This window comes from Rhinatrema bivittatum, chromosome 16, assembly GCF_901001135.1.
Source record: "Rhinatrema bivittatum chromosome 16, aRhiBiv1.1, whole genome shotgun sequence".
Classification (NCBI taxonomy): Eukaryota; Metazoa; Chordata; class Amphibia; order Gymnophiona; family Rhinatrematidae; genus Rhinatrema; species Rhinatrema bivittatum.
Genome location: NC_042630.1, coordinates 26407797 through 26526338, shown reverse-complemented (window position 1 = coordinate 26526338; position 118542 = coordinate 26407797). Strand labels below are relative to the sequence as shown.

Below are 118542 nucleotides of genomic sequence, written 5' to 3'. Positions count from 1 at the left end.
GAGGCGCGCGTGCCCCGAGCCGCAGGCCGAGCAGCACGAACCGCGTGGCATTACTAAGTCGGGCTGAAGAGAAAAAAATAAGAAGAGAGGGGAGATGAGACGTGAACAACAGACTGCAGCAGCAAAAAGAAACAGAGCCGCCTAAAATTCTCATCCTGTTTTTTTTTTTTTTCCCAAACCTGTTCTGCTGTCCACAGACGGGTCCTGAAGCGGTCTGGCTGGGGTGAGTGATCCGGGCTCCCTGGTATCACCCCAGGCTGGGCTGCCAAAGACAAAGGTAGGGTCCTCGACCCTTAGCACCAGCAGCCTGCAGAACCAGGGAGGATGGTCCCCTCAGGACCTGCCAACCCCCTGGGAGGCTAAGGCCATCACTGGACGCTGCGTGACTGACTCTCTGTCTTCTATTTTTTTTTTTTTTTAAATAACTTAAGAAAAGTAACCAAACAAACTCTGTAAGGCTATCTAAATCTACCTTTTCCCCTGTTTGTTTGTTTTTTTTAAGGATCGGCTCAGACTGTGAGTAAGGCACCCAGACCAACTGCTGGAGACAGAGTAATACTGGCAGACTGTGGGTGGCACCCTGGTATTTCTGACAGAGCCTGTCAAATCTTGCTCTGTCTCCATCTGCTGGTGCGGAGGCAAAACCCAGGAGTCTGGACTGATCCGGTACGTACAGGGAACTCCCATCGTCGTCCTGCTAGCATAGGGTGAGTTAAGGTATCAGGAGGGGAGGAGTGAAAAACCAGAGATAGCCATGGGGGAGTGAGGGATGGAGGGAGTGAACCACTGGGGCTAGGCATAAGCTCTCTAGGTTTTACCCTAGACTTATCCATGAGTCACAGCAATTGTCTATCGTTGGTGGCCCCAAACATACCCTCAACTTATCCACACATATACAGTAAATATCTACATCCATATGATCTGCCTCCATGAGGGGCTCAATACCTCAGCCATATTCTAAGCAGCAGAGAACTGGCTGAAGTGCTCCAATTGGCTTCAAAGCCCACAGATGGTAGTGGCTTGGTGTTTCTGTAACTGGAATGGCCTGTCTTCCTTTTACTGAAGATGTAAGAAACCCTACACTAATTTACTAATCTGTCAGTGACAGGAGAACACTGCATCCTCTCTCTTAAACACCCTTTCATATCACACAAAGATTCACACACTTACTACAACCAAACAAAACCTGGAGGAGGAGCCTCTTGAGAAGCTGTACCCATGTCTGAAAAACTGAGACAATAGCACCACCATGGCTTTCTCCCTCCTCTGTCACGGAGGTCAGCCCAGATGAGTGTGTTGCCCTCTGCCCTGACCAGAACTCAAGTAGCAAAAATGTAACGTGGGTGTTGGGTTCATTATGTACATGGTTCCACCAAACTAGAACACACTGAGAGCTCTAAGAGAAGTGACGTTTATGGAGAGGCCTGCCCCAGTCTAGGCCATTTCCTGTTAGCAATAATAGGGAAAACATATTAGCAAAAAAAAAAAAAAAAGCTGAGCACAGCTCTTTTGCTTAGAGTAGCAGCGGTGGCAGAAGTCGGACCTCTTCCAACCCAAATGTCCTTCCAGATTCTCCCACTATCCCCACTCCAGGTAGTGTAGGGATGGAAGCTACTGTGTCCTAGCCTGGCGGCTTGCCCAGAGGTCCTCAGGAATCTGCACTGTGAAAATGTTCACTGCCCACTGGATCTTCTCCTTTCTGCCTCTTGGCCTTTAGGCTCTCTGCATTCACAACAGACATTGGGATTCTGACACAGTCAATACCATTCACCTGAAGAAATAAACAATATGAGATAGTTACAACAGATTCCAGAAAAGCTAAGCGCAACAAGAAGCATGGTCTGAGATAGCAAAGATGCAGGGCTCATTGAAGAGGCTTCCGCGCAAGCTGGCCTAAGATAAGCAATTTTTGTGGCTGAACTTAAGAGTCCGGGGGAAGCAGCTTTTTGTAATACAATTTTCTAGGTCAAAAGCAGACAATCATCCATGCAACATGCCCAGAGGGGCCAGGACCCAAGTGCCTGTTTATAGAGAGAGAGCAGAGTTGCTTACCTGTAACAGGTGTTCTCCAAGGACAGCAAGATCTTAGTTCTCACACGAGTGACATCAAATGGAGCCCAGCCCGGGAAACTTTGACTAACACACTGAGCATGCCACTATCCACACCGGGTCCCTCTTCAGTCTTATAAAATAGAACTCGCGAAAAATAAACTGAAAAAACCCCCAACGGGTGGCAGGTGGGTTTCGTGAGGACTAAACATCCCTGCTGTCCTGTGAGAACACCTGTTACAGGTAACCAACTCTTTCTCCAAGAGAAGCAGGATGGTAGTCCTCACACATGGGTGAATATGTAGCTACAGGCTGCTCCCAACACACGCAGCGTGTAACAGGTGCAAACGTGCACAACAACTAGAGCTGCTGGAACAAGGGGAGCAAGCCTGCACCCAAAGAAAGGGCCCAGGTAGGAAGAGTTGGGTTTTCATGACTGAAAAAGGTTATGGAGGACCGACTGGCCGAAGTAACAGTCACGTTGTCCTTCCTTGTCCAGACAATGAGAGGTGAAGGTGTGGAGGGAACTCCAGGTCGCTGCCCTACAGGTCTCGTGAATGGGCACACATGCAAGTGAACTAACAAAACCGACATAGCTAGGACTGAATGAGCCTTAATATGACCTTCAAGCTGCAAGCCTGCTTGGGTGTAGCAGAAGGAAATACAGTCTGCTAGCCAATGGGACAGGGTCTGCTTAGATACTGCGACTCCCAATCTGTTTTTGTCGACTGAGACAAAAAAACGATAATGAGACTCTAACCTGGAACAGACAAAGGCCAGGGCCTCTTTACAATCCAGAGTATGCAGGGCATACTCATCCTAGTGGGCATGCGGTTTCGGAAAAAAGGAGGGCAAGACAATGGATTGATTGAGATGAACCTCCGTGACCATGTTAGGAAGGAACTTTGGGTGTGTTTGCAGAACCCCCTTATGACAATTTCATATAAGGGGGGGGACAACACCAAAGCCTGAAAGCTCACCGACACTGCACGCTAAAGTGACCGCTTCCAAGAAGATGACCTTTCAGGATAGGTCCCTCAGATCGCAAGACTTCAGGGACTCAAACAGAGCCTTCATGAGATGGGCGAGGACCATGCTGAGGTCCCAAGACACCTCTGGGGGCCTTGTCGGAGGCTTAAGTTGTACCAAGCCACGCATGAACCGTCCTACGAGTGGCTGGACAGAAATGGAAATGACATCCACCCCCCGGCGATATGCCCCAATAGCACTTAAGTGAAATCTTACCAAAGTGGTTTTCAAGTCAGCCTCAGAAAGGTGCAACAGGTAGTCCCAAAAGCCTCGGGAGCATGAGAATGGGTCCAGACCGTGCCCATCACACACCGAAACCTTCTTCCACTTGAGGTTGTATGATCTCATGGAAGGTTTCCTGGACTCCCAAGAGAACCTGAGACACAGCCTCCGAAAGACCCAGGACCTGCACAGTCACCTGGTCAACATCCAAGCCGTGAGGGCCAGGGCTCAGAGGCTGGAGTGGCGGAGCCTGCCCTGGTCCTGTGTGATCAGGTCTGGAGCAGTCCCCAGCCAGATCGGAGGGCAGAAGACCAATTCCTGTAGAAGGGGGAACCAGACCTTGCATGGCCAAAAGGGGGCAACCAGTATCATGGTGCCTCGGTCCTGTTGGAGTTTCTGAAGTGTTTTCGAGATCAGCGATGGGGGATGATAAACATATAGCAGATTGGTGCCCCACTGATGTAAAAAGGCATCTGATATTGATCCCCTGCCTGACAGTCCCTGGGAGCAGAAGTGATCCACCTTCTTGTTCTCTCGTGAAGCAAACAGGTTTATGTCCGGAGTCCCCATAAGCGGAAGATGCAGTCTCCTTCTTCAAGGACCATACATGGGGTCGGAAGACCCAGCTCGACGAGTCAGCTAGGATGCTATCCACCCCCAGGAGCTATACGGCTCGCAGGAAGATGACATTCTGGAGAGCCCAGGACCAAATTTGGACTGCCTCCTGGCAGAGGAAGTTCAATCCCATCCCTCCTTGCTCGTTCAGGTACCACATCATCACCTGATTGTCGATCTGAACCAGGACCACCTTGTTGAGCATGTGCTCCTTGGAACGCCCTCAGGGAGCAACGAATTGCCCGTAACTCCAGGAAGTTTATCTGGAAGTTCCTACACTGACCAAAGGCCCCGAGTGTTGAGACCCACAGCGTGGGCTTCCCAAACCATAAGATGTGTCCGTGGTGAGGACGATCTGAGGCTCAGGGACCCTGAAGGGCATCCCCCTCCAAACTGGCCAGGGATTCCCACCATGTGAGGGATCGCCATAGGGTGTGGTGATCAGGATAAGAGTCTGAAAGTCCTGAGTGGCTTAGCATCATTGAGAAAGCAGCGTCCACTGCACCCTGCTCATGTGCAGCCGAGCAAATGGGGTGACGTGAACAGTTGCTACCATGTGCCCCAAAAGGTGCAGAAACTGGTGTGCCAAGACATGGGGGAACAGAAGGTTATTTGGGCCAGGGAAGCAAGGGTCAGTGCTCAGTCCCGGGGCAAAAGGCCTTCTTTTGGACAGTGTCCAGCCTGGCCCCAATGAAGTCTAGTTGCAGTCAAGGCTGGAGATGGGATGTCAGGTAGTTGATTAGAAATCCTAGACCTTCCAGGGCACATATGGTGGACTGTAGGGAGCACAGTGCCTCCTGTCTGGAATCGCTCTTGATGAGTCAATCGTTGAGATAAGGAAAGACATACTTCTTGCCTCCAGAGACAGGCTCTTACTACCACCAGGCATTTTGTGAAGACACAGGGCACTGATGCTAGGCTGGAAAGCAGCACGCGATACCGGCAGTGCTCTTCCTCTACCAGGAACCGCAGATATCTCCGATCCGCGGGAGACATGGGGATATGGGCATATGCATCCAAGATCGAGGGAGCAGAGCCAGTCCCCTGTCCTGAGGAGAGGGATCAGAGTTCCCAACGAGACCATCTTGAATCTTTCCCTTACAAGAAAATGGTTTAAAGCCCTCAGGTCCAGTAAGGGGTGAAGGCCACCAGTTATCTCGGGAATCAGGAAATACCTGGAGTAGAACCCATCTTCCTGTTGGTCAGGCAGGACAGGTTCGATCGCTCAAGCTATTAAGAGAACAGAGAGCTCTACTCTGAGAATCTGCTGGTTCCCTACGCTTCTCCACCAAGGACACGGAGGAGAATGAGGAGTTAGTCAGAAATGCAATCTGTACCCCCCCCCCCCCCCCCATGATGGACAGGACCCAGTGGTCCGAGGTAACTGAAATCCATCGCTGAAGGGTTTCATGATAGTCTTTCAGTTGTGCCACTGCCTCTTGAATTTTATCCCCAAAAAAGGTTTGCCCCTGTATAGGGAAGACCTGCCAGACGGTCCTGCACTTCGGGCCGGAAGTCGGAAAGCACGTGGCCAAGCCATTCGATGAGCACCAATGCCCGCTGCTGCCGCTACCCTCATAGCTATCTCAAACATGTCATACGCCGAACGGACCTCATGTTTATCACAGTCAAGGCCTTGCTGGACTATCCTCTCAGACTCCCCCTGAAATTGTTGTGGGAGGCGTTCCCCTAATTCTTGGGCTTGTTTCCAGAGGTTTCTGGAGTACTGGCCCGTATAAAGCTGATAGCAGGCAATCCTGGCTGCTAGCATTGATGCCCTTGAAATAGCAGCTGCCCAGAGCTCTGTGCTCACGGCCCGGTGGGGGGCCGAAGCACGAGTCCCTCCTCGCCATTTTTAGGGCCGACTCCACCACCACCGATTGATGTGGAAGCGGTCTGCGGTCAAAACCAGCGGTGGGTTGGACCAGATAGATCGCATCCATCTTGCGGTTCAGTGGTGGGATGGAGGGGGGGAAGCTCCCAGAGCTGTACGACCAGCTCCTTAGAAATATCATGTACTGGTACTGCAACCACCTCCCTTAGGAGCACCAATAAACTGCAGGATTTCTAACATCTTATGACGAGAATCCTGTTCTGATAATAGTTGGAAAGGCATGGACTCTGCCATAGCCTTGACAAATCCAGCAAAAGGAGGCAATTTCCTTTTCTCCTCTGGCGGGAAGGGTTCGGAAGGTGAATCCTCCAATTGCTCCGTGGAGGAAGATGCCTCACCTTCCCAAGGATCATACGGGAAACATTCAGAGACGCGGGAGGTGGGGCCTCCATCGGAGCCCTAAGCCTCGAGCCAGAAGGCCTCGGCGGAACTGAAGACAGCACTGGGGCACCGATAGAATCCTGGGTCACAGCGGCAGCACCGATGAATCCCCAGGCATCGGTACCGCCGGAGGTATTGAGGGCACCAAACGCATTGGTTCCGAGGCCCCCCGGGAGTGCCAGAGGCTGCCGGGGTGTCACGCGCAGTTTGGGTGCTTTCGATCCGATGGACCTTCCTCGTCCGAAGAGTCACTCACCGGAATAGGAACTGATGGAGGCAGCAGCGATGCTCCCTTAGACCGTGACGGCGTTCGGAGCACGGGCAAGACACTGCTCCAACAGAGGCACAAGTACCAAGGGAGTTGGCTCTTGTGGCTCGATGCCCTGCATGGTCCAACTCCACTTCAAAGAGTGCCGAGGACAGGACAGCTGGAGGAGGTGGCGGCAGTGGAATCGAATCCCCAGTTCCGTGCCTCCCCCGAGGGGAACCAAACCTTCCATTGGTGCCAGCTGGGACTGCCGCGAGTCCTTCCCTTGAGAGGACAGGAGGGAGTGACTTCCTCCACACAGGACCGCTTCGGGGGAGGCACGGAACTGGCCTGTGCCTTGCCGGGGTCCGATGACTTCGAGGAAGATCAATGTTGGTGTTTCCTGGACTTCCTCCGGTGTTCACCTCTGACCTTTCCCGGGACCAACGGAGAGGAACCTGATCTGGACCGCGATCTGTCCCCTGCCCCTACCTCAGGATCGAGGAGCGGTAGTGCAGGGGATACCGAGGGGGTTGAGGCTGAGACCTGCCCCCCCCCCCCCCTTCCTTGTGGAGTAGAAGTCCCTGATGCCGACGAGGGTTTCGATTTTTTGGCACTGAACAGCTTCCCCATTTTGTTCAGGTGCACCCTGCAAAGGACACAGACCTCGTGAGCATGCTCAGTGTGTCTGTCAAAGCTTCTACAAACGTTTTCCATCCTGGACTCCATCTGATGTCGTCACCCATGTGACTACCATCCTGCTTGTGCTTGGAGAAGGACATTTAAGCATGACAGCAGTGCATATGGCTAGCCACTGCCATAGACTGAGAAATCCTGCTCTGTGAAAAGCTACCCAGAGCCTCTCCCCGCTGAAAGAAGGTAATGCAGGTAAACAGGAAAGTGCAATCTTCAGCAGCGTGGGCATGCAATCGAGCCGAGAGCGGCTTCTCTCACACCCTCAGAACACACAGGTTACTTACTGTCACTTCGCACCAGTACTCCCCCCACTGCGTTATCTGCTCTTCGGGCAGGGTGAGGGCATGTGGTGGCACAAACACTCCCAGCTGGAAAGAAATAGACATGATTGGTGACTTCCACCGGCCACAGGTTTGAACTCTGTGATGGCAGCCTGGACATTTTTTTTCTGCAGTGAAGTGATAAAAGTGCAGGTTCCGAAACTGCCAGAAGCTTCTCTGAGAATGCATCTGTAACCACTGCCATCAGAACATACAAACTAAAAATATCTCTGGAAAACTTAATGCCTGCAAAAACATTTAGGCACTGGGGGAGGGAGAATTCTTTAACATTTATTGTTTCTCTTTATATTTATTTGTTTTGCTGTCTTCTTCCTATCTAGCCTCTCTCTCTCCTTCCTCTTGCTGTTCCCCATCCTCTTCCTTCTGCAGTTTCAGCAGTGGCGTTTCCATCCGGCCTCAGCCCTGACTCCAGCAGTATTTTTTCCACCTGAGCCTGGGGATCTATAAAGTTCCTGAATTTAGGCCTCTATTTTACATTAAAACAGCAAGTTGTATGCAAACTCTGATTTCTCAGTGTACCTGGGTTAATTCAAGAAGGCTCTCTGCCCTTGGCTCCAAGACTCCACAGTAGCATTTCTAGAGGCTAAAAATTACATTATCTGCACCCACCACCCATCCCCTCCAGGCCCCACACAGATGCAAGAGTTAACCTCTGCATGCTAACACTATATCATAAATACTAACATTTTTAAGGAAATTTCGGCACACAATCTCCTTGGTCAGCTCCCATTCCCCACTGCTCGTTACTCCCACTGTCAGATGGCAACTCTGCAGATATTTCAGTGTCTGAAATGTGAAAAAAAAAAGAAGTGACCATGAATAAGCCACACAAATATGCCAACATCCTCAAGCACAAGACAGCAACAGGTTTTCACTTGCTCTCATTTCTCTAGTATTTCCCCCGATTTTCTGGGTGTCGGTCCTGGCTTACACCACTCCTCCTTCTCCAAGATCTGTGGCCACCCACTTCAGCAGCAAGGCCCCTACCCAGATAAGCGGCTCAGCTGCCTCCCCCACCATTGGGCACATAAGGGCCTGCTTCTGTGGTGAACAGCATCACATTGACAGCAAATAATAGTTTGCACTGGATCCTGCTTAGAAGGCCTCCACTCACCAGTTCTCCAGTTCTGGTCTGACTGCGTTCTCCAAGTTTTCCCTCACGCAGTAGCTGGGTGGAAACAAGATATAGATTACAAATCCCCCAAACAGCAGAATTCAATTCTGCCAGCTGATAATGTACGAGCGGTGTCTTACTTGCTTTCCTACTTCTGGACAGCTCATGGTGCAAGAGCCAGGAGTGGGTTACAAGAGGCTCAGTTGGTAGACGAGCTCTGATAAATCAGGCTCTCTTAGGCTCTGTGCTTCTAAAAATCCCCTGTAGTGCAAAATGCACTTACTATGCATTCACTCCGTGCATCCAAGCTGATACACAACATGAGACAATGTTTCAACATGCAGGTCCAACAACATGAAAATATCACAGCATAAGAGCAGATGTAGAAATTAGCAGCCAGCGAGGAATGCTAGTGTACACTCCTCTGAACAGCTCTCAATCAGGCCAACACAATGGCGGCACGTGTTAAATGGGCACTATGATATTAAGTCAGGAACCAAAAAAAAAGAGCAGAAAAGCAGAAAATTCTGCTCCGGGCAGGCATTAATTTTGGCGGGTTAAAATGTGCGTATCGGGTGCATTTTTTTTTGCATCAGGGGAAATAGGTAATAGCCTCATCAATATGAATTTACATGTGATAAGCTCTATTACCTATGCACTTGATTGGACATACGTTTTGGATGCGCTAATCCCCGTTTTGCATTGAGGATTATGGACGCGCATCCAGTCATGTTGAGCCGTGCGCTGTTGTTGGCGCACAGTATTGCATCGGTCTGAAAGGGAGAAAGATATACTAAAGGGCAGGAGAATGGAGGTGTAAAGTTCCCAGAAGGACAAAAAGTGCTGACAGCGCTCCTTCCTGACTGTACTCTCTTGTTTTTAATCCCCACAATACTACCTTTTGAAAACTTTCTGTGCTTGTAATTTCCGCAACATCACTTTAAAAAGCTCTCTGGTGAAGCAAGCTACTTCAGCAATTTGCTAGCGTTTCGTTTCTAAGATTACACAATTGACACATTTTGAACTCTATCTCAGATGCTTGTTCAATTATTTGTAGGTTCCCTCCCGATACAGCTCTCTCAAAACACGGCCCGTGTTGGGGAAGCGTGAAGCCATTATTATAAAAAAAATTGTTTTCTATGATGCAACACACTTGCCCATGTATAATTAAAGAATGCTTTTTTTTGAACTGTAAAGACACTAGTGAACATTTTTGTCCTTCCTCTTGGTGTAAAGTTCCCCCCCCCACCCCCAACTAATTGTGACCAGATGTTAAACTAGCATTCCTGCCTCAAATAGGTGGAAGCATCCTGGGGTACTCATACCATGACAGCAGTAATGCCTCTGGGAAATCACTCACCCTCTTTTCTTCCTCAAATATTTCTTTATTCTCTGGGGATGGATACACTGCCAGCCCCCCAGCCAGCAGCTTATTCCGCCCCAATGCCTTTTTTACAAACACTGTGTCCCCTCGGCTTCCAAGCCCTGGAAAGGAGAGCAAAAATCAGCTTAGTTCTAACTGCAATCCCAAACAATCAGTGTGTGCTGTGCCACCCCAACACAGCCAGCAGATTCAAACCTCCACATCTCTCAAGACCGTATCCTGAGTGAAGAAAGTCACTGCTGAATAAAGACAGTAAAGAGTTTTATTTTATCACTAAAGAGGAGGATCTGTCCTCCAGAGCCAGAAATATGGAAAATTTCTTACCTATCGTGTACACCACCATATTTAAGGGAAAGGGAATTGTGCTTGGGTCTCTGCCTAAATGCTAGCGCTGTGGGGCTATTTACTACAACTTTATTAGACTTTGCTATTCAGGAGAATAACTTATAGGTCTGTGACTCCTACATTCAGGACAAAGCCCATGCCCTGCTCTTGAATTAAATACATATTGGGAAGAAACAACAACTAATCGGAGAAAGTTCTTTTTTACTCAGCGCACAATTAAACTCTGGAATTTGTTGCCAGAGGATGTGGTTAGTGCAGTTAGTATAGCTGTGTTTAAAAAAGGATTGGATAAGTTCTTGGAGAAGTCCATTACCTGCTATTAAGTTGACAGAAAATAGCCACTGCTATTACTAGCAACGATAACATGGAATAGACTTAGTTTTTGGGTACTTGCCAGGTTGTTATGGCCTGGATTGGCCACTGTTGGAAACAGGATGCTGGGCTTGATGGACCCTTGGTCTGACCCAGTATGTTATGTTCTTAACAATCAGAAGTGAGGACACAATCCAACAAGGTCAGTCATTTGTGGATTGGGAAATCCTTTGCTGTACAGGTTTCTGACAGCTTCCATTTAAGTCAAATGCATATCCCCATCCTACTGAGCACCAGCATCAATCCCTGCCGGAGAAGTTTCAGTACTCACTCTTCACCGTCTGTGTCAGGATGAGCTCCATCTTTTCCTTCGGCTTGTGCTTAGTGTCCTCCACCAGCTTATAGATCCGGTGCCTCCTCGGGTGCAAATATGGCTCTTTCCCTTCAGCAGCCAGCGAGACCTGCCACCAGCGCTCTACTATCACCGTGCCCTGAAAAAGAAGGGTCAGGGAGACATTAAGGAAGGAATGCATAGATCAAACCCAAGTGCTACAAATAGTAAAGAGGTGGGCCCCGAGGGTTCAGGGTCTGGGAGGCAATGAAGGAGGAACGCAGAGATCCAACCCAAGGGCTGCAAGTGATAAAGCAGTGAGCCCGAGGGTTCAGTGTGGCAATGAAGGAAGAATGCAGAGATGAAATCCAAGGGCTGCAAATGATAAACCAGGGGAACCCTGAAGGTGCAGGGTCAGAACAAGGTCAGGGAAGCACTTGAGTAAGGAATGCAATCAAACCAAGTGCAACGAATAATAAACCGGGGGGGCTCCGAAGATGCAATGAAGGAGGAATACGGACTCGAAACCGCGGGGCACTGGAAAACAACGCCTAAGCTGGACAGTAACAGGCAGCCTCTCCCTGCCAGAGCGTCGGACACAGATCCCCTCCTGAGATCAGCAGAGCCCTGGAGCTTTCGAGGGCCGCTTGAGGAAGGTTCAACCACTAAAGACACTGGACGGGGCTGCTCGGGCTTGGTTCGCACTCACCCTGATTTGGATCAGGTTCAAAGTCTGGTTCCGGAGCTCCCGGAGGAGGAAGGCACTGCTGCAAACACCGCTCAACATCTCGCTCCCCGCCAGACAACCTCAGCCACTGCCGCTTCCAGCTACTGCGGCCCTACCTGATGACGTCAGCTCACGTCTGAACGCGGCGCAGCGTGCGTGCGTGCGTCTGAAATGGGCGGGGACGGAGGCAGTGTCACGCTCCTCCAGGCTTAGGTGTCACAATGTCCTCTCGCCTGCTTCAGTCTGCGCGGGGGAGGTGATGTGACAGTAAGGGGCCGGCTCACGCTCTGCGCTCTCGCCTCCCTTTTCCCCTTCCCTGGGAGAGGGAAGACCCCTGGTCCGTATGGTGCAGACTCCGCCCGCATCAGACACGCTGCATCCAGCCTCTGCTTCCTTCTGTTCCCAGGAAATGCTGGATTTTAGTAAAGAGACAAAGTAAGGAAGAGAGCTGGGGCCGGAAGGAGATAGCTGCATCGTTCAGGTTCCATGATCAAAATAGGAGCAAGAAGACTGGGTAGAGGGCCATTATCTTGGGCAGGCAGGATTTTCATAATGAATATACACAAGATAGATTTGCATATATATAATGGAGGTGTGCAATCAGGCATATTGTATTTTTTTTATTTCATTGTGATAGTGGTATAGAAATATCAAGACAGACTGCACATTAATCTCATGCATATTCATTGTGGAAATCTTGAAAAACTGACTCGTAGGCAGCACTTGACTTAGCCCATGAGCAAGTCCATAGCACTTGCTGCAGCTTTAGCAGGATGTAGTCTATGATTACAGCTCTATGCCATTGGATATTCCTAGACAGCAGCTTGCACAGGAGAAGTAAGCAGTCTGATTATAGCTCTAGCCTATGGGACAGTACCAGAGGAGCTAAAAGAGAACAGACAGTGATTAAAGCTCTGTCCTTTAGGACAATGGCACAGTGCAGATTTTCCCAGAACTAAGGGCATAAAAGCATTATTTTTTTTGCTTGTTATCCTAGACTCGACACTTTTTGTAATCTGCTTCCTCTATAAACCCTTCTGTACTTTCCTAATAGTCTGGTATACAAACAGTTTAAAGAAGAGCTTGTGCATGCCAATTAAAGGTATTCTGTTGGATTTACAGCATGGATCCCATTTGTGAGAACCTAAAACTAAGGCCTCACTGCTGCTCCTGAGTGGAGGCAACATTGTGGTGGGAGTGGAGGAAGTGCCCAGGACGATCAGCCAACACTAAAGGAACTTCATTCAGTAAGTAGTCCCCTGCTGACCAAGCTGGAGCATCTAGCTGTTGCTTAGAGACCAGCAGTAAGGGAAGGTGAAGGACAATGCTGTCCCTGCTGTAGAGAGCTTGCAGTCCAAGTTTAAGCACATGGAAGTTAAGTGATTTGCTTAAGGTCAGGGAGGCAGGACATCTGTCTAGAGTTAGAGACTGTAGTTACTCAGCTAAATGTAGCTGGTAAATACTAAGAAGCATGTTTGCTTACCATAAACTGTGTTTTCCATAGATAGCAGGATGAATTAGCCATGCTACGTGGGAGAGGTCAGCAACAGCACGCTCAGGCAGACACTTTATTCAAGATTCAAATTCTTTTGTGCTGGGCGGTCCCTCTTGTTCCAGTTGATAAAACTAGAAGGCATCAGCCTTCGTGTGTAGAAGTAGAAAAACCACATGTCCAGGGAGGAGGGTGGGAAGCATAGCTAATTCATCCTACTATCTACAGAAAACAGTTTACAGTAAGCAAACTTGCTTTTTTCCATTGATAAGCAGGATGAATTAGGCCTATTTAGGATTCCCCAAGCATATAAACAGTAAATTGTGGGCATGGATTAAAGGTTAGAGCTTATCTTACCTACTACTCCATACCCTACCTTTTTTTTTCTTTCTTACTCGTTGGTGGACATGGTTTTCTGATCTAGAACACAGGATAAAACTGCGTGCCCTCCTTTACTATCTGCTGCTGTTAAATGGTCCAAGTAGTAATGAGCTGTGAAGATGTGAACTGAGGAGCATGTAGCAGCTCTACAGCTGTCCTCTACAGGAACATTTCTGAGATGCACAATAGAAGATGCTCTTGGGCGTAGTTGATGTGCTGAAACTGATCCAGATAAGGGAGTTTTTGAAGAAGTATGACAGAACTGAATGCAGTTTGATATGGTTCTTTTGGAAACTGCAACTCCTACTGAGTTCAGGTTGAATGATATGAATAATTGAGAAGACTTGCGGTAAGGCTGAGTTCTTTGTTTATAGTAAGCTAATGCTCTTTTACAATCTAAGGTATGGAGTTCACATTCTTTCTTGTTAGCATGAGGGTTGGGAAAGAAAATTGGAAGTGTGATGCTTTGATTTATATGAAAAAGCCTTGGGGAGGAAATTAGGATGGGTTCTTAGAACTACATTGTCATGATAAAACTGTAGGTACGGTGAGAAATAAACTATAAGGCTTGAAGTTACCACCACAAGAAAAACACACTGCAAATCAGATATTTCAAATGAGAAGATTGTAGTGGCTCGAATGGAGGTTTCACTAAGTTTGATAAGACTATATTTAGGTTCCACAGGACCAGTGGTTTTCAGAGCAGAGAGTGGAGATTAAAAAGTCCTTTTATTAGACGATTTATTAAAGGATGTGAGGCGATGGAGGCACCATTAAGTTTTCATGATAAGAGTACATCTCACCCCCATAGCGCCTTACTGATGAAATAGCCAAGCCTGATTTAGAAAGATGAAGCAAGTAGCTGAGGATTGCTGCAGGAGTTGGAGAAAGGAAGAATCTTCTGAGTTTTGCACCATGTAGTATCTCTTCCATTTGAAGGAGTAGTTTTTCCTTCTTGACAGTTTTCTTGATGTTATGATGATAACATTGAATAGCAGCTGAGAGAATCAAATCCTTTAAAAGTTCATGTTCAACATCCAAGCTGTCAAGAGGCATGGGATTTAACCACCAGAAAATGTCCTTTGCCATGAATTCTATAATTGTCACCACTGTGGACATGGACATGAGAAATTGAAGCCACTGTGCTTTTAATCCCCATTGAAGATGATGGATATGAAGGCGAGGGTGGGGAACTACATAAATTGCAGCTGCCACGTACCCCAGAAGAGGCAGAATTTGGTGGGCAATTACTTTTGTCTTTAAAAGTAAGTTTGTACCTAGTTGATGAAATTTGATCGATCTTCTCTTGGGAGAGGAATGCACAAGCGTCAATCGTATTTATCGTCATCCCTATGAATTGAATAATCTGAGTCTGTTTGAGTACCAATTTTGAGTAATTGATAAGGAAACCCAGAGATTCAAGACACGAGATTGACATCTCCAAATGTTGAGACAAGGAGTTCGGGTCGGGAGAGACTATTAATCAATCGTCTAGTAAGGGAATAGACAAATTGCTTGAAGTCTTAAATGGACTATTGCCACAGCCAGACATTTGGTGAAGACTCTGGGAGCAGAGGAAAGACCAAAAGGACAGAACCTTGTAGTGGCAATGTATGGAGCTCACTTGGAAGCAAAGGAACCGCCAACAGGAGGGATGTATCGGGATGGGAGTGTATGCATCCTTGAGGTTGTGAGAACACATCCAATCACTCTCTTGACTGAAAGGGAGAACTAATTTGAGGGATTTCATCTTGAATTTCTCCTTCCACAGGAATTTGTTCAGGGAGTGAAGGTCTAGAATTGGATGGAGACTCCCTGAGCGTTTCGAGATGAGGAAGTATTGGGGGTAAATCCCTGAATTGATTTTGCTGTTCGGAATTATTTGAATTGTTTGTTTCTGGAGCAGAATCTATATCTCGTTTCAGAAGATAAATACTGGAGACATCCATCATCCTGGTAGTAAGGCAAGGGAAATGAGGTTTGGATAGGAAATTTAGATGGTATCCCTTTTTTACAACTGGAGAACCCATTGGTCCATGATGATTTTTTGCCATTCTGTGTAGTAATTTTAGATTCTTCCTCCAACCGGGAATTCTGGCTGGGGCTGAGACATCTTTAAAAAGACTGTAGAGGTTTCTGGAGAAGGATCTGGGTTGGTTTATGTTTTCTCTCTCTGGCGGGGTCTTGCTTGAGCTGACTGGGATTGTGAGAAAGATGATTGATAAGACTGGAATTGCCGCACTCTATCTGGTATGTAAGATTTGTAAGGCTTTCTTTGATAGTAGATAGGTTTTTGTTGGTAATAGTGCCTGCCTGAGGACTAAGGGTCTAAAGATCCTGAGAGAGACTGGACTGCTACATTTTGCTCTTTTAATTGAGCTACTGTATCCTTAAACTTCTCTCCGAATAAGTTGTCTTCCAACCAAGGACGATTAGCTAGTTTCTCATGAACATCCTCTCTGATGGAACTAGAAAGGAACCATGCCACGGGATGGGCCGCAATGGCTGTGGCTGAAGTTCTGGAGGATGTTTCAAAGGATTCATATACTGGCCGAAGATTAATGTCTGAGATCCTCTTTAATATCGTAAAATGGTTGAGGTGGGATTGGTTGTCCTGGCTCTGTACAGAGAAATGGTTTTAGCAGTTGGAGGGATTCATAAAAGTATTAGACAATGTAAAATTGATGCTATTGTATACAAGTTAGCATCGCACTTTGAAAAGATTTTCTAGTATACTCATCAAGAATCCAGTGATCCTTTATGGGAGGAGTTGAAGAATGTAGCTTGGTCTTCTTTGCTCACTTCATTGCTGATTCTACAACTACCGCTGCATGGGGAAGCTGAACTACTCCATAGGTATTAGACTTTTGTAATCTGAAATGTCAGATCTAGTTTTCTAGAAACTGGAGGTACTGATTGAGGAGACTCAAGTTTTGAGAGAATGGAGTCCAACACTTTGTGCAACAGTAGTGCTGATGGCTCAGCAGGAACATCTAGAATTTTGAGAATTCCAAAAACTTCTTCCCTAGGGTTTGGTAGTTGGTCTGATGTCCACTTCTAGGAGGTTCCCCACTTTTTCTATAAATCAAAAGTAGGTAAGGTCTTCAGGTGGAGAGGAATGATCAGGAAGTTCTTCTGGCGGTTCAGAGGGTACACCTGTAGAACTTTCTGGGTAACAGTCGTCTGGGGAATCTAAAAGGTATCGAATGAGGCGAATGAAGTTTGCCCCTGGTCTCCTCTGGGTTGGGAGAGGGTGGTGAGTTAGGGGAGATGTGTAGAGGAGCATCCCCTGCTGGACTTGGAAAATGAGGCGGTGATACTTTCACATGTAAGGATGAGAATAGATTTGTTTTAATTGCAGAAATTGGGTTTATGGCTTCCTGAGAATGAGATGGATTTGTATCCTCAGGATGTTTGTGGGGTTGTAGTTTTGATTGTAAAGAATGGGAGGACACCGTTCAGCGGTGTTTGCCTGCAGCTAGAATTTCCGAAGAAGGTTGAGGTGCCCAAGAACCTTGCTCTTGCTGAGGCGGCAATAGTCTTGGAGAAAGTTCTTCCTGTAAATGTGATATTTTTTGTTGAAAGCCAGAAGAAAGTCCCAAGCATTCTGATCGACCACCTTGTGAGGAAGCTGAACTAATGGAAAGTGGTTTTGGAGGAGAAACCCACAGAGGATGTGATAAGATATCCAAGATGGGATTCCTTGCGAGGGAGATTTAGATAGAGATCTTTTGTTTCTCTGATGCATGTGTCGTTAGGCGTTCCTCATGTGCTAAAGAAACTGAGTGATGGTGCGAATGCGTTGATGTGTCGCAAGTTGGATGATGAGAATGCATTGCGAGTCGTGTGATGAGAATGCGCCAAAGCGTCGTGTTTGGTGGGACGCAAAACAGAGTGCATTGAGGAGTGCTTCAGCTTCTGAGCACTTGCTGGCGTCCATATGTCGATTTTGGCACGGTATCTGGCATAGACAGTTCCTTTGGCTCCTACATCGTGGGCAGAGTATTTTGTGGCACAGGCAGCGCACTTGAATTTGGGTCCTTGTGTGGGTCGCCCGGACTTTACCTTTTGACTATCCGAGTTGGAGCGGTGTTTCTTGGGCCTTGGTTCTGCAGAAGGTCGTTTAGGCATGTTTAGAGACTTCATCCGCAAGCCCGGGGACAATTGGATGGAATGTCCTGGAGCGGGAGCATAAGAACCTGATACCGGCAAGTGATCCTCCCAAAGGCTGGCAATCTTTGTGGCCCTTTGTCTTTGGGCTCTGAGGGGACATGCGTCCACAATCCAAAAAATCTCTGAAGAGATTGAAGAAAAAAACATCCATGCCTGAGTGTGGAAAAAATGTAACTGAAGAATGACCGCGAGCTGTGTGCAGGGAGTGCTGCGCACGCGCAGCCCAAAAGACTTTGAATCTTGAAGAAAGTGTCCTCTTGAGTGTGCCGGTGATGTCACCCAAATAGCAGGGCTAATTGAGCCTGCTTATCGACAGAAAAACTTCTCTAACTGACCAAATCAAAAACCCATCCTGGGAATGCCTTCAGGAGTAGTTGCACATGGCCTTGGGGATTGTAGGCAGGCAGATTGAGCTGGTCAGAGAGCGGAGATATTTGACAGGTTACATTTAACCAGTTAAATATTTTGAAATTTAACCCCACAATGACTGGTGAATGGAAGTGGGGTCTCTGTGAGCACCCCATCACCAGCCTTATATTAATTGGTCATCCACAGGGACGATAACTTTAATACTGGCGGATGAATGCATATGTACCTGCGTCTTCTGGCTCACCTCCAGAGCCGCATCCATTTTATAACATACGCGGTATGTTATAAAATAGCCTGGATGCATATACAATGCATACAATTTTAAATGGATGCGCGCAATTCCTGCGTAAGTAGGGGAAATTTTAAAAGACGCCATCTGTCACCATAGGTAGTTTTTCCAGTTCAGGGATAGGACTTGCAAACCCCTCTATTAGCCTCGACCCTAGGCTAGGCTACTGGGTTTTATTTTACTACTTATGTGCTATCCATAGCAGAAGTTAAGTTATGCGGTAGAGGATCCTGGCCTGCATCTGTAGGCATAAGTATTTACGTGCACATCTCTTGGCCTGGCTCCAACACACCCACCCCTTTTTGCAAACTTTTGAATTGTGTGTGCAGCGGGAGAATCACACGTACATGGGCGGCTTATAAATTCTGCTCAGCGGGCCCCAGCCCATCTTGTGTTTTTTGTTTGTGCAGGATTTTAAAAATTTACTTGTTAGTGCACAATACAATTCAAGGGTGTACAAGACTAGACCATCGTACTCTCAGACCCAGCTAGATAATTGTTAAAAGTGTGCATAGACTGTAGGTGCATGGGATACAGTATTCACATCAAGTGTACCATGTTATAGGAGTATTAGGTTGTACACGTAACATGTGAGATATGGGAAGGTGCATGGTGTAGATCTCTTCTTAGTGTTTACTTTGGTGATCGGCTGTGTACAAGCTATGAACAGGGGTGAGCTTAGGATAGTGCGTGGCTCTGCAACATAGGGGGAGAGAGGGCTATCATGGCAGCCACCTCTGGCCATGAATTACTGCAATTCCAAATACATCCAAGCCTTGCACGTCAGGCTCCAGCATCCTATCACCTTTGTTAAAGCTTGGTGCAGGGTCCTGTAGCTCTACCGTCCCAGTTCTTCAGCAGCACCTTTGGTGCTAAGAGAAATGACATCTTGAGGTCCAAGTCTTGATAAGTTTACAGGCTGGGGCAAGTGCATACACACAAGAGTAATAGCAGTAAATGTTGTAGGCAGCCAGATCTTGAGAGGTAATGCTTGCTAAACTGTTTAACACATTTTGTTTTGGATGCTGGATTGTAGGACGGAAATTTGACTGTTCTGGGACACACCCTCCTCCCCAGCCACCCTACCCAGTTGGACTTCCACTTCAGCTTAGGCAAATACAGATTAATTCACTGGCATGGGATGCTCAGCCATCAGAAGCTCTTCCTGGATACCCCGAGCCAGGCACTCGACCAGGGCAACAGAGAAAGGTGAGAGCACCTGCATGAAGATTTGTCACAGGGCCCCCACTGGATGGGCTTGTGTACATCATCTATCCAGGTAGAAGTCACACTCTCTTCCACACATTCAAGCTCAGCGATTTACTGTTGCTGAGGGAAGAGAAGGGGATAGTAAAGAATGCTCCTTCCTTTGCTGTGTGCAGCAGGAAGGTGGATGGAAGCCTCTCTGATGTGCTTTTGGAGAGGATTGAGGGAATTTGGGAATAGCCCAGCCCCCTTCTTTACTTCCACAAGTGGCTGGTGAGCCTCATCCTTTTCAGGCTAGGAGCTGCTTTCATTAAGGGTGGTTTCTTTTGTAAGGAGCTGGGTGGGAGGATGCATGTCCCTTATATAAGCTGCCTGGCAGAGGAGGGAGGAATAAACTTCAGCAAATAACACATTTTTGGGGGGCTGGGGTTTTGCACTCTCTAGCTTGACTGCAGTACTGGAGTTTGTGGAACAACAGACCAATGTGAAGTACGTGTTTGTGAATTTTGCGAAGACACGACGTGATCGAGGTAAAGAGATAGTCTACCCCCCTCGGTACATGTAAGCAGGCAGAAAGGAAAATTGGTTCTTACCTGCTAATTTTCATTCCTGTAGTACCACAAATCAGTCCAGACTCCTGGGTTTTGCCTCCCTGCCAGCAAGTGGAGAGAGAGAAAATTTCATTGACACTATATATAACCCAGTGTGCCACCTGCAGTCTCTAGTATTGACCTGTACCCAAGCCAAGATGACAGCAACCACAAATTTCTAAGTAAACGTACTCCCTTCCAACGAGCCGGAAGAAGCTGAAGTTGTCCACAGAGACAATGGAAAACTCATTTCCCAAATTTAACATAAGCGATCAGCACTGAAAACCCCCAACTCCGCACTATATATAAAGCAACAATACGAGCAGTGGACTCTCCCCCCCAGTAAATGGGCAGGACTCTGGACTGATCTGTAGTACCACAGGAATGAAAATTAGCAGGTATGAACCAATTTTCCTTTCCCTGTATGTACCCAGATCAGTCCAGACTCCGGGGATGTACCTAAGCTCCCTTAACTCGGGTGGGACCTGGAGAGCTCCGCTCGTAGAACACTCTCACTAAAGCACATGGAAGCTGGAGCCCCGATATCCAAGCGATAATACCTAGCAAAAGTGTATTGACTTCCCAGTACCTGCCCAGCAAATTTCATGCGGAGACGCCTGTTGTGACTCAGCCCGGGAAGTCACTTGAGAATGCGTTAAGTGCGCCACTAAACGCCCTGGCAGCGGGTACCCTTTAGAAATGCAAGTCAGCTCAATCACTTCCTTCAGCCACTTGTAGGCTTAGACGACTTATTTCCCTTCTCTGGACCACTCCACAGTACAAAGAGGTGATCCGATCTACAAAGAGGTGATCCAATCTATAGAAATTAGAAGTGACCTTTAGATACCTCAGTAATGATTGCCTCCAATCTAAGAGCCTAAGCTCCTCCGCATGAGGGGTGGAGGGATCCAAATCCATGAAAGCTGAAAGCTGTACTGTCTAAGATGGAACACGAAGACTTCCTCAGGCAGAAAAGAAGGCACCATACATAAAGATTCCCCTGAATTAGACATCGGTAGGAAGGGATCTATACACGACAGCACCTGGAGCTCCGAAATTCTCCTGGCTGAACAAATAGCCACCAAGAAAACCACACAATCCTCTAAGGACTAGATTCAGATTCCAAGATGAACAAATGTTCTGCACCTGAGAACGTAAGTTCTTAGTTCCCTGAAGGAACCATAGAACATCCGGATGTGCGGACAGAGGAGGCCCTTGCACCTTACCCCAGAGACAACCCAATGTCACTACCTGGACACTCAGAGTTAAAGGCCAGTCCCTTGACCAGAACCTTTCTATTGAAAAGCCAAAATATGTGACACCATAGCCTGAACAGACTGAGGTTGCACTCCTAACAGCAGACCAGGACTCGAAGATCCTCTAAATTCACACACACATAAAAGATGTAAGAGATCACCTAGCCTGCAATCAAGTGGAAATAACAGTTTTGGAATATCCCCTCTCAGACGTCTCCTCTCAGAAGCCAAGCCGCCTGGCCCAAAACTATTGGGCCCTGGTGGAAAACAGTCAATCAATGTCCGAACCTCGGGGGCCTGTCTATGGCCATGCTGATCAGATCTGGGAAGCATGGTCGATGTGGCCACTCTGGAGCTGCCAGGATTACGTTGCCCAGATGTTTCTTTATCCGCCATAATCCCTCATCCACTAGAGGCCATGGGAGGGAAAACAAAGAAGAATCCCTTGAGACTACGGCAGCACCAGAGCTCAGATTCCTTTGTGACGTGCTCTGTTCAGCGGCTGTAAAACCGCAACACCTTTGTGTTTTGGTTGGGATACCCTCATCTTCCGTAAAGGAGACACATCGCTGCCTCTGACGGCTCCTATTCCCTGGGGTCTAACGCTATCAGACTGATAAAATCTGCCTGAATGTTGTTCACTCCGGCAATGTGACATGCGCCAGCCGCTCCAAGTGCTGCTTTTCCCAGAGTATCAAATCTGGAGCCTCTCGAGCCACTGCCTGATTCTTCATTCTGCCTGGATGGATGATGTAGTCCACCATTGCCACATTGTGCAATAGGATCTGTACTGGATGGCCACGTAACCTTGGCAGACAGGCAAGCAATGTGAAATGCACTGCTCTCGTCTCAAACTGATTCAACCACTGGCCTTATGCTGAGTGATCTTGCCACACTGCCCTCCATCCAGAGAGGCTTGCATCGATGGTGACTATTATCCAATTAGTAATCTCCAATTCCACACCATGCTCGAGATTGGTGCGAGTGAGCCACCTGGCTTCCTTCTCTAATGGAAGAAGAAGATGAAACTCTTCCAATAAAGGATTCCAGCAGGACAGAAGAGCCCCCTGCAGAGGCCACATAAAATAGTCCCAGACCTTGGGCACCAAAAGCTCTAGCAGAAGCCTAATCTGACTCTGCAATCTCTTTCGGTGAGAAACACTCTGCGCCAGTGTCTCGAATTGAGCTCCCAGATTCTCCAGAGTTTGTAAGAGGCCTAAATGGTTCATTGTTAGGTTCACCAACCATCTTCGAGACTTCAAGCGCATCGGTACCTTTTGTACTGATTGTCGACAGAGGTCATCCGATTTTGCATGAATGAGCCAGTCATCTAGATACGGATACACCAACACACCCTCCTTTTGCAATGCAGCCGCCCCCACCACCATCACCTTGGTGAAGGTACGTGGAGCCGTCACCAGCCAAAGGGAAGGGCTCGAAACCAAAAATGTTCCCTTAGGACCATGAACCTCAGGAATCTCTGGCTCGATGACCATGTGCAGATACACCTCAAGGTGAGCGATGCCACGAAGTCTCCCTCGCGTACCGTCGCTATCACGGACCTGAGTTGGATCTCAGAGTTTCCATGTGGAAACAGGGAATCTTGAGAGCTGCATTTACCTTCTTTAAATCCAATATCTCTTGAATTGGATAAGGAGGGAAAAGAAACCGGATATTTAACTTAAAATTGACTTCCAGCCACACTAAGGGTGTTCAGGGTCTAAGCCAACAGACTTGGGTCACACCGAGCATGTTCAGGGTCTGAGCCAACAAATTCAGCAAGACATCTCTGTGAAGAAAGAAAAAAAAAAAATCTGAGCAGAGTTCGAAGCGGCTCTCAATCACTTGCAGTTTCTCCCTCTTCTAGAAGTGAGGAAGCCAGTTCCCCAGCGGAATCCTCCGATGTCTCATGATCCACACCCCCTTGATCATTACCAGGGACGGCCTCTCTGTGGCATTTGCCCGCCGTGACAGACAAGTGGAAGGCCCGAGCACGCGATCCCTACATAGTAGGTTGCTTTGCCTTTGCTGGGCACTCCTGCAGAAAGGTTTGCAGGCCCTGGAAACATTTCACTAAGGAGGAGAAGGATGGATCTATACCAGAGTCCATAGGCCCAACCTGGCTCTCTCCTACCTCTCTCGGGGAAGCTTCTGCCCTCAGGAACAAGGGAGAAGGAGAACTAACCAGTGCTACCCCCACTCCACTCCCCTCCAGAGACACCATAGGCCGAGGGGGATGTCCGAACAAAGGCAAAAGCTGTAGTTGTCAATTCGCTTTGAGCTTCTAAACAGCACTGACACAAACAGAGAGAGATCTGTTTGTCCCTGGTGCCTAGCTCTCCTGAACTTTGGCTCTAGGTGGCCTCCTGCGTGCACAGCAATGCCAACTGGGCGAACACTTACACCCCTCAGGACAAGCACAAAACTAGGTTGTGTGCGCACAAGTACCTGCGCAAATACATGCTGCAGTCTAGGATGCAGATATACGTGCTTAAAACTAGGCCGCGGCCTTATGCACACAGGTCTATGTGCATGCAACTGCCATGTGGCAAGAATGAGCACATACGCCTACCCACGCGGGAAGAGAACGCTGTCGAGGACCACAACACGGCTAAGCAAAGCCTGCCTGCACCTTCAGCGCGTTTAGGCCCAGATCCATTTATCATCCAGCACCAAAAATCATCGGCCTGAAGAGTTTCTCAACAGCTTAGGCCTCTTGACTGGCCAAGAATCCATGGAGACTGGTGCCAAGAGCCAGCATCCCGCTAAACATGATTTGAGTATTAGCAAATTAAAACTGGCAGGGGACCTCTACCAGAACCAGAGACTCCTCCTCAGTATAAGTGCCTCTATGCAGGACAGGTAACCGCCGGCAGCAGTCAAGGAAGGGACTCCCCTGCCTCTCCCGCAGACGCTGCTAGGGAATCGAAAATGGTCGCCATTTCCACACAGATAGGGAAAGCCTCAATGCTAGATCCCTTCACCCGCAAGGCTTGTTCTACGGGGGCATGCTTGACGCAGGCCTCCCCGAACGCTTTTGCTGCACGCACACGCTGTTCCTCCCCGCACCCACGGCACTACCAGCCCCTCAACGGTAAGGAGAACAGTCCCTCAGTGCCATGGAGCCCAACACCCGGTCTGCTCCGCAGGCAGTGAAGCTGCTGATAAACCCCATCGCTGAGCAACCCGAGCTGCTAAGGTAGCTTCTCCCGGGAACCTCGCCGCTGCACAGACTCCTCTAACAAGCTCCTCGTTCTCTCTCTATTTTTTCTATTCTCTAAGAACAAATAAAGATACATAGCAACCAATATTTTCCTTTGGTGCAGAGTTTTCAGTTGCAGGAGCGCAGGCTGCATGGCAGATTAGAAAAGAGCCAGACCACTGACTATATCAGTCTCCTTTTGCCAAAATTTTAGCGACCCAGCCCAGGACAAACCATATGAAAGGGACACTTCCCTGCTCCACTGGGGTCACAGTGCAGAGCTACCTGCCGATTCCACCGCTGTCTTGTGGGGGATTAGAGATCAGGACCACCAGATGTCCATCCCACAGACCTCCAGACTGAGCTATTAGAAGTGTCACCAACCCCCTGCTTGTCTGCCTCAAGCCAGGGGGATGGCCCCACCATGACCTCACAACCCCCTGGGAGGATCCAGAAATTCTTAATTTTTTTTCTCTCTCTCCAGACTGCAGGTTTTTTACCATCTACTGGAGACAGAGAAATACTGAGGGACTGCAGGTGGTACACTGGGTTATGTACAGTATCTCTCTGTCTCCATCTGCTGGCAGGGAGGCTAAACAGGAGTCTGGACTGATCTGGGTATGTACAGGGAAAGGGGATTTACTCTTTTTGAACAGCAGTACAAAGGCTTTTGGACAGGTAAATGCACGTCTAGCATTGTAAAAAAGTGTTTTTAAAATCCTTCCACCCATGTGTAAATAAAAATATGGTTTTTGCCTGCACAAAACAATGGACAGATTCAGCTTGAGAGAGCCACCATCATTGGAGATTTTCATTTTGAAATCCCTGTCCGCATTTGGGATGCTCCCAGGCAGGTCCAAAACACACCTGCGATACACACATGAACTGCACCGTCAAACAGGAACTGTTGCTTGCCGTCCCACAGGCAGACACAGTGTCTCCAGGGCATGGAAGTCAAGCTGTTGTCATATCTGTTAGTGATACCCAGCAGGTCTTCAAGCTGGATCTGGCCAGCTAGGTCTCTTCTAATGGAATGTATGAGATCTAGCTGTCCTGGCACAACAATTATCCAAAAGTAATGGTATCCAGCAGATTTAGAGCCCATCTGCTGAGGAAGGGAACACAACAGATCCTAGAAGTAGCCTTTTGTCCTAACCTTTGGCTGCATCCTCCGCACTGAGAGATGCAGTTATAAGGCTTTGTACCCTGGCAGGGATCTCTCTTGGCCAAAAGAGACAGGTGGTACTGGTGGGAGGGCATTACATGGCAATTTAACCTCTGTGGCTATCCTTTCTTCCTCAGGGGAACTGCTGAGAGCATTTGCTTACTTGGGCTTTGAAGTGGTTCGAGCTGGCCACTCCTCCGTGCCAGCTTGGGATGGGGCTATCTTCATGGTGTACACACTAGAGAGAGACTCGCTGTGCCCCAAGGCAGCAGAAAACTTGACCCAAGCAGACAAAGGATGAGAAAGCAGCCAGCAATCGCCTCCCTGAGCGCCCGTGATCTAGAAGTGTCTGTCTTCCACATGCTGATGGTTATAGCATTGTATACCATGTGTCCCCAGTACTCAAATTAAACCTCTGCTAAAGACAGACGTGAGATTTTCTGACTATTTCAGTTGCACACTCTTCCACCCTCAAAGAGAGGCCTTAGCTAGCACAAAGGCTTACTGCACAGGAAGAACTAGGACCGACAAGGACACGGAGCCTCCTACAGAAACAATTCCATAACCAACTTTATTAAAGAAAATCAGAATTATTTACATCTTCTACTCTGTATATGTTCAATGTACATTTTCATGTATTTAACTCTTCCTCAACGTAAACATTCAAATGTTAAACAAGCTAATTGAGCTAGGCCTGGATTGTGTAGCCCTTTTCCCCCGTCAGGTGGCGCTGTGTATTCCAGGACCATGGTTGGGCCTGCTCATGCAGTTAGACAAAAGCACAGATGAAGAGCAATTTCGCCATCAAACTGCTGGACAGTGCAGACACAATCTGGAGAAAGATTGAGAAAGGGGCAGGGCCTGAGCAGAAGCGGAGGCTGTCGTCTCACTGAGCTGTGCAAGAGGCACCAGTCACCACCCCCCTCCCCCCAAACCCATCACGCATCAGGTTCCAAAGCTGATGGTAAGGGCCTGCATGCAGCTTCCCACACACACACGCATCATCCAATGCACCAAAGGAATGTCTACGACAAACTCAAATGGATCTCTTTCCCCACTGAGCTTGTGCAGGGTGCAAAGTCCAGTTCATCCACACAGCCAGCGTGACATCATTAACCCATGGGTCTCTTGTTAACATGGGAGCAGAAGGGAAACATGCAAAGCAGCAATTCCCTGGGGCTTTTGCAACTATATCCACACTGCAGGCAAAGCCCTGGGGAGGAGAGAAAAAGAGGAAACGGTGCACAGCTGTCAACACTACAGCGAGGCAACGGAAAGCGGACAACTAGTTCCAGCTTGCAAAGTTTAATAGAACATTTGCTTCCCTGGCCAGCTACAGGGGATCCCAGGAGCTTTGCAAGACAGGTATACACAAGTCACGGGCAGCATAAAGCTCAATAGCCACCAGGTTATTAGTCTAGGACAGCGGCAACACTGCACAGTCCCAGTGGGTCAGACAGAATTAGTTTCCATCCCAAGGGAGGAGCAAGAGCAGAATCCACCATCCCAAGAAATACAAACTGTGGGGCAAGGACTATGCTCCTTCCAGCATCCCGAGACATGGGGAGCGAGAGACAAGTCATCCCTAACCCAAGGTGGAGGCAGGAGGACTGTGGCAACATCCACCCGCCCTCCAGCACCCCATGAGGTAGGAAAGAGCTCCCACCACCAGCCCGTATTATAAAGTATACGCACCATTTAAGGAGCACTGCAGCATTCAGAGTGAATCATCAAGGACATCCTCCCTACTGGCAGAGATGGAGGCAGCCTCTGTACAGAGAGAGCAGAGAAATGGTTCCTATTAGCTTCTGAATACAGGAGGGCAGGCGTGGGGCAGAGCTTGGAGAACTGAGAATCAGCAAATACGACCCTCGCCCAAAATATATTCCAGCCTTGCTTCCCCTACTGCCCCCATTCTGGGATTAATCCATTCAATACACCCAAGGAGCGAGAGAGAGTCACTTCTGTTTCAGCGCTTTATGCGTGCATCTGGTACCAGAGGAGCACTATCACCAGGAAACGTGCAGACACCCTTCCCCCAGTGTACACCACACCAGAACCACGCCCCCTCTTTTCTCACAGTGCCCACTATACCTGTACCATTCTACCCTCTCCCCAAAAGCACCTGTGACTGCCATACCTGTACTATCATCCCCCCTGCACTGCTCTTCACTCTTGCAAGGGCTGTTGGTCTCAGAGCTTCGAGAGACATCCTTGTCTGATCCTGCGTGACTGTCAAACACAGAGCTGCAGGAATCCTCCTCCGAGGACAAGTAATAGAAACAGCCTCTGATAGAGTAGATGGTACTGTCCAGACCCAAGGAGTCACCAGAACTGCACACCTCACTCCAGGCCAGACTGGAGATGGTAGTGGAGGTGGTGTCGCCACTCTGATCGGCAGAGCTCAGCATGTCGCCACCGACGTCTAAGAGGTGTGTTTGGTTGCCCGGCGATGTTCCAGAATCCACTTCCATTATGCCAAACTGGGAAAATGAAACCTTGGCGTCTTCCACATTCTCCGGAGTTGCAGCGGGGTCTTTGTCCAGCAATGCAGCACCTGCAGCAGAGCGCCAGATCCTGCACTGGCAGCCTTCTGCGGTTTCAACATGGTCCTCCGATGTCCTCCCTCCAGACACCGATGCAGCATCTCCAGCACTGCGGAAGGGAGTGGAAGACACAGAATCTTGTGGGAAGGAGAACGTCCCTCCCAGAAGAGGGTCTTGTGCCTCTGTGTCAGCCCGCAGTGCTTCGATGGAGCGATCTAGCGAGTCCAAGCCAGGAATCACACGTTAAACTCTCCCCCTGGCATCTCTGCACCCTAATACCGCTAATTCCTTAAACTCATCATGGCGGAAATACACCCCCCCCCCCCCCCCCCCTGCATTGTTCTCTCTCTCTCGAAATCGCTCACACAGAGCCACTTACCTGAGAGGCTGAGGCAGGACAGGGTAAGCAGCTCCTCCGGACTCTCTCTGGTATCGGAGAACAATCCATTTTGGGATATGGCTGTAATGTCATCCTGCAAAACAAGGGCAATGTAGAAGACATGTCTGCCCATAAACTCACTAAAACCAGGAGACCCTACCACAGCCGACTGGGTAACTTCCTTCCCTGGTAGGAGAATTACTTACCGGTGTCTGCTGCAGCGAATGCGCGACGTCCCCTCGATCCCCTACATCCGCCTCCTTTGCATGCAGGCGCTGAGCAGCGTGACCAAGGCGAAGAAGCTCCTGCCCAACATCGAGGCTCTGATGTGGGAAAAACAAACAAAAAACACAAAAACCAGCAAGCAGAGGGGAAGATATTCTAAAATACAACCACAGCACCGTGGCAGGAGTGAAGGATAAGCAATTTGTATCTTCTAGCCAAAAGCAAGCTAAACCCCATTAAAAAAGAAAAGTGACTGCGTGGGCCCGTGATGAGCTGAGCAGACTTCCCTTTCACTACAAGGTGCTCTCGCTCTCCCTCCTCCGCCCAGGCTCCTGCATTACACCACCACCATTCCCCCCCCCCCCCCCTCCAGGCACCCCTGAGAGGCCACGAGAAAGCAGCAGTCCCGACAATGCCAAGACGAGACTTGGCGTTTTGGTTAGGTGGAAACTGCTCTCTCTCCAGGCCATGCTGCAGAAGCGCCCGCGTGCAGCGTAGAAAAACACGCCGCGTGCCGGCCTTGCTAAGTTAAGATGCGGTGTATACTTTTCCATTGGAGAAGTCGTACAGCTGGATCTGCGGCCAGGTGCACACCCCGGTCTGCGTGTAACTAGAAATCTTTGCCAGCAGAGGTTTCCACTCCGCGCAATACGTCAGCCGATCAAAGTCGTCCAGAGCTTCCACCGACCACCTGTCACCTGCCACAGGGAAAGGGAGCAGAGTTAAAATCTCTGAGCCTTTCTGCAACAGCAGAGGGTTGGGCTCTGGAGATTTTCCCTTCTCCATCTGGCTGCAGTTAAGACAAAAACAGATGGAGAAGGGGAAAAAAAAAAATGGTCTTTAGCTTCCCAGGATAGCTCGTAAGAAGTCTCCTGAGTAGGTTTCCAGAAGACTGCCCCCCAAGAGTGCTCCTCAATGGGGGGGGGGGGGGGGTCTTGTATGGAAGAGATCCTAACCCAACACCCGGTCATTAGCAGAGGCCTGGGGCAAGCCTTGAGCTGAAGCAGCAGCTTAAGCAAGCCACAGATCTGCTGTTTTTGGTCTTACTCCTCCATTCTCCTTTTTACTCAAATATCCTTTTTGAAACAGAAACAGATATGAACCTCTCATTTTGGCCGCCCCCTTTGCGGGGTGCCTGCATGCGGCTCTGAGGTGTCTCAGAACAAGATTTATGTGCAGAACAACCAGTGCGGCAAAAAAAAACACCACCACAAAAATCTTAGTGAACCTGTCTGGGGGGTCCACGTCCAATGTCAAATGAGCTCGATCTGTTTGCACAGTCTGCTTCCTTAATCTCAACCATTTGGCCAGTATACAGATCAGTAGCCACCCTGCACCCACACCTGGCCTGACACTCACCGGCTGGGCCAATCCCGGCCAGGCTGCACTCAATGGCCTGGAAAGGCAGACTCAGAAAGTCACTCCTACAAGAGAGAGCAAGCCCCGGTCAGCTCATGCATCAGGAACTTCCACAGCACTGAACACGAGTCTTCCAACTTCACATTTCATTCAGAAGTACTATATTTCAGTTAAATTAGGCCTTTTATTTCTCTGTAAGTTCTTTATTGCTATTTGTTCCAATGTATTCCGCCCCTGAGGCGACCGTTTGAGTTCCTTGTAAACCGGTGTGATATGTATATTATACAGGACATCGGTATATAAAAATTAAAAATAAATAAATAGAAGTAAATACAACAGAGAAAGATATTCACACACCATTGACCACTCAGATACAAATAGGGAGCTGGGACAGTAACACAGGAAAATTGGTTCTTACCTGCTAATTTTCATTCCTGGAATACCTCAGATCAGTCCAGACCAGTGGGTTATGCACTCCCACCAGCAGATGGAGGCAGAGAACTAAGAAACACTTTTCAGGCACTGCTACTTAACTGAGAGTGCCCCCTGCAGTCCCTCACTATTGACCAGTACCCAAGCCAAAAGGTAGACCCCCCCCCCCCCAATTCCCCCCTTTTTTGGGGAAAACAGACAGATTCTAAACACAGGGTTGGAATCCCCTTAACTGGAAAGCCAAACACTGCCAGGCAACGGCCTGCTAACCGCCTACTCAGAAAAAGAAATACAACTTTATAACCACGTGAAAACGGAAAGCAGCTGATATACAATGGCAATCTTTCACCAGGAAATTCAGTCTTTCGGCAGCAACAACAGGGTGGATCTCTGGGCTGATCTGTGGTATTACAGGAACAGAAATTAGCAGGTAAGAACCAAAATTTTCCTTTCCTGAACATGCCCAGATCAGTCCAGACAAGTGGGATGTACGCAAGCATCCCCTATATTGGGCGGGCACCTGAAAGACCCGCTCTTAACGCACCCTCACCAAAAGACGCCTCCTCCTGCGCTCGAACATCCAAATCGGTAATGCTTAGTGAAAGCATGTAACGAAGACCACACCGTGGCCCTACATATTTCCTGAGGAGACACCAACTGACACTCCGCCCAGGAGGCTGCTTGTGCCCAAGTCGAGGCCCGTCAGGATTTGGAGACCCTTACAAATATAGGCCAAAGGCCAAACAAATGGTCTCCTTCGGCCATCTAGAAAGTGTAGCCTTAGAGGCTCTCTCCCTTTTTTTTGCTCCACCGAGCACCTCAAACAGGTGATCCGACCTCGGAAAGCTATTAGTGACTTTCAAATAATGCAACTGCATGTGACGCACATCCAGGAGACGAAGATCCCTATCCCGAGGAGACCCACCAGACCACTCCGGAAAAGCCAGTAGCTCAGCAGTCTGATTCACATGAAAAGACACCACTTTCAGCAAAAAGGAGGGAACCGTACGCAAGGTCACCCTGTCCTCCGCAATACGCAGGAAAGGATCTTGACAAGAAAGCGCCTGAAGCTCGGAAATCTGCCTGGCCGAACATATAGCCAACAGGAAAACCGTCTTCAATGTCAAATCCTTCACGGAGGTCCGACTTAAGGGCTCAAAGGGTGTGCTACAGAGAACCCGCAAGACCAAATTGAAATTCAAATTCGGACACACCTTCCTAACCAGAGGCTGCAAATGCTTAACCACCTTCAGAAATTGCACATCAGGATGAGCGGCCAAAGACCTTTCCCGGAATTTGCCCAAGGCTGACACCTGAACACAAAGCAAAATGTAGGCCAGGCCTTTGGACAAGCCCTGTTCAAGAAAGGACAAAATGTGAGAGATCCCCATCGACAACAGTTCCAGATTCTGCTGCACACCCCAGAAGAAACCTTCCAAACCTTCACCTAAGTCCTTGGCATAGGTTGTCTCCCTGCCTGAAGCACAGTGGAGATCACTGGTTCAGAATAGACTTTCAGGCGCAATTGCCGCCTTTCAAAAGCCAAGCCATGACAAAAGATCCTTCCGATCTGAAAATATCGGTCCTTGCCAAAAGCAGGCCTGGCAGATTAGCCAACCACAGAGGCCAATTGATCGTCAGATACACCATATCTGAGAACCATAGACATCGAAGCCCCTCTGGGCCACTACACCATGCTCCCTGGATTCTACTCTATGCGCTGCAATACTCGGCCGATAAGTGGCCACGGAGGAAACACATACAGAAGAATCCCAGTCGACCACAGGCCTACTGACCCGGGCTCCCTTTGGCAACTGAAGAATCTACGGTCTGCATTGGATCACATTGCCATGAGATCCACCTGGCACAAAGTGATTCCAGGCTTCCGAGGACAGTTCCCACTCCCTGGGGTCCAGCTGTTTGCCTAGGAAATCCGCCTGTACGTTTGTCCACTCCTGCAACACGTGAGGCCGCAATCCCCTCCAGATGACGATCTGCCCACACAAACAGGTGAGTCTCCCGAGCAACCGTGTCCGTCCTTGGCGATTGATGTACACCACCATCGTCTGAGAACACCCACACCATTCGTCCCTGGACCACTGGCAAGAATGCCTCCAGGCTCTGCACACAGCCCTCGTCTCCAGACGATTGATCAGCCAGGATGTTTCCGTTGTTGACCAAAGACCCTAGGCAGACAGGAACACCGCCCCCCAGACCTTGAGGCTGGCATCTGTGGTCACCATCACCCAGTCTGGGGCCTCCAGGTCCACTCCTTTTTCCAGATTGCTCCTCGATACCCACCATGAAAGATTGGATCTGGATTCTCCTTGCAGCAGCAGCTGATATGCCTCAGACAATGGATTCCACCTGGACAACAGTACATTTTGTAAGGGATGCATCTGAGCAAAGGCCCAGTGAACCAAATCCAACATAGTCCCAGACCTTTGGCACTGACAGACTCAAGAGCAGCGTCGCCTGCGCTTGCAACTTTGTCAACCCGTCCACCGTCAAACACCCTGCCTAGTTGGGTTTTGAAGGAGGTACTTAGATACTCCAATGACTGGGACAGAACCAGGTAATTCTTCGCCACACTGATCACCCACCCCAGAGAACTGAGGGGGTTCATCACTCGCTTCACTGACCGACTGGCTTATTTGGTCAAAATCAGAGGAGGAGTGCAATCATCGAGATATGGATGTACCAGAATCCGTTCCTGTCTCAGGGTTGCTGCCACGACCATCACTTTTGAGAAGGTTCGGGGAGCCATAGCCAACCCGAAGGGAAGAGCCCGAAATTGGAAGTGTCGTCCCAGCATCATGAATTGAACAAACACCTGATGGTCTTTCCGAATGGGAATATGAAGATAGGCTTTGGTCAGATCCAGGGACGCGAGGAATTCGCCTTTGCTATTACGGTACGCGTCTCCATTTAGAAACGTGGTACCCGCAAGGCTACATTTACCTTTTGCAAATCCAAAATGGAACGGAAGGTGCCCTCCTTCTTTGGCACCATGAAATAAATGGAGTACCTCTCCCATCCCTGTTAGCTCAGCAGATCTGGCCTCTAAACTTAGCAACCTTTGAAGAATCTGCTCTACTGCAACCCTTTTGCTGCGAGACAAGTAGCGAGACTTCAGAAAGGCCTCCCTGACCGGGCACGAAAATTCTAAGGTGTAACCCTCTCTTACAACCTCCAGCATCCACCAGTCCGCAGTGATCTTGGTCTACTCCTCTTAGAAACAGGACAACCTGTCCCCTACCACTTCCAGCGAGGAGTTGATGGGCCTGGCTTCATTGCGAGGCCTTACCTCCTCTGGTCCCCTGACCGGAACCACCTCTGGAGGATCTGATGGTGCCCCGAAAGGACTGCTGCTCTCCTGATGACTCCTTCGACCCTGAGGTTGTGGTCCCTCTCCCGGGACGAAACCTTGAATCGGCACTGGGGTGGAAAGAACTTCTTAGAACTCTTATCCTCGGGCAGCCTGTTTCCTTTGGAATCTCTGAGGGATTTCATCAGCTAATCCAGCTCTTCCCTGAACAGTAGTTTCCCTTTAAAAGGGAGATTGCACAGCTGGGCCTTGGCAACGTCCGACCAAATGCATAACCACAGAAGCTGGTGCGCTGTCACTGCTGAGACCATACTCCTGGCGGAGGTACGCACCAAATTGTACAGCGCATCGGCCACACCAGCCTCCAGCCAAGCCAAATGGACGGGACTGAAAGTCCCGAGAGACGCCTGTTCCTGCACATTCTGAATCCAGGACAAAGCAGTCCCGCTTCATCATGCTGGCACACTGCGGCTCGAAGGCTAAGGCTTAAAGCTGACACTTCAAACATGTGCTTAACATCCTAGTTGCAGGTTTGGCTGTGCTTAAGGATCGTGGTCTTCTTTGTCACTGCTGAGACTGCTGCATCTAACTTAGGCATCTTTAGGCGATCCAAATATTCATCCATCCAAGGATAAAGCTTCACCATAGCCCTTCTGACATTTAAGCCTGCCTCTGGGAAATCCCACTCCCGGCTGATCAGCTTCTGTATCTTATTAGGCAATGGAAAGGCCGTAGGCAGACCCCGCAGTCTATCCAGGACCGGATTCACACCTTCATTATCCAATTCCTCCAACAACTAAGGAATGAGAGGTCGTAGTTCCTCTTTCTTAAATAGCCGGACCACATGAGGGACATCCCCTGCAGGTACAGTCTCATCAAGATCTGGTTCATTTAATCCGGATCAGGAAGCTAACCTTCCTTGGGCTCCCCATCCGGAACCTCCCCCTGCAGTGACGCAAGATCCGGCATCTCATCCGAGTCCTCCAGGTCCTTGGAGCCTTCGTCTGCCCCCTTCCTAGGCAGGAGGGCTCTGTGGAGTAGCAGGATAAATTCTGGGGAGAACTCCTCTGGATCCTGTGGGAAAAGGCTGTCCCCCGAATCTGCTCCCTCCTTAAGGCCCTCCCCTCAGCCTCCTGCACCGCAGGAGAGAGGGGAGGAGGAGGATTGCCGGCGCCCCCGCCCAGGACAGCCCCCCTGACCACGATCCTCCGCAGGCCTGGCTGAAGGGGGAGGTCCCCCCCTGCGCTACTGCTGCTGCTTATGAACCATGGATAGCCTTCTTAGACTTTGACACCCCCCCCCCCTCCCCCCCCTGGAGGATCCTTATGCTCCCAAAGCACAAATGTGCAGAGGGAACAGGAATCTAGTCTGGCCTACTAAAGACCACAGGCCCTGCACGCCATGACACCACGCGGTTGCACCGCCATGCGGCCAAACACGCGCCGCTACAAGGCAGGCCACACCACGAGGGAGCTCTACAGCACTGTGCACTCGCAAGTGGCATGCGCGGGAGCCACGGCAGGTCAAGTAACGTGCCAAAAATTAAGAGACACGGCCCAAGTTTCCCCGCTGGGGAATAACCAACTTGCAGCACTTACACTCTCCTCCTCCTGCCATTCGACAGCTCCCGCTGTCCATCCGGCCTGTTTACTGCGCCACCGACCAAGTCTCCTGGCTCGCACCTCTGAAACTCTTTACGTTCCCCCACCCCAAACAAGCTTAAACAAATACAAACAGAAGAACAAAAAGGGTATTTCCCTTTACCGAGGCAGCGGCTGGCAGGAGAAGGCTACGGCCAGGGAGCCATCCCCTGGCTATCAAAATCTCCGGCACCGCAGGCTACCATAGTCAGGGGTAACCAACTCCCCGTTCACCCGACTCCACTCAAGGGATGGCCCACAAAGGAACCTAACACCTCGAGGAGCTGCTCCAATTTCTAAAATCCAACTTTCAGTCAGGACTGCAGGTGTCTGCACCTCTACCATCTGCTGGAGACCGAGAAATACTGAGGGACTGCAGGCTGCACTCTCGGTTATGTAGCAGTGCCTCAGAGATTTTGTTCTCTGCCTCCATCTGCTGGCAGGGATGCACAAACCCACTTGTCCGGACTGATCTGGGTATGTTCAGGAACGGCACCTTTCAAATCTCAGAATGTCACTGCAGTGAGAAACCAACTTATGGCCAAAAACTTTACCTAAGCACACGCAGCTCCTCCAGCGCAGCGTCCCCATTATCCCCAAAATCCACGTAATAAAGATCCAAATTTCCATTGTCCAGGACCCCCAGAACTTTAGCTCGGTACCAAAATTTGTCATGCGTGTACGGGGCGGCTACTATGTCACCCACTCCAACGGTCAGCAGCTCTGGCTACAAAGAGAGGGAAGAAAACAGGGTCACCCACATCCTCTGAAATTCACAGCCAAGGTCTCCCCCTGCTGCCCCTGCACCCCACACCCCATACTCACAGACTGGCTGAAGGACTCATAGTACTGGGACATCTCCTGGGTCAGTTTATCCAGCTGCAAGGAGCGAGATCCCAGGATCTGGATCCAGAAGTGGTTGGGGTTCTCACTGGCACTGACGTAGACATCCAGGTGCTCGTCTGCCTTAAAGCTGAAGTCTGGACTGGGGACTGAAAGGCAAGAGCGTCTGCTGCTGAGCTCACAGGGAAAGGAGGAGAGCCAGATTCAAATCCCTGCCCTTAACACGAGACCGGCTGCACTAGTAGGGCAGGGGCCTTGCAAGAATAGCACGCCAGTGTGCACCGACGCCAGCCAAGGCCAAGCCAGCCCACTGCTGGCTGCATGACTTATGACCAAAAAAAAAAAAAAAAAATTGCTAGCACTGGAAACGTCTTCATGAGATGTTTCTGATGAGTACAATTCTTAAAATAATTCCACCTTACGGCTTCTGCACCGAACGCACTTACTTTCAAACTTGAAGACGTCTTCTGCGGGCTGCGTGCTCACGGACTCCCGACGTTCTCCCTCCTGCTGCTTCTCTGCCCCCGCCGGCAGGTCTTGCTCTTCCGGTCTCCGGCAGGGGTCCAGAACCTCCTGTGGGCTCTGGCCGAAGTCGCCGCTCTGGTGGGCCAAAGCCTGCCTGTCGCCTGCCGGGCCCTCCTCCGCCTTCCGCACCCCGATGGGCTGCTTGCGTTGGCAGCGAGCGGAAACAGACCGCAGCACTTTGTTCTTCATGGCTTCCTCTTCCAGCACTTTCTCCTGGATGAGTTGCTGGGAGGAGAAGGAGAATGGGTCACACATGTCAGTCGGGTCTACAAGGTGGGGTGTGCCTCTCACTCAAGAAGGGAAGAAAGGTCCTGCCAGGAGTAGCCCCCCCCCTCACCGTTTCCTGCACAAAGCGCAGCCATCTTCGCACGGGTGGCGCAAAAACAACTTATACGCACGCTCGCTCGCATCCGGCTGCGCAGGCCATTTGCGCCAACTAGGAACCAAAGGGCATGGTGCACCGCGCGTGCCAGCTTGGCGGCCTCCAGGCACGCTTTAAGGACTCCCAAACCCACCACTTACCACGTGCGGTCCTTTCTAGCCAATCCCACCTCTAAGGAGAGGTTTTCCTTTTCCTGCCGACCCTTCCCTCACCCCTGCACAAGTCACCTTGGCTGCTTCCACTTCCTTCTGGGTTCCCGTCAGCGTGATGGTCCTCGTCAGTGCCAGCGGACTGCTGTCGGGCTCCCGTGCACAAGACACTTTGGCCCCGGAGCTCTTGGAGATCACGCGGACGGTCTCTCCACCCCTGCCTTCAGAGAGGAAGAGGACAGTACTCAGGCTGGAAGGACCGATAGAAGGGATCGCCACCCCAGCCCCAGATAGCTAACCGCCTGCTTCTCTTCCGGCCTATTAGGGACAAGAGGTTTCACAGGCCCCAGAAATGGCTTTCCAAAGGAGAGCGGGGCACGTTTACCTATAATTCGTCCCACGGCCCTCTGGGGGACGAGGATCTCCTCCGATACGGGCATGTTTTCGCTCAGGATGCGGTGAATGGTCGCCTTGGCTCTGCAGACCTGCACTGGGGTCCCACTGAGGAGCAGCACACGCTCCCCCTGCAAATTTTCTGTGTCGTCCACATCAATACGTACACTGGTCTCCTTTCTTAGCTACGAGGAGAGGAAAGGAAAAATCGGTTCTTTACCTGCTAATTTTCATTCCTGCACTACCACAGGTCAGTCCTGGGTTTAGTACCCCCGCCAGCAGATGGAGACAGGTAAAAGTTTTACTGACACTGCTCTATAACCAAGTGTGCCACCTGCAGTCCCTCAGTGTTGACCTGTCTCCAAACCAAGATTAAAAAACGTACAAAATGTAATAGCCCACCCACCCCATAAAACAGGTTCTGTGGGCCCTGCATGGGTTTGTGGTTGCTCTTGTACTTACCTGTTTTATAATTGCTCCCTGCCGTCCAATTATCACTTTCACGGCTTCCCGAGGGACCTTCATCTCTATTTCAATATCATCCTCTCCGACAAATGCCACGCTCTCATCTAAACACAAGCCAGAAGAGGTTACAGCTCGTTGGTTTCATAGACACAAATATTCCTTTAGCAGAAGTGGTTAAAGTGCCAAGGATGCATTTGGATAGTTCTTTTATCTATGTCACAACAGATCTCTAGTTTGAGTAAATCAGGTTTTATTTGCTCGGTTTGATTCAGAGACTAAGGCCTTATCATCATCACTCTGACTTTTACATTCATGCTATCTCGTATAGATTACTGTAATGCTCTACACTGGAGAAAATTACTTACCTAATAATTTCGTTTTCCCTAGTGTAGACAGATGGACTCAGGACCAATGGGTTATTCTCCCCTGCCAGCAGATTGAGACTGAGTCAGGTCTTAAAGCTGACGTCACCCTACATACACCCCTGCAGTGACCTCAGCCATTCAGTATTCTCTTCAAAGTCATTGTGGACATACTATTGAAAAACTTAATTAAAAACTTGGTTAAAAACAGATAACCATATCTGTACTCCACCAAACGCTGAATCCCAGAAAGATTATAGATGCCCTAATCTAGGGACTGGGCAATGGCTTACCCGTAACCTCTTGGAATAGATATTCATTTCACGGAAGATTCCTTGGCACCGTTCTTGGGCAGCCGTGGGCAGGATGCTGAATCCATCTGTCTACACTAAGGAAAACAAAATTATCAGGTTAGTAATTTCTTCATTTCCTAGCGAATAGCCAGATGGACTCAGGACCAATGGGATGTACAAAGCTACCCCTGATCGGGGCAGGAGGCTGCCCGCATTCCGGTTAGCAACGCCCTTGCAAAGGCTGCGTCTTCTCAGGCCTGTTCGGCCAGGAAATAGAACCTGGAGAAGGTGTGCAAGGACGACTTGTCACCGCTCGGCAGATGTCAATGGGAGACAGCAGTTCAGCTTCCACCCAGAATACTGCCTGAGCCTTAGGAGAATGAACTTTATCTTGAAAGGGTAATGGCTTTCCTGCCTCTGCCTAGGCTCCCATGACCACCACCTTGATCCAGTGAGCTATGGTAGCCCATGAAGCAGGTTCGCCCTGTCTCCTTCCACCGTGAAGAACAAATAAGCAGTCCGTCTTGAGCACCGGTTCTGAAACTTCCAGAAATCGCAGCAAAAGCCTACTGACGTTTAAATGGCGGAGGCAGTATTCTTCTGTGTCCTTGTGCCTATCTAGGGATGGCAACGAAATGGACTGATTCAAATGAAACTCAGATTACCTTGGGCAAGAAGGATGGAACGGTGTGAAGCTGTAATGCTCCTGGACTGATCCAGACACGACAATGCCTGTAGTTTAGAGATGCGACGAACCGAGCATATCGCCACCAGGAACACCGTTTTCAGGGTTAATAAGCGCAAGGAAAGACTTATGCAGTGGCCGAAAGGAGGGCCCTGCCAAAAACTTCAAAACTAGATTAAGATTCCACAAGGGAACCGGCCCTCGAAGGGGTGGCAAGAGGTGTTTTACCCCTTTAAGAAAACAGGTCATGTCCGGATGCGCTGACAAACAGGTTCCGTTCACCTCGCCCCTGAAACAAGAGAGCGCCGCTACTTGGTCCTTCAAGGAGTGTCCGGAATTGCTTTTTCCTTTTATTCAAGCCTTGTGACCGCATCAGTGAAATCGATCTCCGGATAAAAGGACTGGACGACATGCAACCGTGACATCGTGACAAGATAGACGTTGAGGAGATGTCAGGAAAATGAACTGCTCTGTTCCTTTTACTCAAGCCTTGTGACCGCATTGGTGGAATCGATCTCCGAATAAAGGGAATGGATGGACTGGCAACTATGCCCAGTTGTCACGCTAGTACGTGAGCATGGAAGGCGTTCGGCTGTGAAGGCATCCGCCAAAGTGCCAAAGGAGATCTCAAACCCTTTGGAGTCTTTAGGAAGTGCTGCGATCCCTTCCGGTGGACAAGGCATCGAGGCAAGGCTTGTTGGAACCTGTACATCATCGAAGATATGTGCGACGCAAACTGGTTGTTTGCTATCAGGTTGTGAGCCATTAAAGGAAAATGGCTTTTTTTTTTTTTAAATGACATTTGGTCCCCTGTCGGCGGTGAGCCGGAATGAATCCTGGAGGAACCAGACTTTTGGATTGTTGACTTAACTTCCACCGAGCGATGTGGAAGTTGAACATTAGTATGAAAAACAAATACTTTGTTTGCTCTTAAGTCGACGTTATGAGATGTTGGGAGCCAATAAGGGAGTATGCTAGGAATTTCCCCTCAGGCATTCAATCGGGAGTTGTGGCAGGGTTAGAGGTTCCGTAGGAAACTCAAATTTGCGACCCAGGCTAGCATTCTCCCACGGGAAAGCGGCAGCATCCCGGTGTTGGTAAAAGTCCTTGACCGACCCTACGGACTGCGCAGGCAGTAAAAAACGCGCCTCAGGAGGAACCGGCTCCAGGAAGCCCGTCTCCATCGGCGCTAATGGTATTGTTAGTATTTTTGTTTGCAAACGGTCCGATGTGGGTGGGCACAACAGCTCTTGCGCACTCTGTATTGGTGCTGATGTTGTGGCGTGCCAGATACTTGCACCGATATCTGCGTGTGCTCTGCGTGCACTGCCATCTCGGTGCAACTGAGTGCCATGAATGGGCTGGAGTGGTAGTGAGACGCTGTTCTTCGGTCTCAGCTTGTCGGCGCACCAGTCGATATCCTGGAGCGCTGAGTATTACATCGACACGTCAGCGGTTGCATTGATGCATCGCCATGTAGATGTATTGGCGCGTCGGCGGCCTTGTCGGCGTGCCAGCGAACTTCCTCTTTTGTGGTGTGCCGGCGGCCGCATCGATGCACTAGTGATCTGGTTTATATCTCATTAAGGCCTTCCGGCGCATGCGCTCTTGCTTCAGGCGTCCGGCTCGCTCTGATGTATCTAGCCTTCCAGCGCACGCACCAGTCCCTCCGGCGCATGCGCCAGGCCTTCCAATTGACTCGCCGATGCGTCGGACCTTCCGGCTCACTCTGCAATGCACTCGGCCGTCCGGCGCTCACACCAATGCACCAGTACCTGCAGCACACGCACAGATGCTCTGGGCCCTCTGGCTGACTCGTCAATGCACCAGCCTTCTGACACGGGCGCCAATGCGCTGGGCCTCCAGCGCCAGTGATGACGCTCTCGGCTCAGCAAAATGAGAAACACAAGTCGTTGGTGCATCGGTGCGCGCTGTGATAACTCGAGGCGCCGAAGTGGAAGGAATCAGCCGGTACATGGGAGAAACAGCGATGCCTTGCCGCTATTTTTCATCAGCCCGGTGAGTTGACCACGGCTGAAAATCGCAGCCCTCCCCCAATCTCTACTCTGTGCCAGCCCGGGTAAACTGGGGGTTAACCGAGGAAACAAAGCAAAGGCAGTCAGCTGGGAGGGGGGGGTGCCCCGAAATATTGGAACAATCTCCTGAGGGCAACTTCAGAAGAAGGTTCTTTTTTTTTTTTTTTTTTTTTAAATATCTTCTTCTCTTCTTTCCTGTGAAGAACTGACTTTTTTTTTTTGGTATAATATAAGAGTTTTCTAAGTTTAGTGAGGAGATTTAAAGAGCTCTGCGCACTATAGTGTGCGGAAGAAAAAATCAGACTGAGGAGCCTGAGGTAATCCTGGCAATATACAGGAGGGAGTGAGTACCTAGCTAAAAGTCTTTACTAGACTTTGAGAGCTCCGCCACCTAGGGGTACGGAGGACGTACCCATACAGCATGGCTAATTCATGCTGCTTATCTACGTGAAAATGCACAGCACTCTCCAAGGTCAGAGCACCCAGCGGGAACCCCAGAAGTTTGGTCTAGAACAAATCCCTGATCTCCTGCACTGTGCGCGACTGCAGGGAACTGATCTGAAAGGGTTCTGTCACTGGAGAGAACCAGACTCCAAGGTCACGAGAATCAGCAAGTGACCGGCTGTTGACAACGGCCAACGTGCCCCGAGGCAGACAGTAATGAAGATCAACATTTGCTCTAGTACTCACTCGTTTTGCCTTCAAACATTCTGCCTGCTGCAAGTTCTAAGCTTTTAGAGGGTGTCTAGTGTTCCTCGACACAACCTTCAGCTACAAGGAAGCAGATGTTAATAACGCAGAGCACAATATGCCTACCTTTGCTCTCCCGGTACCGCCGGTACAGGATATAGGCGATCACGGCACTAGCAGGGATGCCGAGGCTCAGCGCCACCTTCTGCAGAGTGCTCAAGTTACTCCAGGAATTCTCTGTGGCCGACATATCAAGGAGCAGCTCTCCTGTGAGGTCTCAGTCCCAGGCGACAGAACCAGGGCAGGCTGCATGAGTAGAGAGAGGGCTTTCTTACCTAGGGCATAGTTATAGCACAGAGCCAAGGAAGAGAGCACTGCTGCCTAATCCCCAGTTCAGACATTCATCTCCTTAAAGCTTTAAGAGCCCTCTGTCTGGTGAGTGAATGTACAATAACCCAAAGGCAGTCAGGACACATCACAGAGGGGAGTCAGGGTGAACTCTAAGCTCCCCCCTTCAGTGCAAGGCAATCACCTCCTCCCATATCCAAGGCTGCATTCGTACCATGCCCAAGACAGAAAATTCCCTCCATACATTGTGCTACCACCACTGCACTGCGCTGCTCTTCCTGGAGCCTCACCCCACACTACCTCCCCTCCTAAGCTTCTCACTGCTTCCCCTCCCCCACCTCCTCTTCCCGGGACCTCCTGCCACACTCCCCGTATTGCCTCCTCCCCAACTCTGCTTCCCCGGGGCCTCCCCTCCCCCCCAGACCTCCACTTCCTGGGGCCTCCTCCTCCCTCACTGCCTTGCCCACCCCTCTTCCACTTCCCGAGGCCTCCCCACACCACCTCCCATCTCTCCCGCTTCCCAGAGCCTCTCCCCCACCTCCCCTTCCCCCACCTCCTCCCCTCCATTTCCCAGGACCTCCCATACACCACCTCCCCTCCCCCCCAATCTCCAGAGCCTCTCCTCTACTTCCCAGAGCCTCTCCCCACGGCCTTTCCCCATACAGCCTAGCCTCCCCTCCACCTCTGCTTTCCGGGGGCCCCCCGCCCCCCTTCCCGAGGCTTCTCCCCACACACAGCCTAGCCTCCCCTCTCCCCTTCCCGGGGCCTCTCCCCACACACAGCCTAGCCTCCCCTCTCCCCTTCCCGGGGCCTCTCTCCACACACAGCCTAGCCTCCCCTCTCCCCTTCCAGGGGCCTCTCCCCACACACAGCCTAGCCTCCCCTCTCCCCTTCCCGGGGCCTCTCCCCACACACAACCTAGCCTCCCCTCTCCCCTTCCCGGGGCCTCTCCCCACACACAGCCTAGCCTCCCCTCTCCCCTTCCCGGGGCCTCTCCCCACACACAGCCTAGCCTCCCCTCTCCCCTTCCCGGGGCCTCTCCCCACACACAGCCTAGCCTCCCCTCTCCCCTTCCAGGGGCCTCTCCCCACACACAGCCTAGCCTCCCCTCTCCCCTTCCAGGGGCCTCTCCCCACACACAGCCTAGCCTCCCCTCTCCCCTTCCAGGGGCCTCTCCCCACACACAGCCTAGCCTCCCCTCTCCCCTTCCAGGGGCCTCTCCCCACACACAGCCTAGCCTCCCCTCTCCCCTTCCAGGGGCCTCTCCCCACACACAGCCTAGCCTCCCCTCTCCCCTTCCAGGGGCCTCTCCCCACACACAGCCTAGCCTCCCCTCTCCCCTTCCCGGGGCCTCTACACACACACAGCCTAGCCTCCCCTCTCCCCTTCCCGGGGCCTCTACACACACACAGCCTAGCCTCCCCTCTCCCCTTCCAGGGGCCTCTCCCCACACACAGCCTAGCCTCCCCTCTCCCCTTCCCGGGGCCTCTACACACACACAGCCTAGCCTCCCCTCTCCCCTTCCCGGGGCCTCTACACACACACAGCCTAGCCTCCCCTCTCCCCTTCCCGGGGCCTCTACACACACACAGCCTAGCCTCCCCTCTCCCCTTCCCTTGCCGGGGCCTCTCCCCAGTCCCACACAGCCCCCTTCCACTTCGCGAGGCCTCCCCTCCATCTCATTCCCAGGGCATTTCCTATGTTACCTCCTCCACTCATCCCATTCCGAGTTGCCAACCGGCCCCGGGACGACAGAACAGGTTGATCCAGAAGTGGTTTTGCCCCATTATGTGCAGGGTGTTGTGTTTCTGACTGTGTAAAGGGTCCTCAATGGGACAATCAGAACCACAATCGCATTCATACACTGAGACGTGAACCAGGACCGGGTCAACCTGGAATGAGTCGGAACCCTAATCTCTTCCTTTCCCTCTCTTACCGCGAGGCCTCATTCATGATGCTTCCACTCACCCACTCCACTCCAAGGTGAGGTCTCGCTCGGTTTCCCAAGTCTTTTTCCTCGGTTCCACTGCAGTTTCTGGAGCCTTCCCCTCCTCTCTCCACCTTCCTACAGCACCAAGCGAGAGAGGCAGCTCCAACCAATAGAGAAAAGACGCTCTCCCCGCCAAGCTCTCCAGTAGCGCCACGCTGTCCAATCACTGCGCAGAGCAGGGCATCCATGAACCAATCCCAGTCCATTATTGAGCCTGCGAGCCAATCGCTAATTATAAGGTTAGAGCTGTACCGTAGTGCCCCAGAATTAAAGAGCCAATCGCTGAGGTTGAGCGGTTCCGCAGGACACGAAGGAGCTAGAGACTGATTCGCACGCGTGAAAGAAGCGACAGCAAATCGGTGCACTAAAAAGGCGGGCTCAGATCGGTTATGGCTACGGCGATTGGTGCGCCGCGCAGAAATCAAGTGATAGAGCTGAGCGCGCGGTGCACTGGGTCTCTTTGGCCCGGCACACCTAATCCAGTGTTGCCAACCTCGCTTATTTACCGCGAGATTGGGCTTCTTTTTGTAGTCATTCGCGGGTTGCTTTTAATTGGGCTATTTTTTCTGCCAGTCGCGTTTTTTTGGGCTTGTTGGGCGGGACTTGTGCTCTGAATCATGTTACAGTGATTGGCTGCTGCTGCTGCGATGAAGCCTGTCCATAGCAGGCGCACCCTACCCCTATATTGCAGCAGTAAGCCAATCAGAGCACAGCTGCAAGCCTTGTTGATGCACACCACACATTTTGTGGGCAGACCCAGGCAGCACAGCAGCGCACGTGGGCGGAACGGGAAGGCCCCAGCGCAGCATTGGAGCACAACAGCAAAGGAATCCAGAGTGTGCAGCTACAGCCAGGTATCAGGAGGGAAGGAATTAGTATGTTGGGAGGGGGAAATGAGTGTGGGGGCCAGAGATGTGCTCAGAGGGGGGAATCAGTGTGTGTGGGGCCAGAGATGTGCTCTGAGGGGTTAGGGAGGGGAAAATGAGTGTGGGGGCCAGAGATGTGCTTGGAGGGGGCTGGGGAGAGGGGAATGAGTATGTGAGTGCCAGAGATGTGTTCAGAGGGGGGAATCAGTGTGTGTGGGCCAGATATATGCTTGGAGGGGTTAGGGAGGGGGGAATGAGTATGTGAGGGCCAGAGATGTGCTCAGAGGGGTTAGGGAGGGGGGAATCAGTATGTGAGGGCCAGAGATGTGCTCAGAGGGGTTAGGGAGGGGGGAATGAGTATGTGGGGGCCAGAGATGTGCTTGGAGGGTGGTGGGGAGAGGGGAATGAGTATGTGAGTGCCAGAGATGTGCTCAGAGGGGGGAATCAGTGTGTGTGGGGGCCAGAAATGTGCTTGGAGGGGGGTGGGGAGAGGGGAATGAGTATGTGAGTGCCAGAGATGTGCTCAGAGGGGGGAATCAGTGTGTGTGGGGGCCAGAGATGTGCTTGGAGGGGGGTGGGGAGAGGGGAATGAGTATGTGAGTGCCAGAGATGTGCTCAGAGGGGGGAATCTGTGTGTGTGGGGCCAGATATGTGCTTGGAGGGGTTAGGGAGGGGGGGATGAGAGTGTGGAGGCCAGAGATGTGCTCGGAGGGATTAAAGAGTGGGGAATGAGAGTGTGGAGGCCAGAGATGTGCTCGGAGGGGTTAGGGAAGGGGGAATGAGTGTGTGGGGGCCAGAGATGTGCTTGGAGGGGTTAGGGAGGGGGGAATGAGTGTGTGGGGGCCAGAGATGTGCTCGGAGGGGAGAATCAGTGTGTGCGGGGCCAGAGATGTGGTCGGAGGGGTTAGGGAGGGGGGAATGAGTGTGAGGGGGCCAGAAATGTGCTCAGAGGGGGGAATCAGTGTGCGGGGCCAGAGATGTGCTCTGAGGGGTTAGGGAGGGGGGAATGAGAGTGTGGGGGCCAGAGATGTGCTCGGAGGGGAGAATCAGTGTGTGCGGGGCCAGAGATGTGGTCGGAGGGGTTAGGGAGGGGGGAATGAGTGTGAGGGGGCCAGAAATGTGCTCAGAGGGGGGAATCAGTGTGCGGGGCCAGAGATGTGCTCTGAGGGGTTAGGGAGGGGGGAATGAGTGTGGGGGCCAGAGATGTGCTCAGAGGGGTTAGGGAGGGGGGGGGGAATGAGAGTGTGGGGGCCAGAGATGTGCTCGGAGGGGAGAATCAGTGTGTGGGGGGCCAGAGATGTGCTCGGAGGGGGGAATGAGAGTGTGGGGGCCAGAGATGTGCTCGGAGGGGTTAGGGAGGGGGGAATGAGTGTGTGGGGGCCAGAGATGTGCTCGGAGGGGGTGGGAAGAGGGAAATGAGTATGCGAGGGCGTTAAATGCTATAAAAATAAAAAGTTTCAATCTCACGTGTTTTGGGCTTTTTTTGGGCTTGTTTTTTTGGAGAAAAGTGCTTGTTCTTTCATGAAAACCTGGCAACACTGACCTAATCCCACAATTCCTATTGTGCAGGAGGGGGAGGGGTGACAGGGAACGGGGTAGGTTGCACGCACCTCGCATGTGCAGAAAGCTGGGGCACGCGGAAAGGCTGCGTGTGTGCGTCCCGAGGGCGGGCTCTGTGGTTGTGATACCCGATGACCCCCCCTGCCCCAGTAAGACAGACACAGTGCCGGTGTTTTCTGACTTTTAATCGCTTTCCAAGCATCATGGCACACTTTCCTCGCACAGACAGGAGCAGTTCATCCCGGGCGCCGGAGGCTGGCCCCGTGAAGCGGGGGCAGGGGGCGGGGCTGACCACGGGCTGTAGTAGCAGCAACACCCGGAGGGATGGGCGAGTGTCAACCGGGAGGAGAGCCGGAAAGGCTGATGATACCTGATGACCCCCCGCCCCAGTAAGACAGACACAGTGCCGGTGTTTTCTGACTTTTAATCGCTTTCCAAGCATCATGGCACACTTTCCTTGCACAGACAGGAGCAGTTCATCCCGGGCGCCGGAGGATGGCCCCGTGAAGCGGGGGCAGGGAGCGGGGCTGACCAGGGGCTGCAGCAACACCCGGAGCTTCGCCCCTGCAGCCTGCGATCCTTGTCCAGGGTGCTGAAAGGACCTATGTGCGCGCTCCTGATCCGATGCCATGTGGGATCTTCTTCCGTGAACTTGGGGGGGCTGCAGGGGCGCAAACCATATATAGCCTCACTGCAGCCGTTCTCTGGAAAGGGTTGGAGGGCCCTGGAGGTGCTACAAAAGGAGGGAGGGAGGAAGGGCACTAATTAGCAGCAGTTTAGGTTGAAAAAAAAATTTCTGCTATGGAGCACTACATAATTTTCCTATGCTAGCCCTATACTACAGAAAGTTGGTGTGGGGGATGGCTTTTAGGAAGATGCTGAAGGAGGAATGCAATGACAGTGGCAGTCCTTTTCGGCCCTTGCAACAGTCTGGTGGTTGATTCTACAGCAACCCAAAGGAGTTGGCAGGAAGTAAGACAGCAGTCATGGTCAGCAAGGACAGCCTTGGGATTCCGCTGCCGCCCTGCACCACCAGTTTGTATGCAGTAATCTCCTCCTCTGTGCCTTCTTCTGTTGCCTTGCACTTGAAGATGCCGCCATGCATGGGGGTGTCCTTGTTGAAACGCAGGGTGCAGGAGTTGCCCTCTATTGCGCAGGGATACGGCCTGGAGCCATCCTTCCACCACATGTAGGAAGCATGATGGGAGCGCACTGGGCACGGCAGGTAAATGTAGCCATCATGGTCCACGGACACCACCTTCATGTTGTCCTGAGAAAGATGCGCTGCGTAGGTCCAGAGAAAAAGAGCCAGAAGAGGGAAATCTCAGGTTAGATAGAGAAAGTGAAGGAAAGATATCATATCTCAGCTGGTATATTTTCTGTTTGCGTTTAGATTATATTCCATGAATCTTTAGCAGGTGCAGTGCAGATTGTAACACATACACAAAAGTAAAATTCACATGATATAATACCAAAATATAATAATACAATATAAAAAAATAAAACACAAATCACCACTGCCAATGTCAGCTGCTCAACATTTAATCTCGCCAGCAACGTCCTGTTTAAACAGAACTGCTTTAATCCTGTGCCTGGCATAGCTCCTCGGGCAGAGTATTCCATGATGATGGAGCAGCTAAGAGATTAAATCAGTGAGACTCTTCCATGATGCCAGTATACTGCTAATATGTTACTGCCCTCCACATGCCAGCTTGGAATATATTCTGCCCCAGTATTTATTTCCATAGGGTTGTGTTTGGCAGACATTACCTGCTTCTTTTTCACACACTGTCATGTTCTGAGGGTCAAAGCTCTGCAGCAGATTACTGTAAGAAAGGACAGAAGGAGATGAAACAGATATAGTGTTATGGGGAGGAGATGAGGATGGCTGCAGGGTGAGGGTCAGTTATGGACTATGTTACAGAAAGGTGAGACAAGAAGATGTTTGACAACAGACCTGCCTGTGTCATTCCCCTCTTGGGAGATGGCTGAGCACCGCCGGTTGGTTGGGTCCCATCCGCAGTAGGGGTCCCTGGCCAGGATACACTTCCTGCAGGTGTCCCCATATTGCCCACAATCTGCCAGTGGCACATGTTTCAGCTGGAGCGTGGAGCCCACGTAAAGATGTCCCTGTGGCAGAGATACCGTGTCAGTCACAAGACATAAAGAGAGCGACTTGACCATTCACACTGCCTCCACCATCACCCGAGACTCTCACTCTAAAAGCAGCTTAGATGGTGCCACACATCTTGTAAATGATTGTAGATAGAGGGCTTAAGATGTTTGCTCTGCTCAGAGAGCAGCTACAGACTTTCAGGCTGCTGTTACCTGTCTCACTTTCAGGCCAATACAGAATGGTGTGCTCAGCCGAGCTCACCGTTAGCCCCCGTTTGGACGCGTGTTTTTGACGCGCTATTATTACCCCTTATACAGTAAGGGATAATAGTATGTGGAAAATGCCTGGCCAAACCCCCTCCCCCCCCTGAAACTAATAGCACTCATCACATGCAAATGCATGTTGATGGACCTATTAGGTATTCACCCGCAATACAGAAAGCAAAATGTGCAGCGAAGCCAAACATTTTACTTTCAGAAATTAACTCCTGCCGAAGCCAGGAGTTAATTTGAGACAGCAGCAGGCAAATGTACAGAATAGCAGAAAAAAACTGCTTTTCTGTACTCCCTCAGACTTAATATCATAGCGATATTAAGTTGGAGGCCCCTAAATAAAAAAAATAAAAATCTTAAAAAATAAATAAATCTGACAGCCGCAGCTTCTGCCAATAAGGAGGCGCTAGGGACGTGCTAGTATCCCTAGCGCCTCCTCATTAGCGCAGGCCCTCATTTAAATAGTGAATCGCGCGCCCAGATGAGGTGCCTGGGCGCGCGTTGGGAGAGTGGGCGCTCGCCTCAGAGCACCAGCTCTCCTGCGCACTTTACTGTATGGGCCTGATAGTGGGGATGCGACTCTGCTGTGCTGCAACTTCCTGGAAGAAGCAGAGGAATTGTGGAGCAGGCAGATGAGAAATACCAAAAATTATTCCAAAGAGAGAAGGAGAAAAGGAATTAAGGAATACATAGTTTCTCACCGCCCTTTCTGTGACATAGTTACAAGAAAGATGGATAAGCAGACAGACAGGAATAGAGTAAAAAAAACAAACAAACAGACAGTGAGCAAGACTGAGAAAGGGGAAGAGAAGGGATTTACTGTGCTGGTATCCAGTGCCATTGTAGAAACAGGAGCTACATCAGGGAAGGGACTGAGCTCAGCCAGGATGGTTGCTTGTCCATTACTATACAGCACTTTGTGAATCTTCCCTTTATCTAAGCCAAGAGAGAGAATGAAAAGTTCAGAGTATGCAAATCAGCACAAACCAGCAAACTGCCCTGCAACCCTCCCTGCTATTCCACTACTGAGACCCTCATGCACAGCTCTGCCAATGCCCCTCACTCCTGCCCTGCAACAGCCCCTGTTACTCCAGTACTGAGACCCCCCCTCCACAGCTCTGCCAATGCAAGGTAACACCCTTTTGAAGCTGTGCTGGCATGTAGTCCTAAAGCAAACAAGTAGGTTGCTTGGATATTTGGCTTTTCAAACTTTGGTGCCCTAGGCAGTTGTCTCTGCCTAAATCCGGGCCTGCCAGTCCTGCAGTACCCACGTCTATTCCTGTATTGAGGCCCCTCTTCCCCTTGGCAGTCCCATGATAGTTGATGCTGCATTCACCTGTTCCCAGGAAGAGGACAGTGTGGGGATTGTTACTGAAGTCCCAGACCCGGTCTGCAATGACTCTTGTGTAAGCCTGGTCTGGAGGTAGCACATAGAGTGGCTGATTCCCGTCTGGATGGATGACCTCCTCGATTTCAGGGTAATCTTTAATCACGCTCAGAATGTTCCTGCTCAGCGTGTTGGTGGTAGCCTGGGGGACACACTGAGTGAGAGAGGAGGCGTCAGTGCTGGAGAAGGGGTTGGATCACCATGGAAAACAGGGACGAGGGGATATAGGGGCACAAGGATATTACACAGATCTCAGCTCTTACCTTCCCAGGCCTTACTGTCAGTGGGTTTGAGTATCCTTTCAGTTTGGAAGTGGCGAAGGCGCGGCTAATCCTATCCATCGAGTATGCACAGACAGCAGTGGAACCACTGTAGGCAAAAAGGAAGAAAAGGTGAGATGAGCGAGCCAGGCTGCTGTCTCCATAACACCTCCTCGGCCTCAAGAGCTTGCTGGCTACTGACCAAAGGCTTCTGAAGACCGCAAACACTGTCCCTCTGCTCTCGCTGTCCCCTGCCAGCAGAAAAGCATCCTGCAGCTTGTTGAAATACTGAAAATCAGAGGGACCGCCGCAGATCAGATCAGCTTTTAGAAACGTGGTCCAGAAGTCCACCAAGAAGTTCTTCCCTCCCTCGTCAACCTGAAATGAAATAAATAATAAGGTTTATTTATGGTTCGGGGAGGGGAACAATAAAAAAAAACCATCCGTAAATAACATTCACAAAACCACAGATGTGAACATCAACAGAAAAAAAAAACCCTCAAAGTAACTACAAGATCTTTGCTGATGGTCGAAAATCTGATTCTGCTAAATTAAATGCATTTCGAAAAAGGAAAGGTATAAATGCCGTGGTGAATGCCTGTATGTCGTGGATAGCACCTGGAAGGGCAATCCATGCAATCGTGGCCGTCACCGAAAAGGCCCTTTCTCTCATTTCGCTGATGTGGGCTTCGGACCAGTGGAACCTCTAAGCCTTTGCCAGGAGGAGCTCAATGCCATGCACACAAAGAGCTGCCATTGAATAGGGAGCAACAGAACGGGCCAGCCTATTTCCAACCGTCTCACCGTATTGGCAGAAAAGCCTGGAGTTGCAGTAGTTCTTGGCTGGAAAAAATAAGCATCTGCAGTACAATGCAGAAATCATCTGGAATTAATAATGGTTTTAAGTGTGGTAGCATCCTTAGCTTATTAAAAGAAGCAGTCACAACAGACTGGACCTGAGATCAAAATGATAGCTGATGGTCAAAGATAACCCCTACATATCAGGTGCATCTGCATGAGGGTGGCTACTTAATATCATAAGTTCTGATTTTTCTACATTCAGGATAAGTCTGTTATGACACAGTTGTTGTGTAATAAATAATAGGCACATATGAGTCCGTTCACTTCAGTCTCTAAACAATCCCTATTAGGGGGCCTGGGGGATGTCAGTTCTATGTGCTAAGAAGTTCAGTAAATGCTGATCTGCTCCTACCGTGGATGGGTCAACAGCTTCTTTCAGAAACAGAGGCTGAGATTAGAGTACGCTCACCTATGACATGAGCTTGTTGAGTCTCAGCTGAGACCTTTGTTGATTCGGGGAAGAACGGGTGGATGGTGCATTGCGGCACGGGTCAAGCAGAGCTGGTTAGGGGTTTAGGGGTGAAACAATGACCAGGGAGTTCTACAGCCAAGAGAACAAGCTGATCCAGTCCTGGTTTGCCCCATTGCTTGCAGGGAAATGTAGTTCTATTTTTCGTATTGAGTTTCCTAAAAAAAACAAAACGTCCTGCATGCACTCTGATCACCCTATCATTAGCTGACTCCAAAGGGTGATGCAAGGACCCTGCCTCCCATCCCCCCTGCCACCCTCCTGCTGTTGACTGTTTACTCTCTGAGTGGAGTGGGGTTCGGGCACATTCTGCTGTTTGCTGCACCCTCCTGATGGAGGAATCCCAGGGCCCAAGCCCTTGCTGTCCCTTCTACGCACCTTGCACACCCGGCCCAATTTGACTTTGATGGACTCCTCATCTTGACCGGCAGTCCTGTTGATGTCATTGAAAAAGAAGTAGATTTCTTCCGCCGTCTTGTCCTTTTCAGGAAGCAAAGCCATGCTGACAACTTCTGCTCCTGGGAAAAAAAAAAAAAAAGCAAAAATCAGAAATCTGTGAGACCGAAAAGACAGACGAGAGGGACAGAGACAAGGAGCTGACGAAGCCTCTGCTCCCCACTGCCAGGAAAGGAGAGAGATGGATGGGTAGAGGTAGGGCAGGGGAGAGGGGTCCCTCCTGCTAGATTAGAAGCAGGAGACCCAGATTTGGTTCCCCTCCCCATCACCTGAAAAAGTCAGAAACGGTCCCCGTGCACCTGCTGAAAGTGTGAGGAAGGGACAGCATAATCCCCGCAGGGTGCATTAGAAAAGACCCTTGGAATGGGCAGGAGGCCCTCACAGCACCATGCGGGGCGGTGGTGCTACGTGGCTGCCGGTTCTGTGTGGATGAAAGGGGAGAGCCGGGATTACTGGGAGGGGAGAGGGGGAGGAGCTTTCACTTACTGCCCAGCCACTTGTCCTCTGTCTTCACCAGCTTCTTTTCCCCATAGCTGCGCTGGACGACGCTCCTCTCCTGAGATAACGCCGAGTACAGGTTGCCCTCTAGAAAATTTAACAAAGCAACAGGCTTGGAAGCGGCCTGGATCATAAGCCAAAAGAACGTCACCACCAGCTTTCACCTCTGGTCATAGGATTGCCTCATGTGTAAATGAATGTGGCTGACACACTTACGGAGGTGTGTGCCTGCCATGAAAGGACGGTTATATAGGAAAGAACAAAGGCTCGAAGAGTTGCCCGAAGAATATACTGCTCAGTTATAATCGGTTAGCCATGGTAATAAATATATAAGCTCTGGATCTACCAAGCCTTCTTGAATGTCGCCCACTGCATCGAGTATCCAGGCATTGCTAGTGAGGGAAACCTTAGCTTGCCACTTATTACTGGGGTCCTATGTCCAGCATACGGGTGCACTGCCTGTAGAGCAAGGTTTATTCTTGTCCTTCATGTTTCACTGACATAGGTTCCTTCTTTCCGATGTGGGTCCTGTGATAAGTGCCCTGCAGGGTTTAGTACCATTTTCCCCTCTTTGGGTCTCTGGTTATCAGTTTTTGTTTCAGCTAAGGTGGTTGCCGGAAAGCTTGAACTGGGGGAAGCAGGGAATATTTTGCTCAGGAATTCATCCTTCTGGAGTGGTGGTTGTAGGGCTTTCGTGATTTTTCCTAGGTTTTCCAGCTGCTGGTTGAATGCGTCTATGAGTGATGCCCATCCCATTCTCTTCCTGCATTGTAATAGGTTTCCCTAAGTAAGGGTACAATTGCATCTGCTCATTAAAACTTGTTTTGTAATCTACCTTGAGGCCATTTGTAGAAAAAGGTGGAATGTGAATAAATAAGAGAGAATGTATATTGTATTTTCTATGGTTATAACGGGTACTCTTCATCTGTTCCTCTCACTTTTGGGAAGTTTCTTATCTTGTACTTTTCTCAACAGCGCAGCTCTCCCTATATTGCGTTTCACATACTTATTGTGTATACACTATGGCTATCTCTTGTTTCTTTTATTACTACTTCTTCCATCTCTGTTTCATTCCTTCCTATTTCATCCACTTCTATCTCATTACCATTGTTAAATTATGTAGTTATACTGTTTTATCCAACCGTGCCACGCCATATTTATTTGGTATTTTATTGTGTATATTCTATGACTATTACCTGTTTCATTCATCTGTTCCTATTTACTGTTGTGAACCTAAACGCTTCTGCTCTCATTAATCTCCGCCAACCTCTAAGTTCCTGTAACCCTTGCCCATTGCAGAAAGACTAAATGAATTCTTTGCCTCCGTGTTTACTAATGAGGATGTTGGGGAGATACCAGTTCCAGAGATGGTTTTCAGGGGTGATGACTCAGACAAACTGAACGAAATCAATGTGAACCTGGAAGATGTAGTAGGCCAGATTGACAAACTAAAGAGTAGCAAATCACCTGGACCGGATGGTATGCATCCTAGGGTTCTGAAGGAACTCAAAAATGAAATTTCTGATCTATTAGTTAAAATTTGTAACCTATCATTAAAATCATCCATTGTACCTGAAGACTGGAGGGTGGCCAATGTAACCCCAATATTTAAAAAAGGCTCCAGGGGCGATCCGGGTAACTATAGACCAGTGAGCCTGACTTCAGTGCCGGGAAAAATAGTAGAAACTATTCTCAAGATCAAAATCGTAGAGCATATTGTCTAAATATTTAGACAATATAGAAAGACATAATTTAATGGGACACAGTCAACATGGATTTACCCAAGGGAAGTCTTGCCTAACAAATCTGCTTCATTTTTTTGAAGGGGTTAATAAACGTGTGGATAAAGGTGAACTGGAAGATGTAGTGTATTTGGATTTTCAGAAGGCGTTTGACAAAGTCCCTCATGAGAGGCTTCTACGAAAACTAAAAAGTCATGGAATAGGAGGCGATGTCCTTTCGTGGATTACAAACTGGTTAAAAGACAGGAAACAGAGAGTAGGATTAAATGGTCAATTTTCTCAGTGGAAAAGGGTAAACAGTGGAGTGCCTCAGGGATCTGTACTTGGACCAGTGCTTTTCAATATATATATAAATGATCTGGAAAGGAATACGACGAGTGAGGTTATCAAATTTGCGGATGATACAAAATTATTCAGAGTAGTTAAATCACAAGCAGACTGTGATACATTACAGGAGGACCTTGCAAGACTGGAAGATTGGGCATCCAAATGGCAGATGAAATTTAATGTGGACAAGTGCAAGGTGTTGCATATAGGGAAAAATAACCCTTGCTGTAATTACACGATGTTAGGTTCCATATTAGGAGCTACCACCCAGGAAAAAGATCTAGGCATCATAGTGGATAATACTTTAAAATCGTCGGCTCAGTGTGCTGCAGCAGTCAAAAAAGCAAATAGAATGTTAGGAATTATTAGGAAGGGAATGGTTAATAGAACGGAACATAATACCTCTGTATCGCTCCATGGTGAGACCGCACCTTGAATACTGTGTACAATTCTGGTCGCTGCATCTCAAAAAAGATATAGTTACGATGGAGAAGGTACAGAGAAGGGCAACCAAAATGATAAAGGGGATGGAACAGCTCCCCTATGAGGAAAGGCTGAAGAGGTTAGGGCTGTTCAGCTTGGAGAAGAGACGGCTGAGGGGGGATATGATAGAGGTCTTTAAGATCATGAGAGGTCTTGAATGAGTAGATGTGACTCGGTTATTTACACTTTCGAATAATAGAAGGACTAGGGGGCATTCCATGAAGTTAGCAAGTAACACATTTAAGACTAATCAGAGAAAATTCTTTTTCACTCAACGCACAATAAAGCTCTGGGATTTGTTGCCAGAGGATGTGATTAGTGCAGTTAGTGTAGCTGGGTTCAAAAAAGGTTTGGATAAGTTCTTGGAGGAGAAGTCCATTAATGGCTATTAATCATTTATACTTAGGGAATAGCCACTGCTATTAATTGCATCAGTAGTATGGGTTCTTCTTAGTGTTTGGGTAATTGTCAGGTTCTTGTGGCCTGGTTTTGGCCTCTGTTGGAAACAGGATGCTGGGCTTGATGGACCCTTGGTCTGACCCAGCATGGCAATTTCTTATGTTCTTATGTTCTTACTTCTTCTATTAATTCTATCAGCAGCTCTCTAGCTATGATGACTGTTAATGTTAATTTTCTATGTTTGATGTAAACCGATGACATATGACTTGTGTCATGAACGCCGGTATAGAAAAGAATTAATTAAATAAATAAATAGTTTTGGAGCTTTTGGCTTCTGGGTCAAAGCTGGTATCACATGGACAGGATGGAGGCGGTCCAGAGAAGGGCGACCAAAGTGGTGTGAGGTCTGTATCGGAAGACTTAAGAGACTGAAGGATCTAACTATGTACACCCTGGAGGCGCAGGAGAGATACGATGCAGACCTTCAGATACCTAAAAGGTTTTAATGATGTTCAAACTTCAAACCTTTTCAGCTGGAAAGAAATCAATAGAGCTAGGGGGTTACGGAATGAAACTCCAGGGGGGGGGGACACCACTCAGAACCAACGTCAGGAAGTATTTCTTCATGGAGAGGGTGGTGGATGCCTGGAATGCCCTTCTGGAGGAGGTGGTGAAGACAAAAACAGTCAAAGAATTCAAAGGGGCGTGGAATAGAATAGAGGTTAGAAATTCAGGAAAGGGTGCAGAGGGGTAACCAGCACAGAGCAGCAGTTACTACCCTTAACAGAAGGCATGGGGACTGCTACCCTTTAGCCTTGATGCTGGTGTTGCAACTACAACATCACTGTCTGCTTTGATGGTGGAAGGGGAAAAAGGGGAATTGGGCCCTGGCTTTTATGGTCTGGGGTACTGATATGCAGATATTAGGGAAAAAACACATGACTGCTTCTATGGCCAAGTTCAAAAGCAAAGCACATTCAAGCAGCATTGTTTGAATTATCAAGCAGACCATAAGAAGCTTGCAGGGCAGACTGGCTGCACCAGTTGCTCCTTTTCTGTCGTTTTACTGCCTATGCAAGGGATGAAAACTGGAGCTGTAAAGTAGTAACATCTGTGGGCTGCTTTTCTGTATACAGATGTTTGTAAGTGTCCATTCTCAAGCAGGACTGTAGTGTCCGAAACTGTAGTTCTCGTCATGGAGTTGTCCAGCTTGGGTAGGGTTTTTGGAATGGAGTGCATTAAAGGAGTTGTCAAAATCCTTAAAGAATATCCTCTGTCCCTCCAGCCTGAGCTTCCCAACGACCACCTAACCTGAAACAAAAAAGCAATAAAGTGCAAGCTTCAAGCAGAAACTCAGAGAGGAGAGAAGGGCCGAACCCCCCCTCCCCCCCCCCCCCCCCCCCGCAAGCAGCGCAAATCTCAGGGAGGGGGAGGGGCCTCCAAAACTCCAGACAGCCCTTCGTGTTTCTGCTCCTCTCGGAACGCAGAGCCCACAATCCAATGCAAAAAAAAATAAAAAATGGGAGGTAGCCAAGAATGAAGGGCAGAGACCTAAACTAACTCAGAAGTGAGCTCACAGGCAGGGACATGTGACATTAAGATGATCAAATACTTGGGAACAGATGCCAAGGTGGCAACTTCGTGAGCACTTTTTACTGGCAGGCTTCACATGAACTTTCAGAGGGAAATGGCCACATGTACCACGGATACAAAGCACCCACGGACTTTTACACTGGCTTTCTGTGGCCCTGATTTTCTGGGTGCATTTCTTTTCGAATCCCAGCCAAAGCATGCGCTCACTCTGGCACCCCAGGCACACTTTCAGCTGAACCCTGAGGGGGGGGGGGGGGATATTTTCATTCTCACGCAGCCAATTTTATACATTTATATGTTTATAAACCACAAAACCCTTTGCTGTATGTGGTGTACAAGCTAAAAACATTCAGAAAATAAAACAGAGAAAAGAAATCCATGCAGCACAGCAGACATCTCAAAAACGAACAGCACCACAAGCGACCTAACAATAGTTGTTTATAGGGCTGTTTAAAGAAGAACGCATGGATGTGAATCACCATTTAATCTCCGATAACCATCCTAAGAAGGACTTATTAAGGACAGTGGCTTTCTCCCCCATTATCAGACCAAGCCCCCCCCCCCCCCCCCGAAGGGTGACGTGTTCCTGTCCCGTAATGCAGACGACGTCAGGCCTAGCTAGTGCCAGGGTCGCTGAGTTCCAGGCCTTCGGGAGGGCACCAGGCCAGCGGGGATGACCGCGTGGAACTTTGGAGGTGGACCCTCCCCCAACCCCAGGGCTACCTAGGGCGATGGAGGGCCCGACTGCGATGTTTCCTCATTGACCTGATGAAGGGAGCTATTCACATATGCACTGAATTAGCCCCACAAAGAGGTCTCAACTCGATGCTCGACCCATTATTTCAAACCTATCTAATAAATCATACATTTAAAAAAAAAAAAAAAAATCAAAATGCCTTTCCGCACCCTTCTCCATCCATGATTTAAGCAGTATATGAGGGGACTACGTACCTACTGAGATGGTCACCGCTGCTTGGGAAGGCAGTGCTGGAGATATCCTCTCTCCGTTTATAAAGTCCTGCTGTCCAGAACTGTCCCGTACAATCTTTGAGTCCTTATTCTTGAATTGCAGATGGAAAAAAAAAACAAAACCTCAGTGTTACAGTGGCAGCTCTCTTCCAATGGCAGACCCATGACTTCCTTACGTAGCCGAAAGATTCACTGGTGGTGATGCAGGGAAAACGGAGACTGCAGCAGCAGTTCCCAAACTGGTTCCGGTGACCCATAGCCGGTCATAAGACCCAGGGTATGTAAACACATCTCCTGCCTGTTCATGGTGGAAACCCTGCAACTTTACAGGGGTCTTCGGAGCATAGGAAAAGAATCAGTTGAGGAGGGGGCTTACTCCAGAGGTGGGATGTCTGAGAATTGCTTTATTAAACGGAGTAAGTGTTCAAGCTGTATGCTAGTGCACATAACGGTTGCTCCCCCATGTCTAGCATAGAGGCATACCTCTTACAACATAAGATACTTCCTGCAAACCTTTGTTGCTTACCATGAACCAGCACCTGGGAGAGTCAGCGTTGGTGCCACAGACAATGATGGTTATGTTATTTATCCTCTGGATCACACGGATGTAATTATCACAGACATCCTGAAGCAAGAAAGAAGAAATCCCATGGCTGCTTATCAGCTTCCTGCAGTTTATTGAGGAGAAAGCAGAATCGGTACAGCTATGCGGGGTGGGGAGGGGAGGGGGAATGTCTCAGTACTGGAACAGCAGGAGTGAGGTGCATTGGCAGAGCTGTGTGAGGGTCTCAGTACTGGAATAGCAGGGGGTGCTGCAGGGCTGGAGTGAGGTGCATTGGCAGAGCTGTGTGTGGGGGTCTCAGTACTGGAATAGCAGGGGTGCTGCAGGGCAGGAGTGAGGTGCATTGGCAGAGCTGTGTGAGGGTCTCAGTACTGGAATAGCAGGGGGTGTTGCAGGGCAGGAGTGAGGTGCATTGGCAGAGCTGTGTGTGGGGGGGTCTCATTATTGGAATAGCAGGGGGTGTTGCAGGGCAGGAGTGAGGAGCATTGGCAGAGCTGTGTGTGGGGGGGTCTCATTATTGGAATAGCAGGGGGTGTTGCAGGGCAGGAGTGAGGGGCATTGGCAGAGCTGTGTGTGGGGGGGTCTCATTATTGGTATAGCAGGGGGTGTTGCAGGGCAGGAGTGAGGTGCATTGGCAAAGCTGTGCATGAGGGTGTCAGTACAGGAATTACAGGAGGTGCTGTGGGTGAGGAGTGAGGTGCATTCGCAGGTGATGTGTTTGTTTGTGCATTTTGTTACAGCATTTAATGGCTTCTAGAGTGAAGCATAGAAAAAGCCTCTGAAAGAGCAGAGAGAGAGAGGCCAGCAGGAGTGGGATCTCTGCCAGACACTGAAGATTTCTCCTCAGCCTCCTTTGCTTGTTAGAATGATCTTTGGGTTTTCCCCATGATCTGGTTCATTTGGATTCAGCACCATAAACCTCCAGTCCCCCTTATTTAATCATCCTAACAGCCCAGGCATTGCAGTGATGGTCCTCGGCTGGAGGCTTCTCACACAACCCTGCAGCCTGGGGCCCTAAATCCACCCACCAGGAGCCACCAGAGCATGCTGACAGGGGCTCCCCCCACTCTTGTCCACACCAGGATAACCAGGAGAGCTGCTTCTGCTTCATCCCCAGCCTGCTGTCCTGCTGTCCACTGATTCACAGAAGAAGCCCCACGGGAGGAGAGGCAGAGAGGTTTCTGCAGACAGCGCCATCCACAACCAGTCTCTCTCTGCTGCTCTTCTCTGCACTGCTCTTACCTGGGCTGTTGGGTACTTGTCCTCGCACTTCTTCATTGCCTTGTCATCTGGCTTGAGCATAATCTGATGGAGAGAAAAAACACAGCAGTTCCTCCCCTTTAATTACCATCACCAGTAAAGACAGCACCCCCTCCAGATTATTTACTGTGCATCACCAAATAAACACAGCACCCCTCCCCTTTAATGACTGTACATTACCAGTAATCACAGCAACCCCTCCCCATTAATTACTGTATAACACCAAATAAACACAGCACCCCTCCCCTTTAATGACTGTACATTACCAGTAAACACAGCACCCCCTCCCCATTAATTACTGTATAACACCAAATAAACACAGCACCCCTCCCCTTTAATGACTGTACATTACCAGTAAACACAGCACCCCCTCCCCATTAATTACTGTATAACACCAAATAAACACAGCACCCCCTCCCCATTACTGTACATCACCAGTAAAGACAGCACCCCCTCCAGATTATTTACTGTGCATCACCAAATAAACACAGCACCACCTCCCCATTACTGTACATCACCAGTAAAGACAGCAACCCCTCCAGATTAATTACTGTGCATCACCAAATAAACACAGCACCCCCTCCCCATTAATTACTGAACATCACCAGAAAACACAGCAACCCCTCCCCATTAATTACTGTATAACACCAAATAAACACAGCACCCCTCCAGATTAATTACTGTGCATCACCAAATAAACACAGCACCCCCTCCCCATTAATTACTGAACATCACCAGTAAACAAAGCAACCCCTCCCCATTAATTACTGTATAACACCAAATAAACACAGCACCCCCTCCCCATTACTGTACATCACCAAATAAACACAGCACCCCCTCCCCATTAATTACTGAACATCACCAGTAAACACAGCACCCCCTCCCCATTAATTACTGTATAACACCAAATAAACACAGCACCCCTCCCCATTAATTACTGAACATCACCAGTAAACACAGCAACCCCTCCCCATTAATTACTGTATAACACCAAATAAACACAGCACCCCCTCCCCATTACTGTACATCACCAAACACAGCACCCCCTCCCCATTAATTACTGAACATCACCAGTAAACACAGCACCCCTCCCCATTAATTACTGTACATCACCAAATAAACACAGCACCCCTCCCCATTAATTACTGAATATCACCAGTAAACACATCACCCCCTCCCCATTAATTACTGTATAACACCAAATAAACACAGCACCCCCTCCCCATTAATTACTGTACATCAACAAATAAACACAGCACCCCTCCCCATTAATTACTGAACATCACCAGTAAACACAGCACCCCCTCCCCATTAATTACTGTACATCACCAAATAAACACAGCACCCCTCCCCATTAATTACTGAACATCACCAGTAAACACAGCACCCCTTCCCATTAATTACTGAACATCACTAAATAAACACAGCTACCCCTCCCCATTAATTACTGTAAATCACCAAACACAGCACCCCCTCCCCATTAATTACTGTACATCACCAGTAAACACAGCACCCCTCCCCATTAATTACTGAACATCACCAATAAACACAGCACCCCTCCCCATTACTGTACATCACCAAATAAACACAGCTCCCCTCCCCATTAATTACTGTACATCACCAATAAACACAGCACCCCCTCCCTATTACTGTAAATCACCAAATAAACACAGCACCCCCTCCCCATTAATTACTGTACATCACCAAATAAACACAGCTTCCTTCCCCATTAATTACTGTACATCACCAGTAAACACAGCACCCCCTCCCCATTACTGTACATCACCAATAAACACAGCACCCCCTCGCCATTACTGTACATCACCAAATAAACACAGCTTCTCTCTCCATTAATTACTGTACATCACCAAACACAGCACCCCTTCCCATTAATTACTGTACATCACAAGTAAACACAGCACCCCCTCCCCATTACTGTACATCACCAAATAAACACAGCACCCCCCATTAATTACTGTACATCACCAGTAAACACATCTCCCCCTCCCCATTAATTACTGTACATCACCAATAAACACAGCACCCTCTCCCCATTTATTTATTTAAAATCTTTTGTATACCACCTGGATAATTTTAGGTAAATGTAAGCGGTTTACATAAAAGAACGTACATAATTTAAAAACGAGGAAGGATAGGTATGGGGAGGTTGGATTTCAGAGCAAACAAATGGCCGCTGTGCTGGGTGCCCGCCCCCCAACCACTCCGCCCCCCCGATCGCCCCTTTTTCAAGCCCCGGGACTTACACGTGTCCCGGGGGTTTACGCGTGTGCCTGGGCCTTTTGAAAATCTACCCCATAGTGAGTAAAGCAAGATAATTCAAAGTACAAATCAGAGAAAGGTGAGGGAGAAAGATCATAGTGCTCAGAGCTTGTTGACGGCAGCGGAACATAAGTATGTAATTAGCATTTTCTTAAACTCTTTTGTGCTTGATACTAGTCTGAGTGAGTCAGGGATTGAATTCAATAAACCAAGGCCTGCCACTGAAAAGGTGCTTTTCCTGGTTAATTCTAGCCTTGCCGTCTTGATTGTGGGAACTTGTAATGAGATTTTGTTGACAATTCGTAAGTGACGTGGTGGTTGGTACAGTCTTAATGAGGAACAGAGCCAAACAACTGAAGGGTTGTGAATTAAGTTATGAATAATTGTCAGAACATTATACTGATTGCGTTGCCATATTGGAAGCCAGTGAAGGGACTGAATGACTGGGGTAATGTGATCTCTGAAATTTATGTTGGCAACAAGACGAGCTGATGTATTTTGGACTAACTGAAGCGGACACAGGGTAGTATCTGGAAGACCAGACCTGTCAAAATCAAGGCTTGTAATACTGTACGGAAATCCGTAGGAAATAGTAGGAGTTTTAGTCTTTTCAGCAAATGAATTTTGTAAAATGAACTTTTCACTACTGCGGAAATATTGGCAGACATTGATAAGTTTGAGTCCAAGGTAACTCCTTTTTATTAAAAAATGCTTTCTTTATTGCATTTTAAATTTAATTACACAAAATAATATTTGCGAATGGAAAAAACAGATGTATCACATTTACATACAAATAAACTCAAGATATCATCTCCAATCAGATATCTAGTAATATGTGAATTCCATCTTTATAATAAGAGTTCAGGGGGCAGATACTAAACAAATTTTGAGCGAACCAACGTTAGGGAAAAGGGAAAAAGAAACGACGGCGGCTGAGAGATGCCTACATTAAGCCTATTGTATTGTTAATGCCGCATTTGAGTGGGAGTCAATGAAAAAATGGAGTTGAGATGGTTCGAAAAAAACATAAACAGAATCAAGGTATCTTACTACGCATTCCAAGGTAACTCCTAAATTGCAAGCACAGTTTACGATACGGGATTCTACAATTTTCAAAGATAAATTCGGGGTGGGGGGGGCACAGGAAGAATGAGGAATAGTGGACAGCTGGATCATTTCAGTTTTTGAAGTGTTCAATTTCAGATGGTTGTGTGATATCCATGGATTTATAGTTCTGAGATATAGAATAATTAGAGATAATGGGCCGGATTTTAAAAGCCCTATGAGCGTAAATCCAGAGGATTTACATGTGTGGGAGGGGGATTTTACACGCACCAGGCCTTATTTTATAAAGGCCCTGCGACGCGCATAAAGCCCCGGGATGTCTGTAAGTCCCGGGGCTTGCAAAAAGGGGCGGGGCGAGGGCGAAGCAAGAGGCCTACGACACAGCGGCCATTGTGTTGGAGGGTCACGTGCTGGCAGGCTGCCGGTGTGTGCAACCTGTGCCTGCCTCCAGGCAGGCGCAAAAGGTTTGTTAAGACTTTTGGGGGGGGTTAGAATAGGTCTAGGGGGGAAAAGGTTAGGGGGAAGGCAGTGCCTGATAGGGAACGGGGGAAGGCAGCGCAGCTTGACGCGCACAAGGTGCACAATTGTGCACCCCCTTGTGCGCACCGACCCCTGATTTTATAACTTGTGCGTGCAAATTATAAAATCAGGCATACATGTGTGCGTGCCAGGTAGCACGCACACATGTACGCCTGCGCGCTGCTTTGAAAAATCTACTCCTATGTGTTAGATCAGGATGAAGTATATGGTAAGGTGAACTGAATGTCATCAGCATAAATTCTACAATTTATTCTTAGACCAGCCAGCAAGTGGCAGAGGGGAAGCAAATAAATATTAAATAGAAAAGTGAACTCCCGAGTTAGTGAAATACCAGTTAGAGTAATGTTGCCTAAGATTAACTTGTTGGGGGTGGTTAGATAGGAAAGATTTAAACCATCGAAGCACAGTGCCCTCGATACCTATGTGCTGAAGATTAGCGAAAAGGATATCATGCTTTAGAGTGTCAAAGGCAGCTGAGATATCAAGGAAAACTAGAATATAATCTATGTTAGAGTCAAAGCCACGAATAGTAGAGTCAAAAAGTGAGAGGAGAAGAGATTCAGTGCTGTGACCTTTGCGGAAGCCATGTTGGTTTGGATGAAGAATGTTGTTGGTTTTCAATATATTCCATAAATTGGTGGAGGACTACAGATTCGATTGACTTTGCTAAGGTGGGCAATGAAGCTATTGGGCGAAGGTTGGTAATGTCAGTGTGATCTATTGATTTCTTTTTAGGGATAGGTAGGATAGATGTCTGTTTTAAGGCGGTTGGAAATGTACCAGTATTAACTGAAAGAATCTGGTGTATCTTTTAACATCAATATTGCTGTGGAACCACGTGCAATTTATGTTAAATTTGTAGGACCTCTGTGCTACATGGGTGTGTAACATGTACACCCCATCTGTAGTTTACAGGTCCAAAATTGCTTTATTTTATTTCAACCATACTCATTCTTAGAGTTTTTGAACGATTTTTAGAATTATTTTTCTTGTTTTATATAAAACTGTTCCAAGACCCCAATATTCAAGAGCATATCGTGCTAGCAATCTAAGTGAAAGCAACAGCTCTTCACTGCCAATGCTCATTCACACCGCTCATCGGAGCATAATACTCATCTATGATATGATTTTCTGACGCGCTCATGACATCTTCATCATCATGAGTGCGTCAGAAAATCATATCATAGATGAGTATTATGCTCCGATGAGCGGTGTGAATGAGCATTGGCAGTGAAGAGCTGTTGCTTTCACTTAGATTGCTAGCACGATATGCCCTTGAATATTGGGGTCTTGGAACAGTTTTATATAAAACAAGAAAAATAATTCTAAAAATCGTTCAAAAACTCTAAGAATGAGTATGGTTGAAATAAAATAAAGCAATTTTGGACCTGTAAACTACAGATGGGGTGTACATGTTACACACCCATGTAGCACAGAGGTCCTACAAATTTAACATAAATTGCACGTGGTTCCACAGCAATATTGATGTTAAAAGATACACCAGATTCTTTGTGTATTTTGATGTGTGTGTACATTTGTATGAATCTGGAATAAGAGTGTTTTGGGCATATTGATTGTGACCAGTATTAACTGATACATTACCTAGCTGGGCTAATGCGGGTGCGATATATTCTCTTATATCTTTTAGTAGCTGTCCTGGACAAATGATGTAAGGACTATTGGAAGCTTTTGTTTTAGAGAGAATGCAAGATTTAGTGGGAGGGTTTATGCTAGTAAAATCAGAGCAGGAAAAAGCAGCTCAAGGGAGGTTAACTTGGGAAATAGGGAAATGAGTAAATTCAGAAGAGATTTCATTTGTTTTGTCACTGAAGTGTTGTGCGACATCATCACAAAAGGCATTGGCAATGTGATTGGAAGGTTCCGATTTTGCCATAGTAAGGGATTTTACGATATTAAATAAGATGTTGGGGTTGCTATTGGCCGCCTGTATTTTATTATCTTAAAATGTTTTTTAGCGCAGTCAGTATCCTTTTTCTATTTGTTTAGGTGAGAGAGGTAATCAATTTTGTGTTCAGGGAGTGGGTTTTTGGGCATCTTAATTTAAGTTTCATATTGTGCAAAGAAGGCGTGAACCAAAGAGAACTGGATCTGGATGAGATAATAATGAGGTTTTTTTTAGAGGCTATCGAGTCAAGAGAGCTGGAGATTGATGAGTTCCATTTTTCAACCAGATGCTCAATGTCAGTATCGACAATGGTAGGGATATGAGGGAGAAGAAGGTTAGCAAAAAATTCTGGGTCAACTTTTTTCCCTTTTGAATATTTTTATGGGTTCAATATGGGAATTAGTATGTTTGCATTTAAGTTTTCCGGTTATTTATTTATTTAACGTTTTTTATATACCGACGTTCATTTGCACATCATATCGGTTTACATATCAACAGATGACATATGAATGGAAATTACATATAACAGGGTAAGTAACTATGGATTACAACAGTATATTACAACTAAGTGAAAAGGACAGGGGGAAAGGGGAAGAAAGAAACTAAAAGGAGAACATATGCTGAGAGGAACAAATAATGAAAATTGTTAAATTGTAGAGGTTACTTCAATTACGACATGATCTGACCATGGTACAGTCTGAGTGACAGCAGTTAGACTTGCATTTTCAGGATTGTTAATTACGATTATCGATAAACACAACACCCTCTCCCCATTAATTATCATCACCAGTAAACACAGCACCCCCTCCCCATTAATTACCATCATTAATAAACACAACAATCCCTCCTCAATTACCATCACCGATAAACAAAGCTCCCTCCCCATTAATTGCCATCACCAATAAACACAGTACCCCTCCCCATTAATTACCATCACCAATAAACACAGCACCCCTCTCCATTAATTACCATCACCAAAAAACACAACACCCCTCCCCATTAATTACCATCACCAATACAGACCGCACTCCCTCCCCATTAATTACCATCACCAATAAACACAATACCCCTCCCCATTAATTACCATCACCAATACAGACCGCACTCCCTCCCCATTAATTACCATCACCAATAAACACAACACCCCTCCCCATTAATTACCATCACCAATACAGACCGCACTCCCTCCCATTAATTACCATCACCAATAAACACAATACCCCTCCCCATTAATTACCATCACCAATACAGACCACACTCCCTCCCCATTAATTACCATCACCAATAAACACAGTACCCCTCCCCATTAATTACCATCACCAATAAACACAGCACCCCTCTCCATTAATTACCATCACCAATAAACACAGTACCCCTCCCCATTAATTACCATCACCAATAAACACAGCACCCCCTCCCCATTAATTACCATCACCAATAAACACTGCACCCTTCCCCATTAATTACCATCACCATTAAACACAGGACCCCTTCCCATTAATTACCATCACCAATAAACACAGCACCCCTCCCCATTAAACACAGTATCCCTCCCCATTAATTACCATCACCAATAAACACAGTACCCCTCCCCATTAATTACCATTACCAAATAAATACAGCACCCCTCCCCATTAATTACCATCACCAATACAGACCGCACTCCCTCCCCATTAATTACCATCACCAATAAACACAGTACCCTTCCCCATTAATTACCATTACCAATAAACACAGCACCCCTCTCCATTAATTACCATCACCAATAAACACAGTACCCCTCCCCATTAATTACCATCACCAATAAACACAGCACCCCCTTCCCATTAATTACCATCACCAATAAACACAGCACCCCTCCCCATTAATTACCATTACCAAATAAACACAGCACCCCTCCCCATTAATTACCATCACCAATAAACATAGTACCCCTTCCCATTAATTACCATCACCAATAAACACAGTACCCCTCCCCATTAATTACCATTACCAAATAAACACAGTACCCCTCCCCATTAATTACCATCACCAAATAAATACAGCACCTCCTCCCCAATAAACACAGTACCCCTCCCATTAATTACCATCACCAATAAACACAGCACCCCTCTCCATTAATTACCATCACCAATAAACACAGCACCCCCTCCCCATTAATTACCATCAACAAATAAACACTGCACCCCCTCCCCATTAATTATTGAACATCACCAATATATCCCGCACCCCCTCCCCATTAATTCCTGTTCATCCTTCTCACTCTGCTCCTCTCCCCGTGCTGTGTGTGTGGACTCAGTAAGCAATGATCATCAGTAGAATGGGAGGGAGAAACTCCCTTATAAAGCCTCCCATGTGCAGAGGTGGAAGGACATCTCTTGGCTTCCTGATCTGCGCAGCCTTTCTAAAGTTTCAGCTATTTCGCAGGTTTTCAGGCACTGCCATGAAGGACAGGAGCTCTCCAGTCCACATGGAGGGCTGAAGATGTCAAACTGCTCCCCCCATCCCCAGCACAGCCCCCCCCGCCCGCCCCCTGCCCCGCAGCTCAGGGAGAGCAGGACGGCTGCTACCTTGCTCTCGCTAACGTTGGGGCCATTGATGGTCAGAATGTAGAGGACCCCTCGCCCCCCGATGTACGCCTGGGTGCATCTTTCCTCGTGGAAGAGGACAGACGGGCTCTCTGCGCTGGCAAACCTCAGTCCTGGAGAATCTGCAGGGGGGGGGGGGGGGGAGAAAGGAGGTCATGAGCGAGAGGCACAGAATGAATGACAAGGTTCCCTCTGTCAGGGCAATCCCTGTAAGGGACAGTCTTCTGACATGAGAGAGAGGACTCATCCATGATCTGCTTACAGCCTGGGATTCCTAATTGCCCTAATAGCTGTCTGTCTGTCTCATTCCTGCTTTTTATGTGATCGCCATACCGAAGCGTGTTGTCTCCGCAGCAGATGGGTGCAGGGAATCGGTTGCAAAGCAGGCATGATCTGTTCCCAGGAACAGAGGTGGCATGAGAGGGGATTTTTTCCCCCCCTTTGCAATCAGATCGTTTTTAAGGACTTTCTGCTTCAATCTGTTGTCTGTCTGTCTGTCTGTATTTTCTGCGAGGTGAGTGCTAAATGCTGCAGTCGGAGGGAGCTCTCTCCTCTACCCGCAATGCAGAGGATGCAGCCACGCAGGGAGCTGAGCCTCAGCACAGGCACCTAGCAGTGCTGGCCAAACCGTAAGCTCCTGATATTCATGTGGCATTTTGTTTCCCCTACCCCCCTCTCCCATGTGCTACTTCTGGCTCGTTTCTCTGGAGAACAGTTTACTAGTCAGCTCTGCTCGGGGCTAGTGGGCAATGGGGAAGGCTATAGATGGCAGCAGGAGCACAGCCAAGAAGCCCCGACTGTACATCCGCAAGCCACGGAAGAGAATTCGGCTCCGAGTTCTAATCAGCACCACCGGGAGTGCCAGCGAATCGCAGTGCCCAGTCTCACCTGTCTGCCAAAGCTTCAGCCTGGGGATCTTCTGCCCGCAGACCAGGCTGAGGGCGGAGAGCAGGACGAGCAGCCCCTCCATGTCTCTGGAGCAGTCTCGGCTTGGAATATCTGCCCTGTGCTCCCTGGCTCTCTGCTTTCCTGCGTCTTTCTGTCTCCTTTCCCTCCTGTTCAGCTGTTCTCCTCTCTCTCTCTCTCTTGCTACGTGTATGTGTATGTCTCTCTCTCTCTCTGCTCTCTATATCCTGTTTGTCTTCCTTCCACCCCACCCCCACCGTTCCCCAATTCCTTGCCTCTCACACGCCCCCTCTCTTTCACTGCTGCTTGTGCCTTGCCTCTATAGGTTGTTGTTTTTTTCCCTTTCCTTTCTGACATCCTGGGTACCTCTGTCCTGAACCCAAATCTTCCCTCCACCACGTCCTCTGGTACACCATGCCAGGCCTTGCCATCTTCTTACCACAGCCCTCAGGCTCCTTCCCTGTCTCATTGCCAGGTTTTGAGATTTCACACAGCCTCCCCTCCCCATGGTCGCTCTGTGCAGGCCACCCCAGTCTTTTTGGAAACCAAATGCTGTTGTGCCACTGCTGTTTTAGGGCGGTGATTGTTGCTCCGTGCAGGTTGCCCCTTGGCTAGCTCCCCGGCCTGGGGTGCCAGTAGGTCCTTGCTTCAGCTACCACTTCCCCTTTTTGCAAGTAAAGATCATCTGTGTTTATTCCAAGATTTGTTTTCAGTTCCTTACCGTTTGAACTTCCACAACTGTTCCAGGAGTGCATTCCAGGCATCCACCACCCTTTTCATGAAAAAAAAAAAATAAATTCTGATCCTCTGTAGTCAACCCTCTTGGAGCTTCACATCATGACATCTAGTGCTACAGTTTCCTCTCCATTGAAAGCAGTTTACTTCTTGTAGGTTATTAATCCCTTTCAGGTATTTAAATGTCTATCATATCCCCACTGCCTCTTTTCTCCTCTAGGGTAAACATTATTTAGGCACTTAAGTCTCATCTCATGTCTTTTGATGTAGACTCTGCACCATTTTGGTTGCCTTTCTCTGGACTGCTCCTATCCTGTCTGTGTCCTTTCAGAGGTTCGACCTCCAGAACTGAACACAAGATTCTAGATGTGTCACTATTGATCTGTACAGAGACATTACTGCCTCCTTTTTCCTTTCCTAATGACCCCAGCATTCCTCTGACTCTGGCCTCCACTTCTTCCCACTGTTTCACTACCTTGGGACATAAGAAAATAAGACTTGCCATACTGGGTCAGACCAAAGGTCCATCAAGCCCAGTATCCTGTTTCCAACAGTGGCCAGGATCCCATAGGGTAGACAGATTCTTATTTCAAGAATAAGCAGTGGATTTCTGCCACTCTACCTTAACAATGGTTAATGGACTTTTCTTCCAGGAACTTGTCCAAACATTTTTTAAACAAAGCTACACTAATAGCTTTCACCACATCCTCTGGCAACAAATTCCAGACCTTAATTATGTGTTGAGTAAAAAAAATATTTTCTCTTATTAGTTTTAAATGTATTACCCAGTAACTTCTGTTATGCTCAGCTTGTGGACCCTTAGGCCGACGAGGGGATGTACACCTTGCGGAGGATCCGTAGGTTCTCTCGTCGGGTGGCAAGGCAGGACAGAGGAGGAGAGCAGCTGACCCTTGGCACTAAAGACAGAAGCTACTGTGGAGACGGACAAGGAGATGAGCAGATGAGCTGTCTTCACCACTGGTGGTCTGCGGTCCCCCCGGGAGGAGCCCGTAGGGACCCGACCGCTGGGACTTAGGTGGACCTAGAGAGGTCAGGGTATCAGTGCAAAGGCCAACTGGAGCTTCACCCTGGAAGCTTGCGGTCCCCCCAGGAGGAGCCCGTAGGGACCCGGGCCGCTGGGACTTAGGTGGGCCCTTGGAGACAGTGGTCTTGAAGGAGTCCTAGGTCAAGTGCCAGAGGGTCGACGCTCACCAGTCCGAAGTCGTGTACCAGAGAATCACCGCTTGCCAATCCGAAGTCAGGAACCAGAGAATCACCGTAAGCCAATCCGATTTCAGGAACCAGGAACACCAAGATGAAACAGGAACCAGAGTCTGAGCACAAGGAACTCACCGAAGCAAGCAGACTAGACAGCGTTGGAGGTCATTGCCAAGTCGAGGAATGGTCAGAGGAAGTCTCCTTATATACTTCCTCTGGCCCTGGAGGTAAGAACCAGCTGCAGGCAATTAAAGGGACGAGGTCCCTTTAATTCTGGTGAAGGGGCGTGGCCTCATGTCCAAGGATGGCGGCGGCCATCTTGGATCCGGGCTGTGGAGGAGAGCAGCAGCAGCAGCCGCGCGGGAGGAGCAGGGACGGCTCCGATCCTGGCGGCCAGCCCGAAGGCCCATGCTGCCGCACGGGGGTGCAGAGCTCGGGGCAGGGCAGTCGGCCCCGACGCTGCCCTGGTTGTCGGAGTAGGTAGGGGGCCGCGCCCGTGGACGGCTGCGGGCGCAGAACACAACAACTTCATTGTGTGTCCCCTGGTCTTTGTAATTTTCAAAAGAGTAAGCAACTGATTAACATTTATTCATTCCATTCCACTCATTATTTTATAGACCTCTATCATATCTCCCCTCAGCAGTCTCTTCTCCAAGCTGAAGAGTCCTAACCTCTTTAGCCTTTCTTCATAGGGGAATTGTTCCATCCCCTTTATCATTTTGGTCGCCCTTCTCTGTACCTTTTCTAATTCTGCTATATCTTTCTTGAGATATGGTGACCAGAACTGAACACAATACTCAACATGAGAACATAAGAACATAAGAAATTGCCATGCTGGGTCAGACCAAGGGGTCCATCAAGCCCAGCATCCTGTTTCCAACAGTGGCCAAACCAGGCCACAACAACCTGGCAATTATCCAATCACCAAGAAGATCCCATGCTACTGATGCAGTACTTAGGGAATAGCAGTGGCTATTTCCTAAGTAAACTTGATTAATAGCCGTTAATGGACTTCTCCTCCAAGAACTTATCCAAATCATTTTTGAACTCAGCTACACTAACTGCACTAGCCACATCCTCTGGCAACAAATTCCAGAACTTTATTGTGCGTTGAGTGAAAAAGAATTTTTTTCGATTAGTCTTAAATGTGCTACTTGCTAACTTCATGGAATGCCCCCTAGTCCTTCTATTATTTGAAAGTGTAAATAACCGATTCACATCTACTCGTTCAAGACCTCTCATGATCTTAAAGACCTCTATCATATCCCTCCTCAGCCATCTCTTCTCCAAGCTGAACAGCCCTAACCTCTTCAGTTAAAACACAAGAGGATTGTGAGAAATTGTATAAGGATATTGCAAAACTAGAGCATGCAAATGGAAAATGAAATTTAATGTGGACAAATGCAAAGTGATATACTTAGTGAAGCGTAATCCAAATTATAGCTACACTGTGCAAGGTTCCACATTAGGAGTCACCACTCAGGAAAAGGATCTAGGTGTCATTGTTGAAAAGAATTTGAAATCTTCTGATCAGTGGGCAGCAGCAGCCAAGGAAGCAAATAGAATGCTAGGAATTATTAGGAAAGGAATGGAAAATAAAACAGAGAATATCATAATGCCTCTGTATTGCTCCATGCAGGCAGAGCTCCAGAGTTTCAATGCGTGCATGAGACGATGGTGCAGGGAAGAGGGATTCAGCTTTATAAGGAACTGGGGAAACTTTTGGGGAAAGGGGAGACTTTTCCGAAAGGATGGGTTCCACCTTAACCAGAGTGGAACCAAGCTGCTGGCACTAACTTTCAAAAATGAGATAGAGCAGCTTTTAAACTAGAACAAGGGGGAAAGGCGACAGTCACTCGCAGTGCATGGTTCTGAGAAACGTATCATTGAAGGATGCTAATGAAACAGGAGAGTTAGGGCATTCCAACAGAGAGGTTCCATTAAATGCAAACATAGTCCATGTGCCTATATGTAAAAAATCACCAAAGCTAATGATTTCCGAATTATCCCTAACAACTGAAAAGCAGGTTGTTAATACAAACAAAAAACACACTTTGAAATGTCTGTATGCCAATGCAAGAAGTCTAAGAAGTAAGATGGGAGAGTTAGAGTCTATAGCAGCAAATGATGAGATTGGCATAATTGGCATCACAGAGACTTGGTGGAAGGAGGATAACCAATGGGACAGTGTTATAGCAGGGTACAAATTATATCGCAATGATAGGGAGGATCAACTTGGTGGGGGTGTGGCACTTTATGTCCGGGAGGGTATAGAGACCAACAGAATAAAGATCATACTAGAGACTTAATGCTCAGTAGAATCTATATGGGTAGAAATCCCATGTGTGTTGGGTAAGAATATAGTGATAGGAGCATACTACCATCCACCTGGTCAAAATGGTCAGCCAGATGATGAAATGCTTAGAGAAATCAGGGAAGCTAACCAATTTGGCAGTGCAATAATAATGGGAGATTTCAATTACTCCAATATTGAATGGGTAAATGTAACATCAGGACTTGCTAGAGACATAAAGTTCCTGGATGTAATAAACGACTGCTTCATGGAGCAATTGGATCAGGAACCAACAAGAGAGGGAGCTATTTTAGATTTAATTCTCAGTGGAAGACAGAATTTGGTGAGAGAGTTAATAGTGGTGGGGTCACTTGGCAAGAGTGATCATGACATGATCAAATTTAAACTAATAACTGGAAGGGGGACAATAAATAAATTTGCAGCTCTAACACTAAAATTTCAAAAGGGAACCTTTGATAAAATGAGGAAAACAGTTAGAAAAAAGTTGAAAGGTGCAGCTGCAAAGGTTAAAAGTGTTCAACAGGCATGGACATTGTTTAAAAATACAATCCTAGAAGTGCAGTCTGTTATGACTGTCACTGCCCGACGTCTCCACTCCGCCCTCCTTACCTCTCTGGTGACTCCTCCCGCGGTTGACGGACGTTTGGCTGCCGCGGCGTCTGCCTGCCGTCCTCTCCTGCGTCCCGGTCCGGCTTGGGTGCTGCCTCCCGCCATGCTGTCCAGCTGCCTTAGGGCGCGTGCGCCGCGCGGCCCTGCTTCAAATACTTTCTTTGGCGCGAACCTCAGGGGCGTCCCCCCGTGATGACATCACGCATCCCGGATACAAAAGGCCTACGCATCTGCTAGCTAATCGAGTTAGCAAAGGTTGGTGATCCTTACGGATGGGATACGCTCTCCGTACCTAGCTACTCTGCCTCTCCAATGCACTATTAAGCTCTGGAATTTGTTGCCAGAGGATGTGGTTAGTGCAGTTAGTGTAGCTGGGTTCAAAAAAGATTTGGATAAGTTCTTGGAGGAGAAGTCCATTCAGACGGTAACAAGGATGCAACTTGGTTGGGGTCCCTTGGTGTTTCTTTTCAGTGTAGCCCCCTGTGGTGAAATCAATCAGTTGACATCTCAAATATTCCATGTAGCTAGATTTATTTATTTATTTATTTATTTTTATATACCGGTGTTCGATTTTACATATCACATCGGTTTACATTTAAACAAAATTTGCAGGAACTCATGCGTTACCTTTGTCAAATAGATGTGCGATTGCTGCTAGTTGGAAGTGATATATAAGAAAATATAGGCTGCAAGCATTTAAGGCCATTTGGAATCTATATCAGAAGTGGTGGTCTTTGAAGGTGGTGGTGGTGGGGGGGTTAGCAGCTTGGGGTGGGAGGATAAGTATGGTTTGGGGAGGGCATAAAAGGAAAAGGAGAAGGTATTTTACTGCTGTCAATACTCTTACGAAATGTGTATGAGGGACAAGAAACAACCCTTGTTTTGTTAAGGATATTGGAGTTGACTATATATACATGATACAAAATCGGCGTTACATTGGGAACCTTCCAGTCTTTAAGTACCATAGATGATGTTACTGATAGTTTACAAATTTCTAATAGCAGGTCTGCAATATCATTTCTCAGTTCTTTCAGCACTCTGGGATGTATACCATCTGGTTCATGTGATTTGCTAATCTTTAGTTTGTCAATTTGCCCTAGTACATCTTCCAGGTTCACTGAAATTTGTTTGAGTTCTTCTGAATCATCACCTTTGAATATCATTTCTGGCATGGGTATCTCTCTTACATCTTCCTCAGTAAAGACTGTAGCAAAGAATTCATTTAGTCTCTCTGCTATGGCTTTTTCATCCCTAAGTGCCCATTTTACCCCTTGATCATCTAATGGTCTAGCTGACTCCCTTGCAGGCTTTTTACCTTGAAAGTGTCTGAAAAAGTTTTTATTATGAGTTTTTGCTTCCACGGCAAGCTTCTTTTCAAATTCTCTCTTTGCCTTCCTTATCGATTCTTTGCATCTGATTTGCCAGTGCTTATGCTGTTTCTAGTTTTCTTCATTCAGATCCCTTTTCATTTCTTGAAAGATGTTCTTTTAGATATTATAGCCTCTCTCACCTTACCTTTTAACCATGCGGTAGTTATTTAGCCTTCCATCCATCTTTTCTAATATATGGAATACATCTAGTCTGGGTTTCCAAGATGGCATTTATAAACAACGTCCATGCCTGAGCTAAACTCTTAACCTTTGCAGCTGCTCCTTTCAGTTTTTTTCCTAACTATTTTCCTCATTTTATCATAGTCGCCTTTTTTTAAATGCTGTCGTAGCAGATTTCTTTAGTGCCCTCCCTCCAGTTAGTAAGTCAAATTTGATCATGTTGTGATCACTATTATAAGAACATAAGAAATTGCCATGCTGGGTCAGACCGAGCGTCCATCAAGCCCAGCATCCTGCTTCCAACAGAGGCCAAACCAGGCCACAAGAACCAAGTGGCTTCAACACTGATACCTCTTGCACCAAATCCTGTGTTCCAGAAAGGACTGAGTCTAAAATAGTTTCCCCTCTTGTTGGTTCTTGTACCAGCTGCTCCATGAAGCAGTCATGTATTTCATCCAGGAACTTTACCTCTCCAGCATGTCCTGATGTGACATTCATCCAGTCAATACCGGGATAATTGAACTCACCCATTATTACTGTGCTGCTGATTTTGTTAGCTTCCTTAATTTCTTTTACCATCAGACAGGAACCACTGCTCTCAGTCTGCAATCCATTCCACGAGCTCGGGCTCTACCTCCAGCTGCTCACTTTATTAATGAGATTCCTACGTGAGGCCGTAGGAAAAGCTTTGCTGAAATCCAAGTAAACCCTATCCAGCGCAGGCCCTGGATCTAATTCTCTTGTCATCCAATCAAAGAAAGGTATCACGAGGTGGGCGCCTATCAGGAAACTTCAGAGCCATCTGCTCCAAGGGAGGTGACCCTAGGGATAATTTGTATATAAACCAGGGTTGCCAACTGGGTCCATACTTTCAGGACCCAGTTTTGATCCAATCCTGCATTTACCGCACTGCCTGCATGGACTATTAGTTTTGCTCTTCTTAGGGAAATCAATAGGAACACCAGACCTACAAATCCATGCAGGCAGTGAGACAAAACCAGGACTGGATCAGCCTGTCCTGAAAATCTGGAGCCAGTTGCCATCCCTAATATAAACCTTCTGCCACCAAATTGCAAAGCTGGGTCTTTATTTTCCAGCCAGTTTCTGGGCACTTTGATTTTTTTGTGGGTGCATGTGTGGTAGACTGAAGGAAGGTCATTTTGAAAGCATGCACACAAGATATGCTTAGACTTTACCACTGATTTCAAAGCAATTTTACACACATGAAATGCCTGAAAATGCTGGGGCAAAGTCCTACCGTTACATGCAGGGCATTCCGCCTGCTCCTATCAGTGCTTAACCTCTGCATGGAAAGCTACCAGCAGACTTCTGAACATCCTAAAGTTTGTGTGTGGGTCCTATCCCCACCCCATGGTGCACCCACTGCCAGTGTACGTAAAATTGCTCTCATGGTAGGGTGCCAGATGCACGTTTCCATGTACCCCCAACAAAGTGACTTGCACATAAAATCAGGGAATATTTCCCCTAAATGACCCTGAAATTTTAGCACCCCCCCCCCCTTAAATGCCCAGCGGCTCCGTGATTTGACGTTTCTAGGGCTCCCCATGCCGTGAATCCCTGCACTTCTGCCACTCCTCTCATGTAGCTACAGGGCCCAGAGGTGAAGTGTACAAACGGCAGGGCAGAGGTACAGACGTCTGTCAGCGGCTCTTTAAGCTGTTCATTCTTTATTTATACTGGGAGGAGAGGAAGGAGCCTCCAGGCACTGCCTGCCTGTAGCTGGATGGCTTCTCGCAGATGCCACCTTATCCACTGCAGTCAGAAGGTGGAGGAACCCCGGTCACAGACTCTTGGACCATGGACTGTGGAAGAGATCACCTCCCGTGCATGAGAAGGAATGTCACTTAATACATTTTACATTCCTCGCGAGATGCTGCAGCTTTCTCATTTTCTCCTTTAACTAACAACCTGCCCTTTGGGGAAATGCCTCCTATATACCCCCAGTTACCTGAACGTAATCCACTCTGCAGGACTGAAAAGCAGAATATTAAAAAAAAACAAACCCCCAAAAAACCCCCTGTATTAAAAGAATTTAGAAGCAAGTTGTTATTATTCCACCCTCCCATCCCCAGTGCAGGGAACATGATTTAAGGACACCAAGGAGCCGCCCTCCCCAGCCATCTCTCTTATCGTTGCGGATCTGGAGTTTGGGGGGGGAACTATCCAACACCCAAGCTAAAGGCGGGGCGAAGGCCGATCCTGAACCCTGGAGGCTGTTCTTACCTGCAAGAGCTGAGACACATTTAGGAGCCTGGTGGGGTTTTGGAAAAATACTTTTTAATAAAGAAGCAGAAAATATAAAACACTCTCAAGCATTTCTATGCATGGAAAGCAATTTTGCCTCCCATCACACGGCTTGGATGCCCACAGCTCTTCCAATTAGGGAAGCATTTACTGAAGGCGAAGGGAAGGTTTTTTTTAAATTTATTCTGCCTTCTGAAGTCATCCAGGGATTTTCAATCAACAGCCCCCCTGCCTCCCCCACGCACGGTGCAAAGTTTCGAATATCGCCGCGGCAGGTGCTAAAATCCAAACCCAATAAGGCAACGGGCGCTGGACGACGAGCGGAGCCCGAAGAGCCTCTCGGGGCACGAGCTTGGTGGAGAAATCTGCAGGAAGGCCTCCCCTCCCCCCGCCCCCCCCCCCCCCAGTCCTCTCACATCAGCTTCATGGTGAACTTGTTGTCCTCGCTGGGGACCGGGCTGGGCTCGTTCTGCCGCGGCACGTAGGCGATGTGGGCGCTGTACTTGATGTTGCCGCGGCCTCGGCTCCAGAAGAAGATGAAGAGGAAGCAGAGCGCGATCGAGCTGAGGAAGGGCAGGAAGCCGACGGCCAGCACCACAGCCAGCGCCCGGGCGTCCAGGCGCCGCTGCGGCGGGAAGGGGCCGGGAGTGGGGGCCGGCGGGCTGGAGTTGCACGGGGCGGGGCAGTTTGGGATCACCCCCTCACAGCTCAGCTGCCCCGCCTCGGCGATGTCCGCCAGCGGCAGGCCCCGCAGGGCGGCCGGGCCGCGGCAGACGGGCGGGTGGGGTCCGAAGTTCAGCTGCGGGCGGCCCAGCACCCAGCGGAGGCGGCAGTCGCAGGCCAGCGGGTTGTCCGCCAGCGCCAGGCTGCGCAGGGCGGCCGGCAGGGCGGCCTCGTCCAGCGTCTGCAGCCTGTTGCCGGACACGTTGAGCAGCTGCAGGCGGGCCAGGCCCCGCAGGGCGCCCTCGGGCAGGGCCTGCAGGCGGCAGCCGGCCAGGTGGAGCTGGCGGAGGCTGCCGCAGAGGGGGAGCAGGGGCGGCGGGGCAGACAGCTCAGCCAGGGGGTTGTGGGAGACGTCGAGGCGCTGCAGGTGCCGCAGGGGCTCCAGGGCGGCCCAGGGCAGCCGGGTCAGGTTGCAGCGGGTCAGGCTGAGGGAGCTGAGGTTCAGCCCCTGCAGGCTGCCCGGCTCCAGCCAGGCCAGGGCCGGCCACCAGTCCAGCTCCAGCAGCCGCAGGGCCGGCAGGGCGGGGAAGGAGCCGGGGCGCAGGGCCCGGGCATTCAGGCCGCCCAGGCGCAGCTCCTGGAGCTGCGGCAGCCGGGCCAGGGCAGCGGAGGGCACGGCGGCCAGGCTGCTCTGCTCCAGGCTCAGCCACTGCAGCTCCCGCAGGCCGCCCAGGGCCTCCGGGGCCAGGAAGAGCAGCTGGTTGTGGCCGGCGTCCAGGCTGCGGAGGGCGGTCAGCTCCTGCAGGGAGTGCTCCAGCAGCAGGGCGATGCCGTTGTGGCTGATGTCCAGCTCAAGCAGAGCCTGCAGGCCGGCAAAGGTGCCGGGGGCCACCGTCTTCAGCTGGTTTCGGGCCAGGCGCAGGCTTCGTAGCTCGGACAGGAGGCTAAAGGTGCCGGGCTCGATCCTGGCGATGAGGTTCTGGCTGAGGTCCAGCTCCCGCAGGGCCCGAGGGTGCCCGAACATGATCCGGCTCAGGCGGCGGAGCCGATTTTGGCTGAGGTCCAGGCGTTGGCAGTCGGGGGCCAGCCCATCGGGCACCGAGCTCAGTCGCCGATGGCTGCACAGCACCGAGCGATCCACTGTCGAGCATTCGCACCGGGCCGGGCAGCCGTCGCCCAGCCCGGCCAGGGCCGCCAGCAGAGCCAGAAGAAGGGGTCGAGGCCAGAGGTTCTCTGTAGTCATCTCTGCAAAAGACACAAAGCAAAGAGCAGGAAGAGAGAGGCTTCAGCCGCAGCACCAACCCCAGAGCCCTTCCCCCTATTCTGTGCCACCTGTGGAGAACAAGGCCAGCAACTCAGCTCTCAGTGATTGTTTGGAAATGTGCCCCCATCCTCAGTGCCTGTTTATCAGTCCTGGTGTGATAAGCCTATCCCTGCCCTCATTACACAGCCAGGTCACACCGGCTCTGGTGGGATAAGCCTATCCCTGCCCTCATTACACAGCCAGGTCACACCGGCTCTGGTGGGATAAGCCTATCCCTGCCCTCATTACACAGCCAGGTCGCACCGGCTCTGGTGGGATAAGCCTATCCCTGCCCTCATTACACAGCCAGGTCACACCGGCTCTGGTGGGATAAGCCTATCCCTGCCCTCATTATACAGCCAGGTCACACCGGCTCTGGTGGGATAAGCCTATCCCTGCCCTCATTACACAGCCAGGTCACACCGGCTCTGGTGGGATAAGCCTATCCCTGCCCTCATTATACAGCCAGGTCACACCGGCTCTGGTGGGATAAGCCTATCCCTGCCCTCATTACACAGCCAGGTCACACCGGCTCTGGTGGGATAAGCCTATCCTTGCCCTCATTACACAGCCAGGTCGCACCGGCTCTGGTGGGATAAGCCTATCCTTGCCCTCATTACACAGCCAGGTCACACCGGCTCTGGTGGGATAAGCCTATCCCTGCCCTCAATACACAGCCAGGTCGCACCGGCTCTGGTGGGATAAGCCTATCCTTGCCCTCATTACACAGCCAGGTCGCACCGGCTCTGGTGGGATAAGCCTATCCCTGCCCTCATTACACAGCCAGGTCACACCGGCTCTGGTGGGATAAGCCTATCCCTGCCCTCATTATACAACCAGGTCACACACCGGCTCTGGTGGGATAAGCCTATCCCTGCCCTCATTACACAGCCAGGTCACACCGGCTCTGGTGGGATAAGCCTATCCCTGCCCTCATTACACAGCCAGGTCGCACCGGCTCTGGTGGGATAAGCCTATCCCTGCCCTCATTATACAACCAGGTCACACCGGCTCTGGTGGGATAAGCCTATCCCTGCCCTCATTATACAACCAGGTCACACCGGCTCTGGTGGGATAAGCCTATCCCTGCCCTCATTATACAGCCAGGTCACACCGGCTCTGGTGGGATAAGCCTATCCCTGCCCTCAATACACAGCCAGGTCACACCGGCTCTGGTGGGATAAGCCTATCCCTGCCCTCATTATACAACCAGGTCACACCGGCTCTGGTGGGATAAGCCTATCCCTGCCCTCATTATACAACCAGGTCACACCGGCTCTGGTGGGATAAGCCTATCCCTGCCCTCATTATACAGCCAGGTCACACCGGCTCTGGTGGGATAAGCCTATCCCTGCCCTCATTATACAACCAGGTCACACCGGCTCTGGTGGGATAAGCCTATCCCTGCCCTCATTACACAGCCAGGTCACACCGGCTCTGGTGGGATAAGCCTATCCCTGCCCTCAATACACAGCCAGGTCGCACCGGCTCTGGTGGGATAAGCCTATCCTTGCCCTCATTACACAGCCAGGTCGCACCGGCTCTGGTGGGATAAGCCTATCCCTGCCCTCATTATACAACCAGGTCACACCGGCTCTGGTGGGATAAGCCTATCCCTGCCCTCATTATACAACCAGGTCACACCGGCTCTGGTGGGATAAGCCTATCCCTGCCCTCAATACACAGCCAGGTCACACCGGCTCTGGTGGGATAAGCCTATCCCTGCCCTCATTATACAACCAGGTCACACCGGCTCTGGTGGGATAAGCCTATCCCTGCCCTCATTACACAGCCAGGTCACACCGGCTCTGGTGGGATAAGCCTATCCCTGCCCTCAATACACAGCCAGGTCGCACCGGCTCTGGTGGGATAAGCCTATCCTTGCCCTCATTACACAGCCAGGTCGCACCGGCTCTGGTGGGATAAGCCTATCCCTGCCCTCATTATACAACCAGGTCACACCGGCTCTGGTGGGATAAGCCTATCCCTGCCCTCATTACACAGCCAGGTCGCACTGGATATTCTTTCAGTCAGGCTTCACGACTCATTTCTTAATTTCTCGGAATTTGAGATTAGCAGGGAGAAAGCGGTACCAGGACTCAGAGAGGTTCCTATGCTCTGGACACAATGAACCATTTCCTAGCTTGTCCGAGGCCAGGCTTGAGGGAAAAGGGTAATGGGGAAAATTGGAGAAGAGTCAGCCGGATGTTATCTTGCAGCACAAGGGAGGTGTAGCCCGGGCCCCATCCAAAGCCTGTGTGCCTTTCTCCAGAGTGTAACATCCATTTGCAAGTGGAGATCATTCACACTGGGCCATAACATCATGGAATCAAAAACTAGCAAAGACCAGAGAACCGGCCACGGTTCAGGGAAAAGCCAACGAAAGAAGACAGTTCAGAGGGCAGAAGGGAGAACGTAGTGAGAAGATCGGAGTCAGAGGAAGCCTGTTTCCCCTGGGAGTGTTGGGTTTGCAGAAGGGAGAGGGGTCAGAGGTGGAGCAGGAAGAGATGAGGTAGGGTGGTGGGAGACCCTGAATGTATCTGAAGATAAAACAAGATAATTGTGTACTGAGAAGAATGCCTGGCTGGAAGGCGGCGGAGAAAGGTGGAGCAGAAGAAGTGAGGAAGGAAAGGATGAGAAGTCTAGTAGGGAAGACTGGCCCTGGCTCGGAGTGGAAACAGTAAAGACCTAAGAAGACCCCGCAGCAGTCTGTTACCATAGTCTCATCTAGACGTGAAGAGCGCTTGAGTGAGAAGATATCAAGAGCCAAAGAACAGAAGGGAGGTTTCATGTAAATACGGTGTCATTTAAAACTAAGGAACATACAAGGGAAGCATTTTCCTCAAACACAAAACAGGAAAATCCCGTTGTTACCTCAGGCTCCAAGTAGGAGGCGCAAGATAGAGGTGAGGGGAGAGGGTCAGCGATGGATCAATGCAGACCTCAAGTTTCCTAGTGGAGGAAGAAAATGAAATGGGGGGGTGGGTTCAGGAAGGTGGGGGTTCAGAGCTATAGTCAAGAGCGTTCGATGGAAGGTTTGCGTTCGGGTTTTTGGAGGGGCTTCGCATGAGCTGCCTAGGAGAGAGCAACAGCCGAGAGAAAAGGAGAGCTGAGATGGAGGCTGGAGGAGGGACATCGGGGTTCGAATCCCCATTGCCCGCTCCTTGTGAGCTGGCTGAGGCATCAGGCGGCGGTGGTGCTCCCAATGTGTGCTCAGCAGCGTATATCGCGTGGTAAGAGCGCTAGTGGCGATATCGCAGGATATGCGCGATAATTTGCATGGCCCAGCCCTGGTCCCCCTCACCTATTACGATGACCTGATTTACATGTGTGAAGAATGCCGGTGCATGCAAAGAAGGTCATTAGTAGGCAACTGACGTTAATGTTTTACCGCGGCCGACTGAGAAAGGGGTCAGCCGCGCTGAAATAGCAACGCCTTTTCAAAAGTTGGTAAATGTGACCCTAAGGCAGGTCCCGAGGCTCCCGCATCACATTTAGAGTGGCCGAAAGCTAAAAAGAAAAAAATTAAAAAATTCAGCGCTATGGCTAAAGGATGAGCGGGATCAGGGCCGACCCTCGGCTAATCCTGGGGCCTCTCGTCGAGGTTTAATAAAGAATAAGAGGTACCCATGGTGACGCGCCCCCCCCCCCCCTTCCCATGGGATTATTACAGGCAAGGTCAGGTCGACCCCATTTTGAAAAAAAACCGCATCAAGGGACCCAGGGCTAGGGGTGCACCGCCAGCCCCATCGAGAGACCGAGGACCAGAGGGGTCAGAGGGACGCTGAACCCCATTGAGTTCTCACATACCTTTGGAGCTGCGGGGGAAGGGGGGCACTATACCCCCCACTATTTAGGGTACTCTTGGGGTGGGGGAGGTGGGTCCTCGGCTCTAATAAGTCCACGGGAAGGGGAGGTGGGGTTCACTTTATTGATGAGTGGGGTGAGGGTGGGGGATGGGGCGGAAGCTGTCATCGCGCGAGGCACTTATTCTTTTTTTTTTTTATCAACTGGCGGCCCTGGGTTGAGCCAGGGGTCAATCCTGACCCCCGCTCAACTTCTTTTTGCCAGAGCAATTTTTTTTTGGGGTGTTTTGGCGGTGGCCCTTTAAGGCAATAGTGGTCCCTTGAGGCTAGGGGGCCGCTCGCTGTGGGGTTTTTTGTCCCACGATGTTTGGCCTGTGAGACAAAAGAATGCACCATAGAGCCATGATGGTTTTTTTGGGGGGAGGGGCCCAGTAACACCTCCCCCCCCCCCGATAATGGGACCCCCCTCCCGCGAGAAAAAAATCGCAGCTTAATGGCTCTAAGCTTTAGATTGTAAACCTCTGGGGATAAGGAAATACCCACAGTACCTGAATGCCAAAAGGCGGAATATAAACGCAAATAAAAATATTGAAACCATGAAGAGAAATGAATCCAAGTGAAATGAATCAATGTCACCATCCCAACGGCAGTAAGAAAAGGATAAGTACAGTTAGGGAGACAGATAGAAGGGGGTGGGGCACCCCAGCAGTGAGATTTGCCCTTGTCCATGTGCGACAGTCCCAGGGGGTTGGTGCTGCTAGGGCCTAGACCCCACTCACCTAGAAAGCTCGCCTGGCAGGTCTTCCTTTCACAAGATCTGGGCTCGGCAGATAAGGTCAGGCCCTGCAGAGAAGGAAAGAGAAACCGAGAATCTGAAGCCGGTGAAGGCTCGAAGGTCCGTCTCCTCTGCCCAAGTTCGTTCACTCCCGGTGCAGTGCCAGAGACCTCAGCCCATCTCGGCTTTTCCCCGTTCGTCTTTGCCAATGGGAATCCTCTGCGCTTATCCCAGGCTTTCTTTTATTTATTTATTTTTTTTTAAAAAAAGCTTTCTTTACACCGCCACTCGGTAAATTGTAGCGGTTCACAAACATGCCATGCATAATAAAAACATACTCAAGTATATACAAAATCAAAGAGAAACAGATCAAGGAATAACCAAACCTAGTGTGGGTAATACAATGTTATCTGCTGGTGGATTACTCTTATGCCATTCCTCATTGAGCATCTGCATTGACTCCTACAGATTCCTGGGTGTAGAGCCAGGATTTTACACCTCTCTTAAATGCCTTTGTGCCACTTTGCATTTTAAGTCACTCCGGCTGGGTACTCCACAGAGCCTGCCAGCTATGGGGAAGACCCTATCCCTCACTTCGCCAATATGTGCCCGCCTCCACCACCTCCCTGGGAAGCCATTCCAGGTCTCCACCACCCTTTCCATGAGGAAATATTTCTTGATATTGCTCCTTGGAGCCTTCTGCCATGACCTCTTGTTCGAGAGCAATCTTTCCTTTGGAAAAAACAAAGTTTGCTTCTTGTGTGTTATTTATTGAGTTAAAAAAAATGTATAGACCGTATGATCTGTACAAGACAAAAAGTGGTGTACAATATCACATACATAATGAAACACATAAAAACAATATACAGAGAACTACATTACATAAAAAGAAAAAAAATCCAACAAAAGTTAACCAACAGATAAAACCCTTGCCGAATGTCCCTATCTTAGCCCCCGTCTCTCCTCTCCTCTAGGGTATCCATATTTAGGTCCTTACCTCTCACACAAAAGGTTATTAGCCAGGGTTCCTCAGACCAGGTTTTAGCATTGCCTCGGAGCGGCAGTAGAACATCAGGGCCAGGAGCTTTCCACAGTATCGGAGGCTTATCGCATGGGCCTTTCACCGGCGACAGTCCAAGTGACTTATGCTCAATTTTTCTTTTGATGTTTTGGCTTTAGAAATCACAGTCTCCGTCATCCTGCCAGCGGAGATTTAACTGGTCTCTTTCACTGTCTCTGACTGCATGCCTCCATGGCCTCCATCCATCCTGACTTCCCCTCCTTCATCTTTCTTCTGCATTAATTCAATCGAGAAATGACGGAGATGAAGCCAGAGAGTCTGGGGGGGAAAGGAGGCAGAAAAAAATCTTCCATCAGACACAAACTATGAAGGTCCGGGAGGGGCAGTCAGCAGCAGGGATGGTGGGGTGGGGGTGGGAATGTTTGATTTATATCTCATCTTTCAGGCACTTTAAAGTGATTCAATTCAGGTAGGGAAGAGGAGATGAGATACTCACCAGCTGTCAGTTCTGCAGGGACTTTAACTATTTCAGAGGCTCATCCCATGCTCTCTAACAAAGCCTTTTTATTTATTTTTTATGTATTTATTTTTACAAAGAATCTCTGAGGCCAATCCCTGTGTCCTCGACATCTGCAGTGAGGGGAATAATATTTACTTGTGAATTACCTGCTTCTATTTCCAGTCACTTTAATATAACCCGCCAGGACACTTCCTGCCAACCAATAGAAGGCACGGGTGCCATAAGGACCATTTCCAAAACAGTGACTTTTCCTTTAAGTGAATTTGGGAGCACCGGGTAAATCCTGGATTTTGCCCTTTTTACCTTTCCCTATAATCTAACTCTGGCTGTAAGTGAGAGCAGGGTCACCTATAGATTAGCAGTCCATCCATCCAGCCCTGCTGAGCAGTGACTCCTATAGATTAGCAGTCCATCCATCCAGCCCTACTGAGCAGCGCCACCTATAGATTAGCAGTCCATCCATCCAGCCCTGCTGAGCAGCGCCACCTATAGATTAGCAGTCCATCCATCCAGCCCTGCTGAGCAGCACCACCTATAGATTAGCAGTCCATCCATTCAGCCCTCCCGAGCAGCGCCACCTATAGATTAGCAGTCCATCCATCCAGCCCTGCTGAGCAGTGCCACCTATAGATTAGCAGTTCATGCATGCCTCCATCCATCCAGTCCTGCAGAGCAGCACCACCTATAGATTAGCATTCCATCAATTTAGGCAGACAGCCCTGCAGCAGTGCCACCTATAGCTTAGCAGTCCATCCATCCATCCCTGCAGAGCAATATCTATAGATTAGCAGTCCAGCCATTCAGACCTGCTGAGCAGTGCCACCTATAGATTAGCAGTCCATCCACCCAACACTGCTGAACAGCACCACATATAGATTAGCAGTCCATCCATTCAGCCCTCCCGAGCAGCACCACCTATAGATTAGCAGTCCATCCATCCAGCCCTGCTGAGCAGTGCCACCTATAGATTATCAGTCTATTAATCCCTCCATACATCCAGCCCTGCAGAGCAATGCCACCTATAGATTAGCAGTTCATGCATGCCTCCATCCATCCAGTCCTGCAGAGCAGCACCACCTATAGATTAGCATTCCATCAATTTAGGCAGACAGCCCTGCAGCAGTGCCACCTATAGATTAGCAGTCCATCCATCCAGTCCTGCAGAGCAATGCTATCTATAGATTAGCAGTCCATCCAAGCCCCATAATCCAGCCCTGCAGAGCATCATCTATAGATTAGCAGTCCATCCATTCAGCCCTGCTGAGCAGTACCACCTATAGATTAGCAGTCCATCCATTCCCCATAATCAAGCCCTCCACTTATTGATTAGCAGGCCATCCATCCATCCCTTCACCCATCCATTGCTTTCTTCACATTGTTGCAAGGACATCTACAAATGCATCGTGCTCAGACGCCCGACCAATCTAAGTGTTTGCCTGGCATATCTCCAGAGTTTACATTAAATTGTGGGGCTGTGAAGTAAGAATGATTTAAGAGTAATCATCATGCCTGGTCTGTCAGTGCACGAGGCAGAAAGGCACCGTATGGTCACTATGACATGAGGGTGGTATCTGAAGGGCAGGGGCCGTGGTGAGATGCAAGCAGGGAAGGGAAGGACCCCGACAGGTAGAAGCAGGAACACCTACATAATTTAAACTTATCTTTACCGAAGGAAGGGCAAATGCAACCCGATGGTCCTTGCCATGGTCCTGTTGTGCTTGGGGGGGAAGGGATAATGTCACCAAAGCTTCTTTGTGTCCTTTGGAATTATTGCAATATTCCCACCTTCCTGGTCAGCCAATAAAAGTCAAAGATTCAGGTGACAGTGTGGAGAGTCAGAAAATTAATTCAGAAGTGTGTGTGTGTGTAATTTGCTGGAGCAGCAGTTCCTACCCTTAGCAGAAGGCATGGAATTACTACCCTTAACCAATAAGCCCTGCTGCTTTTGATGCAACTCTCTGCTTTTATGGTGGTGGGGTGGGGGAAGAGAGGAATTGGAGTCAGACAACAACCAACATGGGCCTTGACTTTTATGGTCTGGGGTACTGATAGAAGCGAAAAAGCACAGGACTGCTCCTAAGGCCAAGCCCATACACAAAACACATCAGCCAGCACTGTCTGAAATGTTCAAGAGGGCTCCTCACCAAGTAAAATGTTGCTAGCAGTACATTTTTTATGGGTTACGATAAGGCTTGGCGATAACTGCACGGAGCGGCAATTGCTACCCTAAACAGAAACATGGGGGTTACCTGCATGGGGCAGACTGGCTGGACCATTTCGCCCTTATCTGCCATCATTGCTATGTTACTCTGTTCTATATCTATGAATGCCAGCCTTTTGCCTTTCCCGCCGTGTTTGGCTGGTAATAATTATGCAGCGGGGGTCTGATCCATGCTCCAGTGCTCCTCCTTCACAATCATGGCGGTCTGTTGTCTATAAAACTCTTCAGAATCACAGTATTATTATTTCAAACACAGGAGCAGGGTTTTGTTTTAAAAACCTCCCATAAACTCTGCCTGGAATAGATCCTCATTTCCTTTCTCTTCCCAAACATTGAAGAAAAAGCAGAGCAGGGAAAATTCAGGGAAAGAGTAAAGCCAGAAAGAGCCACCCCAGCCCTGCAGGATAAATCCAAGACTCCCCCGGACACGTCCAACAAGAGACGGACACGACACAACAAGGGCCGGCTTTATTGCCTCAGGTTCCTAAGTGTATTTGGGAGAGTTTGAAATCTACTTTTCAGGCTCTGCCGGGTGTGTGTGACCTGGACTGGCCACAGTCAGAGACAGGCTGCTGGGCTTGAGGGACTGTGGCTTGACCCAGCATTTTCTAAATTATTCTAAAAGCTGGGTAATGAACCCTAACAATAAATACATATTCATGAAATGTCAGGACACTGCGAGGAAAAGCTCCAAGGTCTGAAACGCAATAAAGAAACCTCTGGCCACTTTCAGCCCCATTCACTACGGCGAGAGTCCCCGGCTGGGTGGCCACGCACCAGGGCTCCAACTGGAAACCATTATCGTAAATACTCAACAGCCTCATTCAACCACTTCTTCTACAAGGGAGCGAAGTCATTAACTCAAATCTATACCCAAATGGGACAGAACTGGAACAGAAGCCCTGCGCCTCCAGGTCTGTGAGCAGACCCCCCCCCCCCCCCCTCCCTGCAGCCAGAGAAACGCTCCCCCCTTGCTACTCACCCTGCAAAACGAATATTCAGATTCTGGTGCCATTTCAACAACAGCCACACAAACTCCCTCCACTACCAGGCACTCCATGAAGTAACACAGAGCCTTGCAAAAACCGCACTCGGCACTGCTGTAGCAAACCTTCATCTCAAACAGCAACAACTCTACCCATGAAAAGGCAAACACTACGCCAAGCCCTAAAACACCAATATACCTCCTATTAAGAAAACAGAAAAAGCCAAGCTGCTCTAGATCCCTACACAAGAACTACACACTAGTAAAATCCCTCACTTTGGTCACAGACACAGAACACAGACCGATGCTCACCTAATACAGAATCAGGAGCTACAAATTAGAAATAATAATAACACAGGCAAATGCTGAGATAGAATCCCCCAAAAAGCCAGACTCTGAACTCAGTGCAACCTCAGAGAAATGAATTTCCTCCTGAGCAAAATCCCAGGGGATCAGAAATGCACATTTCCCAAAGCCGAGAGAGAGAGAGAAATCAAAGACCTGCCCCCAAGGAATGAGCTGGAAAAACTGCTTCTAATCCTGGGGGGAGAGGAGAAACAGCAGCACAATCCAGAAACCTGAGCAGGGGCTACAGAAACAGCACCAGACCCCAGAAACTGCTTTTCTAATTCTCCTTTCTGTGACTATCAGTAGTAATATTCTCTCCGTTCTTTTATTTTAAGCATTTTATATAGGACTCTGGCAGCACACGTGCAAACTGTCAGATCAAGGAGGGGTTCTTCATCTCAGAGAGAGGGGGTGGGTGAGATGAACTAGAAAAAGAGGAGGATAGGAGAGCGAGAGAGGGGAAGGGGAGAGAGGGTTCTCTCTTCGGAATAAAATTCTGTTTCCATTTCTTTCCAACGCTGGATCTTTGCCTCTGGGGGACCCGAGTAGGGGGCTCTTGCCTCACCTTGAGGATCTCTCGCCTCCATCCGCTCTCAGCAGAAGCTGAGCTGCCCCCCCATCTCTCTCTCTTATCCCCTCCCCTCCTCCCAGCTCCAACCCTGGTTTTTCCCACCCTTCTGCCTCAGGGCCCCCCTCCCAACTCCCCCCCCCCCACAGTCCCCCCAGCTCTTGCCCCAAGCTACCATCCTTATTTAAGGGCAGTGAGAAGGGAAAGGGATAATGTGCGGATGATTCCCCCCTTACCTGGCAGCGGGGTCCTCGCAGGAATGTAGGAGAAGCTCCTCTTTGCCTTCTGAATATTTCACCTGCTCATTTTTTTTTAGTTTCAGGAAGACAAAGAGAAGCTGCCTCGGCCGGCTCAGGTGACAGCCTGGACTGGCAGGGAACAGGTTACAGAAAAATATGAAATTTCCGTGTCCGGTTACCTGTGTGCACCTGTGAGCAGGACTCAGGGCGCTCTGAGGCTGCTGCACCTGGCACTTACCTGTATTAGAGCAGGTGAAGAGGAGAGGCTGCTGAAAGCGCTAGCACACACTGGTGGGGGGTCAGGCCATGATGGGGGGGGGGCTAATCCCCTCGCCCCCTTACAATGGCTCTGCCTGCAGTTTTGAAAGCTGCCATTGGATCAAGGCAGGAGTGAGATCCAAAACAAACCAGTGCCCGCAGGTCTCAGATGACAGAAGCAGCCAGGGGTACAGTGATACGTCCACCGTCCATGCCAGGGAAATAGAAAGTTCTGCTGAGCTCAGACACCTTGAGTTCTAATCCCAGCTTTGTCACGGCAGCGCCCAGGTTGACTTGGGGAGGGGGTGGGGCAGTAATTTCTCCAGTAAAGCCAGGAACTTTGAAATATACTCTCATTGCTTCCTGATAAGCCCTGGGCTGTAAGTAAGGCAGATGCTGAGGGTCAGGTTTCAAGGACAAGGATTGGTTCTGAGGCAGGATTTCACAGAGCCAGGTTGGCTGATATCGGAGATGTTCAGTCCTTCATGACAATAGACTAAAAATAGACTCTCCCTGGCAGGGCTCAGCCCTGGTTTGTTGTCAAAGACCAAGGAAGTTGTAAAGAAATATTATAGTGGGAGATAAGGAGGTCACCTTCCTCTCAATAACAAGCAACTAATCTGAACTGCTACAGTCTACTGATCTGAGAGACTTGAGATCTGGTCTTCAAACCAAAGAGGAAAAGCACAAGCTAATGGGGAAAAACATTCCATGGCGGAGCATGAGGTCAGGGATGTGAGAAAGGAGTGAGACTCTGTCAGAGTGTGTGAGGTCAGGGGTGACAGGAAGGAGAGAGACTCCATCAGAATGTGTGAGGTCAGGGGTGACTGAAAAGAGTGAGACTCCATCAGAGTGTGTGAGGTCAGGGGTGACAGGAAGGAGAGAGACTCCATCAGAGTGTGTGAGGTCAGGGATGACAGGAAGGAGTGAGACTCCATCAGAGTGTGTGATGTCAGGGGTGACTGAAAAGAGTGAGACTCCATCAGAGTGTGTGAGGTCAGGGATGACAGGAAGGAGTGAGACTCCATCAGAGTGTGTGAAGTCAGGGATGACAGGAAGGAGTGAGACTCCATCAGCGTGTGTGAGGTCAGGGATGACAGGAAGGAGTGAGACTCCATCAGAGTGTGTGAGGTCAGGGATGACTGAAAAGAGTGAGACTCCATCAGAGTGTGTGATGTCAGGGGTGACTGAAAAGAGTGAGACTCCGTCAGAGTGTGTGAGGTCAGGGTGACAGGAAGGAGTGAGACTCCATCAAGAGTGTGTGAGGTCAGGGATGACAGGAAGGAGAGAGACTCCATCACGATGTGTGATGTCAGGGGTGACTGAAAAGAGTGAGACTCCGTCAGAGTGTGTGATGTCAGGGGTGACTGAAAAGAGTGAGACTCCATCAGAGTGTGTGATGTCAGGGATGACTGAAAAGAGTGAGACTCCGTCAGAGTGTGTGATGTCAGGGATGACTGAAAAGAGTGAGACTCCGTCAGAGTGTGTGATGTCAGGGGTGACTGAAAAGAGTGAGACTCCGTCAGAGTGTGTGATGTCAGGGGTGACTGAAAAGAGTGAGACTCCGTCAGAGTGTGTGATGTCAGGGATGACTGAAAAGAGTGAGACTCCGTCAGAGTGTGTGATGTCAGGGGTGACTGAAAAGAGTGAGACTCCGTCAGAGTGTGTGATGTCAGGGGTGACTGAAAAGAGTGAGACTCCGTCAGAGTGTGTGAGGTCAGGGATGACAGGAAGGAGAGAGACTCCATCACGATGTGTGATGTCAGGGGTGACTGAAAAGAGTGAGACTCCGTCAGAGTGTGTGATGTCAGGGGTGACTGAAAAGAGTGAGACTCCATCAGAGTGTGTGATGTCAGGGATGACTGAAAAGAGTGAGACTCCATCAGAGTGTGTGATGTCAGGGATGACTGAAAAGAGTGAGACTCCGTCAGAGTGTGTGATGTCAGGGGTGACTGAAAAGAGTGAGACTCCATCAGAGTGTGTGATGTCAGGGGTGACTGAAAAGAGTGAGACTCCATCAGAGTGTGTGAGGTCAGGGATGATAGGAAGGAGTGAGACTCCATCAGGGTGTGTGATGTCAGGGATGAGAAGAAGGAGAGAGACTCCATCACCATGTGTGATGTCAGGGGGTGACAGAAAGGAGTGAGACTCTGTCAGGATGTGTGAGGTCAGTGATAAGAGCAATGAGTGAGACTTCAACAGGGTGTGTGAGGTCAGTGAAGTCAGGAAGGAGTGAGACTCTGTCAGGGTGTGTGAGGTCAGGGATGAGAGGAAGGCGTTGCCCCATCAACCAGGTGACCTCTGTCTCTTTTGCATTGAATTTACAGAAATGCCAATCAGTTGTTTACTCTTTCCAAAAAAAAAAAAAAAGGACCAATGGACACTCCATGAAGTTAGTAAGTAGCACATTAAAAACAAATTAGAAAAAATATTTTTTCACTCAATGCACAATTAAGCTCTGGAACTCACTGCCGGAGAAGGTAGTTAATGTAGTTGGGTTTAAAAAAAAGATTTGGACAACCATTGTTAAGACGGACTTGGGGAAATCCACTGCTTATCCCTAGATTAAGCAACATCTTTGCTATTTGGGATAATGCCAGGTACTTGTGACCTGGATTGGCCACTGTTGGAACAGGATATTGGGTGCGATGTATTCTCAGTCTGAGTCAGCATGGTAATTCTTATGTCTTTATGAGGATCTCTGATTTTAAAGGTTTTACTGTCTTTGCCAGCAAGGCCCTCTTACATAAATAAGAAGGCTTCACATGCAAGATACTTAAAGCATCAGGGTGACTGCAGCTTTTATCACAACATATATCTCTAATAAGAAACCCTTTAGTTTCCATTAATTATTAAAATCTATTACTGTGCGCGCACAGCTTAGACACAGACTGGCACAGCACATACAGAATGGACCACACACACAGACACATGTAGCTGTTGACAAGGCTGGTGCCATCCATTCCCACATTCAGCCAGGGAATCTCACTTTAGCCCTGGGTGAGATCTGGTCGGATTGGGATCACGAAACCCTGTTGCTAGGACACAGATTTCAGGCTCCGGAGGTGAGAACCCTCCCACAGAAGAGTCCAAGCAAGGCGAGGCGGGACAGACAGACAGCCAGAGACCCGGTCAGGGAGGCAGAGGAGCAGGAGAGGACCTGGTACAGGGAGGCTGCAGGAGATGAGGGGTAGGGATAGGGGGGGGGGGGGGGGGGTAGGAGGCAGGAGCTTGGCTGCTGAAGGCTCCAGAGACGCCTCCTAACCCCAGCTCTTATCTAAGAGATCAACACAGAAGATGCGGAGGGTGAAAAAGTTTAATACTGTTTCTAAACAATCTTTTGCTAAGCCCAGGATTTACTTCTGGTCAAAATTCATTTTCATAAATAGCCATAACAATTCTCCAAGATTTCTCTCTCAGACAGCTTTCCGACTCAGGCCGAGGGGCAGGGCAGTAGGGCAGAGCTGTCAAAAGGTTTCCAGTACATTATCCAGCTGAGCTCTGTTCCCGATCCAAGCTCAGGACCCCGGCAAGCCTTGAGGCACAGAGAGCGAGAACCAGCGCCACTCCCCGCTTTCACCCGCTAGGAAGTGAGCTCCTAAGGGACCGACGAAAAAAGATGCAATGCATGAGATCTGGAGATCACGCAGGTCCCTTTAGCAGGCCTGAGCCTAGGGTTGAAGGAGGAAGCATTCATACCCAGGGCATGCGAAGAGAGGGAAAAGAAGATGAGAGGAGGGAGAGGGGGGAAGAGAAAGGAGAGAGGGAGGGAGATGGTAGTGGCAGAGGGGTGATGAGAAGGAGAGAGCCGCTCCTGCTCATAGCAGTCATTGAAGGGCGACTTGGGAGTCGGTGTCAGAGGTGAAGAGTTCTTGGTATAGTGGAGGGAACAGCGTGTGCACGATGAGTGGGTGTGAATCCCGGAACAGCCGCAGCCTCTCCATGTGCTCTTGACACAAACTCCGCAGTCTTCCCTTTGGGGGCAGCTGTCAGAAGAAAGACAAAGAGAATTCACCCTCCTTCTGAGGGAAGAAAATATTATATGATACACACATAGGAACAGACAACAACATACACAAACACACTGACATACATACAAATATACTGACATAAACACACACTCCCTGATATATATACACACACACATTGACATACACACTCTCAATGACACACATACACACACTCACTAATATACACATACACACTGACATACATACAAATATACTGACATAAACACACACTCCCTGATATATATACACGCACACATTGACATACACACTCTCAATGACACACATACACACACTCACTAATATACACATACACACTGACATACATACAAATATACTGACATAAACACACACTCCCTGATATATATACACGCACACATTGACATACACACTCTCAATGACACACATACACACACTCACTAATATACACATACACACTGACATACATACAAATATACTGACATAAACACACACTCCCTGATATATATACACGCACACATTGACATACACACTCTCAATGACACACATACACACACTCACTAATATACACATACACACTGACATACATACAAATATACTGACATAAACACACCCTCCCTGATATATATACACGCACACATTGACATACACACACTCACTGACACACATACACACACTCACTAATATACACATACACACTGACATACATACAAATATACTGACATAAACACACACTCCCTGATATATATACACGCACACATTGACATACACACTCTCAATGACACACATACACACACTCACTAATATACACATACACACTCACATACATACAAATATACTGACATAAACACACACTCCCTGATATATATACACACACATTGACATACACACACTCACTGACACACATACACACACTCACTAATATACACATACACACTGACATACATACAAATATACTGACATAAACACACACTCCTTGATATATATACACGCACACATTGACATACACTCACTGACACACATACACACACTCACTAATATACACATACACACTCACATACATTTGCATGTATGCACACACACACACACATGTATGGGCATGTATTCAGAGATGTATACGTATACACGAATGCATAGACACACATGCAGAGAGAGAGGAAATCGCACCTTCGCAAGGATCTCTTCCCGGTGATGTGTCCTCAACAGCTGTTTGAAGGCTGCTCCCAGGTCACACTGCAGACGGGTCACTTTCCCTTTCTCCTGTAACCATGGATGGTCTGTAGGGAAAGAGAGAAACCATCTATGTGAGGATAAACAGAAAGAGGGGAAGAGGAAGGGAGAGAGGTGGCAGGGGGTCAGGGAATGAGAGAAAGAGAGGGCAGGAAGAGGTGTTCAGTGCCAGGGTGCATCATGGACTCTGCCTCCAGGGGCTCTCCCGGTACCAGGAACATTCACTACAGCCGGTGGAGACGACCCTTGTCCCTCCCCACGCAGGGAGGGACTGCCAGCCTTTCCAAAGACCCTGTCAGGCTGAAAACAGAGCGCGCTGGGCGGCATCAGTGCAGCTAGCAGCGGGGTCCCAGTATAAACCAGCTGCTTTTTCCCAGAGAGGGCTGCAGCATGGCCCCCAAGTCCAATGAAGGTGGTCACAGAACGGAGGAAAGCCCATGGTCCCTACTGACGAGGAGATAACGGAGGTCCCTGACGTTCTACCAGGAATGGAGATGGGCTTTACTCGCATTAGATCCCCCCCCCCCCCCCCCCCCCCCGACTCCTCAAGAGCTGAATGCAGTCCCTTCACCCCCTCCCTTACCTCTCAGCCCATTCTTATCTTCGCTGTCTCTATCCCCCCCCAACCCCCGACCCTGCCCCAGGAGCCCCGTGAAAGCAGCTTCTTACTGGAGTTCATGAGCAAGACGGCAGAGAACAGGGCAATCTCCTGCTCCGAGAGCCGGAGCTCCGACAGCACCCGCGAGAAGCTGAAGATGGAGCCGACAAGATCACTGCAACCTGGAGAAGGAAAACACCCCCAGTCAGGAGATCAGAGAGCAACAGGGAGGCAAAATACCCCAGCTGGAGATTAGAGATTGGTGGGGCAAAATACCTCGACTCAGAAGAATAGAGAGCTGCGGGGGGAGGGGAGGGGGTGAGTGGAATTTCCCAACTCAGGAAATTAGAAAAGGGGCAAAATCCCTCAACTCAGATGGTCATAATAAGATAGTACATGAAGGCAGATAAAGACCATGTGGTACAGCAAGTGCCAGCAGGCTCTTTAGGGGCGTAACTGCTGCTCTGTGCAGGTTCCCCCCTTGCCTCCTGTTTAGGATTGTAAATGCAGTTCTGTGCCCGGAGCAAAATACCCCAAGTCAGCGGTCAGAGAGCAGTGGGAAAGGGTGGGAGGGCAAAATACCCCATCAGGAGATCAGAGAGCAGTAGAGGACAAAATACCCCAAGTCAGAAGAACAGAGAGCCGTAGGGGGGGAAAAATATACTTCTTTCAGTATCCTGCGATTCTCCAGTGCCCATCCGTTCCCCTTTCCAACGTTCCCTGATCCTTCAGTGCCCACTCATCCCCCCTCTCCCAGCGTCCCCCCAACCCTCCGGTGCCCACCAAGGCTCCCCCCCGCTCCGTTGTTCACAGTTCCATACCCAGGGACCGGAAGATCTCAGGCCCAGCGTACTTCCCCTCAAAGAACACGGTGTTATTCTCAGAGTTAAAGGCCCTGCTCATCCTCACCAGAATCACTTCCATGGCCCCTGTGAAACGAGGAAATAAAACATGCAATGACTGAGGCGGAAGATCTCGGGGGGGGGAAATCGCGCCGCTCCATTCTCAGTCTTTGTGGCGCAGAAGGTCTTATCAGGGACTTGAACAAGGAGAACACAGCCTGAGCTTCGGGTTCCACTGCCACCACGCAGTATCCAAATGCTCATGACTAGGGCACGGAGAAAATAGGAGGGCGCCACCCGCAGCCAGCCTGGGGATCTGGTGCTACCCTGCAGTGCCCCGGTGCTACCCCTTCCCCCGCCTGGGCCCCTTTACCTGCTTTCAAGAGCACAATCTGGTCATTCTGGCACAAGCTCATGAACCCGTCCATTCTCTTGGCAAACTCCACCACGTACTGGATAGCTTCGGTGATCTTCCAGGCACACTGCTCCCACATCTCCTCTGTGGACTAGAGGGGGGGGGGGGGGCAAAAAAAGAAAAAAAAAAGTTATACCGTGACCCCCTTCCAAAACCAGGATTCCCCTGCGCCAAGGGAAGCCGTTTTTATCAAAACACCGGACCTGTACCAAAATCCCTGTAGCCTCTGCTGCCATCCCAGTACCTCCACCGCCTCCCATCTTCCACTTTTGCCCCATCTGCCTGGGGTGAGGGGCTCGAGGGTGTCATGAGATCTTGCCACTCACTTTCTGGTGGTAGCCGGCGACCTCCTCCCGGGTGAAGATCTGGCCCCTCAGCCGCTCCAGGTGCTCCAGGTGGAACTGACAGGTCTCCTGGTGAGATCTCCACACATTCTGGGTCAGGTACTCTGGAAGAGGGGGCATGAGGACACTTCTTACCACCCCCACCACTGCATCACTGACTGCCGGAACACTAAACAATTTCTGCTCCGGACAAGGTCATCGGGCTCACTGCGGGTCAACTGGGCAGGCTGGCCCAGTGCATGCAGGGATCTGTGGAGGGACAACGAGAACCAGAAGCCCCGGCATGCACTGGGGCCAACCCAGGCCTGCTTTTTCAGCCTGGGCGGTGGACACTCACCAATCTCTGTCACGGAGGGGCCTGCGCACTGGAGGAAGCTGCTGTAGTTTGGCTCAGGATACGGGCCCTGGTGATCCAGCATATCGCAGGCAGCATTCCTCTTAACTCCTCCCATGTCCCGCTGTGGATATTCCGGAGATGGCTGCATTCCCAGTGGGTAGACCCTGTTTCCCCAGGCCTCTGTTTCAGTCCTCAGGCTGTGTTCTGGGGCAAAAGAGCAGCTCAGCTCCTCCTTGCCCCACCGGCTCTGCCCTCGGTTGAGTCCATTACAGTGGCCCACGGCATGGGTGTCACCCGGGGAGCGATCCAGCCTCACCTGTCTGCTCAGCGGAGCCACAGAGCAGGGAGAGGCCTCCAACACCCCTGCAGGGGAGGCCAGTCTTGGTGATCTACTGGCCAGGCCTGGGGAGTAATCCAATGTCTCCAGCTCAGTACACTGATGCTGCCTGTGACTGTGCACTTCTGCATCCTCTTGCTGCTGCTGCTGCTGCCTGAGACTGTACATCTCTGCATGCCGCTGCTGCTGCCTGCGATTGTGCACCTCTGCCTGCTGCTGCCTCTGACTGTATACCTCTCTATGCCGCTGCTGCTTATGACTGGGTACCTCTTCATGCTGCTGCCTGTACACTTCTGTATGCTGCTGCTGCTGCCTGTGTCTGTGCACCTCTTCATTCTGCTGCCTGTGACTGTGCATCTCTTCATGCTGCTGCCTGTGACTGTGCACCTCTATATGTCGCTGCTGCTGCCTGTGACTGTGCACCTCTTCATGCTGCTGCCTGTGACTGTGCACCTCTGTATGTCGCTGCTGCTGCCTGTGACTATGCACCTCTTCATTCTGCTGCCTGTGACTGTGCACCTCTTCATGCTGCTGCCTGTGACTGTGCACCTCTGTATGCCGCTGCTGCTGCCTGTGACTGTGCACCTCTTCATGCTGCTGCCTGTGACTGTGCACCTCTGTATGACGCTGCTGCTGCCTGTGATTTTGCACCTCTTCATGATGCTGCTGCTGCTGTCTGTGCTTCTGCACTTCTGCATGCAGGCTGTCTCGTTGTTTCTTTGACATACGTCCAAACTTTACAGCTGAAATACATTAAGGAAGAAGCATTTACCAAGACCAGAGAACAAATACAGGCTTTCCTCCTGTTCAGAAATTAATGTCTCTTATGATGAGTACCCACGTTTTAGCCTCTCCAGGCTTTGCAGCAGAGATGGTGAAATAGAAAAGGAGAAAAATCAGTCAGAGGAAGTCATAGATTGCATGTCAGCAGTAAAACATCTGTGCGCATGTGTGTGTATGTGCGTATGCAGGTGTGTGGGATATACAAGTATGTTCTACAATCTCTATGTCTTTTGGATATGATTGTATTAATGTGTGCATGTGCTACAATTTGTCTGTCTTTAGGATATTATTGTATTAGTGAATGTGTGTGCTACAATCTCTATGTCTTTAGGATATGATTGTATTAGTGTGTGTGTTTGCTACAATCTTTGTCTTTAGGATATGATTGTACTAGTGTATGTGTGTGCTACATTATCTCTGTCTTAAGGATATGATTATATTAGTGTGTGTGTGTGTGTGTGTGTGCTATAATCTCTATGTCTTTAGGATATGATTGAATTAGTGCATGCATGCTCTACAATCTCTATGTCTTTAGGATATGATTGTACTAGTGTATGTGTGCGCTACAGTTTCTATGTCTTTAGGATATGATTGTACTAGTGTATGTGTGTGCTACTGTGACGGGGTCACTATGCTAGACTAAGATAGGAACCAAAGATTCAAGGGAAAGGGGGGGGGGGGGAGGAAAATACAGCAACACCAGGCTAGAGATGTCCCTTGGTTCCTTCCCCCGGATGTTAAAAGGACAGAGGAACCACAGGTGTGGGGGATTAAGGGTGGGACCTCCCCAGAGCCAATCAGTGGGCAGAGGAGGAGGAGTTTCCCCATGATATAAAGGACTCCCTAGTAGAACAATCTCAGTCTCCTGCCGGGGACTGAGGAGGAAGGAATGGGCTACCTGGCTGCTCTGGGAAATGTGGACACTGGATATCCCCTGCAACCACTATCACAAGGAAGGTGAGCGTGGGGACTTCTGTTGTTTGGACATACAGCAAGGATACTTTGCCTGGAGAACTGCCGGTGGGTGGCTGTATCTCTGGGGAAGTGTTGAGCTCCCAGAGGTACGGAGGGAGGTGGCAGTTAGGCCCAGTGGGGGCCGGACTTTGAACTGTGGACTTTGAGAAGGACTTCTGAAGCCAGTGGTTGGAATGTGAGTTGCTGGCTCAGTGGGGAAGGCATCTGCCTTCTAGCCAGGTGGTGAGGGTTCAAATCCCACCTGGGGACCTGTAAGATAAATACGGCTAAATTGCTATTTTGAGTTTCCAAGGGACCAGGGAAGCTCACGCAGGGATTGGATTCCGGGAACAGACGCAAGCGGCAGGATACAGACCGGTGAAAGTGTCACAAATGGTGTCAGCAGTGGGATTGCTGACAATTGCCAGGAGAGGAACCGAAGTGACTGGAGGGACTGTCGGCCAGAGACAAGGAATAGAGTATCCAGCTCAAGGCGTATTTCAGCGGCCCTGGGAGGTAAGGGTACCTAAAGAGGGCGCTGATGGATTGGAAAGGGCTGGAGGGTGAAAAAGAACTGAAAAGGGGGGAAAAAAAGGGTAGCGCACTTGGGTCTTGTTTGTTTTTCCCTTTGCAGACACCATGGCATCGGAGGAACTGATGAAATGGGTGGTCGAGACAATGCAGGCACAGCAGGCGGTTACGGACCAGCTGGTGCAACAGATGCTCGAGCAGCAAACTCGCCAACATCAGGTCATGCTATGGATGATGGATGGACTCACCCAAGGTTTTAACAGGTGGACCCTCTGGGTAAAAGAAGGGTTACCTGAGAGGGAGGACTGCACTGCAGATCTAGGCCAGAAGGAAGAGGAGCTGCAGGTCATGAGGGTGAGAAGTGATGCAGCAGCTGTGGAACAAGTTCAAGCCCAACCAGGGAGGTCAGAGCCAGAATCCGGTATCAGAGGTACTTCTGAGGAATCACAGACACGTGGGTGGAAGGATGGACAGCCAGGCAGAGTGGCTGGGGAATCCAGGCTCCTAGGTTCAGAGGAGTGACCAGGTAAAGGAGAGGATGGACAGACAGGGGAAGAGTCTGAGGAAGAGTGGCAGTCTGACTGGGTAGGAAAACTGGAATGGGGGATGACAGAGAAGGTAAAACAGCTGGAAAAGGATCTAGAGGGGGTTTCTGGAGAAGCGACCCAAGGACTAGATAAAATGCAGAGAGACCTGGACAGTCAATGGGGACAGGTCTGGGGAAAGATTCAGTGCAGGAAGTATAGAAAGAGTGCTCCCAAGTATAAACACTGGCCCAGGAAAGGAAGGGGCTGGTGGGTGTTCGAAAGGAAGAAATTTTGGGGACTTAGAAACGCCGGCTCCTACTTAGGGAGGTGGTAGGAGTCTCACCAGAGGGCGAGACTCCTAGAAAAGGGGGGAGGTATGTGAAGGGGTCACTATGCTAGACTAAGATAGGAACCAAAGATTCAAGGGAAAGGGGGGGAAGGAAAATACAGTAACACCAGGCTAGAGATGTCCCTTGGCTCCTTCCCCCTGATGTTAAAAGGACAGAGGAACCACAGGTGTGGGGGATTAAGGGTGGGACCTCCCCAGAGCTAATCAGTGGGCAGAGGAGGAGGAGTTTCCCCATGATATAAAGGACTCCCTAGCAGAGCAGTCTCAGTCTCCTGCCGGGGACTGAAGAGGAAGGAAAGGGCTACCTGGCTGCTCTGGGAAACTTGGACACTGGCCATCCCCGACGGTGTGAAGGACTGCAACCACTATCACAAGGAAGGTGAGCATGGGGACTTCTGTTTGCCTGGAGAACTGCCGGTGGGTGGCTGTATCTGTGGGGAAGTGTTGAGGTACGGAGGGAGGTGGCAGTTAGGCCCAGTGGGGCCGGACTTTGAACCGTGGACTTTGAGAAGGACTTCTGAAGTCAGTGGTTGGAACGTGAGTTGCTGGCTCAGTGGGGAAGGCATCTGCCTTCCAGCCAGGTGGTGAGGGTTCAAATCCCACCTGGGGACCTGTAAGATAAATAGGGCTAAATTGCTATTTTGAGTTTCCAAGGGACCAGCGAAGCTCATGCAGGGATTGGATCCCGGGAACAGACACAAGCGGCAGGATACAGACGGGTGAAAGCGTCACAGCTACATTATCTCTATCTTTAGGATATGATTATATTAGTGTGTGTGTGCTACAATCTCTATGGGGGTCATTTTCAAAGGAGTTACACATGTAAATGTGACATACTATTGTAGCAATTTTCAAAAGCTATTTACTCGAGTAAAGTGCACTTACTTGAGTAAATCCTATGCACAATTCAATGGCATATATTGTAGCAATTTTGAAAAGCCCACTTACTTGAGTAAAGTGTATTTACGTGAGCAAAAACCAATTTTGCTCGAGTAAATGCTTTTTAAAATCTACCCCTTTGTCTTTAGGATATGATTGTAGTAGTGTATGGCAAAGTGCTATAGTATGGCAAAGTGCAAAAATTGGAAGAAGGATCCAACAGAAGAAAATAGGATAAAGCATTGGCAAGTTAAATGTAAGACAGGCTAAGAGAGAATTTGAAAAGAAGTTGGCTATAGAGGCAAAAACTCACAGTAAAAACGTTTTTAAATATATCCGAAGCAGAATGCCTGTGAGGGAGTCAGTTGGACCGTTAGATGATCGAGGGGTTAAAGGGGCACTTAGGATATGATTGTAAGGGTCTGTATAGTAGAGACAGTGGGCACCCACCTTGATGTGGGTTTCCTGTCTGCACAATCTTCTCATTCTCCCTCCCTCATGCACTTACACACTCACACACCTCATGTGCTTACATCTGTGACCTGTGTGGTTAGATCTGTGCTGCAGACTCTGACATGACCCATATTTTGTAAAGAGTGAGCAGACCCTCCATCTCCCCTCCCCTCGTCCCTTCGCATGCCACTTGGCTACTGGCACCCTGGTAGAGTTGTGGCAGAGGTGAAATCCATCCTGAACCGGAGGGTCTGAGGACCCATTCAGTCTAAGAAGTCACTTTATAAATGTGAGCCTTCAAAGAATAGATTCAACAGCGTAGACGCTCCCTCCCACCAGACAGGTACCGCTGAGGGGAAGGAGCTATCTCCTCACCTCCTCTGCACATCAGCAGCATACAGCACCCGGACTAGAATTGCTGGAACCGGTGACTGTTAAGGAGTTTAGGTAGAAGGAAGAATCCAGCTTGATTTTCCTCAGCTGGGTTGGCTAAACCCTTAGTGTGTTTCATGCACTGCACACATGGTACAGATGACCCTGGGAGCGGCCAGGGGGATGGCGGTATCTGCTTCTGCGCCCCGTTCTCCCCGGCACCTCCTTACCATCACGAGACATTCCCAGGGCCAGGCACTTCTGGAGCCGGCAGTGCTGGCAGCGGTTCCGGCTCGTCCTGTCGATCTCACACTTCTGCTGATGGCTACAGGCATAGGTGATGTTGCTCTGCTGGCTCCTCCGAAAAAAGCCCTGAGGTAGAGGGGGGGGAAAAAAAAAACTGGTGAGAGGACAAGGCTACGGGGACAGGTCCCCGGCAGGGGAAGCACCGGGAGGCGCTGCCTCTTACCTTGCAGCCTTCACAGGTGATGACCCCATAGTGAATACCTGAGGACTTATCACCGCAAATCTTACATGGAATCAGTTCAACTTGTGCTGAGAGAACAAGAAAGAAAAGGAGTTACATTACAAATCTAATGGTTCCTGTAATTATGAAAGAGGTTTTTAATGGGCACCAGAGGAAATCTGGAGTTGCTAGGACACATGTGGCAATCTCATTTTAATCCAGAGCCACTCTCTGTAAGCTCCAGGGGGGCAGGGCCTGCCTCTTACGCACATGAAATGATCACTAAGAATGAGGGAGTTACAGGCAGCTGCCACCAGGGGGCGCCAAGTCCCTACAAGTCTCTGCAGGCTGTCAGATAAAGTAAGAACGATCCCAAGGAGCTGGAGCCCTGGCGACGGCACCGGCGCCTTGTGCAGGTGAGAAACGAGGACGAACAGAACCCTCGTTCTCTCTACTAGCACCTGACACGCACTAGTACTTGTTCCTTTTCTTCTTTGTGAAATAAAATTTCGGAACCACAGAAAGCTCCAGAGAAGGAGCTGACTGGGCTCGCCCCTGCTTCTCTCTCCCTGAGAGAGAGAGACCACAGCTTGGCCCCCTCCCAAGATGTCCTTCCTGGCCCAAAGGAAGGCAAGATCTGGGCCTCTGTCCCACGTCAGGAAGCGTGAGGAGCATCACCTCCCTACTACCTAACACTTCTTTAAGCACTGCTCGACTAGGGTTGCCAACTGGCTCCCGATTTTCAGGACGGGCTGATCCAGTCCTGGGTTTAGCCCACTGCATGCCAGGACTTATTCTGATTTCCCTATTGCATTTCCTAAGAAAAGCAGGACTATTAGTCCCTGCATGCAGGGGGAGTAAAACCTGGACTGGATCAACCTGCCCTGAAAATCTGGAGCCAATTAGGCAACCCTATACTTGATGTGTACAGCGCTGAATGTCCTGGAGGGAACTCGTCAGTGCTCTGCTGGGACCAACAAGAGCCTGGAGACAGATGAAGGCCTGGATGTCCCTGTGTGCTGGACACAGCTCGGCCTCTCCCTCACAGGCCCAGGGATACCGCCCCCCTTCCTCTGACCCATCCCATGTGGCTTTAGATAAGGCCCATCCAGTCTGCTGGGCAGACTGGATGGGCCTTATGGTCTTCTTCTGCCGTCATTTCTATGTTTCTATTGAATAAGGGTATTATCTCCAGGCAGTAACTGTCATTCCCGCGAGCCACCCACTCTTCATTTACGTCCTTTAGACTTTATTTTATTTATTAACTTTTATTTACCGACATTCGTGAAGCACATCATGCCGGTTTACAGTGAACTTAAAGGAGGAAAATTACAAAAAACAATAATACAGTAAGACGGGGGGGAGGGGGGAAAAGAAGAAGGGGGGACAGGGAGGGGATCGGAGAGGCAGTAAAGATTGAGAAAAATAGATGAACTATATACAATTGAAAATATGTACAATTACAATCAGCTTATGTATTACTAAGATGGTGCTCTAAAAGACCAGCAATATTTTATCAATTTGACGGTTGTTCTCTTTATGGATCCACAGTGTTTATCCCACGCCCCTTTGAAGTCCTTCACAGTTCTGGTCTTCACCACTTCCTCTGGAAGGCCATTCCACGCATCCACCACCCTATCCGTGAAGAAATACTTCCTGACATTGGTTCTGAGTCTTCCTCCCTGGAGCTTCAAATCGTGACCCCTGGTTCTGCTGATTTTTTTCCGATGGAAAAGGTTTGTCGTTGTCTTTGGATCATTAAAACCTTTCAAGTATCTGAAAGTCTGTATCATATCACCCCTGCTCCTCCTTTCCTCCAGGGTGTACATATTTAGATTCTTCAATCTCTCCTCATAAGTCATTCGATGAAGACCTTTTTGGTTGCCCTTCTCTGGACCGCTTCCATCTTGTCTCTGTCTCTTTGGAGACAAAGGAGCCTTTGTGCTGATCTGGAAATGGCCGTATGGATTATTAGTCACCCTGCTACTGCCCTCTTGGGTGGCTGTGAATAAAGCTCAGGACAGCTAGGTTACTTATTTATTTTATTTTTATTTATTTAAGGCTTTTATATACCGACTTTCTTGATACAGATCAAATCAACTCGGTTTACATTGAACAAAGTAGAAATATAACCAACCATGTAACATGAACCATGAAATCTCCAGTCCTGGGCATTCCTTCAGTGAGACAAAATGTGCTGCTCACAGTGGGCAAAGAATGAGAGCGGTTATTTTACTGCTGCCTTCCATTCATCCGGCAGGGGGGCTTGTTCTCTTATTATAACCTGATTTTTATGTTTTGATTGCTCTGTTCTGCATATTGCCAGCGTGACTATGTTAAATAAAAGGGATATCCAGCAAAGGGGGCCGTGCCCTCCAGGAACCCTGAGCTGCAGCTCTGCCTGCGCCACTGCCACACACAAGTGCATGGCTGCCTCCCCTGCACTCCCTTCCACCCGCCCACCTTCCTGGCCCTGGCAAGGTGCCACATTAACCCAAAGACAGAAGCTTGCCTTTGCCTCTGCTGAAATGGAGGAGGTGGGAAAAGGTTTCAGGCTGAGTCAGCAGCCGTAACCTGCAGCCGGGGGAAGAGGCACAGAATTACTCAAGAGAAAAAAGGCAACCTATCTGCCAGTAACCCAAGCTTTCAAGTGCCGAATCCTGCCAGTAATGTGAACTCCTTGCAAAGGTCAGCAGGATCTCAGGCAGCCAAAACAGCTCTCACCTACCTTCTCCAAAATTATTGCTCAGATCCATGGCAGGGACCCCCCCGATGCGACCCAATCAGAGTTCAGATTTCTAGCAAGGACTCTATCCCACCCAATCTCTGCTCAGATCATTGGCACAGGCTCCATCTCACACAATCATTGCTCTGACACCTGGCATTGCCTCGCAGCCCACCCAGTCACTGCTCTGATCCCTGGCATTGCCTTGTATCCCAATCAGTCAATGGCCTCCCATCTCACCCAATCACTGCTCAGATCCCTGGTAGGGATCACATCCAACCAAATTGCAAATCAGATCCCTGGCAGGGACCCCTATCCCATCAATCATTGTTCAGATTTCTAGCAAGGACTTTATCTCACTCAATCACTATTCAGATCTTTGGCAAAGACACCATCCACCCAATCGCTGCTCTGATCACTGGCAAGGATCCCATCCTACCCAATCACTGCTCTGTCCCGTCTGGGCCTCCCAACCCACCCAATCATTGCTCTGATCCCCGGCAGGTACTCCCATCCCACCCAATCACTGTTCAGATTTCTAGCAAGGACCCTTTCTCACCCAATCACTGCTCAGATCTCTGGCGGGAATCCCATCCAACCCAATCACTGCTCTGATCCCTGATAGGGTCCTTCATACTACCCAGTCACTCCTCAGATCCCTGGAAGGGACCCTCATCCTAACCAATCACTACGCAGATCCCTGGCAGGGACTCAAACTCACCCAATCACTGCTCAGATCTCTGGCATAGACTCCAACCCATCCAATCACTGCTTTGATCACTGGCAGAGATTCCATCCCACCCACTCAGTGCTCTGATCCCTGGAAGGGACCCCCATCCTAACCAATCACTGCTCAGATCCCATCCTATCTAATCACTGCCCAGATCCATGGCAGGGACCCATCCCACTCAACCACTGCTCGGATCCCAAATAAGGACTCTGTTTCCCGTTGCCAAAAACACACACCTGTTCTTTGTGCACAATTCTGGATTTGTTCCCTGGGGTAAGGGGATAGGACAGGCTGCATGCTGTGAGTTGTGGTTGCTACTTTTCTTAGGGAAATCAGAAGTGCACTTGCAAACATGCAGTGGAAAGGGCTCAGCTGGTCTCTTTGGACATGGGGGCTTCTCTGGTGACTGATCTTGTGTTCCTTTCTGGGTTGTCAGGTGGAGGGATTGTAACTCATCCTGAGATTAAACCATGCATTTTTCTTCCTTCCTGCCTTGCAGTGGACACAGCAAAACCAATTCATTTCTTTTTTTTTTTTTGGTTAACACCTTTTTTCTCCCTAAAGACACCACAAGGCCTGAGCTCTGAAACAGAGTCACACCTTCACCACATGAATCAGAGTCAGATGCTTCCAAAGTGACTGCGACTCTGAAGGACCTCCGAACCCTCCCCAGGTCTTCAGAGGGCCACGGAGCGCGAGTCTCCAGGGAGTGTGACCTCCAGGGACGGTCACAAGCCAGAGATGGGGGGGGATCGGGAGCCAGAGTTCAATCCCGCAAGTTAGGCGGCACCCTCCGAGGGGGGAATCACGCCTTTAACTCTGAAACGCCTGAAGCTACTCCAGCGGACTAAACGTCCGAGCTGAGGACTCCTCTCCGCCAGTCACCGGCTCTCAGAGACAGTGAAACCGGCCAAGACTGCGAGGCGGCTGCTGGCCACCATCGCTTAGAAGCAGCGGCAGCAGCAGATGAGAATCCTGCAGATTTATACATTAATAAGATGAAATTCTGAGCTCCGAAAGTGCACCCGGTGGCCGTCTGTGCCATCCCTGGCAACCTCCTACTTCACCCTACACCTCCAAGTGCCCAACCCAGTCTCCTCCAGTTGCACCGGGCAACCAGGAGGAGGTGCCTTTTTTTACCCCATCGTGGGGGGGGGGGGGAACAGCTGGACAGGACTCTGTGGTAGAAATGAAGGGCACGTCTTTACTGCTGGGAGGAGAGGGGGATATAGAGCTCCACAGAATAGGAACAAAAGTGACTTTCTGTTCTGCGTAAAAGCTCTGGGAATTCTGCAGGAGCAGCAGAAAAATGTGATCCTTTGCCTCCTCCGATTGTTGCTCCAGTTAGCGGAACACTCACAGGGAGCATTATTTAGCTCTTATCACCCAGAGAGACCCTGCATGTCCTCCCTGCCCCCCTCCAGGGTCAGTGAAAAGCTCTCAGGACCTGAACCAGGGACAGCTCCTGGAGTGAGAGGGAAGAGCCCAGTGAGAGCCTGCCCCAAGGAGCCCAGAGCAGGAAGGGCTAATGAAAGCTGGTCCCCGGGGAGCCTGACCACAAGGGGGCTAGTGACGGCTGGTGCCAGGGAGCCCAGAGCAGAAGGGCTAGTGAGATCCTTGCCCAAACAGGCCAGAACAGGAGGAGCTAGTGAGAGCTGGTCCCATGGACCTGGAGAAAGGGGGGCTAGTGAGTCACAGTCCCAGGGAACCCAGAGCAGGGGGGCTAATGAGAGCTGGTCCCAGGAAGCCTGGAGCAAGGGGGGCTAGTGAGTCACAGTCCCAGGGAACCCAGAGCAGGAGGGCTAGTGAGAATTGTTCCCAGGGAGCCTGGAGCATGGGCTCCCTAGGGCATAGGGAGCTAGTGAGAGCCTATCCCAAACATCCCAGAGCAGGAGAGGGCTAGTGAAAGCCAACCCCAGGGAGCCTGAAGGGGGCGAGGGAGATCTGGAGCAGGGGCCCGAGTGAGAGCGGGTCCCGGGGAACCCAGCTAGAGAGAGCTTGTTCCAATGAGCCCAGAGAAGGAGAGGCTCGTAAGAACTGGACCCAGGAAGTCCAGAGCGGGCTGGATCCAGGAAGCCCAGGGAGCTGTTGGGGGAGGGAACTGATAGTGAGGGCCAGTCCCAGGGATCCCCAGGCTAGTGAGAACGGGTCTCTGGAGCAGGCCAGGCTTGTGAGATCCAGTCCTAGGGAGCCTGGGGCTAGTGAGAGGTGGTCCCAAGGAGCTCAGAGCAAGAGGGGCCAGGAAGAGCCCATCTTACAGAGCTTAGAGCAGGCTCAGCCATGCAGACAGTGAAAGGAAACCCTCAAACCCCAGAATTACATCAGCAAATATCTCACCACATTGCAAAGAGAATTAAGTTTTGCTAAACTAGCAATTTCTCTCTCTGTTCTTTTATGAATCACACGTACATCTAAAATAAAAACATCAAATATGTGCCTAAGCCCTATGTGTGTCTGCATCTCTCTGCCCCCGGTGTGAAGGATCAGAGCAGACCCAGCTCGGCTTTGGTTTAATCCAGAGCAGGATGCTCCCTTTCTCTCACTTTCTGCCATGGCTAGGCGCTTGACTTGGTTTGGTATTTAAACTGCCCAAACCTCCCACTAAGGGGATTTGGAGTCATTTGCTGTTTGGAGGCAGCTCAGGCCGTGCAAGGAAAAAAAAAAAGTCAGAGCTCAAATAATAATCAGCCACACATCCACCCTCCGGGCAACCAGATGAATCTGCAGCTGGGCAAGAGGAGAAGACAACCAGAAATAACCACAAAAAAAAGTCACTGAGGAATGAGGAGTGGCTCTCAGCATCAGCAGAATTTCTCCTTTTAATTCGGCATCCGTTTCACTTTAGGTTTACCTGATGGGGCTGAGCCCGCACTAATTAAAACCGTCTTCATTGTAAGCCAGCCCAGGAGCAAAGACACAGTGGCAACCTGTCAAGCAAGGAGTCGGGCTAGCTGCCTCCCCTCAATCCTCCCCAAATCTCTCCATCGTGTTGGCGCACTCGGATGCACAGAATGGTCCTTGGTCAGCTCGGGGGAGTTACACTCTCAGGCTCAGACAGAAACCTCTGGCCCACTCTTTCTGCGTGGAGCTAAGGAAGGCAGTGCTAATGCCAGAAAACCGGCCAAGTAACAGAAGATTATTCTGTATTTCCAGATCTCTATAAACACCTAAAAGCAAGGCAGCAGTAATCATAGCCACCCCCCTCCAGGCCTTGCAGACACTGCTGCCCTGCTGAAGTTATTAACTAGGAGAGTTCCTGCGATTTTTCTGTATCTCTGAGGAAGAGCGGGTTCCCATGCAAGTGGTTTGATTTTAAAGGACATTTATCCCTGATTACTTTTACTGCATCCCTTTAAAGAAGTGCACGCCAAGTCCCCTGGAAATATTTCCGTCGTAGTCACAAAGCCCTCAACGGGAGTCCGTTTGGCACAGGCCCGCAGGTTCCGCCCTTCCGGCGCACGGTCTGAGCCGGCTGGGAACGAGAGGATCTCCCCTCCGGCCTCCAGCCCTAACCCTCCCGAGTCCGATCCAAGGCCGGGGAGTGGGCAGCGAGCAGCAGCAGCACAATCCCCTCTTCCTTCTCCGTTCCTTTCCAGCTCTGATTGGGCGACATTAAAACACAGCTAAAGGAGACGGGCAGAGAAATGGACAAGCCCATAGTTCACTTGGCCGCTCTTTCGTTTCTGCTTCCCTAGACTGCAGGGATCCCAGGGATGAGAGACCCCGCCCGGTTAACATCAGCAGCAATGTTCCCTGGGCGAAAGCAGAGCGTTAGGGGGCTGGAGTCCCTGCCAGGGACAGACAGTACTGCATGCATCCTGTTTCCTCTGCACGTCCTGTAAACACCTGCTGCCCGAGACCGGATGCTGGGCAGAGAACCTTGTCAGCCTGACCCAGTTTGTTGGTTCTCTGGGAATCTGCCTTTCATCTATGAGCGGAACATTCCTGAAGCAGCGCAAGAAATGCCGCCCGATGCTAATCCGGTCTCCGTGTTGAAATAAGCCCCATCCGCAGCATCCTCTCGCCAGAAACGTTTCCTTCCTTCAGCCTGGTGGTCGCAGCTGAGGAGGGGAACCCATTGGGGTTCCCAAAGCTCCTGCACCGTATCTTTGGGGTTTTTTTCTTGGTCCAGTAGAGTAAACGTAGTAGATGACGTCTAAAAACGAACAAGTGGCCCATTCAGCCTGCCCAACTGTTCCTGCCCCAGCTGCCAGTCATAGCGTGTGACCACTGGTAAGAGGTCGCTCCTCACCCAGGATTGTTTCTGTCTTGTTTCCTTTGTTTCATTCCATCTTAGGGCACACGGTGTACAAAGATCTGCCACTAAGCTCACCCCCAGTTCTAATCACAGAGCTTTGTAATACTCTAAATACTGGCCATTGCCTGAACCTCTGGCCTCCTCGCTCCCTGAGGCCTTTCCAGGCACTGCCACGCCACCACCAACCTGCTGCACAGACCCGGCTGCTCTCTGGAGAGTTACAGCTTTTATTCACATGACTGCAAATGCAACGATTGCCTATGACAATCCTCCTGTCACAGGTCATATTATATTTCTGTATCTAGCCCTTGGGGGGGGCCCCCAGACCCAGACAATTACCTCGGTTCTGTGCAGCCAGACGGGCCCAGCCGACTCCTTAATTCGTAGCCTTCTAGTCCACGCTGGCTACCGCTCTTTTTTCATCCTTCCTTTCAAGTTGCGGCCTGCTGGTACCAGCCCGGTTCCCCCCCCCCCCGGTGATCTGCGGGTGTCACTTTCTTTGCATGGAGGGGTGGATCTGTCTTATCTCGGGCCCTCCTGAAGGACATTACTGTTTTAGCACTTTGGGAGGGCGTTCCAGGCACCCACCCTCTTTTTTTTTTTTTGTGAAAACGAATTTCCTAACTGTACCCCCTTGGAGTCTCCTATCCTGAGCCCTTGTCTTAGCATTTCCCAGCCTCCGAAGAAGCAGAGCTCCTTGTGCTTTATTCATACTTCTTGAGGTGTTTCGGTTCTCTTCCTCACCTCAAGGGGCTTTTTAGGTGTCGGGCCTGCACCTTTGTCTGGGCAGCCCCCAGCCCTCGTTTATTCATAGAAACATAGAAATGACGGCAGAAGAAGACCAAACAGCCCATCCAGTCTGCCCAGCAAGCCATGCACTCTTTTTTTTTTTTTTTCTCATACTTGTTACGCCTGGCTTTTAGTACCCCTTAGTTCCATTTCCCCTCCACCCCACCACCAATGTAGAAAGCAGTGCCGGAACCGCATCCAAGTGAATATCTAGCTTAATTAGGGGTAGTAACCGCAGCAATAAGCAGGCTACACCCATGCCTTTGTCCACTCAGACTATGTAATTCAGACCTTGTTGGTTGTTGTCCATATACAGATCCTCTTTTCCACATTCCCCCTGCCATTGAAGCAGAGAGCTATGCTGGATATTCTGGCTCTCCCCCAGACAAACACAACCATTAGGTCCAAGACTCTTTTTTTTAGAAAGAATCCAAGTTTTATTATCCTGGCTCTTCTCCGCATATGTGCATGCATAAGTGCGGGTGTGCTTATGTCTTCAACTTGTGGTTCTTTATATTTCACAAATTACAATATTTAATGCAATGAAAAGAGAGTGGGTTGGCATTTTCAGTGCTGACACAATGCGATGGGTTTCTTCTTCGGGAAAGTGTGCCCCTCCCCTGGCCAGTCGCGGTCTGCATCGCCCTGTGATGATGTCACAAGCAGGGTAAAACGCAGACTCCGCTTCGCAATCCCAAGTCCACCAAACGGCAACCAGAAGTAGAGAGAAAGGGAGGAAAATTCCGTGAGCTGGGGGGAGGGGGCCTGACCAGGAGTGGAAAGTGACAACTCGGCGGCAGCCACATCCGCCCAGAGACAGAGTCCCGCGGCAGTGACGCATGGCTCACACGCAGGTGACGGCAGAGGAGGAAGAGGTGCGCAGTGGAAGGGCGAGCTGGCGCGATGCCCTCCCGGTCATGCCAGGGGAGGTGGGAGCCGGGCTCACAGTATTCCTGATTTTCACAAGAGTCCGAGAATGTTCTGCCTCTTAGGAAAGTTGGGAACATTTTTGAGAAAATTCTAGGAACAATCCCTCTTAAAACTCACAGCCTGGGGAGAATCCAGGCTCGGATGTCCATCGGAAGATGGGGCCAGTTTCTGACCTTGCAGTGAAGTACCAGCGCTGTCTCTGTAACCAGACCTGTGTTGTGACTGTGCATGCTCCAGCAACCTGTCTACAACAGGACACACTGGGAGCTGCATGAGGCCATGGTGCATAAGAGCTTCCGCGTGCCACAGCTTTATAGATGGATCTTTTCAATATCTACTTCCAGAACAAATGTGCCTTTTAGAGGTTTCAGATTTGTAGGAACTGAATAACATCACTAGACCTGCCTATTAAGGACATTCTTGTATTAGGGAAGAAATGCACCAAACTGTCCTCAATGCACAAGTTGTAAACCTGCAAGCCAAGCTGGCTAGTTAGAACCAGCTCCATACTAGTGATCTGTCTGATATAACACCGCAGACACTATCTGTCTATACTATCTGTACAGATGGCAGAAGGAATACCACCTAGGGGCACCTGCATACTCTTTGTGCTAGCTATGTCACAGAAGATAAAAAGAATGCTACAGTTCTGTATTCTTTCTAATGCATGCACTTACTCTCAGTCTGTACATATTATATATGCAAATGCAGTCCCATGCATATGCATGGTTGCTGCTGCTGTTCATACATCTCTGTCTATACACTTGAAGGATATTTATTTAAAAAAATGTTTACCCTGCCTATCAAATATTCCTAAGCAAGGTCTAACTTCACAAACATAATAAACAAAGAATAACATATGATACATCCAGAAACAAACTAAAATCATGCCACCTCCGTCATTCAGTTCTGCCTACACTGAGCTTACTGATGCCGCTCTTAGCTTATCCACCAAAAGCCTTTATCGCTTTTTCTAAATAATTTAATGCAGCACCTCAGATCGAATATCATTAGGTAAGGTGTTGCACAATCCAGGGCCAGCCACTGCAAAAACCCGCTCCCTTGTCTCACAAGCAGGTGCATGCACCTGCAGTCAATGCCTCTTCATGTTGAGAGCGCTCCATGGGCTTCATGTGTAAAGTCTGTGCATGCATGCATAAGCAGCGTGAATGCCTGCATGTGCTATTTTATACAGCTCCAGAGTACATGCCGCCCTGGCAGGGTTGCACGGAAACGTGGAGTGGATTAGGGGCATTCTGGAGTGGGGCTCGGAAGCCGTGCGGCGATGGCTATTTTGCAAGCGGGACCCGTCGCGTACATTACCAAACTTGTCCGTAACCTCGAAATCGCATTTGTCTTTGATCTGCAGTTTTTGGGCGGGAGAGCTGGGGGACGACGTGCTGGAGGCTGCACTTGAACTGATGGTTCCCCGAAAGCACACAAGTATTTTCAGAAGCAGAGGAAGTGCCTTCTGTGTAAAATACCTGCCTCCGCGTTTAATTCGGAGTTATTCTGCACCCGTTGTATAATTTTATACAACAGGAAGAGAATGTATGCTCGTTCCTGCGTTACAAATATACTGAAGCACATCTGCACACTTTTTGGGGCAGAAATAGGAGGAGGTACTTTATAAACTTTGCAGCTCCCGCCACACGGTTTCTAAAATACTAGGGTGAACCTCTGAGGGCAGGTTTGAAAGTCAGGCTCCCTTAATTAAAAAATGTTCAAGGCTTGGTACATGAAAACCTTCACAATATACAACCATACAGATACTGACAATAGGAAGATCACGTCCCAATCACTGGATTAAAAAGACAGTCACCTCGACGAGCAAGATCCAGGGCCCCCATCTTGGCCTGTTCACATCCCTCATGATCACATTTGACATATCTGGTCTTCCCCTAATTAAAGTTAAAATCCCCTAACCACTATAGGCAAGCAACATTATACACAGAGCCCCAACCGCTTGCTTGAGCAGAAAGGTTTTCCCGCTGCTTCCTGAAGGTCTGAATGCAAACCATCGCTCGAAGCTCGTCTGGTAGAGTATTCCAGAACGGAGCGGGAAAAAAAAATTCTGCTGTGGGGTTTCGCCTAAGCAAACTAATCGCACAGGAGACAATTCAAGCAAGTTGTGGCCGGCTGCTCTAAAAGGTTTATAAATCCTTTGCACCGCACATCACTCCTAAGTGCTTTGTGAATGATCAGTGCTAGCTTAAATGTGATTCTCCACAGGACCGATAGCCAGTGAGGAGACTGCAACACTGGGGCAGGGAAGGAGGTTTCTAACCCTTGTAGCTGTCAACCCGCATGGCCATGTTCTGAACTGCCTGGAGGCCTTAAGGTTGGTCGCTGGTATTCTGTACACACACACACACACCTGCTAGGTATCTACACATTCTGAGTACACCGTAGCATAAAGTACTGGAGACCGCATCTTCAAGAAGATATAAACTGGTTGGGGAGGCTCCTGAAATGGGCAGGGGTCTTCGTTCTGAAGCCTATGGGGATAGACTCAAAGATCTAAACATGTACACCCTGGGGGAAAGACGAGAATGGGGAGATATGATAGAGACAATTCAGATATCTCAAAGCTTCCCATGCACGGAAGGGGAGGCTCTAGAACAAGGGGGGGTAGACTCGAGTAATCTTAGGAAATATTTTTTTTTCTTTCTTTCAACACCTTTATTAAAGAACAATAGTTCATAAAACAAATTCAATAGATTGCAATACAGTTGCCAAATGTGAACATTCACAGAAACACAAGAATCTCCTTTCCATCTTTTATAATTCTATCCTTTATTTCTTCTCATCCCCTCCCGGCAATAACAGCTTGCAAGGGATTTCTGTGCTGTGCAACATTTGACCTGAATGTCTCCGGAAAGGGTATCATTTTCGTCATGGAGGCGTAAGGAACGAATGCGCTCTAGGCCTCCATGACGAAAATGATACCCTTTCAACCTTTCCTTATCCCTCCTTTCTCCACAAATGGCTTGCACATCAACCACCAAAGACTCAACGCTTAACAACTAAGGAACTCGGATATTCAATACCCAGCTTCCGGCACGCCGTGAGAGGCCCTGGATATATTTTTTTTGCCGCACTCCTAGAAATGTCCTCTGTCTCACAAATGCGGTTGCGACCAGCCTTGTTTTCCATCTGCATGAAAAGGTGAAGCTGGTTTCGCCAGAGGAAGGGACTGTCCGAACCTTTCGAAAGCAATAAAATTGACTTCTTGCCTAATAAAAAAAAAAGCTTTCCTCACAAAAAAAATAGGTTTTCTTCCTTAGCACAAAACTGTAATTGTGATAGCGCATCGTCAAAAAGGACAAAGATTAATATCACAGGGCACTTTATGATCAACAACTTGACTTAAAAAAAACCCACCCACCCGATTCCAAAAAGATTTTATGACAGGGCAACCCCAAAATACAAGTAGGAAAGATCCAAGAGCTGTCACATATTTTCGGCAGGAGTCTGTGAGTGTTTGGCAGGCCTTGTAAGCCCTAATAGGAGTGCACAAGAAGTTAAAAAAACATCTCTTTCGGGTACGCATTTCCTGTAAGGCCTCTTATCCTTTTAAAACAGTTCAATAAGGCGAATTAGATGTGTCTATGTTCTGAAAAGCTTTGGGAAGTTTTGAAACGGAGACCCCCCACCCATCTCCTCGGCTAATAATAACTGCTCACATTTCCAGAAGAGACTGGGATGGAATTGAGACCTCTTTGTAGTTCCTATGTAATGTCTCAGTTGTAAATAAGGAAAGTAGTCAATCTGAGGGAAAGCGTAACTGTCCTTTAATTGCTGAAATGTCAAAATCCCATCCTCGGGGGGGAGGGTCGGGGGTCCTAACAGGTGTTGCATCTGTGCAATCCCCAATTTGACCCAACTAAAAAAAAAAAAAAATCTTAACCTGGTCTCCTGCCAGGAAATCTTTATTGCCCCGAGTGGACGAAAAGGGTGGGACGTCAGGATTGCCTCCGAATTTCTTGGCCATGTTTTTCCCCGGGCTACGCGCTGGAGCTGTCAGAAGGCTTCCCTTTACCTTCTTTAGCCCGCTCTCGCTT

The 118542-nt window shown here is 49.4% G+C and overlaps 6 protein-coding genes across 8 annotated transcripts; 1 reads left to right on the top strand and 5 right to left on the bottom strand.

Moving 5' to 3' along the window:
- Positions 1–404: 404 nt before the first annotated feature.
- Positions 405–11879, bottom strand: MRPL9 (mitochondrial ribosomal protein L9). The gene is made up of 7 exons (XM_029581862.1): positions 11670–11879; positions 10961–11120; positions 9949–10073; positions 8589–8642; positions 8159–8260; positions 7418–7501; positions 405–1771 (listed from the first exon to the last, which is right to left on the bottom strand). The coding sequence occupies exons 1-7, from the start codon at positions 11745–11747 to the stop codon at positions 1649–1651; spliced, it is 726 nt and encodes a 241-aa protein (XP_029437722.1). The 5' UTR covers positions 11748–11879; the 3' UTR covers positions 405–1648.
- Positions 11880–11927: 48 nt separating this feature from the next.
- OAZ3 (ornithine decarboxylase antizyme 3) lies at positions 11928–26239 on the top strand. Its single transcript, XM_029581863.1, has 5 exons — positions 11928–12122; positions 12810–12934; positions 19428–19600; positions 20042–20127; positions 25948–26239. Exons 3-5 carry the CDS (start codon positions 19533–19535, stop codon positions 26109–26111), a joined length of 318 nt encoding a protein of 105 aa, XP_029437723.1. The 5' UTR covers positions 11928–12122; positions 12810–12934; positions 19428–19532; the 3' UTR covers positions 26112–26239.
- Positions 26240–26362: 123 nt separating this feature from the next.
- On the bottom strand, positions 26363–45055 carry TDRKH (tudor and KH domain containing). 3 transcript variants are annotated; one of them, XM_029581860.1, is made up of 15 exons: positions 44827–45055; positions 42669–42848; positions 38474–38580; positions 38004–38196; positions 37697–37839; positions 37009–37312; positions 36545–36711; positions 36274–36446; positions 30320–30384; positions 29507–29658; positions 28942–29058; positions 28736–28829; positions 27951–28571; positions 27506–27580; positions 26363–26642 (listed from the first exon to the last, which is right to left on the bottom strand). In XM_029581860.1, the coding sequence occupies exons 2-14, from the start codon at positions 42790–42792 to the stop codon at positions 27528–27530; spliced, it is 2313 nt and encodes a 770-aa protein (XP_029437720.1). In that variant the 5' UTR covers positions 42793–42848; positions 44827–45055; the 3' UTR covers positions 26363–26642; positions 27506–27527. The 3 variants fall into 3 exon arrangements, with proteins under 3 accessions (XP_029437720.1, XP_029437719.1, XP_029437721.1); XM_029581859.1 differs by having other exon boundaries at positions 44859–45054; XM_029581861.1 differs by lacking the exon at positions 27951–28571 and having other exon boundaries at positions 44859–45050.
- Positions 45056–47713: 2658 nt separating this feature from the next.
- Positions 47714–70441, bottom strand: LOC115078789 (semaphorin-7A-like). The gene is made up of 14 exons (XM_029581815.1): positions 70228–70441; positions 69322–69461; positions 60943–61005; positions 59665–59763; positions 59121–59229; positions 53614–53712; positions 53050–53189; positions 51544–51719; positions 51345–51450; positions 51031–51235; positions 50515–50630; positions 49264–49436; positions 49077–49132; positions 47714–48590 (listed from the first exon to the last, which is right to left on the bottom strand). The coding sequence occupies exons 1-14, from the start codon at positions 70307–70309 to the stop codon at positions 48250–48252; spliced, it is 1905 nt and encodes a 634-aa protein (XP_029437675.1). The 5' UTR covers positions 70310–70441; the 3' UTR covers positions 47714–48249.
- Positions 70442–79348: 8907 nt separating this feature from the next.
- On the bottom strand, positions 79349–86819 carry LINGO4 (leucine rich repeat and Ig domain containing 4). The gene is made up of 3 exons (XM_029581843.1): positions 86481–86819; positions 85488–85551; positions 79349–80844 (listed from the first exon to the last, which is right to left on the bottom strand). The coding sequence occupies exon 3, from the start codon at positions 80840–80842 to the stop codon at positions 79349–79351; it is 1494 nt and encodes a 497-aa protein (XP_029437703.1). The 5' UTR covers positions 80843–80844; positions 85488–85551; positions 86481–86819.
- Positions 86820–94949: 8130 nt separating this feature from the next.
- On the bottom strand, positions 94950–105184 carry RORC (RAR related orphan receptor C). The gene is made up of 9 exons (XM_029580840.1): positions 105050–105184; positions 104811–104952; positions 99396–100475; positions 99041–99162; positions 98673–98805; positions 98279–98386; positions 97529–97639; positions 96797–96906; positions 94950–95629 (listed from the first exon to the last, which is right to left on the bottom strand). The coding sequence occupies exons 2-9, from the start codon at positions 104821–104823 to the stop codon at positions 95471–95473; spliced, it is 1836 nt and encodes a 611-aa protein (XP_029436700.1). The 5' UTR covers positions 104824–104952; positions 105050–105184; the 3' UTR covers positions 94950–95470.
- Positions 105185–118542: the final 13358 nt, after the last annotated feature.

Bases quoted from the DNA above. Each gene is read 5' to 3' on its own strand.
- MRPL9 (XM_029581862.1), bottom strand. From the start codon at position 11,747: ATGTTGAGCGGTGTTTGCAGCAGTGCCTTCCTCCTCCGGGAGCTCCGG. The intron at 11,121-11,669 runs GTGAGTGCGAAC...CTTCTTTTTCAG, and splicing joins TGAACCTGATCCAAATCAGG to GGCACGGTGATAGTAGAGCG. The intron at 1,772-7,417 runs GTAAGTAACCTG...TTATTTCTTCAG, and splicing joins AGTACTGGTGCGAAGTGACA to GTGAATGGTATTGACTGTGT.
- OAZ3 (XM_029581863.1), top strand. From the start codon at position 19,533: ATGCTCAGCCATCAGAAGCTCTTCCTGGATACCCCGAGCCAGGCACTC. The intron at 19,601-20,041 runs GTGAGAGCACCT...TGCACTCTCTAG, and splicing joins GACCAGGGCAACAGAGAAAG to CTTGACTGCAGTACTGGAGT. The intron at 20,128-25,947 runs GTAAAGAGATAG...TTTCTTCCTCAG, and splicing joins GAAGACACGACGTGATCGAG to GGGAACTGCTGAGAGCATTT.
- TDRKH (XM_029581860.1), bottom strand. From the start codon at position 42,792: ATGTCGGCCACAGAGAATTCCTGGAGTAACTTGAGCACTCTGCAGAAG. The intron at 36,447-36,544 runs GTGAGTATGGGG...CTCTCTTTGTAG, and splicing joins ATGAGTCCTTCAGCCAGTCT to CCAGAGCTGCTGACCGTTGG. The intron at 29,059-29,506 runs GTATACACCGCA...TTCCCACATCAG, and splicing joins ACGACTTCTCCAATGGAAAA to AGCCTCGATGTTGGGCAGGA.
- LOC115078789 (XM_029581815.1), bottom strand. From the start codon at position 70,309: ATGGAGGGGCTGCTCGTCCTGCTCTCCGCCCTCAGCCTGGTCTGCGGG. The intron at 61,006-69,321 runs GTAGCAGCCGTC...TCTCTCCATCAG, and splicing joins CCAACGTTAGCGAGAGCAAG to ATTATGCTCAAGCCAGATGA. The intron at 48,591-49,076 runs GTAATGTCTGCC...GGACCTACGCAG, and splicing joins AGTGTGTGAAAAAGAAGCAG to CGCATCTTTCTCAGGACAAC.
- LINGO4 (XM_029581843.1), bottom strand. From the start codon at position 80,842: ATGACTACAGAGAACCTCTGGCCTCGACCCCTTCTTCTGGCTCTGCTG.
- RORC (XM_029580840.1), bottom strand. The intron at 97,640-98,278 runs GTATGGAACTGT...TTCCTTCTCCAG, and splicing joins TGAGATCTTCCGGTCCCTGG to GTTGCAGTGATCTTGTCGGC. The intron at 95,630-96,796 runs GTGCGATTTCCT...TTCTTCTGACAG, and splicing joins GGGAAGAGATCCTTGCGAAG to CTGCCCCCAAAGGGAAGACT.